General features: G+C 38.3%; 3 protein-coding genes across 3 annotated transcripts; all 3 read left to right on the plus strand.

The window, feature by feature from the left end:
- Positions 1-4,078: 4,078 nt before the first annotated feature.
- NCOA7 (nuclear receptor coactivator 7) lies at positions 4,079-79,998 on the plus strand. Its single transcript, XM_032215186.1, is given in 21 exon segments — positions 4,079-4,750; positions 28,346-28,467; positions 31,976-32,216; positions 40,712-40,791; positions 45,284-45,391; positions 47,959-48,054; positions 49,748-49,870; positions 52,247-52,431; positions 55,138-55,913; positions 55,916-56,086; positions 56,089-56,160; positions 58,261-58,377; positions 58,380-58,425; positions 63,230-63,377; positions 69,490-69,618; positions 71,748-71,841; positions 71,844-71,877; positions 71,879-71,897; positions 72,421-72,516; positions 74,195-74,268; positions 77,677-79,998. Coding segments are annotated over 18 exon segments (2,463 nt in total). The 5' UTR covers positions 4,079-4,750; positions 28,346-28,467; positions 31,976-32,216; positions 40,712-40,752; the 3' UTR covers positions 77,813-79,998.
- A 1,801-nt stretch (positions 79,999-81,799) lies between these two features.
- HINT3 (histidine triad nucleotide binding protein 3) lies at positions 81,800-90,464 on the plus strand. The gene is made up of 5 exons (XM_032216821.1): positions 81,800-82,054; positions 84,224-84,341; positions 85,802-85,871; positions 87,678-87,803; positions 90,151-90,464. The coding sequence occupies exons 1-5, from the start codon at positions 81,893-81,895 to the stop codon at positions 90,161-90,163; spliced, it is 489 nt and encodes a 162-aa protein (XP_032072712.1). The 5' UTR covers positions 81,800-81,892; the 3' UTR covers positions 90,164-90,464.
- A 4,425-nt stretch (positions 90,465-94,889) lies between these two features.
- On the plus strand, positions 94,890-113,407 carry TRMT11 (tRNA methyltransferase 11 homolog). The gene is made up of 9 exons (XM_032216850.1): positions 94,890-94,998; positions 97,315-97,380; positions 101,845-101,918; positions 103,750-103,831; positions 103,924-104,016; positions 106,482-106,616; positions 109,798-109,954; positions 111,865-111,945; positions 113,222-113,407. The coding sequence occupies exons 1-9, from the start codon at positions 94,924-94,926 to the stop codon at positions 113,314-113,316; spliced, it is 858 nt and encodes a 285-aa protein (XP_032072741.1). The 5' UTR covers positions 94,890-94,923; the 3' UTR covers positions 113,317-113,407.
- Positions 113,408-144,179: the final 30,772 nt, after the last annotated feature.

Consider the following 144,179-nt stretch of genomic DNA (forward strand, 5'->3'; position numbering starts at 1 on the left):
AGATTCCTCTTCTGGAATTACAAACAATGTCTAAAAGCACTCTACCAGAGAGGGAGTATGATCATTAAGGTGGAAGAGTAGAAATACAATAGAGAAATTCATCTTCAAGTTTTCTTTTGCTCTGCTAGGGGATTGGGGCCAGTCATTTTCTGTTAGCTCTACCTACTTCATGAAAGTATTTTGGAAAAATGGGAGAAAGGACATGATGCTTTGCGTTCCTAAATGGAAAAAGGGAATATATATCTAAAAAACAAATGTTAACTCAGATTTTTCCCTGCAAAGTATTCATGAAATAGACCAGGTTGAAAAAAAAATTCCAACAAAATTACCCCTAATCAGTTATGGAATAATTAAAGCTTACTCTGAAGTAGTTAAATATATAATAATTATGCTAACTAATAATATAAGACTGTAGGAATTAATATCAGTAGCTTTTCTACTGTCCATAGCTATTTTCTTAAAATTTAGGTGTGAATGCTCTATATTATTATTTAATGTTGAGATACCAAAAAGATGCACACAAAGACAATACAAACACTTGAAACTACAGGTAGTCCTAAACTCAACAACAGTTCACTTAGTGACTATTTAAAGTTACAACAGCACTGAAAAAAGTGACTTATGTCAAGTTTTTACACTTCTAAATGTTGCAGCATCTCCATGGTCATGTGATCAAAATCAATGGATGTACGGACCAGGCAGACTTTCTACATTCTTAGCCTACTTTCTCAAAGTTTCTGATAAATCTTCTGTCTTGAAGCCATTATGATTGTTTCATCTAACCCTTAATGGTGAATTAGGGTATTGTTTTTTTTTAAAGCACTGCTGTATTTTGCTACATAATATAAATGATTACACGTGTGAATTGGATTTTCAAGGCCAAGTATCAGCTTTAGATGCTATGAAAGATAGCTTCCTGAACATGTTGAGATATAATATCCCTAATTTCTCACATCCCACACCAATATTGAGAATCTGATTCTGCACCATTAAGAACTAAACAGGCAGAAATCCAGCAGATACTGTATCTTTTCTGCAGCAAGTGGTGGTGCAGAAAGCTTCACCAATTCAACATTCGCTTTAGGGGCTTCACATCTGTAAGCTTATTAAAGAGAGATCCTACCTGGAACTAAGGAGAAATTTCCTGACAGTAAGAGCAATTAGTCATGAAACAGCTTGCCTGCTGGACTTGTGTGTGCTCTGTTGCTGAAGGCTTTCTATAAAAGATTGGACTTTCATTTGTCTGGGATGATATAAGGACTCCTGCCTGGGTCCCTTCCAACCCTTTGATTCTATTTTTGTATAAATAAATAAATAAAACATAAAGACAAGAATTTGCACTAGGACATCATGTCCCAAGAGATGTGATCAGACTGCGGAGACACCTGATTGTGGCATAGGTAACATCAGGCATAGATGTAGCATGCTGGGATTCCACTAATATGGATGATCCTGCTACAGGCACTAATTCCAACCTGGGTGACAGACCACCGACTTTGGCAGAAAAAACACCATGCCAATCAGAGGCTGTTAACTCTGAGGGCAGAAGTAGTTCTAGACCTAACAGAAGTAACACTTCATTAGCAGCAGTAGCTTGGGAAAAGGTTGTACTCCTCTGTGGCTTAGCTGGACAAGCCCCAGGTGTTGGGAACAACTGTGGTATCCAGTTCCTAACTTAGATCTTGCATATTCCAAAGTTTGTTATAGCGAATACCACTTCCAGTGCTCCATTGACCTTGGATTACATTATGTTACGTTACCACACTCCACAGTTTCCTCTTAATTCTAGAAGAACTTGGTATGCAAACATACATGCAATGCTCTTCCATCTCTCACTTGTAGGCAAATAAATGGGCAAACACAACATTTACCTTAGACCTACTGTTTGCACTGGCGGCTTGGTGCACAAACAACTCCCATGCCTATTCTTACAATTTCATTGCTGGGCATTTCAACATCTTCTATGGTTTTCTGCAGATAAACTATGAATGCTTACTTCTAGCTCCCCAAGTTTGATTCATGTTACTCAGAATGGAGGTGTTGATAAAACCAAGTTCTGAAGGACCAGAAGATATAAGCAGTTATGGTACTCACAGATGTGCAGCCACAAATAAGCAGATTGGTAGTAACAATCCCACGATGACAAAAATACTGAGTTTCTGTTCCCCAAAAGTCTGATGGGCATTCTAACCTATTCCCCATATTTTTCTTTCAGTGTAACTTACTATTATCATATATTATCATACTATAATTGAGGACTTTTCCTCAAGCATAATAATAAGTCTTATGACAAGCCCCATAGTCAAATAGGCACTTCCCTATCTTGGAGCTGAAAGTCTATTACTCAAATATTAACATGGCTTTGTGGAGGAATTTTGATGTGCAGTTGAAAACATTGCTAAAGTACAAATTGCTAATAAGGAAATATTATGTCTGCACCAATAGAAGCACCCAATGATACAATATTTGACGATCCAATGCTCTCTAGACATTTTTATCCACCTACCAAATCCTCCCCAAGGACCTGAGATAGGCAGATGTTGTTGTTGATTGATGATTTGGAAAAATATTGATTAGCTCTTCCATTACACTGATATAGAACTTATTAAGCAGAAAGCATACACACACACACTTTTGGCACATGATTACAAAAAGGTAACCATCACTGCCCTATGCTAATAAAATAACATTCCTGAATCCTTTCCATGACTCTTTTTTATTTCACATACCTCAAAAGGCTGACAATTGGTGACCCAAGATTGTAAATCTGGTGTTGCATTGTCTTTCCAACAATGATTTAATTGTTTTTAGTGTTTTCCTGGCTTGTGAATTGATAAATCTTCATGTAGCAATTCTTTACGCATTCTGCTATATAGTACAGGTAAGTTGTCATTTACCAACTATTTATTCAGCAATTATCTATGGAGATTCTTCAGTCATCCAGGTCATGGTTGTCTCAAAGGTGGTTTTTCAAGAGGCAACTGGTCTTTTTGGTTTTGTTTTGAAGATGTTTCGCTTCTCATCCAAGAAGCTTCTTCAAAAACCAGAAAGCCCAGTTGCCTCTCGAAAAACTACCTTTGGATCATTCAGCAACTGTTTGAAGTTGTGATGGCGCTGAGTAAGTGATACTTACAACCAGTCCTTGAAGCTCTGACCTTTACACCATCTTTATAGTTACAAGATTTAGACACTTGTCAACCAGCTTTTTTTATAATGGTTGCAGCACCTTTCCCACCAGGTCCCTGATCACCATTTGCAACCTTCCCAGCCAGCTTCCCATAAGCAAAGTCAATGGGGAAGCTAGCACGGAAGGTCACAAGTTGCTCCTGTAATTGTACTGTCCTTCCTGTACTAATCTTGCTTCCCCTAGCTTCCCTGCCTTCACCCACCACCTGCACTAACCCCCCATGCCTCCCCCATCACATTCCTTACCTGTGACTCCAGCCACCTCCCTAAACACTGTCAGTGTTTAAATTCAGATTATTGTACATCAGAAAGTCTGAATTTAAGTTTATCATATGAATAAAAATGAAGATCATTCTTGCACTATAATGAAAGGGGTGTATATTTCCTGGGGACAATTTATAAAGTTATTTAAATGAAATAAAGCAAGCAGACTCCTGCCATAGCGTAGCAATATTGCTAGGCATAAGATTAAAGGAAAAAACAAGCTACCCCAGGGGAAAAAATATTCACTCTTGAGCTGCTACAATTCCTACGGTTCAATCATGTGGCAGAGTTAAACATAAACAAGCCAATAATATTCCAATTTAGCGATGATGGTGCAGTATCCACAAAATTGAGGAAACCTTGAGGATAACACAGGTAGCTTATGTGACAGGAACAGCCATCTTAATTGTGAACGTCTTGGGATCAGCACTTTTTGAAAGCGAATTGTCTCTAGAGACAGCAATCCTCCCCGTATTTATCGGGTGAAACCAGCACCGAAAATAATACAATTGAAAACACCGCTTAGGCTGGAAAGCATCTTTAAAACCAGCAAAAAAAAAACAAGGCCGCCGTTTTGGCTAAAACCTGTTGATAAACTACTAAGCCGTTGCAACGAATTATCCATACAATATTGTGGCTCAGACGAAGGGAACGAATCAGTCAGGAGCCTGATTAAACGCGCGGGGACAACGAAAGGAAAGTTGACGAGCGCATTCCTACGGCCGACACCATCACTCCGCGCTTCCTTCCCTAAAAATTTACATTTCTGTCAGAGGAAAGGTCACAGTCTTGTGTGGTAGGCGGAGCTCGGAGCACAGCGGAGAGGAAGGAAAGCGGGCTGGCAGCACTGGCTCCCGCGAAGCGGAGCCTTTAGGGATTTAGGGAAGGGAGCCAGCCGTGGAAGGGAAGGGAGTGTGCGGGGCCGTGTGTGTGTGTGTGTGCGCGCGCAGACCAGCCGCCGGGGAGTTGCGTCTGCCTTTGCCGAGGGAATATGTTGCTGCTGCGGTGGTTGCTGGCCTCCCGTTGCCAAACGGCGCCTGGAAGCCACGAACGGTGGACGCAGCCCTTGGCGGCTTCTAGCCGGGGACCGTAGCGAGCGTCTCTCCCTTCGGCTGCAGCTTCCTTTCCTCTCTCCGCCCGCGGATGCTGTAGCTGCTTTTCGCTTCTCCGCCTCTTCCTGGGGATCGTGGATCGGTCTGGCATCATTGAGGAGAACCTGCCAGGCAGCAGCGGCAAAGGCGGCCAGGAAGCTCCGATCCTGGCCCGAGAAGACCCAGGCTACCCTCCCCATCTTCTAGCGGTGAGTATTTGCTAGTGATGAGCCTCGCGCCGCGCGCCTGTTTCCAGCCTCGGTGCATGGAGCGCTAAGGGGCGGGAGAGGGGGGGGGGGGAAAGAAGAACGAAGCAACAGCTTCTCGGCTCATAGAAATGCTGCATCCATTCTTACTCCTTCCTCCCTTCCGCCCCCATTTAGCACGGGAGGAGTGGGCACCCACCCCGTAGTACGTCGGCGGCGGAGATAGGCAGAGCGCTTTTGAGGAGCAAGCGCATTTGTTTAGCTGGCTTCAGCAAGCTCCCTTTTTAACATGCATGATAAACAGAGACAGGCACAGCGCTGCACTGCACAAATCCTAATAAAAAAGCCTGGTGATCCGAGACGGCGAAGCCAGAGTTCAAGCAGGCATTAAGGGTGCTGATTCAGGGTGTGGGTGTGGCCATTGCCCGTTCCTTTTATCGGGGCCGCTTAGTTCACTTCTCCGCGTAATATGCTGACTCGCTAATTCTGTGTTTAACTGGCGAATCATACCTGCCAGGAGGTGCTTCAAGAGGTCACATTCCTTTCCTTTATGAGGAAATAGGGAAAAATGGAATTGCCTGTATGCTGGCATTTATTGGAGGAAAAGATCGACGCACGACAATGTGCAGTTTGAACTGTCACCCTCCCTTTTCAAGGTTTGTTTACATCTGATTCAACAAGAATACAATTCTAACACGTTTATGATTCTCCTTTTTGGAAGAAGTTTTGGAATGGTTAACTATTAAAAATGGTTTGTGCTAATGTTACTGCACTGCTGTTTATGCTGTTAAGTGGGTAGAAATAGTTCACTGTGTTCACCAGAACTCAAGCCATTTAAAATTTGAAAGGGAAGACTGATAATTTCCATAATAAAACACTCTACCTCTTTCACTCACTCCTATCATTGTGTGTAGGGTTTCCAGATCTTAAGGAACAAATTTATAATTTTTTGACTTTTTTATTAGGATTTGTGCAGTGCTGTGCCTGTCTCTGTTTATCATGCATGTTAAAATGCATTATTGATGAGGTAAGCTGCTTTACACATATAAATAGAAAGTATTTGCATTAGAGTGGATTTTTCTATTTCCAATTTTAGGTTTGCTTTATCTTTGAAATTTTAGTAGGCATGTTTGCAAGGATTTTAATGTAATATGTCTATAATATGTCTAGCAATATTATCTATGTTGAATGCAATGTACAAATTAAAAAGTCGTATTAATTGCTCTTTTCTGCCTAAATGGTATTACACAATCCTTTCAGTTTTGGAACAGTTTTAGAAACTATTCCTAGTTCCTAAAGGTATTGAAGATATTGGATTTAGTGCACCTAGTTCCAAAACAATGGGATAATGATATAATCTGTCCAGATGTTGCTGAACTGAATTCCCACTTGATTTAGCCAGAATGGGCAGTGATGATTTTATAGTCCATGAATATATGGAAGACAAACTTTAACTGAAACTAGCAACCCATGACCTATTGGGTCACGATTTCAGAGATAATTCCTTACTTAAACACAGAAACAGAATAATCCCAGGTGGGCAAAAAAGCAGTGGAAGTGAAGCATCTTTCAACTTCTTGCCAGCTCCCATTGAGTTTCCTTGTGGAAAATTGACAGGGAGCATTGGAAATGATAATCACATGGTGATTATGGTGCAACAGTGTGTCAACACTGGAGCAGCCACACCTTTGCCAAATTTTAATCCCACAGGAGTCCTGGGTCCTGTGGGATTTTGGGTGTATTTTTAAGGCAGCCCATTTGAGGTATATTGATTCAAAAATGATTGCACTATGATGCATTGCTTTGCCCAATTGGAGGTTACAAACAGTCTTAGTATATAAATACTAAAGTTCAGTATTGTATCTATTTCCTTTTACACCAATGCTGATTACAACATTATTTGAGTCCACAGGTATTATTCAGCTAACCCCCCCCCCCCCCGCAATTGATTTAATTACGCCTACAGAGTTAAATCAGTTTATGGTATGATTAGGTTTCTCTGATTTTTCCTATCACATTTTATTTTCATTTTTGGTTCACATTTTTTCAGAGAAACTAAAAAAAAACAGGAAAGGATAATAATAAGGGACGAAGTATTAGAGATATAAATTTCTGATACCCCTTCTCTATTCCAATGATTTTAAAACCTTTAATCCTTTTTTACTTTGATTTGATGCTTATATAATTGGGCTTACCTGAAAGGCAATTTGTATAAGACTTTAAGACCCTTAAGAAATGAACATATTTATTAGAATATTTTGGATAAGCTGGTATTATGCAGATAATTTTCACTGGGAAACTGATTGACATTACTTACGATATATATTGAACCATAGAACAAAAATATTTTAGGTAGTCTGACTGTGCAGAGATCAATTTCAGGTCCCATGGTTTTTATTATTTTTTCGGCAATGTTTTGTTGTGGATACAAAACTGGATATCTTCAGTGTAATTATGGATGGACTGTTTGCGGTTTATTTTTCACTTTTTATTTTCCATTCTATTTTTTATTTGAAAAATAGCGTTTTAGAGTGTACAGTAGTATTATAGCCAGCAATGACAGTGATTTGGTTCTGTCTATCTAATAATTTTAAATAGCACATCTCTGTCAAATTATTGCTCTTTATTTGCTTTAGGTAATTATGTTTATAGAATCCAACAATACATAAAGGCATTTTGAAGTGAATCCTTTAATTCTAAAGCAAGAATAATTATTTCACATCATGCAAAAAGACAACTCTGTATAAAATGAAACTCACAGGGTATCAGATTTTAGATTTTAGATTTTAGATTTTATTAATATTTGTAGGCCGCCCTTTTCCCTGAGGGGACTCAGGGCGGCTCACATAAAATCGGGGAGGGGGAATACAGACGTTAAGATAGAGACATATAATAAAATAGTCAACAACATACATTCATCATTCGGGAGGGGTAACTATCCTTGTCCCCAGGCCTGACGGGCGAGCCAGTTCTTAAGGGCTATGCGGAAGGCCTGGACGGTGGAGAGGGTGCGAATCTCTACGGGGAGCTCGTTCCAAAGGGTCGGGGCTACTACTGAGAAGGCCCTCCTCCTTGTAGTTGCCAGCCGACACTGGCTGGCCGATGGGATGCGGAGGAGGCCTAATCTATGTGATCTTATTGGTCGCAGGGATGTAATTGGCAGAAGGCGGTCTCTCAAGTATCCAGATCCACTGCCATGTAGGGCTTTATGGGTGACTAATAGCACCTTGAAGCGCATCCGGAGATCCACAGGTAGCCAGCGCAGCTCGCGGAGGATAGGTGTTATGCGGGTGAACCGAGGTGCACCCACAATCACTCGCGCGGCCGCGTTCTGTACTAGCTGAAGTCGCCGGATGCTCTTCAAGGGCAGCCCCATGTAGAGCACATTGCAGTATTCCAGCCTAGAGGTCACAAGGGCCCGGGTGACTGTTGTGAGAGCCTCCCGATTCAGGTAGGGTCGCAACTGGCGCACCAGGCGAACCTGGGCGAATGCCCCCCTGGTCACAGCCATTAAATGGTGGTCAAACGATAGCTGTGGATCCAGGAGGACTCCTAAGTTGCGAACCCTCTCTGAGGGGTATAGAATTTGACCCCCCAGCCTGAGTGATGGAGTATTGGTCGAATCTTTGGGAGGGAAACACAACAGCCACTCGGTCTTTTCTGGGTTGAGTACAAGCTTGTTAACCCTCATCCAGTCCATAACAGCTTCAAGGCCCCGGTTCATCACGTCTGCCGCTTCATTGAGTTGGCACGGGGCGGACAGATACAATTGAGTATCGTCCGCATATTGATGGTATCTAATCCCGTGCCTGCGAATGATCTCTCCCAGCGGTTTCATGTAGATGTTAAATAGTAGGGGGGATAAGACCGAGCCCTGAGGCACCCCATAAGTTAGGGGCCTAGGGGACGATCTCTGCCCCCCCACTAACACCGACTGCGACCTGTCCGAGAGGTAGGAGGAGAACCACCGCAACACGGTGCCTCCCACTCCCACCTCCCGCAGTCGTCGCAGAAGGATACCATGGTCGATGGTATCGAAAGCCGCTGAGAGGTCAAGGAGGACCAGGATGGAGGAGTGTCCTCCATCTCTGGCTCTCCAGAGATCATCGATCAATGCGACCAAAGCGGTTTCTGTGCTGTAACCGGGTCTGAAGCCTGACTGGAAGGGGTCTAGATAGTTTCTTTAAGGAAATACACAGAAATGAGACTTAAATCAAGTTAAAGAATTTCTAAAATTTTAAAGTATATCCATGTAAGTTTTAAATGTGAAAGACCATAAAAATATTGCAAAGGATTACATGGTGTAACTATATTGACCTGATGAGACAAGCAATAATCAAAGTTACTTCTGACCAAAATTTATTGCCAATTTTTAATAGTCTGACATTAGGATAGGGTAGGGTAGCATAGGATAGCATAGGTTAGGGTAGGGTAGCGTGGAGTAGCGTAGCGTGGGGTAGCGTAGCGTGGGGTAGCGTAGCGTAGCATAGCATAGCATAGCATAGCATAGCATAGCATAGCAGGAATCAATATGAACACAATACTGGGCACACTTAGAAATTCTGCAACATTGTTACTTTGGCTCAGATACACCCGCATACTGGAAGGGGAGCAAAACATTTGGATGGTGCCACTCATATACAGAATAGTAGAAGAAATAACATATTGAAAATACTGCATCTTAGAATAGGAGAGGACTGGAATTAGAGGAGTAATGAAGAACCGACCCTCTTTATGATTACTGCTTGAGAGAAGAAGTATAAAAAAGAACATCTCCTTTCTGTTCTGCCACAAAACAATACTGCACTTAGTTTCTGGGCAAATAGCCAACAGCAGCACTGAGCTTTTAGCATTGTAACACATAGCAAGGTAGTGACTCAGGATGGCGGAATAAGAGAACAAAATTAATATCCCCTCCTTACCCTGAAATCTTCCTCAGCAACGCTGTAACTTTGTAATTCGAACAGCATTTTTGAAATAATAAAATGTGCATGTGATACACATTGGATGGATGGATGTATAGATGGACAGACATTGATAAACGGATAGATAGATAAATAGCTTGACAGCATGGCAGGAGCCCAGGAAGGAACAATAATTCTTTTGCAAAAAAGAGTAAGTCGAATATGGAGCTCAACTGAAGTTGATATTTTATGGATTATAAATAAAAAATGGGATATGAGAGGAAGAGAGATTTGTTTGTAACCTTTGTTTATACTTGTGATGCAGGTTGCAGGTCACTTTTTTATATATTTCTTTTTTGTCATAAACTGCATTTATGTTGCTTGCCGCATCCTTCAATCACATGATTGTGATTTGTAACCTTACCAGCTGGCTTTCAACAAGCAAAATCAATGGGGAAAGTCAGATTCGCTTATAACACTATGATTCATTTAACTAACTGCAGTAAACAATGACAGGGAAATTAGGTTCGGTCATATGATGACTCACATGATAATTGTATCACTCAGTGACCAAAATTCTGGACCCAATTGTAAACATAAGTCAAGGACTACCTGTGTGGATGATAACTTCTTTTATTAGAGATTTGTGGGGAAATGGAGCAAAGCTGATTGGTGTTGGCAGTATTTTGGGGGGTGGTTGAGTCTGCAGTGGAGAAAAGAAGTAATAGCTTGGCATGCTCTTTTGGATGAGAGTACTAATGCATTAGATTTTCAAAGCTTACAGAAAGGAAAGGTGGAATCAAATGAAGAAATCAGTGTCTTCCTGGTCTTTGCTTTTTCATTTCTAGAGAACTTTGGCATCTAGCAAGTGCTACATTAATCAAGTTCCCTTGACCTTGAGCCAGAAAGCAATTAGGCTGTTATAAGGAAATTGACCTCATTTCCTGAAAGATGCTCTTAGTGAAAATGCTGAAGTGCTTAGACACTGGTTTTATCCTTTGAAGATGGTATTGTTAGGCCATATTTCAATCTTCCCCTACTGAAGGGCATGTATATATTATAGCTTTACTATTAAAGCTAATTGAACTATTTCCTGTTCTAGTGGTAGAAAAAATACTGCATGTGGATCATTAACATTTTGGAATGAATTGAAATAGAATTGTGTCTAATCTATATATACAAGATTGTCTTGCGATACACTGTGTACACATATACTATATTATTTTATAAGGCTGTGCAATGCTTCAGATTCATTTTGGAAAAACATTTTTGGAACATTCAGAACAGAACTGCAGCCATGTAGTCAGGAAAACTGATATGGCTTCCTTAAAGAGTCAAAGATAAATGCTGTGGATATCCCAAAAATCTTTTCAAAACTGAATTCAAAGCAAGCCACAGTCTTATTTTGCTTCTTTAACCATGATGGGTTCCAGAGCTGTTGGACTACAGTTTCAAGAATATCAAGTCAGCACGAAGGGTACGTTTTTTGTTAGAGAGCTATCTTTGAACAATTGATGTCAGAATTATTGTTTAGCATAGATGATGCGTGAGTACTAATGAACACATATTATGCAGGAACTTTGATAAATCAGTAAAGCCCATAATCACAAAAGAAGACATTGGTGTATTCATTAGTAGCTTGATATGAAATTGCTTTATATTAGGGTCATTAGGTTCATCCCAGAGCTGCACATATATTGTGGATCTGTTTTCAAGTTCTGTCACCTTCAGCCAGCAAAATCAGTGGTCAAAGAAATTATGAATTGTAGTTGGAACAACATAGTTCAGTGTCACTAATCTACTCCAATACTATTAATTTTGATAGGCACTTCCTTGTGAGGATTCAGCTTTGGATCTTGATCATTTAAGGAATGTGTTTTGCGCACTGCAAGACAAGATAACTAGCCATACCATAGTGGGAAGGCACTGAAGAAAAAAGGAAGAAACTGATCTGTTTAATTTCATGGTTCAGCTCTTCCATTGTCATAATTTTAACAGTCCAGATAGGTTAGGAAATTCTGAGATTTGTAGCTGCAGTCCATTTGAAAGGCATAGGAGCGGAAGAATGAAATTGATGGCCCCATTTATAACTAACTGTATTATGTAAGGGCACAGCTGGGGAACAAAACCAGATAGTTTCAGACTCCCCCTCATTTCCCTCTTTTGTTCAGTCATGGTTCATCAAACAGCTTTTAATTTATCATTATTATTGTTTCAATTCTATCATATCTATCTTTTGTATATGTGTTATATTTATCTTGAATTTTTTGTGGTTTTTAGTAATTAGTGATTTTTGTTATAAAAACAGTAATTTCTTGGTGAAAAGGATGTGGGAGAAAAAAACTTGCATGTATTGGTTCTTATACATTGGATGAAAGAGAAAAAGCAATGTTTTCAAAGCACATTAACAAAATCTGATTCGTTTTTGATTTAGAATGTCAAATGAGTCCATTCACCATGCTTGTAAAGGACAAGTATTAATTTATGTAAATCTACTGGCACATGGAAAGGAATTAGGAACTTACTTGTATATGTGAAGATTGACTTGCATATTTGTTCACAGTTCTGTTCACAAAGCTGAGTATATGTCACCTGCAAAGCCATAGTACAGTTTGCTTAACTTAATGTGTAAACCAAGGTTATGATTTGTAAATGATACCTTAACATATGCTGAAAACTTCTGTGAAGTGTGGGTATTCTTGCTCTTATCCAGTGCCCTGCTTTCTCTAGTAGAATTCAGAGGCACTCTTTTTAGAAAAACTGATCTTAATTCATCAAGTCAATTTCACATGCCTCTAAGAATCAAAACAGAACTATGGTACCAAGCCTGATCTTTTCTGTTTACATAAACAGCCTGCAGTATACTCTTGCCTCATTTGACTGGCCAGCCTCTGGGGATTAAGTGAGCCATTATTTCCTCCTTCAACAGATAGAAAAAGACAGGACCTACCCTACATCCTCCAATCATGGGTTGAGCACCTGTTCACACAATTGTGGTGACATACCATCATTGCAGCTTTTCATGGAAATTTCTATGCAGCAAGATTCAAGTCTTGACAGTCTGGCTGCTTTCACTTCAATTCCAACTGTTCTGATTCATTTAAAAAAAAAAAAACCTGATAAAAGCACATGGCATATCCAGAAAATTTTTCACCTTTTCTATGAAGAGTGGAACGAAGAGATATTTCTTACTTCTGAAAGTGCTGTAGCTTAAGTTGCTACTAATTTTCATATTTCCACAAGTCAGCTGTAAGGGACACTGATTGCCTTCTCAAGTCAACAAGAGTAAAAACAATCGCACAGCTGTTTTCAAGACTTTTCAGAAAGATTGGATCAGTGGAAACAATGCCATCTGCAAGTGCTGTTAACAAAAATGTTTTGAGAAATAGTTTGTGTTCCCTTTTCTGTTTAATGGTTTATCAGTGGATAGCTAGGTGCAGATAAGCTAACAAAGGTAACCTTTATTTATAAAAAATATTCATTGGCTGTTTTCTGTCCCCGAATTAACAATACAATAATATCCACTTTCATAAGCAATATGAAAAGAATAAGAAGAATTAAAGTAACAAGAAGCAAACTGAAAGCTTGTTGAAATAAGAAAACAGTTTCTAAAGATAATGTCTAAAATCTAGGGGTAGAGTCTGTTCATTGTTCCTAGGAAGGAATTTCTAAAATTGAGTCTCCAGAAAGTAGCCAGTTTGCTGTTGAATCCTGTATTCTCTTATCTCTATTTGTCCATAATGGACTTGAAGGATCATGCACTATTGCACAGCTTCTTATATAGCAGTGCACCAAACTAGAAGAAGTGCGATTAACAAACTGGGTTCAACATGGCCTACATTTTGCACCTACTTTTTTTTATACTTTTCAAAAGCAGTGTCCAGTATTACAGTAATCAGATTTGAGTATGTGTATTAATGGCTGGTTCTGCTTTATCCAGGGAAAGTGCAGGTGCAACAGCTGAATGGAAAGAGAACCTTCTGGTGGATTTTCTTATACTTTACAGATTATGTTACTTTCCATACATATATCAGAGTAAACAACCTTCTCCCAAGAAACAGTACATAGGTTGGCCACACAGTAGGAAGAAGAAGAACAATAAGGTTATTTTTATTCATTAAACAGATGAATCTCAAACTCAAAACCAGAGGTGGTATTCAGCAGATTCTGACCAGTTCTGGAGAACCAGTAGTGGAAATTTTGAGTAGTTTGAAGAAACAGTAAATACCACCTCTGACTGGCCCCACCCCCATTTATTCTCTGCCTCCCAAGTCCCAGCTGATCTGGAGGGAATGGAGATTTTACAGTATCCTTCCCTTGCCATGCCCACTAAGCCATGCCCACCAAGCCATGCCCACAGAACTGGTAGTTAAAATTGAACTAAATTGAATCCCACCGCTGCTCAAAACATACCGTCACATCAAAATAATAAAACACATTCAATTATCAAAATATGTTTTAAAGGTTCTTCACCTCTGCAACCAACCCAAACTGTTCTAAAATACTATTTCTCATTTGAGCAGCCTTAATTATATATTTGGGGTGCTGCTAACTACATTTACATTTACCCTTGAATGAAGCAAGGCAATATAATGTTAGGATCCCAGTGAACTGTTTTAAGTTGTAATGGATATATAGATACCAGGCTGTTGCTGAGACACATAAATATATACAGTATGCAATCTCTTTTATAGCTAGCCCATCACTATGCATTCCTTACCCAATATGATATTTTAGAATTCCTTGTATTTTATTATGGAGTCCAGCAGTTTGAATCTTTTCCTTCATTTTTGCCTCTGTGTTAGGATAATAATCAAGTATTTTTTTGCTTTGAATGTCCTTTTTGTTCTTAGTCAATCATTTTAGAGGTTTAGTACTCTTTTGAACAGTGACATCCAAATTCATTTGACTTGTCCATCTGAAAATATGTAAGAATGTGATAGACCATGTAGCAGCACCATAGCTTTAAAAATCCCATTTATTCCAGTGGAGGCCAGAAGCATGACTACCAGAGTTGGAGTAACTTACAAGGATCCATTTGTAAGGTCTTCTACCAATAATTTGAATAGATTGCATACCTAATTCAGCTCTAATCACAGAGACTGAAATGTCTTATCAGTTCCTAAGGCAGGTCTTAAGAAATACCTCTGCCTTTGTACAGGTAGTCCTTTACTTACATAGTTGACCCCAAAATTTCCATTGCTAAGCAACACCATTATGTGAGTTTTGCCTCATTTTATAGCCATTTTCACCACAGTTAGGCAAATTGCTGCAGCTCTTAAGTTAGTAACATGGTTGTTAAGTGAATCTGGCTTCACTTTTGACTTTGCTTGTCAGAAGGTTGCAAAGGGAGATCACATGATCACCTTGGTCACATGCATTTATGATACTACAATTGTCATAAATACATGCCTAGCTTGCTAATTTTGATCAAGTGACCACAGAGATGCTGCAACAGTTGTAAGTGTACAAAACGGTCATAACTCTCTGTTTCCAATACCATTGCAATTTTGAACAGTCACTAAAGAAATGATTATAAGTCAACAATACCCTATATGATAAGGTGACCAGACGTCCCGATTTCAGTGAGATAATCACGCTTTAAACAATTTGTCCTGTGTCCCGGGCCCTTTTAAAAACATCCTGATTTTCTGACTTCATGTTGAAAGCCCAGTGGATTTGCTTAAGAAATCCTAACCGGGCCAAGACAAAAGACACTCTGTCTAATCCCTCTCTCTGTCTCAGTACTTTCATTGAAGATATTAAAACGTTAAAGCAACAAAACGGACCCCCCCGCGCCCCTTTTACCTCATTTTATAAGAAAAAATGACCAAGTACCATAGAGCTGCAGGAAACACTTGGCTAGAGAGGTCGCGAGTGTTACTTCCTGGATTTTCCGGAGGGGAGGGGCACAGAGGTTGGAGGTTGCTCATGTAGAAAAAATGGTGGCTTTGAAAAATATTTCCCTGACTAATTTCACCATTTCAATTTGCTCAGTTCTTTGTATTAACATCTACATCATTCTGGGTTGACTTGGAGTGCAAGCCTGTTGGTAAGTGAACTGGGTTTTTTAATTTTATTTTTTAATGTATTTAAAAAAATATTTTATTTATTGTGCATAGAATTTTTTAAAATTCTGTGTGGATTCTTTTTTTTAATTGTCTTAGACTATTTAAAAAAAGATTCTATCCAAAATAAATTGAAGTGAAACCATGTTTAAAAATTCTGTGCACAATACTTTGAAATATATTGTGCATAGAAAGAATAGTTTGAAATGTTTTACTTCAATTTATTCTGTGTGGATTCTTTTTTAAATTGTCTTAGGCTATTTAAAAAAGATTCTATCCAAAATACAAAATACCAGCTGCAGTTATTCACTTAAGAACTGTGGCAAGAAAGGTGGTATAATGGGCTTAGTGACCCATTACAATGGCATTGAAAAAAGTGACTGATGACCATTTTTCACACTTAGCGACCATTTTCACACTTAGCAGCCGTTGCAGCATCCTCATGTTCACGTGATCAAAATTTTGATGTTTGGCAACAGATTCGTATTTATGATGGTTTCAATGTCCTGGGGTCATATAACACCTTTTGACAAAGTCAAATGGAGAAACCAGATTCACTTATGTTACTAACTTATCAGCTGCAGTTATTCACTTAAGAACTGTGGCAAGAAAGGTGGTATAGTGACCAAAGTTACAATGGCATTGAAAAAAGTGACTGATGACCATTTTTCACACTTAGCGACCATTTTCACACTTAGCGACCGTTGCAGCATCCTCATGGTCACGTGATCAAAATTTTGATGTTTGGCAACAGTTACAATTTATATTTGTAAATTGTAGTTATGTTGAAATAAAAAAATATTACAATACTATTTTTGCGTTGTATGAAAATTTTTGTTGCTGCCGTATAAATTTTTTAATCAAACCCCCCCCCCCCACGGGTCAAAGGTGTCCCTCTTTACCAATCTGAAAATCTGGTCACCTTACTGTATGAGCAGGAAGGATTTTAGTAGGCCCCACATAATTTAGTACTGGTTGTTTTTGTCCTTATGTACCTTTAGTAATCAGAATGCCAGGGTGTTTGTAGCTGAGCATTTTTGATAGCATATTAGGGCTTACTTTTGCCTTGGCTGTACATTGTTTGAAGTGATCTGTTCATGATCTTTTGTTGGTAAAGATTACATCTTGGTATGAAATGTTCTTTTTCTCTCTTTCTTTATTTCAACATATTGAAAACACAATAAGGTAGATAGTTTTTAGAGAAGACCTCTGAGACCAGTTTGAGAATATATCTCCAAAACAATGTCATCAATGTATTAAAAATATTAATAAGTTTGTTAGAAATTTTGGTCATGTATACTTCAGGGAAAAAAAAAGAAATCCTGGCAGGTCATTGACATAGAAATTAAGGAGCATTTGTGCCAAGATGTACTCTTGTATTATGGTTTTGTAGGTGGGAATGTTCTGTGTTAGGGCACCTTAATTGCTGTACAGACTTTTAGGTAGGTGTTTGCATAAAAGCCTTAACCAGCAGTGATGTGCAGTTAGGGGAGGCAGGGGAGGCACAGCCTCACCACTGTCAATCATGAAAAGGAAAAAAAAATGTAAACGGGAAAAGGCGAGTGCTGAGGTTAGGCTAGCTAGTTGCTGCCACACCGTGAATGACTGCCTGTTTAAAAAACCCTCTAAAAAAGTGCCCTCTACTATGAGGCAGGAGAAATATTACAATACTATTTTTGCGTTGTATGAAAATTTTTGTTGCTCCGGATAAAATTTTTTAATCAACTCCCCCCCCCCTCAGTCCCCCCCCCCCTCAGTCATCTAGTCTGACTTTTTAGGCGCTCCAGCAGAGTTAAGCAAGAGTTAAAAGCCTAAAAAATCCTGAGGTGGTTGAGGCACGCAGTTCTCCTGCCTCATAGTAGGGGATGCATTTTTGGGAGGCTTCAACTCTGTCATTCTGTTTAAAGCTGCAGCGTCGCGCTCACTCTTCCTCCTCTCTTTCTCCATTTCTGATGCCCCCCACCCCCACCCCATGCTCCATCTTTTCCTTCAAATTTCCTTTTTTTCTTTTTTCTTTAATAAATGCAAGGCTCAAGCATTCTCTCCTCTCCCCCGACACCCCACTAACTAAAGCACTTTCTTTCATCCACCTGAGCTCGAGCAGCCTGCCTGAGCTCTGCCGCAAGCACAGGCTGGCGAAAGTCACTTTCTTTCACCCACCTGTGCTCACGGCAGCCCGTTTGAACTCGCAGCAGCCCGCCTGAGCTCTGCCGCGAGCATAGGTGGGCGAAAGAAAGTGCTTTAGTCAGTGGGGTGTCGGGGGAGAGGACTGCCTCACCAGCCATAAATCTCACTGCACATCATTGTTAACCAGATATAACTGACTAAACTCTAGACTTTATGTTTAACCTGGCCAATTTCTTCCAAAGAACTATCTATTGAATCAAATGCTACACTGAAATCAATGAAGGACGCAAAAAGTTGTTTTCCTTCAGATTCATACTTAGTTATAAGATAATGTGAAAAAAATTACCCGTAGTAAAACAGTCAGGTCTGATCCAGTTTGTCCTTCGCTAAGAGCGTTACTATATGAACCAGTACTTTTATCTTGTTTAAGAGGTGTTTGGGTGGGTTTCAGTTTCAGTTTATTGGTATTGTATGCTGCTCACTCCCAGGGACTCTGGCCGGCTTACAGACAAAGGGAATTAAAAATAAAATAGAAATATAATCATTTTAAAAATACACAACATATAGACATTTAAGATGGGGCTGGATGCTGATCAACAGCCCCAGGCCTGCCGGAACAGCCAGGTCTTAGTGGCTTTATGGAAGGCCGGAAGAGTAGTGAGGGTCCGGATCTCTACGGGGAAATCATTCCATAGGGCCAGGGCAGCAACAGAGAAGGCCCTCCCGGGGGTCGCCAGCTGACATTGACCCACTGATGGTACCCGGAGGAGGCCCAGTCTGTGTGATCTAATCGTCTTTGGGAGGTGAATGGCAGGAGGCGATCTTTCAGGTAGCCAGGTTCTAAACCATGTAGGGCTTTAAAAGTGACGACTAGCACCTTGAAGCATGTCCGGAGACCAATGGAAAGCCAGTGCAGCTTGCGGAGGATAGGTGTAACATGGGTGTATCTAGGTACACCCATTATCGCTCGCCGCCGCTGCATTCTGGACCAAACTGCAGTCTTTCGAGTACTCTCAGGGGCAGCCCCATGTAGAGTGCATTACAGTAATCCAGTCTTGAGGTGACGAGGGCATCAGTGACCATCTGAAAGGCCTCCCGGTCCAGATAGGGTCGCAACTGGTACACCAGGAGAACCTGGGCAAAGGCCCCCCTGGTCACAGCCGACAAATGATGTTCTAACGTCAGCTGTGGATCCAGGAGGACTCCCAAATTGCGAGCCCTCTCTGAGGGGCGTATAACTTCATCCCCCAAGCTAAGAGATGGAATAACTGGACCATCCTTGGGAGGAAGCATCCTAGGGTTAGGGTTAATCTATAGGTTAATCTGTATCTATAGGTTAATCTAATCTATAGGTTAATTTATATCTTGGCCACTAAGTCAATGCAGTTTATGGGCCGGTAAAAAATTTTTGGGGTGGGGTGGGGCTCTTGATTGCCTGTTTATATATATTTGCACTATGATGAAGACTTTCTATCTTGCTGGAATAATACCAGTGTGTTCACATGAAAGAGAAAGTCTGCCAGCAGAGGCTACCACCAAGTATCTAAAGAATTATGTTGGGAGAAGATTTTCCATAGGTACCTTGTTCAGTTTCAAAGCCTGGATGATATGTTTAATTTCCACTGCATAAACTGTTGGCTTGCAAAGGATATTGTCAAAAATATAGGTGCTCTAAGTTACCTACAGTAGGGTGATCTCTGGTTGGTATTCAGTAGAAGGAAGATGATTTGGCCACCTAGGATTATATGATGATAATGATGTGATTTGCAGCCGGTAGTTCAAGATGGAGCCATCTTTCTTTGGTGCCAGTGGGTACAGTAAACCAGTGATGGATAAACAACACTCACAGAATCAGAAGAAAGGATGATCGACTGATCACTGCATATGGCACCCTCTTATTCCCTCCTTATATCCCTTCTCTATCTCCTCCCTCTCCTTTTCATTTTGGCAGGATTTGAAATTTGGCTGAAAACATGTGGACATCCTTGGCAAACTTCGTGATGTCATCCAGTCCCAGGATAAATGGTTAAAGTTCAACATTACTAGTCATGCATTGGACTTTGTTCTCAACTAGTTTTGATTAGTATCAGTGGGATTAGATTCCTGCACTTCAAACTGAATATTGGCAACTGATGCTTGATGCTTTTTGAATACAGGCAATTTTTAAAGTGCTGTTTTTAAAGTGAATTTGGGTTCAGTGCCAGGGTTGAATGCCAGTGTATCTGGAGTGCTATTTAAATATTGGTCTGGGTCCTTTTCTTCTTGTACATTTTTTGAACTTTCTGGTTGTGCACATCAGTGGTGGGATTCAATTTTTTTTTACCACCGGTTTTGTGGGCATGGCTTGGTGGGCTTGGCATGGCTTGGTGGGCATGGCATAGCTTGGTGGGCATGGCTTAGTGGGCATAGCAGGTTAAGGGTACTGTAAAATCTACATTCCCTCCCCATTCCAGGGGAAAGTTACTGCAAAATCCCCATTTCCTCCCAATCAGCTGGGACTTGGGAGGCATAGAATAGATGGGGGTGGAGCCAATCAGAGGTGGTATTTACTGATTCTCCAAACTATTCAAAATTTCCGCTACTGGTCCCCAAGAACTGGTCAGAACCTGCTGGATACCACCTCTGGGGCTCATGTTTTGAGCTTTTTGGTTGTTAAAAAGTTGTTAAAATTTGATTTTAAGTTGCTGTAGACTTTGTTCTTCTCTCTCAAACTAAATAGGTTACAAAACACGTACTATTGATTTGTTAAATAAGCCACAATGATTGAGTTAAAACATTATGATAAGCCATAACTTAAAGTATGGCTGAATTTGCATGTCACAGTAAGCTAAAGTTTGGTTTGTATAAGATGGAAGGCCAAATAAATCCCCTCTTGCTTAATGACTATAAAAAAAAATTGGCTGATTATTAAGGCAGAAAAACAGTATGCCAGTGTTTCTCAACCTTGGCAACTTTAAGGTGGGGGGACTTCAACTCCCAGAATTCCCCAGCTACCCACGTTTGTTTTGTTATGATTTAAGAATATGATATAAACTCAGTTTGTGTAGCCTGTAAATCATTATTTATATTTTGGCATTTTATATGACCATAGCTAATTGTGGTTTATTCAACAATGAATGGTTGAACAATCTATTATTTATTATTATTTACAACATCAGAAGAAAACCAATTATTATTTTTCATAATTGGAGCAATTTGATCACCCAGGATGCTCACAGTTTTAATTTCTCAGGATTTTTTTTTAACTTTTAATTTGTTTCTATTTGTTTCTTCATATTTCCAAACAAAGTAGTGCCTTGCAACCAACCAGCCAATGATCTTGTTTTCTAAAAGTGCTTCTTGGTGCACCTGAGATGAAGTGCTATTATTGGTAATGTACCACTTGAAGCTAATGCTTGGCTTTCTCTTGTGGTATTTTTTTTTAATTAATAGAATCAGAAAATAAATAGAATCAAGTGGGGCAAGCAGCATGTTGGGCACCAACATTTACTGGTACTGTGGTGCCCAAATTGGAGATCTAAGTTGTTTGGCCCTTATAGACAGGGGTGGGCAGCTACAGATTCGCCTGGGTTCGGGAGCTAACGTTATGGCCGATTTGGAGAACCTCCAAATCCCACCCCTGGCTGTCCCTGCCCACCCCGCCTCTCCCTTCCCAGGAGTCTCCATGCAGCCTGTTTTGGATGCGAAGTAAGTGCAGGTCCCGCGTGGAGGCTTGGGGAGAGGGAAAAACGGGCCTCCCAGAAGTTTCTGAAGACCTCCAGAACCTGGGGGAAGCAGTTTTCACACTCCCAGAGGTTTGAAGAAACTTCTGGAGCCTGAGGAAGGCGAAAATGTGCCCCTCCCGCCATAATGCAGTGTCACCTTCTTGAAATCTGTAATTGTTTAACTTGTGTTTGCTACTCACTTTGTATTGAGTCACTGATCTCAGTTTTAGATCTGTGCAGATTGTCCTTAACTTACAATCATTTATTAGCAACTGTTTGAAGTTACAATGACACTGAAAATACAGGAAGTGCTCGACAACTGCAGGGAACAACTGTGACAAGAAATGTTGTAAAGTGGGACAAAGTTCACTTAACAAATGCCTTGCTCAGCAACAGAAATTTTGGGCTCAATTGTGGTCATAATCTGAGGACTACCTATAGTGGCTTATGACCAGTCTTCATACTTATGAGCATTGCAGCCTTCCCCATGGTCATGTGATGAAAATTCAGTTGCTTGGCAACCAGCATGTATTTACGATGGTTTCAGCATCCTGGAATCATGTGATTAGCAGTTGTAACCTTCCTATCTGGCTTCTGACAAGCAAAATCAATGGGGAAAGCCAGATTCACTTAATGTCTGTGTGATGTACTTAACAGCTGCAGTTTTTCACTTAACTGTGGCAAAAAAGGTTGTAAAGTTCAACACAATTCACTTATCAACTGCCTTGCTTAGCGGTGGAAATTCTGGTCGCAATTGTGATTGTAATTTGAAGATTACTTGTAAAATATCAAATTGTATCTAATGCCTCTGGAGGCAGGAGAAAATGAGATGTGCCATTATACCAATGACAACAGAGAAATAGGAATAAAAAGAGTAAAACAGCTTGCCATAATTTGACCACTTCTGGACTAAAATTCCCTAGCCAGCACAGAGACCCATTTGCCAGTACAATCTATATTTGATTATAATATCTCTCTTTTACACATAATGAACATGCACATCATACATACATGTACACACTCATCCACCCACTGAGAAATTAAAAACAGTATGACAATGAGTTAGTTATCTTTGGGCTTAAAAGCAGATGTTTTCTTGATTATTTTCCAATCTTATGGCCTCCTAGCCTACTTTCCTACCCACTACCTATTGTACCTACCTACCTACCTACTTACCCACCCACCCACCCACTCATCTACAGCTGTGTGAAAAAGTCCTGCACTCTTTCAGTTTTAAGCTGTATTTACATGTTTAATTAACTTTTCACTCATTGAAACGATGCAAATTAGTACTTTGATGAAAATTTCTGTAGTCGGATTGAGATGCATAATTTTTATTAATATAACCAAAGTCTTTTAAAGGTTTTGAGTGAGTTTATGTGCTAAAACAAATACAACTTGAATTTTCGAGAATGTTAGGATCGAAAGTAGCCAATCAGCAGCAAGCTTTGGCTGACCAATCAAAATGCACAGAGGCTAAATCTATGAGCCAATCAATGTTGTCATACTCTCTGACTATAAATAAGCCTGAAAAGCATCAGGAAATTTAATTTGGCTCTGGCTGTGTGCAAGGATGAAGGCCTTTGCTTTCACCAGTACTGAGTGGTGGCATCGCATCATTGTGCTACATGAAGAGGGTTACTCGTGTACAGAAATAGCCAAGAGAATGAAATGCCATCGCACCACAGTGAGCAGAGTGGTTGAAAAATACCAAATAACTGATTCAGTTAATGACAGATTCCGCTCTGGAAGACCAAGAAAGTTGACAAAATGGCAAGATCGGGCTCAGCAATGGATTTCGATGGCTGACAGGAAGCTCACCTCATCTCACACTACAAGAATTTGGGGTGAAACTTGTGATGTAAAAGTATGCACAAGCACAGTGCGTTGCAGACTCCTTGCCAGAGGGCTCAAAGGCTGCAGGGCTCAAAGTAAACCTTTGCTCACAGACGCTCACCGCTTTTGTAGATGTGCATGGGCCAAGAAGTATGCCGAGTGGACCAACGAACAGTGGGCCAAGGTCATCTTCAATGGCGAGAGCAATTTCTACTTGACTGGGAATCAGTGCAATGTCAGAAGATTTCCAACTGAAGAACTTAGCCCGTACTGCCTGAATCTATCTGCGAAGCATCAATTGCAGGTGATGATCTGGGGCTGTATCGCTGCTTCTGGTATTGGTTGGATACAAATCTTGCAGGGAATCATGAATTCCAAGCAGTATGTTGAAGTCCTGGAAAAGACCATGCTTCCTTCATCTCAGCAACTTGTAGGGAAGGACTTTTACTTCTAGGATGAGAACGGTTCTTGCCATCAAGCCAAGTCTGTCCAGCAGTGGATGAAGAAGCATGGTGTTCAATTCCTGGATTGGCCAGCTCAGAGCCCGGATTTGAACCCAGTTGAGATCTTGGTTACGAAATAAGCAAGAAGCACCCGAAGACCAAGCAGGAGCTGATTGAATCCATTATTGCAGCCTGGCACCACATTGTCACCAAAAATCACGTGCAAAGGCTTATACAGTCTCTGCCAAAGTGATGCCACCTGGTGATAAGCAATAAGGGCTGGCCAATTTCATATTAGTAACCATGTTTGGTTACCTAAACGATCCTCTTCAGGGCCATAAACAATAAAAATGTTAACAAAACACTAGCATCGGCCTTAGTAATTGCAGCACGTAATTTGGGTATGCATCAGTTAATTTGTTTTCATAGTCGTCATAAGCATGCATTGTAAGCATGCAAGAAATTCACACTCCCCATCCAAATAGCACCAAATTGCAAAAAGCTTATGCTTTTCACTTAAAAATCACAAGTACTTATTTAAAGATAACAATATTTGCATAGCAGTTAGCATAAAATATGATAAAATCAATGGCCTATCCAAAAAATATCACAAACTGTAAACCGTAAACCTTAAACCATAAAGTGTGCAGTACTTTTTTATACAGCTGTACCTTCCTTCTTTTCTGCCTAATTTTATATAGCTGCCTATCTTCTTTTTTCCCTCCCTTAGTGTAATTGCTCTCTGTACTACCCTATCTCACCGAGAAAAGTGAAAATAGTTCTTGTTTCCAATGGTGTGATATCTTGAAAGCATAAAAGCAACTGCATATTTCCCCTCGGGAATTATATTTTTAAAGGAGAATATTTGTAGCTCAGGGTTGAAATGTGGAGTTCTTGGTGTTCTCTGAGCTTGGTGTTTTTTTGGAGATGTTTCATTATCTAAACTATGGAAGCACAGTGGCTCACGTGGTTAGCATAGTGGGTTGGAGGTAAGCAAGCCTCCATTCGAGATCTGAGTGCTGCCATAGGGTGGGGTGAGCTCCAGTTGTATGCTCCAGCTCCTGTTGGGGACATGAAAGGAGCCCCCAATTGGGCACCCTCCAGGCAACAGTGATGCCATTGGTTAATCCCTTCAAGCCAGAAGCATCTTCTGGCACGAGTACGATGCAATTACCCAAACTTGATAACATCAATAGTGCAGAATCATCAGTGCTTCTAGTGCAAGCTCATAGAGCACCAAGGACCCCTCAGATATATTTTTAAATGTGAAAATACCTTTCCAGTTAAAAAGAAGCAAATTGTACTATAGATTATGCCTTCCTGATTTGTTATTGCAACAAAGTTGTTGTTACAGTATGTTCCTTTTACGGTTGATTTGGGTAACAACTTTGTTGCAATAACAAATCAGGATTTAGAATGATGTTAACATGGTCCCATGTTATTTTTTTGCAGTAATGTCAATCCTAATTCATGTTGGTGAGAAAAAAGGCAATGCATTAGTTTTTAAACTTAAAAATGAAGAAGAAGAAAAATAAAAGAACATAAATGTGGGATCCTTGGTGCTCTCTGACCTTGATTTTTTTCTTGCATATATTCATTACCAAACTAGGTAACACCATCAGTGCAGAATCCTTAGTGATGAAGCATCAGTGTAGAACATAAATCTAGAGTAGGGTGTTAAACTCACGGCCCGCGGGCCAGGTGTGTCACGCGCTGGCCATAACCACCCCCATTTTAGGAAGGGGAAAAAGTTGTGATACGTCACGTGACAACAACGTTATGATGCAAGTTTGACACCCCTGATCTAGAGTATAACATTGATTTATGTTCACATATGAATAATGCACAGTTCATTAAATTAAGATTTATTCATCAAAACGTCTTGCAAAAAAATGTAAGCAAAAAAATGTGCTGGGTTCAATTCAGTGCTTTTTCCAGGGCTTTGTCTATCTGTTGAAGCTGTTTGTCTCCTTGACTTTTTCTTACCTTCAAGACAAATTACTTGAATTGCAGAATTGAAAAATAGTAGCATTCTTGTCTTTTCTCAAAGTAGTTGCCTAACAAACTCTCCACAAGGTGTCCAGGATACGCTTACTCCTTGACTTCTCATTAGCTTAGCAGTTTTTCATGAGCATCCAGTTTTAATTAGATGGCTGAAGAAATCGGTCAGTCGTGGCATACTCTGATTGTTGCTGGTTACAGAGTATTTCTCTGCTCCCTCCACTTAAGACAACTACTATATTTTCCCTAAACTACAGGCTAATAATAACAGATTTGATTCCTTGAAACGGATGTTTACTGATTGGATAAAATAGCCATAAGAATTTAGGCAGCTCATAGAGTCAGTTACTGAATTTGCAGAATCCTCAAATTCCCCATGTGTAACTGAAAAACAATAGGAAACTTCACAAGGAAGGACATTCAGGCACTGGCAGCCCCATGACTGATGGTTTTGGTAGCAGAATGAAAATATATTGCAACCATTAACATAGAGATGCCACTGCCTGAATATACTTACATGTGAGGCTACTGCTTGTCTTTCAGCTACATAGGTGGGATTTGGGAGAGTAACCAGCTGAACCAGAATTTTCAGAAAATGAAATTGTATTTGAAAAGAAAAGGATGTTTTTTTTTAAAAAAAAAATCAGCTTTGGAAATAATAATTTGACCTTAGTCTTCTATTCTGTTTTAGCTGTCTCTGTTTTTATGCCAGTCTTGCAGCTTCCAGATATCAAATATCCAAATCTGTTTTTTGGGTGCTATCGGGAATCTGCTCTGATGTTGGTCAAGGAAATAGACCTTGCTTTTCATTTTTTTATTTATATAATTTACTGTTTTGTAAAATTGTAGATGGTCTTGTTGGAAGCTCCAAGTGGGGAAAAAGACCCTGGAGACATGGAGCCTGCTTGGAAGGATGGTTTTAATGGTGGACAGGACCACATGGCTTGAGTCTGAACAGAAAAGGAGATCACATGCTTCAATGTTGGTGGAGAAGAGAAGGGAGGAAGGGAATCTGAGTCCCTGATTTTATGCCCTCTCTGGCCTTTGATCTTGATCTTGTATTCTGATTGGTTGTCAGACTCCCATGGGCCCATGCAGGGGCAACTCTCTAGGCTGCGTTTTGAATCCAGGTTTGGTTGAGTTTTCAGATGCCATGTGGCGAGTTGGGTAAAGAGCCAATATTATAATGTCTTAATCCCATCTTTCTGGAGCTGAAGGGGAGAACTCTTTATTATGTAAAGTGGACTAGCTCAGGCTTTAATGGCTCATTGACAAAGGGGGATGGGCAGGAAGCTACAGGCAGCTAGTCTGTCTTTTAAAACATGTTTCTTCCTTTTCACATCCAAAGAAATATTCTGCCTTTTCAATATTTCCTAGGACATTTCATTTTTTTCTGGAAGAGGGCTGGGTGATAACTTCCTACAGTCTAATAAAGATACTCATTAAAATAATTTTTGGATCTTTCCTTTCTTTTCCTTTGAGGCAATGTAACCACTTTTGCTTCTTCAGAATGAAGGTGGCTAAAGTTGATACAGGTAGTCTTCAACTTACGAGCACCTTTGAGCAAAAAGTTCTGTTGTTAAGTGAGACATTTGTTAAGTGAGTTCTGCCTTATTTTACGATCTTCTTTGCCACAGTTGTTAAGTGAATCACTGCAGTTATTAAGTTAGTAACTTGGTTGTTAACTAGTTTTCCCATTGAGTTTGCTTATCAGAAGGTGATAAAAGGGGATTGCATGACCTTGGCACTAAGTCACATTTTTCAGTGCCGTTGTGACTTTCAATGGTCACTAAACAAACAGTTGTAAGTCGAGGACCACCTGTATTGCCACTTTTAATATATCCAGATTCAATTTAATTTTTTTCTTTTTAAGTTAGTGTGCTAATGATTGGAAACACAAAGGATCCAGCTGGAACAGCAGACCTTTTCCGTTATAACTGTTCATTTTGGGGGGAGGGAGACAAGTGTCAAAATACAATAGGCAAGTAGAAACATGAAAACCCCACAACTCCCACAGCGTTTCCTCTTTCCAGTTTTCTTACGCAAGTCATCAGGCAAACAGATAATATTATATGAATTTTATGACTAAACTCTAACATGTTCCTGAGATATATTAGCTGTAAGAACCTAATAAATGGTCAAGATAAAGAAGCTTCAAGAGTAACCATGCTGTGTAATCGCTGAGGAACCTGGAATGAAGTCCTTGTAAAGTACTTTTAATTCATGAGCCTTTCATACATTTGATATCAGATTTCATAGATGCCTTCATAAAAGAAGCTCCTAGGCTTAGACCTGAGCTAGAACTTTTATTTCTATACAATGAGCTCTGGCAGTTGTTTTTCTTCTACTTTTTTCTTTTTGTTTTGTTTTGGGTACAATAAGTTCTTTGACATGTGGCTCTCTTTCCCTGGTTAAAATGTACTTGCTGTGAGACCGTGTGCTGTAACTTTGCAAATAAATCAGATGTTTCCAACAGATTAGTTTATGGACTTTTTCTTTTCCTCCCTTAATGCAGGGACTTTGCCTGGAGATGAGGTGCTAAGTGGAAGCCTTTACACTTTTTCCTTGTACCTTTTTAATTGGTTGTTATGGAGACCAAGGAAAAAAAAAAGAACGAAAGCAAAGCTACTTTGCACGGTAAGGATGTAATATTGTTTCAGTTGACTCTTAAGTACGAATGTTCATTCCCCCCCCCCCCCCAATTCAGGCAACTTGAATGTAGAGTCAAATTGCTGCAAATTTATTTTATTTTAATAGCAGTGTGATGGATTCAGAACTGCATTATTGGTCTATTCCATTATTTATCTGAAATAAGTTCCATTAGGTTTATTGAGGTATATTCTCAGGTAAGAAGATACGTTATTGCTGTCCAGTGATGCAAAGCACAGATCTGTACAAAATTGTGCAACACAAAAAGCAAATGATTACTTAATTTCAAAAGCCTTTATCAGCATTTAATATGATTTGCAAGAGATTTACATCTGTTGTATAAACAGAAATGGTCACACTTGAAGTCAAATGTTCTAATCCTATAAATTCTATTTTTAGAATTAATAAACCAGACGCTACATTATTACAATTGCGTTATTGGTCCAGATAAAACATCCAAACTAAAATATTATGGATAATTTTTTCCACAAGATTTAGAAATATAATAGAATATTATTTTTTCATTATTGTTGAAAGCAAGCTCTATTATTCACATCAGTGGTTGATATCTTTTATTAAAACATTGTTTCCATGTCATCATGCTTATTATGTTTTGGTTAAATATGCTTAGGACTATGCTGCTGTGTGCCCATAAACACTATTTGGTGTTTACCCAAATTTCCAAAATTCCATTTGGAGGAAATATGACTGCTAGAATTTTAATAGGTTTCAACTCTCTTTCCTAATTCATGAACAATGAATTTTGGTGTTCATTTTTTTTCTCCAGAAATGCCCAAAATGATATTCAGCAATTTGGCACATTAAAGTATATTTATATTTAAATACGATTAATGGCAAAATGGTATTGATGGAAGAATATCCTTCACAGATAGCTCTGACAACTATGGTTTGTTCTCCAATCTCAGTGTAGAATAAATTGCCATAGAGTTAAGGAAACTCCCTTCTTATTACAGTTTAGGCAACAACTCAGACATCCATCTTTATGAATTAGTTTAGTTGTTTTACCTGTTTTGTGTTGGGGATTTTAATTGTTCTAAAACATATTGACTTCTGTTTTTAATGATTGTTTTAATTGTATTTCTGATGTTTTATTAGATTTCTGTAAGTTGCCAAATGTGTTAAAGGAATGGATGCAATACAAATACCCTATGTAAATAATAAAGATATGTTTTTCCTTTAAACAGATTGTTTTCTTTCATTTGTTTTTGGTATCAATAGGGAAGAAAGGCAGTGAAGATCTGCACCATCTTTAGATTAAATGTCACTATTTTACAGGCTATTTAATCACAGGATATTAGTAGAAACAGAAGGAAAATCTGTGATTAATATTGCTGAAAGAATATAGTGGCATTGCGTGTAAAAAACACAAACTAATGTTACATGCATTGAACAGGAACAAAAAAGAAAACATTAAAAAATTATTCTAGCAAAATTTAAAATACCAAATCAGATGTAGCAGGATTTTAGATCTTAAAGGTAAAAGTTTCCCTCACACATACGTGCTAGTCATTCCTGACTCTAGGGGCCAGTGCTCATCTCTGTTTCAAAGCCGAAGAGCCAGTGCTCTTTATCTCTGTGATAATGTGGCCGGCATGACTAAATATCGAAGGCACATGGAACGCTGTTACCTTTCCACTAAAGGTGGTTCCTATTTTTTCTACTTGCATTTTTACATGCTTTCAAACTGCTAGGTTGGCAGAAGCTGGGACAAGTAACAGCAGCTCACTCCGTTCACGGTGCTAGGGATTCGAACCGCCGAACTGCCAATGTTTCTGATCGACAAACTCAGCATCTTAGCCACTGAGCCCCCTTACATCTTAAACTGGGGGGTAAATTATGGACTCCATATTTCTTCTACCCTCATTACGGTTGCAAGCAAATCTGAACAAACAATTAACTACATTTCTTTCTTTCATATATTGCCCTGGATGCCATAATTGGAAGTTCTTACAATTTTTATCTGTTATCCAGGAGATTTTACAGTATCCTTCCCTGCAAATTGGCTATATTTAGAATGTCCTTAGATAAATCTGTTTTAATTGTTTTTGTATTTTATGTTTTATTGCATGCCATTAATTACTGTCCCACCACAAATTTAAATCTTTTGGTAGCATATAACAACTGTTTAAAAAAATCTCTAGTATACTATGTAGATGCTGAACACATGTGTTCGCCAGCGGGCCTGGGGAACCCAGAAAGGGATGGAGACCATTAAAAGACTTGTATTAATATTGCTGTCATTGGGATGGGGTGGGTGGATGGGTTATTATTTTATTATTTTATTTTATTGTTCTATTTTTACATGATGTTTTTATATTCTTTTAAGCCGCTTTGAGTTGCCATGGGTGAGGGTTTTTTTTAAAAGAAATAAAAAAATAAGTAAATAAATAATATGCTTAGGAATATTCATGGTGCTAATGATCATAATGACAGGCAAACATGTGAGCCAGTTTAGTGAAGTGTAATAGTGGTAATGTGCTGGCCTAGAAATAAGAAGAGTTCTGATCCTGCATTAGGCGTGAAATTGGTTGGATGACTTTGGGCCAGTCATGCTCTTTCAGTCTGACCTACCTCAAATGGTCATTGAGTGGGAAAAATAGGAGGAAGAATGGATTGTTCATATAATTCAGAATAAAGTCAGTCCTAAAAACAACCAGAGCTAATACACAATATATCATTGTGATAGTCAAACTAAAACAAACTGTCTGAATGAGCTTTATCTTTTACATCTTCCAAAATATGGTTTATGTCGAGACAAGTCTAATCTCTAAGGAAAGGCTGTTCCATAGCATAGAAGTACTACTGAAAAACTCTACTTTCAATCCTTATAGTACTTTGTGCTAGTGGAGGGATCACCTAATTAAATAATCATAATTTAAATGTTGTGTGCACTTCTAATTATGATCTTGAAACAAACAAAATATTGCAGAGCCAGAGCGACTAGGTGCTTCAGAAAAGGTGTTTTGGAACATGTAGGGGCATGAGTGCATTCCTGCTAAAAGTTAATGAAAATAGCTGATCTTTTTCCAGTTTTGTATGGGGAGTTCCTAATACATCAGTCATGGAAACAGATATGGCTGTTGTAATGAGTCACAGACAGGTATCCCCATGTATTCTGAAATACCTATTGCAATGTGCATCCAATCCATTTTCAGCTGCAATAAAATACTACCAGGAATAGAATACTAATCTCTTATCTTTGCTATTTTACATTTCTGGAATGAGTGATTTTGGCATGAGAACCATAAGGTAGTTTAGAATCAAAAATAACCTTTTGATATCAAAAATAAGAAGAACATATAGCAGTATAACTAGAAGAGGTTGTAAGGACCAGTTAGGGATAGATTCATCAGCAAGAAATATGTACATGTGATAGTGGATAATTCACCAATAAATTGCCATTATTCACCGTTACCTTTATTCCACTGTTCTTTCTATATGCTAAGAGTTTGTATTTCTTCCTTTTTTCCTCTAGTTTGAAAAAAAGAAGCTTGCTAAACAAATGCAGATGTGCCACCTGCAAACACCTGTGGAACTCACACCTGTAAAACTCAGACTGGAAAAGTGATGGGAGTAAATCATTTTAGAGCAGACAAACAGTTCTCAAGAAAACTACAAGCATTCTGCAGAAAAAGAGGATTATGAGAAAAAAAAGAAAAAGAGCAGTCAACCAAAGGATATTAGGCGAACTGATCTTAAACGATACTACAGCATTGGTGAGTTTTAATGCAAGAACTTTGGGATCATCCACACCAATGTTTTGCCATGATTTCCCTGTCTCAGAAGTTGGAGAAAATTGTTCTGGCATTAATTGAGCTGCTCCTCAGGGTGACCCTAATGCACCTCCACAATAGGGATATGCCATACTTGGTTTTTCGTAATAACTCTTGTTATTTGTAAATATGATTGGCATTTTAACTGGATAAAATTCAGGTCACCAACTATGGAAAAAGCCATTCCAATTGCCATAAAGAATGGTTATAATATCCAAATATTTTTCTATTTTTTCTCCAATCTCCAGTGTACCCAATGACTACTAGATGGCAGCAAGTCTCAATCTTCCTCCTCCCTCCTCCCCATGGCCACCTGTTTTTGTGCACCCCAGATGCAACTATCTCATAAGTTTGCCTAATTCTGAAAGGGAAATAAAACTTTGTATGGATGACTCCATCTTATAGCCAGGCATAAGAACAAGGACAATTAGAAACAATGACATGTTTGGAAAAGCTTAAAAAAATTAGTTAGGTGATGTATTTGGTATTGGAATTAGATCATTTTGTTAGCCTAATTAATATGCTTAGCATATATGCTGCAGAACTACAACTTGACTCCTTAAAGGGTGTTATGTCTAGGATACAAACACGTTAAATATGATAATGTAGATGATGACATTTCTGCTTAACTGAGTGGCTGACAGAAACATAGTAAATTTGTGAATTCTATTTTTTATATTTCATTTTTTTTAAAAAAAATCTGTTTACTTTTGCAATTAAAGCTGCACAGGTTGGAACAGAAAAACATGTAATATTGTGTGGCATCTTAGATTATGTGTTGCTTGATAAATATCTCATTTTTTCCTATTTGTTTCTTATCAGATGCACTAAACTTCCACAGGACTGGATGAGTATTAATTGTAGAAATCAAATCTAGACAAGTCTAAGGTTTGGTAGTGTCTGAGAGGCATTTCATATCCCAAACAGATGTATTTTCCCCAGGTCTGCACTTAGGAATTCTGTCCCTGAGTGTTTAAGTCCATATGGGGATTGCCATGTTGCTTCATCTGTGAATAATTCTGCATCCTTTCTGATGAACAGCTATTCTGGCTACAGCTACCCATATATTGTAATTTCCCAGCTAGATTATTATAAGAGATATAAGAGAATGGCCTTAAAACCTGTCCAAAAACTGCAGGATGTTTAAAGTGTAGCAACAGCCTTTTACCAAGGTTGCATATCATTTGGTTAAGTTGCACTGGCACCCAGTTGCCTTCTAAGCCAAATTCTATCAAAAACTTATTTGTATCAAAAACAATCATAGTTTTTTTCCAGAATAATATCAAATTGGCTGCATCCTTTCTTTGCTGTATAAACCCTCATAAATAATTGTTATTTTATCCTGTTCCTTATGCCAATTGATAGGCCAGCAATTTATCTTAGGGATTAGTGCTTTTTTCCAAGTATGGTGTATAATTCACTGACTACAGTAGATCTATTTATACCAGTAGGTATTTGATTTCCATATTGCTTTATCTTGTTCTAAATCTGAAAGTGGTTACCTTTATGTCTTGATTTGAATGTTTCAAATTCAGTAATGTCTTATCTGTGTTTTGTATGGCTTATTTCTGTTTGATGCAAAGAGATACAATATTTTTCACACTAGAGCTAGCATCCATATTGTAGGTATGGGATAATAGACATAGAGCAATCAGAATTATATATAAATTTATATATAAATACACAGATACATACTTTTATTGAAAATTGTTTTACAGAGTTAAAAGTTTCAGAAAAATAAAGACTTTAGACTACAAACTACAAAAGGAAAGATAAGATAGGAAAGAAAGAAAAAAGTGAATGATGGTAGAGATTTAGAAAAAATAAAGAAAAGGAATATTTAAATAAGTGGTTTTTGATCTTCTTTGAAGGAGTTACAAACATAATTAATACTTTTTCCATTCTCCCAAACTTGTAGGTAGAGAGATATTAGAGATTAAGCTGATTTGGAAGAAACTCTTTAATTCCTAGTAAGAATACTGTTTAATAGTTATAATAGTATTATAATTGTTCTTTTGTTTTTCTACCTAGTCTTAACAGTTATTGGATTATGATCTGTAAATAGGAGTTGCCACTTCACATCTGCAAAACGGATTACCAATGAGTTATTGTTGAATTTATTTTATTAATTCCAACAGTACTGTAATAGTGCCAGTGAGCTAGAATTTCCTCCTTAGTATGTCTGTACAACCTCTTCTTTTCCACATTTAAAGAAGAATCAAAATATGTTCAGAATACGTTCTATTTTCATTCTTTAGCTTTCCCTCCACAGTAGCCACGCCAATTTTTTTTTAATTGTTTTCCCTATTTAATTTTCATTTGCTCTAATGTTGTGATTGTTTTGATGCACATTCATGGTATTTGTATTATTGGGTGGCTTATTCTTGATATTGATTGTTATTTATGGCTTTGATTGGCCAATTATCTCTCTAATCTAACATTGGAGAATCTTTGAAAATATAATAGCAAGGAATTTTATCTGGCTGGTGCATTATAGGAAGGCACACATTTTAATCACGATTTGTTCACTAATCCAAAATGTCTAGATTGTTACATATAAATAAGCCGCAGAATTTAAGTTCACCTCTTGGACTAAGCTGCAGACAAATTACTCTGTATTACAATAATACAATGTTGAAGTCTTTGCACCAATATTTCCTTAGTCTTCTGCTCATTTGGTGAAGAGCTTTAAATCAACGTAGCAGGCTTCCTGTTTCTTTTCCTTCCTTATTTACCTCCAAGAAATTTGATACCCATCCCAGGAGAAAAGGGCATTTAGCTCTTGGCCTCATACCACCTGCCCTCTATTATCTCTGCTAGGCTTCTGTTTAATTTTTCTGGATTCAGTGGGGAGGGCCTGGCATCCTGGCTGCATACTTCAGTCTGTACATTCTGAAACTTGTTCCTCTTCTCCCGTGTTGTGAATGGCCATATGGATAATGGGATATGTATAGAAGTAAAAATGGACTGATATTGTTCTTGAACTTTTCCCATATTGTCATTTCCATCTCCTCCTCCTCCTCCTCCTCCTCCTCCCTCCTCCTCCTCCTCCTCCTCCTCCTCTTCCTCCTCCTCCTCCTCTTTTTCTCTTCCTCCTCCTCCTAATTAGGGTTACTAATCAGTCACATAATTTGCTAAGGGAACTACAAATCATTTCAGTCACTTTTCTCTTTCTACCATCTCATATTTTAATGTGAGTTGTTAATTTCTAAATGTGCTTGCAACCACCCTGACACTTTACACATCCCACTGGATAGCATTTTCTCCAAGATGTGGAGATTTTATGTTATGATCCCTTTTAGGAGAAAGCTGTACTTGAATATTGTCATGAAGATAACAATGAATTCTGCAGCATCTAAAGCTATCAGCGATACATTGGTGTAACACATTAATGGAGGAGACTTGGATTTAAATGAATACGCTTTAGTACAGTGGGTCTCAACCTTCCTAGTGCCGTGACCCTTTAATACAGTTCCTCATGTTGTGGTGACCCCAAACCATAAAATTATTTCATGTTTTCCGTATTTTTTTGAAAATATGTGTTTTCTGATGGTCTTAGGCGTCTCCTGTAAAAGGGTCGTTCGACCCCCTAAAGGGGTCCCGACCCACAGGTTGAGAACCACTGCTTTAGTGTGATTATGGCATGTGCAACCATGGACTGGAATCAGGGGTGGGTTCCTGCCAGTTCTAACCTCTTCTACAGAAGAAGTTCCACAAATCTACAGTGCCATTTAGAACCAGTTCCAGCTCCCTCCCCCTGCCCGTCCACACATCATCAAGATGAAGAGCGAGAGGAGGAATTCTGGGAGTTGAGTCTACAAGTTTTAAAGCTGTCAAGTTTGAACACCCCTGGGTTTTTTTTAAAGGGTTAGGGGTGCAAGAGTCTTGTAACTTGACAGCTTTAAGACTTGCATGCTTCAAATGCCAGTGTTTCTGAGCCAACATTTTGGTTGCTAAGCAAGAGCGTTGTTAAGTGAGTTTCACCATATTTTACAAGTTGGCCACGCCCACCCAGTCACATGGCTGGCAAGCCACTCCACTTGGTCACATGGCTGGCAAGCCACTCCCACAAAGCAGGTCACACCTACAGAAGTGGTTCTAAAAAAAATTGAAACACACCACTGACTGGAATCCACTTCATCAAAGTCATGCGACATTGGTTGTTAGGGGCATCAATTTTGTGTGTTGGTATATGCATATACACCAAAATATGTAGAAAAAAAATCTCTGTGTGGTAAAAGAAATTTATGGTGACCTTGAATGCAGAGCTCAAATCTATACATACTAACAATAGCAGGAATAAGTGATTCTATAATTTTGCAAATCTTTTTGTGCTACTTTAACAATTGCTGCAGAAAAGCTTTTTGTGAGTCCTGTGAGATTTTGCACTAATTTAGTACAGGGTAATCTAAAATTAAGAATTAGGCTTGGTTGCATTCATTTTCAAAAGATACCAAAAGTGTAGAAGATGGAGGATAAAAACTGATCTTGCTGAAACAGCTGATTGTGATCTATTCCAGCTTGCAAACTGTTAGAATGCAATTCCATCCTAGGATAAACAAACATGCAGCATAAGTAAATTTAGCTTTGATAAGCAGCACTTTTGGTGCTGCTTATTGGACAGCTTGGTAGCATTGGGGCGCCCAGGTCTGTCCACAATGGGTTAAGCTTGAAGAGAGGAACTACTAAAGCATAAACACATGTCTTGTATTTTTTCTCTTGACATGCAAAATATAGTATATAATACAATAGGTCATATAGATATATTTGTTGGTTTTTTTGTCTTTTTTTGGACTCTACAATTTATTTATAATTTATTTCTCTAAAGTAAAGTTTGGTGTAGAGATAGTTTAGAAACCAGGAGACTGTGAGTTCTAGTCTTGAAGGTTGGTTGGTTGCCCAGAAAGCTGGGTGGGTGTCTTTGGATAGTCACTCTCTCTCAGCCTAACCCACTTCACAAGGTTTTTGTTGTGGGGAAAATAGGAGGAGGAAGGTGTGGTGGATAGATTAGCCACCCCGACTTACTCAGAAAATGAAAAAGGTTGGATAAAAGAACCAGTTTGCTCTAGAGATTAAGGCACCAGGCTAGAAAACAGGAGACTGTGAGTTCAGGTGCTGCCATAAAAGCCACTGGGTGAGCTTAGATCTTTCACTGTCTCTCAGCTCAGACCACCTCACAGAGTTGTGGGGAAAATAGGAATATTAAGTATGTTTATGCCTTGAGTTAATTGGAAAATAATAAAGGCAGGATACAAATTAGATGGATGGATGGATGGATGGATATGGATGATAGATAGATATTCAGACAGACAGATAGATATCTAATGAAATAAAATATATTTAAGTGATTAGTGCTGCTTTTGTGATTGGAAGAGAATCAAACTTTCACCTGCTTTTAGCTTACAAAACTATGTGTTCAATATCTAGACCTAACTTTACAGTGCTATAGTTAGAAAGTTGTTGGCTCGCCATGCTGATAACTGAACAGCAAAATATCTTTGTTCTGATGCTGTTATTCTTATTTCCTGATTCAAACCAAATGGGAAACCATAATTAATTGAAGACTTCCTGTCTGTTTGCCAGGAAGGGAGGGGCTGGAGAGTGCTGGCTTCGGTGAAAGCTCTTTCATACCTTTTGAAGCTGAGATGTGATTATCCAAACTTCCTTAATAATTGTTCTGATTGCCTCTCAAACAACTTTTTGGTGTGCCTGTTTGGCTGTGAGTTGAAAGCAAAAGAGAGCTGTTTTAATACTACCCCACTTTACATTAGAGCAGATCGGCATTAATGGTCACTGGGCCACATCTGGCCCTTTAGCTGTCCCTAATTGACCCTCTTGAAGTCAATTCAAATTATAAATCAGATATAAATAAATGAGTCTCAAAGGGTGGGAGAAGAAGCTAAGTTAGGTCCAGCTCTATGCACTCCCCATGCACTCCTTCAATCAACTGGCGGTTGTGGGAGGGTGAGGAGAGAATGTGCTTTTCTACACCTACATAGCCATCACACCTGACGTGGAGCAGCCTGAGGAGATGATGATAGGTCATCACATAAGGAGACTTGGGTTCCGTCACCCACTGCTCCTTCGGTCTAAGAGTAGCCTTGCAGGTGGAGCATAGCTGGAACTATTGGTTCAGCCCAGTGGTGAAATTCAATTTTTTACTACTAGTTCTGTGGTTCTGGCCTGGTGGGTGTGGTAGGGCTTGGATATTGCAAAATCTCCATTCCTACCCCACTCCGGGGCCAGTCAGAGGTGGTATTTACTGGTTCTCCTAACCACTCAAAATTTTCCCCACTTGTTCTCCAGAACCTGCTGAATTTTACCCCTGGTAAAATTTACCCCCTCCACAACAGTCCAAAATTAATTGCCCATCCCTGCATTACACGTATAGGTAATATGAGAATCACTTGTTAATATGCACAGTAATTCCCAAACGAGTACAAACCTCTTTTGTAAGAATTGCCTGAAGCAAAAATTATTGTTTCTTTGCTATAAGGGAATTAGTCATGTTGCAGCTGAGGAAGTAGAGAATAACACTTATTGTTGTGTCTTCATTCATAGCATAGAACTTTCCTCTACAGCTTCCTCAATCAAAGAAAATAGAGAAGGGATAGGTTTACATCCCTTCCCCTCACCTAAATTTCTCAGATTTGGAGAAAATGAGGCAATTGATCTTCTGAACAAAGCAATCTTGTGTTTACATGGATTATTTTAACTTTTTCATGAACATGGCTTGCTTTGATGCAGTCCAGGCTTACCTGGCAAGAGACTTGGCAAGAATCTAATTAAAAGCAAACTTGTGCTGTGGTGTCCTGACCTGCCCTATCCTATTCATTATTATGGTGATGTGTGGGTAATCTACACTTAGATTCACAGTCTAAGACTAATGGAAGCTTAATAATTCAGCCAGTCTAACCAAAGACCAAGGAATGATTAAGGTAGAGTCTAAGAATAAAGGCTGTTTACAGCAGGATGATTTAAAAAAAATAGAATTAGATTGTTCATGTCCAATAAAATTTATATTTCCAGATATTGGGGGAATTCTTTACATATTGCTCCAATTATTGTCTGTTCACAGCAATGTAAAATCATAGCTTTCAGTTCTTCAGCAGATGTTGGCCTTGCAATTTGCAGTTTATGATACGTAGAGATGATGGACTGTGATATGTCTTTTGGTCTTGATTGTGGTAGAAATAGCTAGATAAAGATCACATGGAACCTGACTCAAGTATACAAAGGAAAAAGCTTTGCTGTGCATTAGACCTGTCTCAGCTTGAATGGCTAAGTAAGAACAATCCTTAACTCCATTTAATGAGAAAGGTATAGTTTGCTAGAAGTCAAGTGAATTACAGTACTGCATAGCCAGAACTGAGAAATTGCGCACCAAAAGCCTCAAGTTGAATTTTCCCTTCCTTAGTTGCCTCCCATCACTGGGTACCACAACTCCAATCAAATTCAAATAAGATATTTGTAGAACAATCACTTTGGGGGGTTTTGCGTATAGGGGTGGATCTATAGAATGGGGGTAAATCTATGAGTCACTCAGGTGGCATGGGTTCCGCCAATTGAATTTTGTGACTGCTAGATTCAATACTTTTTCCTCCCTGCCTTTGGAAGTCAAAATAAGGAGAAATATAAATAGCAATAGCACTTAGACTTATATACCACTTTACAGTGCTTTACAGCCCTCTCTAAATGGTTTACAGAGTCAGCATATTGCCCCCCCCTTTGGGTCCTCATGTAACCCACTTCGGAAGGATGGAAGTCTGAGTCAACCTATATAAATGCGCAACCATTAATCAAAACAGCTTAAAAATTCAGTGTTGTCCCTTGGATTGCATGTTTCTTCACTAAATTGTAAGGAGTAGAATTAGAAAACATTTTTTACCAATTATTAATCCAGACAGCATAAACAATAGTTGGGATCTGGATTAGTATACTGTAATCTGTGTCTCTACCTTAACAGGCATCGGCTTACTGCTTTCATTATTATTAGGGCAATTTTATTTATACCTTTTGTATTCCATATGAAGTAAGAGTAACGAATACAGAAGTAACTGAGCATGTATCTTCCCTTAGAAAGCTTTTAGCATAAAGGAATAGGTAGCATGTAATACTTTAAAAAATATATAGCTGAAAATCAGTTTCAACTTGAGTGTTTCTGTTTTTAGAGATCAGAATGTGTGCTGATAAGTGGCTGGTTGAATGTCATAGCCCAGGGCAACAGAAAAATGCTGGAAGACAGGAAAGTTTATATGAGCCGTGCTGACATAACTGGAAAGAAATATGCAGCCAATCCTTGTGTAACTTGCAAATGTTAAAAGGCTACAGTTTCTGGTTAAAATTCATGGTTAGGCTGCTGTTGTCATATAGCGTCAAATTATTACCAAAAACATGTGAAACAACACTAGTAATTGTTGCTCTGGTTTTTCTTTCAGATGATAACCAAACCAAAACGAATGAGAAGAAAGAAAAAAAAATGGTCACTCAGAAACCCCATGGTACAATTGAGTACATGGTAAGACTTGATTAGGAATTTTTGAACATGGGAGTTGTGGAAATGCCCACTTCTTCACTAATTTGTATACTTGAAATGTCACTAAATTGCTTACAAAAATGTTTCATGTTAACTATAAAGTTATATGCTAATAAGGGGAGAAAATCATCTTATGTAACTGTAACTGAAGCATGTAAAATAAAGCAACTTAGCATATGATATGTCATTTCTTGAATGTTCTGTCTGTGTGTGATTTCCCCTGACAGTGTATAAAATCCATTTGTAGCTTCTATAAACACATTAAGCCCCTCCCCCCAATTTGTACCATTTTCCTACTAGAGATATCCACTTTTCCAACTGGGACCTTGACATTCCAATTGTTAAGTGGTATTTTCTGGGCCAAATAACAGCTATAGGAGTCAATTTGTCATGGAGACTTAACATGTTTTTTCATGTAACAATATTTTATGTTGGTTAATTAGAAACCGAGCTGAGTAGCATTGGACTTCCTCCAAGCATGCATGCTGAAAAATAAGGGACATTATTTTGCAAAGTCAGAAATTAAGAACCATTACATTCAAATAGTTGAATAATAGCTGTTTTTTTTAATTTTTTAATTTTAATTGAACAAAAACAAAAAAAGAATCATCCTTCATTAAATCTTGCAGAAAGTGTGTCGATTGGTTACAGATAACTTTTGTGCATTTCTTCCACAGTCATTACTGATAGTTCATATTAGATTATACACTTTAAGTCAAAAATCTTTCTATATCTTACTATCAATGTACCATGATTCTCATTTGACTACAATTATTTGAACATGTTTTTACCTAAAATCATTCATACTTAAAGACACAACCACATAATGGCATTCATTAGCTATTTCAAAAAATCCTCCTTCTGTGATCTCATCTGCCAGTTCCTTCAGAACCCTGGGATGTAATCCATCCAGTCCTGGTAATTTAAACTCGTCTAGGGTAGACAGGCGCTCACTTACCATTTTCTTTCCTATTTCAACTTGTGTTCCTAATCTGACTTTTGTGGTGCTGTCTTTGATAGGTTTGACTATTTTATCCCTTTGTGTAAAGATAGATGCAAAAAATGAGTTAAATAGTTCTGCTTTCTCCCTGTTGCTTCTTGCCACTTTCTCCCAGCAATGGACCAATTGTTTCCTTACCTTTTTTGTTGTTTTTAACATGTTGGAAGAAGCTTTTTTTGTTATTTTTTACTTTTGTGGCAAGCCTTTCTTCATTGTGAGCCTTAGCTTTCCTTACTTCATCTTTACAGGCTCGGGCTATTTGCTGATATGTCCCCCTCTTTCCACTTTTATACTTAACCTTTTGTCTTTCAATTTGTCAGAGTTCTTTATGCAGCCATGCTGGTTTCTTTTGGGAGCTGTTTTTCTTCTTCTTCATTGGTATTGTGCTAGACTGGGCTTTTGTAATCTCATTTTTCAAAATTTCCCAAGCTTCTTGAGTTGTTTTCCCCTTGAGGATTCTCATCCATAGAATCTTCCCAAGTTCTCTCTAAGTTTATTGAAATTAGCTCTCTTAAAGTCCAAGACTCTAGTTTGACTTTGTTCTACTACTTGTGTTTGCATAATGTTGAATTCCAGTATACTCACTTGCCCCCAGGGTTCTTGTGGCTTCAACACCTTCTATCATTTCCTCTCTCTTAGTGAGAATTAAGTCCAATATGGCCGATCCCCTTGTTCCCTTCTCTACTTTTTGGGAAACAAAGTTGTCTGCTAGGTTTGTTAGGAATCTATTGGATCTTCCACTTGGTGCAGAGTTTGTTTCCCAGTTGATGTCAGAGTAGTTAAAATCCCCCATTACTATTGTGGTGTACTTTCTACATACCTTAGTTAGTTGACTAGCAAAAAAATTCATCTACTTCCTAATTCATCTAAATATCTGCAGGACCGCCTCCTGCCACATACCTCCCAATGACCCATAAGATCCCACAGGCTGGGCCTCCTCCGGGTACCGTAGACCGGGCAATGCCGGTTGGCGACTACTCGGGGGAGGTCTTTCTGTAGCTGCCCCGGCCCTGTGGTATGATCTACCCACAGAGATCCGGACCCTTCACACTCTCTCGGCCTTCCAGAAAGCCATTAAAACTTGGCTGTTCCGGCAGGCCTGGGGTTGTTGATCCCAAGATACGGTCCATCCTCATTCAGAATGGAATGCATGATGTGTTGTATTTTATATCTATCTTTCCTCCCTGTATCTTACTTTCTTTTTGATTATTTTTGTACTGTAAGCTGCCCGGAGTCCTACGGGATTGCACGGCATATAAGTGTTATTAAACTTATAAATTTAAACTTAACTCTGCTTGGTTGGCCTGTAGTATAGACCTATGGCAATGTCATTCCCCCCCCCCAACCTTTAATATTGACCCAAATGCATTCAAGATAAGTCTGTGTGTGTGTGTGTGTGTGTGTGTGTGTGTGTAAAAGATGCTATGTAGGACATGATCTTATCTAGATGCTTATGGGGTGGGGAAAATTATTAGAAACCAGAATGAGGGGAGTGTTTCCTGCCAGTGAGAAGTTCTATACCTCAAGAGGAAATGCTGCAAAACAGGAAGTTACTCAGCTTGCATAGAACTTTATTAACCGTGTGTGTGTGTGTGTGTGTGTGTGTTTTGCATCCTAGGGACAGATGAGTCTAGCAGTTGGTGAATATTTGGGTGTGGAAAATCCTGAACGTAAATGAGGCGTAGCTATCACATGTGATGGCTGTTTGGAGGGAGAAGCTATTGTGTCAAACTCACAGATATTTTCCATACATAATTTTGGAATTTGATGTGTCTTAACTGCCATCCAATCTTTAGCATAATATTTATGTACTAGGATTGTTGTTTTGTTATCCACCAAAATTAGATATGTTTATGTGTTGGAATACCTATTATTGGCAGTTTTGAAAGGACAAATAAAACTAGAGAATATTATCTATGGGATTTTAAAACTGCTGGATTAGAATGAGTTTAGATGAAAAAACAACAGTGAACAATCTATTTATCCTATGATGCATGCATACTGTATATAACTCAGTGGAAAAGGGATGGAATCAAATTCATTTTGAATTAGAAACAATTGAGTTCTGCAGATTTACGCACACTCTTTAGAATGTTTTTTCTAAGGGGATTGATCTATGAAACTGTTGTATAAGGTGACTAGATGTCCTGCTTTTGGCGGGACAGTCCCGATTTCTAACAATTTGTCCTGTGTCCGCGGCGTTTTAAAAAAGTCCCGATTTTTGGAAAGAATGCACGACGCAGTCCTCTCCCCCGGTACCCCCTGATTAAAGCGCTTTCTTTCGCCCGCCCGAGCTCTCCTCTCCTCCTGGCATGCACCCCACTGATTAAAGTGCTTTCTTTCGCCCACCCCCAACAACGCTGTCAAGCGCTGTCCAGAGAGAGGCTTTTGGCCGCTCTGGCGGTATGTCCGCCACACACACACACACACACACACACACACACACACAAAGAATCCCAGACAGACAAACAAGCAGCTTCCCCACCATGGGCTTTGTTCTTAACCGACAGCAGGCAAAGGGAATAGAGAGAGGCGGCGTCGAGGCTGCCTTTTGCGGGGAGAGCAGGAGCTTCACCAACCGTGGAAACGTGCCCCGAGGCTGGGATCCAAGGCACACTTAACTAGGCAAGGAACTTGTGCAGACCCGCCGGGGCGTGGCAACTGAGGAAAAGAATGGAGGGGAGGGTGTGTGTGGAGAAGAAGAAACGTGCCGAGCTGTCATCGCGGCTGCTGAAGCTTGCGAGGAGATCTGGAAGCAGAGGATCCCAGGGCTGCGGACGTGGGGCTTTGATCTGGTGATTCTGGGATCAGTGGCCACGAGGAATTGGCGACGATGACCGGCGATTTTTTCCTCAGCCACGAACTGGGTTTGATTCCCAGCACGCCTCTTGATCGGCTGAAGAGAATGTGATCCAAAAAGAAAAGGAAAGTGTCTGAATTAGGACAGGCAAAGATGAGAATTCCCGCTTGAGGGAAACCCGGTGGGTTTAAATTGAAGTTCGCCTGTTCTTCGTGGAAGCTGCCCTCAATTAGGGATCCCATCTGCCGTTAAAATGGCCAATTAATGGATTAAGATCTCTTGAATTAGAAAGCACTGTCAAGAAAGAGGCTTTTGGACCAAATTTTTAATCAAGAATCCGCCCCCCCCCCTCAATGGTGTCCCACTTTACCAATGTTAAAACCTGGTCACCTTACTGTTGCATCAAAACATAATAAGAATAACAATATCTCTGTGATTAAGATTTAGAATATAAATTTATTGTATTTGTACATAAAACATAATTCAGGCTGTACTTGTGCATACACATATTTATTCACTGTGCGTTGAAAATTTCTGATGTCTTCGTAGACTCAACATCTGAAATAACAGTTTTGCAGCAGTCCCTAAAACTAGGCCAGAAACTTGTTTTAAAGAGGCATGATTGATTAAAATATGTTTTGAAATTTAAACTTTCTGTCTTCTCTCTATCTCAGGCTGGAAGCCAAGACACCTTAAACAGCATAGCCCTGAAGTTTAACATAACTCCAAATAAACTTGTGGAACTCAATAAGCTTTTCACACACACAATTGTTCCAGGCCAGGTAATTACGGCAAGAGAAAATTTCACTTGAAAATATTTGATTTGTGGTAACTATTTTAAAATAACTTTTGATAATAGATGTGATAACTTTAGATGTATGGGTGGTAGAGGGCAACAGCTTCCAGTTTACCTCTACAATAATTTGGATTTATTATTTTGGTCTGTGGTTTATATTATATCTCTACTCAGAATTTGTCTGGAACTTTGTGAAATTTCTTAGCCGGAACCTCTCTGTGAATAGGATATATGATTAAACATGCATCCTGTTTGTTTCTGACCATTTTAGTGTTACCATGCTTATTTGGCAGTTCATCATGTCTTCCTTCTCGCCTACTTTCTGTTGTGCATATGAGGGATTTTCAAATGCAGGATGCTTCTCTTTCCCCCAGTTCACACACTTTGGAGGCTCAATTCTAAAGGTGCTGTTTTTGCAGTAGCAAATATCTCCCCATGCATGGAAACAGCCATTTGCCTATTCTTTCTGGAGAAAGAATACTTTCTTAAATCTTGTAATCTTTCAAAAGTAGTAACATTCTTGATATTCTAACTGCTCTAAGGTTTTATATTCCTATTATTGTGAACCAGTAATTCCAGATGAATATCACCTTCCTACCTACACACACACGCACGCATGTGCATACACATAGACATAACATGGGAAGCACAATTTCAGAGTAGCAACAGTGTTTGTAAGCACAATTTTTGACCATTTCCATAAATAAAGGTGTCGGATCCTACCAAGAACATTCAACGTATATGCTGAGGGACCACATTGCAATACTGAACAAATTATTTCAATAGAAAGTAATTTTTACCCTGAGAAAGTGATGGGGTCTGAAACATTTTAGCATGTTTGCTAGGTAATACTCTTCCCTTGAGCCTTCCTATCACTCTGCATTGTTTGAAGGCACCCTATGTGATCTAGCCATATTTTTCTGATAACATGGAATAATAGGAATATCAATAGTATGGAAAGAATGTCCCTGTTGCACTCATTTTCCCTGACAGTTCCTGTAACACTTTTAAAGTAATTTCATAGTTCACTGGAACAGAGTTTAACAACCATTGTTTCGCATCATGAAACTAATTAGATCCAGAAAGCCTCATTACCAGATTTCAGTTATTTGTGATTTAAACTGCAAGGAATTTTCTCATGTTGATGTTACTGAAATATAGGCTTTTAATACTTTGTGTGGATATTTTAAAATTGAGATTAAATTATTTTATATTTTTGGCATATCTCGTGCCACGGGCATCTTCTACCATATGTAAGGGATAAAAATTGTATTTATGCAGAATACAATACAAGTAGTCCTTGATTTGAATCTGGAATTATGTTCGTAAGTCATGGTGGCCATTAAGCAGATCACCTCATGTTCCTGCTGATTTTACAACCTTTTTTGCTTCTGGTAGGTTAGGTGGTTACTTTGGTAATGGAGCACATGTTAAGTATGGCTTGTTTTTCAATAGATTTATGTTTCTGTTTGACCTTTATTTTACCTTTATTTCTCTGCTGATGAGGATATCCAGGAAGGATAGTGTGTTGTTTTTCCATCTTCCCTTGTGAATTTTATTTCTTTGAATATAACAGAATAATAGTTGGAAGGTGCCTTGGAGGTCTTCTAGTCCAACCCCCTGCTCAGGCAGGAAACCCTATACCATTTCAGAAAAATGGTTGTCAAATCTCTTCTTAAAAACTTTCAGTGTTGCAGCATTCACAAGTTCTGGAGACAAGTCATCCCACTGATTAATTGTTCTGATTGTCAGGAAATTTCTCCTTAGTTCTAGGTTGATTCTCTCCTTGATTAGTTTCCATCCATTATTCTTGTCCTGCCTTTAGGTGCTTTGGAGAATAGCTTGATTCCCTCTTCTTTGTGGAAACCCTGAGAAATTGGAACACTGCTATCATGTCACCTCTAGTCCTTCTTTTCATTAAACTAGACCTATCCAATTCCAGCAACCATTCTTTATATTATTTATATGTTGTTGATCATTTCATATGTCTGCTCTAGTTGTTCTCTTTTAAATTATTTATTTAATTATTAAATGTATATGCCACTTTTCTTGCTATCCAGAGTGACTCGGGTGGCTTACGGTGCACTTCATGATATACAATACTCAAGCTTTAGTGAAGAACCCTGAAAAGAAACAGAATTTATTTCTAAATAAATGTAGAAATTATTTTAGTTAATTTTAATCCTTTTCTGTTGTTTTAAATACTTGTACTTGGATTAATTATGGAAATCAAATTAATTGCATATGTCAGTTAAAAAAAATCTTTGTAATGGAATTAGAAATGAAAATTGACTATTGCAACCTTCCCTATCCCTTTGTTCTGTGAATGAATTGGATAACAATTCCCATAATCCCATATTAGTTACATTGAAGTCTAATGCACCTGGAAGACAGTAGATTGATGATGGCTGAAGAAAATAATGAAATCCCGTAACCAGTAATTATTGGTAGATTGTGTTTTAAATAGCTCTCTACTATTCATATTTACTCTTAATAGTGCCCATAATATTTATCATGTTAATGTTCCACTTTTTATTTTTATTTTTTGACTAGGTACTATATGTGCCAGATACCTCAAGAGTAATTTCCTCAAGTTCTGGTATTCCTGTTTCACCTTCATCATCAGATGCCGAATATGATAAGCTTCCGGTAAGATTTGCATAAGGTTTGAATTAAGGTTAACATTTAGAGACAGAATATGTCGGGGCAAAACTTGTATAGCTTATATCATGTGTGCTTGTGTCTCTTTGGATGTGTGTTGTGCATATAGAAATGATACAGTTTTTTCTGAAAGTAAACTCTATGAAAGCTTAGGCTATAATATATTAGTTAGCATGATTAGATGTTTCTCCAGAAAGACTTCATGGGGTTTAAGAGATTTACTAAAATTGATTAAATATTTAGGCTGCCTCTGAAAACTATCCATTTTACGATCCTAAAAATAATGCAATCATTAACAAAATTGCAATAACACTGGAACTGTTTTACATAGGGACATACATTCTTTTCTGGCTAGATAACAGGTCATTGCCTGCATGTATCGTACACATCTTGGCATATATTCATGTGTACAGGTAGTCCTCGATTTATGACCACAATTGAGCCCAAAATTGCTGTGGCTAAGTGAGACATTGGTTAAGGGTGTTTTGCCCCATTTTATGACCTTTCTTGCCACAATTGTTAAATGAATCACTGCAGTTAAATTAGTAACACAGTTATATAGTGAATCTGGCTTCTCCCAATGACTTTGCTTGTCAGAAGGTTGCAAAAGATGATCATATGACCCTGGGACACTGAAATCATCATAAATACAAGTCAGTTGCCAAGCGTCCGAATTTTGATTGTGTGACCATGGGGATGCTGCAATAGTCATATGAAAAACAATCATATGTCACTTATTTCAGTACTGTTGTAATTTCCAATTTTCATTAAATGAACTGTTGTGAGTTGAGGACTTTTTTCAACCTGCTGATTTGATACAGCTGCGATTTCTGGGGAGGGAAAACTAGAGCTGTACCACCAGCATGCCATCCTCTTCTTACTTAATTTCCCTGTATAGTAGCCACTATCATCACCATCAGTTTTCTGAAAGGTCAGTATAAAAATGAAGGATCATCATCAACTTATGCCAGGATTGTGCCAGTTCCCAAGAGTGGCAATCAGAGGTGGGTTGCTGCCGAGATTGGCCGAATTGGTGGCAGCAGTGTCGGGAGGCTCCTCCCACCCACCCGGACACTTCTGCGCAGAAGCTTTGCACACGTTCACGAGCACGCGCTGGAGTGTGCCCAAACCAGTAGTAAAAAAATTGGCAACCTACCTCTGGTGGCAATGCTGACATTTTTAAACAGGTGCAGTTCCTCTGTGGCCTTAACCTTCTCATCAACAATAGAAGAAGAAAAAAAACAGTGGTGTCCTTCTTTAAAGGCCAAGTTGATATAAAACAGGTTTATAGATATCTTGTTTTTGGTCTATTTCTGGCAATGACTGATGCATTTTAAAGTTGTGTAACAAACATGAGTTCTGTGTTATTGGAAGACTGTTTTTATAGAAAGCATACATAATATACTAGTAATAACTATTTGGATACTGGTTTGGAAACCTACATTTCCTTTCCTGGAGACAATAGCTTTGTTCAGGGAATGGGGCTTCCCTACAGTCCCCGTAGTCCTGGAAATGCTCTACTTCTCAAAAATTTCCTCAGGCCTTCAAAATGATAGCAAAAATATGATGAGTACTCCTGATTTTTGCAAAGGGACAGATTAGTAAAATCACATTCATCTGCATGAATGAACTCCTACCTTAATATTTAAGCCATTGATATTTGTCTAATTTTATTTTGAAGGATGCTGATTTAGCCAGAAGGGCTTGTAAACCACTTCAGAGAGTTACATCGTCCACCTCAGAGGAAGATGAACCAGTGTACAAATTTTTAAAAATGAATTGTCGTTACTTCACAGATGGCAAGGTAGAGAATTTGGATAATTTCCAGCCAATTTGCTTCCTATGTGAAAGACTAATTACAAAGTAGAATACCAAATGATATATTAATCTGGAAAAATCCATGTTGCCCCCAAAGTAAGACAGGGTCTTATATTAATTTCTGCTGCAAAAGACATATTAGGGCTTATTTTCCAGTTAGTTTTTCTCCAATGCCATGTTTAAAAACTACTCTTTCTATGCTGTTTCTTGAACGTCCCACTTTCACTTCCATAGTTTGTTCAGGTAAAACTATTACCTGCATGACCATGATCTTTGTATGTATAGGCACAATGTGGTATCTGAATATCTTTTCCAAAGCCTTCACAGTTACATTTCCAAGTACTAGCCTGTAATGTATTTTTTTAATGTTGGTTCCTTTAGTTTTGATAGTTAAAACTATCCAGTGGTGGGTTCCGGATCCTGTTGCAACTGGTATGGTGCAATGGGGCCTGGCGTTCACCACATGAACATGCACAGCACGCGTGCACACGTGCGCCAGGCACGCATGCATCCTTACCTCCTGCGACGCTCCGTGACGCTTCTGCGATGCTCCAGCTGCTTGATGGAGCATCGCGCAGGTGCTGTACGCTCCGTGTGCGTGTGCAGAAGTGCTGAAGTGCTCAAATACAGGTAAGGAGGGTGGGTGGGCCCTCCGGAGCACTGTACCGGAACAGTATCCGGTGTTCCCGGTACGCCTGTACCAGGGCGTATCGCCTGCAACCCACTGCTGAAACTATCCTTCACTTTAATATCTTAATTGTCAATTCTAAGACTGGTTGCTGTACCTTATTGTCATTAGATTGGCCTTACACTAAATCTTAATGTCATTTTTTTTCACTGTGCTCCTTGACTAGAACTTGCCAATCATTTGCATTTTCAGCTATCAGAGTATAATCATTTGCATAACACAGGTTGCTGATGCCCCCCTCCCCTGTTTTAAAACCATGCTCATCTTCTTCCAATCCAGCTTCTCTCTGTATATTCAGCATGTAGTTTGAATAAATAAGGGAGAATAGTCAGGCTTATGCCACTCCTTTGCCAACCTGAAGCCAGCCTGTTTCATCATGTTCTTTCCATACTTTGGTTCCTGGCATGTGTGTAGGTTTTGCCAAGGGCAATGAAATGTTCTGGGAGTCTTATTTTTCTAAGTAGATTCCACACTTAACATGATCAAGGCAGTGGAAGGCCCTCTTATAATAAGTGAAGCACATACTAACTTCTTTTGTGCATTCTTGGTCTTTCTCAATTAATATAATAATACTCTTCGTAATGCACCAAAATATTTCAGCCTTTCTTCTTATGATAGTGCCACCACCTTACCATCTCTTGCAGCACTTTGGAAATCAGGAGCTAATCTGTGGCCTCCAGTGTTGCTCTTTTAATATATTTTTATTAATAGTTTGGAGTCTTTATATCACAGATATAAAACATTTTAATTGAGATCATAGGTTCTATTTTTTATAGAAAACTTGTATTCTCAGTCTCCTGTGACTATTCTGAGCTTCCTTGATAAAATTGTTGATAAAGAAAGGTTAGGCTGAAATTGTTTTTCAGCCTTCAAATACTTTCCTTGGGGTGATTAAGATTTCTAAGACAAAGAAAAACTGGCTGAAACGGTTTTGGAAAAAGAACCTTCAAATACTTTTGTTGGGGTGATTAAGACCTAAAACTATTTGCCTCTCTTGTAATCTCGGTTTTTGTATATACATGAAAGCAAAAGAAAGTAAGTGGTATAAAAGCTGCTGTGAAGAGAAGAGAGTGTCCAGTTCTCTCCTAATCTGTTCCATCTATATTCTCATAATGTTCCCTAACCACATTCTCTATGCCTAATTCCAGGTCTGTATTTTTTGTGACTTTTTTCTCCCTGAGTATATATGTAATACATAGTTAGGATGTACAGCAGATCCATTTAAATGGCTTCTCTATTCTAGAACCACTCAAAGTTTCTACTGGGAATTCTATCTCTTAGAACTAAAATCAATTAAAGCTAGGGGATTGCAGCCAAAATCAGAAATGTTTTGGACTATCTTGTGAACCTTCCCTTTGACTCTCGTTAATTAACAAGCTGTAGCTTCTCTTTCGCTGCAATCAAGGATGAAAGTTAAATACTTTGACCCCTTTTTATAACTGTGGCCTTGTCTGCTGAAGATAGATGTGTTTTGAAAATCTTTTTATGTTGGCTCAGTTTTAGCTGAGATTCCTCCCCTCCTCACTGAGCACTTGGGGAGAAAACAAGATTACATTAGAGAAGAAAGGGAGTATCAAAAACACAGAGGGTACATTGTGTTGTCATGTTGTGACAGTTGTGGATGTGATGAGTATAAGTACCAAGTGTCCACTTATTTTTGTTTTGTTTTTCAAGGGAGTCGTTGGAGGGGTTATGTTAGTCACTCCCAACACCATCATGTTTGATCCTCACAAGTCAGACCCTGTTGTCATTGAGAACGGCTGTGAAGAGTATGGGCTCAAATGTCCCATGGAGGAGGTAGTTTCTATTGCCCTCTACAATGATATCTCTCACATGAAGATAAAGGATGCCCTTCCATCGTAAGAAGTGTTTTCTTTGTTGATTGTGCTTGACCATTATCAGGTGTATGTATAACATTCAGCCAAACTGGCAAAGAAAAGGAGAACCTTGTTAAATTGTGGAGCAAAGCACCACTTGACAAGAAACCAGTGTAGAATGACGATGAAATTTACGCCCAAATACTATTTTTGGCAGAGAACGTTTTTTAAAAATGAGTTTTTTATGTCTTGTAAATGGCATACTTTTTAAATCCCACCTTCATCTTTATAAGTAACTCAAGATAGAAAACATGCATAGTACTCCTTCCTCTCCCTCTTTCCCCATAACATAACAATGTATGGTGGGCTGCGCTGAGAGAGGGTGTCTCGCTCAAAGTTACCAGCTGGCTTTCATGCCTAAAGTTGGAACTAGGATCACAGACTCCTTATTTTTACGCCAGCACCTTTGCCCCTAAACCAAAGTGGCTTTATTTGATATATTGTTCTCTAATACATTGGTTATGTTTTGCTAATGGTGTAACTGTTGACATTAAAAGTTGTTTTATAAGGTACTTGACTTGTGCAAAAGCAGTAGGTAAAATATTCTGTGTTAGAATTTTATAACTTCCAAAAACAGTCATGAAAACTGAACAGTTAAGAATTCTAAACAGAGTAAAAGCTGCCAAATAGCAGGAAACCAAGGAATGACAAAGATGTTCCAGAGAACTGACAGAGAGTATAGATGTACTGAATTAATTTATGCATGTTATTTTATCTTGCCCATGGCATTAATTAAACTGGATGTTCTTGGCTAAGGGCTATAAGGAGGAGATATATGATGTATCCTCCTGTCAAAAAGCAGATTTTGAAATCACTTTCTGGGAATGGGAGTAACTTCCTGCTATTATTTCATTGGAAATACACTGATAAGCAGTAAAAAGGGATCCAGGATAACTTTATGATTTGCAATGCTGAAAAGAATTGTTTTGGATTTCTGAAAAAACAACAACGACCCAACAACACACCCAAAGCCTTCATGTTGTTTGAATGGGTCTTCTTACCTGCTCTCTTTAGGCAGTTCTAACATATGAAAATTATATTTAAAAAGTAGTTTTAGTTATTATTCCCTTACCATTCTCCTTAATGGTTATTTTAATTAATATTTTGGAGTCTGATTTCTTAAATAGAAGCACCAACATGCCTTCATTAATTGCTTCATCCACTAAAGTTTTAGCATAAGATAACAGAAAACAACAGAGAAATCAGTTGTCTTAGATTGTTTCTTTTTAACTTTAGTGTGCAGAAGTTAACTTCTAAGATTGGAGATATTAAAGGGACATCAAGAATGAGCTATAATCAAATAATCATTTCCACTAGAGTCGTGATGGCGAACCTATGGCACGCGTGCCACAGGTGGCATGCGGAGCCATTTGTTAGGGCATGCGAGGCATTGCCCTGTCAGCTCCAGTGCGCATGTGCACACTGGCTAGCTGACTTCGGCCTTCTTTTGAGGTCGTTTTTCACCCTCCGGAGGCTTGAAGCCTCCGGAGTGTGAAAAACTAGCCATATGGGCAAACCGGAAGTTCGAGAATGGACTTTCAGTTTGCTCGTAGGGCCATTTTTCGCCCTCCGGAGCCTTCAGGAGGCTTCCCTGAAAGGCAAAAAACGGCCCTATGAGTAAACCAGAAGTCTGTTCCTGAACTTCCTGTTTGCCCATAGGGCTGGTTTTTCACAGTCCGGAGGCTTCAGGAAAGCTCCTGAAGACTCTGGAGGGCCTTCGGGTGGCAGGGAGAAGCTGTTTTTGCCCTCCTCAGGCTCCTAGAAAGCCTCTGGAGCCTGGGAGGACAAAAAAGCACGCCAAAAGCGGGGAGGGGGGAGTGCTTGTTGCACCTGCATGCACGTGCGGTGGGGGAAGCCTGCACATGCACGCTGGGGTTATTCGCATAGCATTATGGGTGTGGCACCTCGCTCCCCCCGCTTTTGGCACGTGAGCCAAAAAAGGTTAGCCATCACTGCACTAGAGACAAATGCTTGTACTTGTTAGAGCATTTACCAAGAAGCATGAGCATTGAGGAAGCAATTGGTTTTTTCCTCTGACTTGAAGATGTTTTTTAATTATTATTTTTAGATGGCTTTGATTATTTGATTCTGTTAAAATTGAACAGTTAACCTGATTTAAAATTCCAGACATTTTAATAAAACATATTTGTATGTGCTTGCTGTAGTGGTTGCTACAGTTAAGATTTCATGACTTGGTCACATGTCAGTTGGGCTGCTATATAAATCTACAATTAAAATTAATTATTTTTTTGTTATTGCAGGCTTTAAATTTTTTGGGAATTTTTATGCCTGCTGCCAATTTTTTTCTATTGTTGTAAAAAAAAAATCTCATGATGTTTATTTGTTTCCCTTGCCATCTCAAAGTTATTTTTGTCCCTTATTCTTTTAAAGTATCTATAAGCTGCTTCAGATAAACTGATATTCCTACTTCCACAATTATTTCAACTTTATAATTACTTTATTTTAATTAACTTTCATTTATTTTGAAGAAAGTTGTTTGGTTAATTCATGTTATTTCCATGTTGTTTTTGGTACATTTCAGTTGATGTCTCTTTTGTTGTCATATTTGAATTTTATTTAATTATTTTAAGTATTTTAAGTTTATTTAAGTATTTATGTCTCTCATTTATTTTCATTTTGTTCTCCATTTTTAATACTCCATATACACCCTACCACCTGTCCTGGCAGCGATATTCCAAAGGATCTTTGTCCTCTGTACAGGCCCGGTGAATGGGAAGATCTTGCCTCTGAGAAGGACATCAATCCTTTCAGTAAATTTAAAGCCATGAACAAAGAAAAGAAGCAACCGAAACCAGATAGTTTTGTTGCTCCTAATTCCAGACCAATAAAATATTCAGACAAAGAGAAATCTTCAGATTTCAAAATCCTGAAGCCTTCTGCAAGTCCTCCCCTAGTCACACCCGGATCAGTAGAAATGCCAAAGGCCTCTGTTACTCCTGAGTCTTCAGAACAGGTGACTTTGAAAACTTACCCTGCAGAATGTTCTGCATCAAATATAACTCTGGACTTAAGCAAAGACAATTCCCTTCTGGAGCAAGATGGCTTTATTGAGGTAGACAAGACTTCATTGCAGATTGATAGTAAAATAGATTGTAGAGATGCTGGATCAGCTGACCTTCACACGGATCATTGCAAAACAAAAAAGGAGGTTCAGTTGCAAGCAAGTAACAAAGACAATTATGAGCAACCAGTGTTAGATTCATCTGGGGTAAAGCATAAACTTTCTAAGAACGATCTAGATCTAGACACCTGTGAAAAGCTGGATGTGATGCCTGAAATGAACAAGGGCGGAAGTTCACCAACCAATAAGATAGAGATAAACTTGGATGCAAACAAAGAGGTGAATAAAGACAAGCTTATTGAATTTTACCTCAATCATGATAAAGATGAAACATCACCTATTGATTACTTGCCTAAGGATGAAGTCAAGGAAGAAAGAGAAATATGCCTGGGGGCATAGATCTCACGCTCAGCTCTTCAAAATCCCAATCCACTGAAGTTCTTGTTGTCAAAAAGGAAGGACTTGAATCCTGCTCCGTTGTAAGAAATGAGCCTTTGTTGGAAGCTAGCTCAGTAGCAGCAGAGAAAAAAACATGTGAAGGATTAGATACTCCTTTTTGACATCTCATTTAGATAAGAACTCTGAAGTCAGACTGTGGCTGTTGCAGAGAGTCCAAGTGCCCATTGAAGGTAAACCTGTTTGCCATATTTGTTTTTTTTTAAAACCTAAATTCCTTTTTCCACTTTGTCTACTTTCCTTATAAAGTTAATAATTTTTGATTCAGCCTGATATCCATTCTGTACATACAAATCTTATGCTGCATCATTAATTAATTAAAATTGGTCCTGGAGGGGGGGGTGTCACTACAAAACTTGCTTAGCATTCGAACAACTTCTTCCATTATATCACACAATCATGTTTTTCTTATGTTAAGCTCTAATCCTCTCTGTTGTTAAGGCTAACCAAACACCCAGAAGTAAAGATAACCTTTTGATCACTCAGGCTCTAAAATGTTTCTTCAGAGACTGATTCTGCTATTCCACATTGGGTGATATCATACTTTTGCTGTTATATCTATAGATAATGACCAAGACAGTTGCTGAATGTGTTACTGCTTGCTTATTTCTCTGTGTGTATATGTATGAGTTCTTAGTGTTCAAATTTCTAGGATTGTCATGACAATAGCTTTTACCAAGGTCTTGCTGCAAGATATATGATCTTGTTGGGAAAATATCTCTCCCTCCCTCTCCCCTCTCTCAAAATACTTTTACAGATAGAATTTCTGAAGAAAAAAACAAAAACCTCTGACATGCATCAGATACAGGCATAACATCTGTATTAGATGTAATGTTTGTGTACTACCGCATATTTCAGAGTATAAGATGCACTGGAGTATAACACAGCAAGGTTTTGAAGAGGAAAATTAAAGAAAAAAGTTTTTGCACTCTGCGAACCTCCCAAAATTCACGAAAATGGGTCTGTATTTTTTAAAAGGGCCTGAATAGCCTTTAAGAAGCTTATAGAGTGCTGCTGGGGGCTGGGTAGGCAAAAATGGGCCATTTTTCACTCATTTCTTCCCCAGCTCCCAGGACTCTCTGAAAGCCTTGTAAAAGCTATGCACGGCCATTTTGGTGAAGGGACAGGGTTTTGGGAGGCAAAAAATGCTGTATTCAGTGTATAAGACACACCCAGATTTTCAGCGTCTTTTTTGAGAGAAAAAGGTGCGTCTTTTACTCTGAAAAATATGGTATTTGTAAAAGTTTGACTTTCAAGGAATATCATATCTTTTGGAGTATAAGACGTATCGGAGTATAAGACACACTAAGGTTTTGAAGAGGCAAATTAAAAAAAAGTTTTTGCACTCTGAAAACTTCCCAAAAATGGCCTGTTTTCATGAGAACGGGCCCATTTCTTTTTCAAACAAAAGGGCATAAATAGACTTTAGGAGGCTTGTAGAGTGCTCCTGGGAGGGGGGCAAAAACGAGCAAAAAATGGCCCATTTTTCACAAAAACAGGTCCATTTTTTCCAAAAAAGGGGCATGGATAGCCTTTAGGAGGCTTATAGAGTGCTCCTTGGGCCTGGGGGGGAGCAAAATTGAGCAAAAAAGGCTCATTTCTGCCTTCCCCAGCCCCCAGGCACTCTGAAAGCCTCCTAAAAGCTACGCATGGCCATTTTGGTGAAGGGGGCAGGGTTTCGGGAGGAGAAAAATGCTGTAATCAGTGTATAAGATGTATCCAGATTTTCAGCCTCTTTTTTGAGAGAAAAAGGTGCATCTTATACTATGAAAAATACGGTAGGTTTCTGCAGTTATCTAGAAACATACAGAAAGAGTGCTTGAGCACTTCACATTAGTTTTCTCTCTCAGAAAACTCGTGCATTAAAATGTAAAACATGATCAGTAAGAAATAGAATAGCATACAGTAGATTAAAGTTTAACAATCTAACTGGCAAAAGTTTTTTTTAAGTATAAAAACTTTCATAATGAAAGAGTAGAGATGGAATTCAACAAATTTCTCTTTTCAGGGAACTGAGACTTAAAAAGTAGCCATACATACTCTCATCAATATTCCTCCCATAACTGTAGAGCAGAAAGATGACTCCATTTATATTTTCTATGATTTTATTTTATTTTAGAAATTCTGCAATTTTATTGATTAGCAACATAATGATTGTTATGTAGGAGAACTGGGTAATATGATTTATATCAAATGCATTGGTATTTCTATATAAGTATTTGTTACATTATTACTGTTAGTTATTTTGTGACTGGACAATCTCTTGAATTCAGATATGCTTCCTTCAAAAGAGGAAAAAAGCAAGACCCCACCAATGTTTCTGTGCATCAAAGTGGGCATGCCTATGAGGAAGACTTTCATTTCCCAGTCAGCTGTGACGGATCAACAATATAAAGACGAAAGCAACCGGAATACTGGTTTGCTGTCCCTCGAGAAAGGTATGTTCAAGGTCTTTGTGAAATGCTTCTTGGGTCCTTTTCAAAGTGTGTATGAGTGTGTGTGTTTTCAGAAAACCAGTGACCATCTATCAAAATGCATGGTTCTGTTGATGAAGTCATCTAAAATAAACCTGAACAAGTCATTTGTCCTTGAAAAAAAAGTGAAAATTTCCCCCTTCTTGAGAACATTCAATTTAAAGAGTTGTGGTGGCGCAGTGGTTAGAATGCAGTAATGCATTTGATTCTGAGCAGCTCATGGTTGACTGAGCCTTCCATCCTTCCAAGGTCGGTAAAATGAGGATCCAGATTGTTGGAGGCAATATGCTTACTATGTAACTAGCTTACAGCAGGGTGTCAAATTCAATTTCATTGAGTTTCAGAGTTGTGTTTGACTTCAGGGGAATGGCCAGGGTGGTGGTGGCCCAAGCACTCTGCCAGTGAAAATATGCTCCTGAGCTCTGTTTTTGGCTGTGACGGCTTCCTGCAACCCTTTGCCAGCAAAAATGGAGCTGGGTAGGGCCACTGCGGCTCTTGTGAGGTCCGTTTTCGGCTGCGATAACCTCCTGTAACCCTCTGCCAGTGAAAACGGAGCTGGCAGAGGCACCACAGGCAGAACCTACACTGTTTCCAGGGTGGCCCTGTAGACTGGATCTAAGTATCTCACAGGCCAGATCTGCCCCATGGCCCTTGAGTTTGACACTCCTGGCTTACAGAGATCTGTAAAGCACTGTGAAGCAGTGTATAAGTCTAAGTGCTATTGCTGTTGCAATTTCTGTAATGCTCTCCAGCATTTCCATTGATGTGTTTCATATTTCAATTGTCATCTAAGAATTGTTCAAAAGTGTTCTTTAGTAATATGCCATCTCTCTTAGCATGTTACATTTAACATGTCTCATGTGTTACATGTCAGTTCTCTCATCATTACAGTGTGTTAAGAGATTTAAAGAATCTTTACAACAGAATAGCCACTTGATGAAATCTTTCAAGTGGACTCTGCGCAATGAACATTTGGCTGAAGTTTGTTAGTCTTTAAGAGGTTTCCTGAGTGTTGTTATTTTTTTCTTCAATATAGCACATACCCTGGAAGTGATATTAGGTAGCTGACAAGTTTGCTGACATAGCAGTTTAGATGACTTAAGGTACGTTGCAATGACGTGCAGTATGTCCTAACTGCAGTTGTCGCCTGCTGGATGTTGTTGCCCTGGTTGTGACTTTAGACATGTAGCAGAACAGTACTTCATCATCTCAGATAATGAAACTGCATTAAACAGAGGCTTGACTACTCTTGCCCTGTGATTGTGAAATAGGTATCCTTCTTAAGGAAGGCTCCTTATCTTTTTGCGCATACCTTAAGGAGTAGTAATCATTAAAGACTTGTGCTTTATAAGGGCTTTTGTTCAAATATTCCCGTTGACCCAGTTATACAATTGCATCTGACCTAGCTGACTGAAGATCCTTCATTGTGTTTCTTGCAATGGGGAATGTTAAGAGCACTGCAGAGTGAGTATAAATATTTTGCTTTATGCTATATTTGTATGTACTTGCTGTAAAAGACGTTTGGTGGTTTATAGCTGTTTGGTTATCACTCTGTATGAAGCTTCAAAAGTATTGGAACGTAGAAACTGCTACAAATGCTTTTAAAGGGGGAAGTAATATTTATTTTTTTACCTTCAAGTCAGTCTTGACTTCTGGTGGCTGCCTGGACAAGTCCCTGCAGTTTTCTTGACAAGATTTCAGAAGTGGTTTGCCATTGCCTTCCGCTTCCTAGGGCTGAGAGAGGCTGACTGGCCCAAGTTAGCTTTGTGTCTAAGGTGGAACTAGAACTCATACTCTCCCTATTTCTAACCCGATGCCTTAACCACCACATCAAATTGGCCCCTAATGTAATATTTGGAGCTTGGATATGGTATACATTTTATTTCTGAGATGAACTGAAGTATTGATTTTATTTAAAAGTTGCAGTTTTCAGCCTTAGCCAATTTTCTATTGATCCATGCAGTTCATATATTTCAACAAGAAACATTGCCTTTCTTTTATGCTTCTGGTTGAGCATTAGAACGTTCAATCAAAGTGTGGGACAATGTACATTGCTGAAACCCTTAGTAAGAGTAGTATAGAACAGCACAAGCTAAAGTCTCTACAGTTTCATTACCTTGCAGGCTCTTTTAAAGTTGCTTGTAATATCATTTTAAAGTACACATGCATATACACTTCTGCCTTAAACATGCACCTAGGAGAAATGTATCAGAATTATCTTCTGATTTTTTAAATTATAATTTTAATTATATTTATTATGTCAATTTCTATTATGTTCTTTTTGAAGAAAACAATGATAACAATGCTGAACAATTACACCTAACAGAAATTAAAACAACTATAAAATAAAATAAAACTCTGTTATAACTACAGAAACAGAGGCAAATTAAAGGCTGACAGTTCAGAAAAACCCATAATGGATAAGAAAATTAGTTAATAATATAATATTGAGGAATGTCTTAGTAATGTTTGCTGCATTTTTATTACTCATCCTTTTGGGTTAATAACTGCAGAAGTCAAGGCTAACCGCCCCTAAACATTGAAACTAAATCCATTTTTTGGGAGATGCCTCCTTGCTGACAGTTTCATGCAAAGGTGATACCCTACTGGGTTTCTATTGGCTGCCTTGTGTGGCTGGGCAAAACAAGGCCTGGTACTTTGTTATTGCCTGGGATAAGCCTTGGTGAAGCTTATTTGTAAAAATATTAGTGTTAGGAGAGAGGCTGTATAAAGGTTGGCAGTCAAGGTCATTTGGTTGTTTTGACTGGTGTCACTTAGCATTTCTAATCTGAAAGCCTTTGATCATGTTAATAACGTTAAGTTAAGCTCTAGGAACAGAATGAGAGATAAAGTTTCATCTTGGGCAGTGGTGGGTTCCGGATCCCGTTGCAACTGGTATGGTTGCAATGGGGCCCGGCATCCTGCACATGAACGTGCACACATGCACGCAGCATGCGCATGCACATTACTGTCCAGCGATGCCTCCGTGAGCCTCCACTATGCTCCAGCTGCTCGGCGGAGGGTCGCACAGGCGCTGTACGCTCTGTGTATGTGCACGGAAGCACTGAAGAGTTTAAAGACAGGGAAGGAGCACGGGCGGGTGGGCCCTCCAGAATACCGTACCGGAATGGTACCCAGTGCTCCGGGCAGACTCCAGTACACCCATATCGGGACCTACCGCCTGCAACCCACCACTGATCTTGGCCAATTTAAAGCACAACGTCATTCTGTTACAAAACTTTATGAGAAACTGGCTTTTGTATTTCTATTGCCTTTGTGTAACATTTTAGCTCTCCTTATTCATTGCTATCAAATTTAGGTAGAAGTGCAGGTACAGTTGCAAAGAATTACAATATTTATAGTTTGTCAACTTTACAAGTTGTCTTTACCACGGACTCTCTAGGCCAGTGATGGGCAACCTTTTTGGCGTGGTGTGTCAAAAATCGGCAAAAAATCGAGCATAACTCGCGTTGTGTGTCACTTCGACAAAAACATAATTTTGCGCAATTTATAGTTTAAACTACAAAAATGGCGCTCACAGTTCCCGTTGGCACTCCGCTGTTCCCTGCTGTGGTGCGGTCGTAACCGACAGTCCCAGGAGTAGACTCTCTGTGCCGGCCTGACTGGAGAAGGCATGCACTGTTCCCGCGCTCCTCTCCTGTGGGTCCTCCCTCGCTGCGCTGATGACATGTGTGCGCACGGCACGCACGCCTTACCAGCAGCCCCTGCGCTCAGAAAGGGGCGGCGGCGATACAGTAAGTGAGTGTGGGCGGGGGAGATCACACGTCCCGCCCCCCCGTTCCTCCAGCACAGATTCTTTCATCCTCGGCGCCGTGCAGGAGCCGAGGATGAATCGCATGAAATCCTGTGCGTGTCACCCCAAATGGCTACGCGTGTCAGCACTGACACGCGTGTCATAGGTTCGCCATCACTGCTCTAGGCTAATAGTTTTTTTTTTCTGAGAATTTGTCCTTTAAATGGGTTGACCACTGTCTGTCAAACTTGAATTATTCATTCTTTATGCTATAGTGTTCTTTCTGCAAAGTTGGGTCAGAAGAACTGCATGGTGGCTGCAATTGATGAAGAAATGACATTGTCAGAATACATTAGTTTACCAGTGCACTAATATGGCACTTTACTATTGATGTTTATATGTTTATTAGAAGATATTTTCTGCACAAAATGTACAACTCCCAGCCTTGACTAACCACTATTCATAGGAGAGACCAAAATGTACTTGGAGAAGGAAGAGAAAGGTATTTGCTTGTTGGCTTGTTGGAGCCAGGATCATCTATCTCTGGTATGATTCCATCTTGTTTTTCAAGAAATCAGGAACTATCATTTCCCAGCAGCTGTTGGGTCCCCAGCCAATAAAAAAGACTACCTTTAAAGCTCATGGGTAAAATTCTGCAATGATGGCTCTGGTGGCATTATATGCTTGAGCAAAATCTTCTTTAGACAGATACTAAACTTGACTCACTGGAGAAGAGCCTAATGCTGGGAAAGATTGAGGGCAAAAGAAGAAGGGAACGACAGAGAATGAAGTGGCTGGATGGATTCACCGAAGCAGTCGGCGGGAGCTTAAATAGGCTCCAGGAGATGATAGAGGACAGGAAGGCCTGGAGGAATGTTGTCCATGGGGTCGTGATGGATCAGACATGACTTTGCAACTAACAACATAAGAACAAACTTGATTAGCAATTGAGTGAATTTGCACCTTGCAGTTTATTATTTTTAGAGCCTTTAACTTTTTTTTATTGTTCGACAGGGTAGATCATCTGTATACCTTTTTTGTACAATGGTCTCCAGATGTATATGGCAAAGATGCTAAGGAACAGGGTTTTGTGGTGGTGGAAAAGGAGGAGCTTGACATGATAGACAATTTCTTCAGTGAACCTTCAACAAAAAGCTGGGAGGTGAGTGCTTTGTTTCTTGATTTTGGAATTATCTGAGACTGTACAGTGCAATTAACAGTTTTCTGCTGTAATCCCCTTATCCTCTGGATTGTTTCTTTTTGGTCCAGGTTATAGTTCTTGTGTTTGCCAACTGACAATTGAAAAACAAATAACTGTGTCAGGTGTAAGGGGAAGAGACAATATAAAAGGATTTGATTCTCATCTTCTATATGCTGCTTGACTATTGGCTCTTAAAGTACTTTCTTACAGCTGGGCATTTCATAGATGATGCTTAAATATATAATAAATTTCTTAATCTAGTTTTACACCAGGTATCATCTGATTAGCCATAGGTCAAATAAAGCCACTTCTCCATTGCAACATTCAAAATGTTAATTAAACTCCATTTTATAAGATTCAAGATTACTGAAATATCTTTTGCTTAGTGAATGAATATTCCCAGAGCCAAAAGTAAAGTTCCCTGTCACATATGTTCAATTTAGGAACAAATTGGAGTTTATCAAATATATTTAGGAACAAATAGGAGTTTATGAAATATATTTCAACTAGTATTAGTTTCATTTGGGAAAATGTCCCCCCCCCCACCGAATTTCCTCGTCTTTTTTTTACTTTTCTCGCTCTTTGATCAGTTATATTTCAATCTAATTCTTAATCAGTTTTTGTAACTCCAAGACCATAATTCATTTTTCCTTTTATTATATAAATCTGTAAACAAGTATATGAAATAACTTCCTGCATCCTAGTCATACAATGTAAGTATATCTAAGACTGGAAACCTACTTTCCTCTTTGTTTTCTTAATAAAGCTTTATATGAAAAGTTCGATTGACCCAAAGCATGATGGAAAATGCCCATTAGCACATCTGGTGACACCATAGCTGTGCGAAAGCTTGTGACATATGAATATTAGACAGCATTAATTAACAAGTGAAATAAAAGAAAAATAGGTATCTCTTGAACTGATGAACATAAGAGTAAGGGAAAATAGAATGCAATGAAAGTTTCCTGATTTGTGGAGTGGTGATAATCAGCACATGAATGGAAATGAAATTTAATTATGAATTAAGGGCTCAAAGGAAAGTATGGTGTTATTTAGATTGTTGTATATGATTATAAAATAACATAGTTAGTGGTAGTTCTATGTTATGCTCTAATGAATTGAAAAAAAAAACATTGAAAAAACCCCAGAGTTTAGGGAAATATGCAACTTAGTTAATGAATGTGATCTGAGAGAGACCACAATATTTTGTTAGATGACATGAATTGATGGGTGAAAATGAGATGAGAAAGTATGGAAAAAATTATTGGGCTATTCAGAAACTTAAAAATGAATGTAAGTTGCTAACCTATCTCCTTTGTTCATTCTGTTGGGTAGAGTTATCTTTTGGTATCATAACTTTGATCAGTTACTCTGTGTTTGTATAAACCATCATCAAAATCCAGGCAGATTTTTCTTCTTTTTTATGTGTATAATTGTTGTCTGATTTAGTGTTGTTTTAGTTTAAGGCGGGGTGTCAAATTTGATTTCATTGAGGGTGGCATCAGCGTTGTGTTTGACCTTGTGGTGGGGTGGTGGGTGGGGCCAAGGGGCGTGGCCAGCTTGGCATCACTCATGTCGGGGGCACCTGTGGTGGCTCGAGCGCTCTGCCAGTGAAAACAGGCACCCAAGCTCTGTTTTCAGCTGCGACTCCCGAGTTCCATTTTCGGCTGCCTCCTGGAACCTTCTGCCAGCAAAAACGAAGCTTGGGAGGGCTGTGCATGCCCTCCCAAGCTCCATTTTCACTGCCAGAGGCATCACAGGACAGTCCTTCACTGTTTACAGGGCAGCCCCATGGGCCAGATCCAAGCACCCTGAGGCCGCATCTGGCCCACAGGCTTCAGTTTGACATCTCTGGTTTAAGGTATTAGAATTAACTTCTATTTGTTAAGAATACATGGAGTTAGTTTTGCATGGGTATACTCTGGATGTGGTTATAAATACAGAATATGGACAAATGCTCTAATTATGAAAAGAGGAACTTTTCAAGTGTCCTCTAGTTATGTTGGGCTCCAACCAGCATCCCTAATCTGAAAATATTTTAAGATAGTTAATATAATTAGCAATGTTGCACAGCTGAAACGTACAATTTTTTTTGCATCTTCCAGACAGTTAAAACATAGGTTTTATGTCACTATATTGCAAACAAGGTATAATCTTTCTACAGGATGGAACCTAGCAACAATCAAAGTTAGCAAATACAAAGTAGTTAAATTTACACAGAGCAATTAAAGCAATATGTGCCTTTATATTTTTTTGGTCACAATAAAGTCCTACAGTTATAAAATTCTAAACCTGTAAGCTTGATAGCTACTGTCTTAATTTTGCTAATAAGATTTACAATAAAGCAACCATTGTTTTTTTTTAACTTTACTATCTTCCATTCTCAACAACTGGTCACAACCACTTCTATAATCAGTTATTCTTATCAAGAAAACCATATGGATTTACTTATGAAGTTACCTGGAATTAAGTATCTATGGAGATTCTTGGTCATCTAGGTTGTGGTTATCCCAAATAGGATTTTTCAAGAGGCAACTGGACTTTCTTTTTTTTCCTTGAAGACTTTTGCTTCTCATCCAAGAACCTTCTTCACTTCAGAACTGAAGAAGCTTCTTGGATGGTAAGCGAAACGTCTTCAAAGAAAAAGAAAAGAACGTCCAATTGTGTCTTGAAAAATAATCTTTGGGACATGCAGAGTTAAGTTTGATTCCAACGTCAATTGACTCAACAACAAAATTACATTGATTGGCCACATATAAGAGCTGCAATTGAACAGCTGTGTTTTGGGTGTGATGGGAGGAAGACCCAACATCCTTTAAAAAAAAAAATCTGTAAATTCCTGATGAAGGTCTTAGCCCAGCAGATGCTGATTGTTATATTATTGATAGCAACTAAAGTTTGCTGGAACAAAGGCAGTTCTTGGGGAAAAAACCTCTTCATGAGTAAGAAGAATGTTGAAAATTAACTTAGTACGCTATTTTTTATTGTTTCATGTTATTGCTTTATTATTGTTTCATATAGGAGTAGTTTCTTAAAGGTAGTAGAGATATTACATTATTTAATTTAAAGCTGATATTTTATTCAGAATACCGTAAAATTTATAGGAAAAAATGTAGTTTAAACAAACCTCAACATAGCCTGATTTGTGAACCAAAAACAGTGGTTTGTTTCTTTCCAAACAAGGCTCAGCTGAAGAAACAATGGCTTCTAATTTTGACATATTAAATCACAAACTACTGCACCCATAATAATAAGTCATAGGCAAGTCTGTTAACTGTGTGGTTTGTAAAAAAGGGCCCAAATTGAGCAACTTATAGCAGCATGCTGATAAATTATAATTAGGTTTATTTATTTACTTTGATGTCTGAATACAACCTGCAATTTAGCAATCATTTTTATTGTAGGGAGGGCGGTTCATAAATGTGATCAGGAACATTTCTGTAGTTGTCAGAAAAATAATTTCTCCTAAATAACGCTAGGTTTCCTTCAATGTAGCTAAATGTTATTGTACTGCCTGTACAATTAGACTTTTATTGTCTACTGATGAACCCACCACCAATTGTAATAGTTTATCTTATTTTGTTTTTACTTTATTTTAATGCATTTTTGTTTGCAATTTGGCCAGTGACCATAATAAAAAGTATTCATACAGTAAATGATAATTAAGCCTGTTCAATCAGATGGACTTAAAGAGTAATACCAGAAATAGTCAATGAGACAGAATTATATTACATATTCCCATTATAGCTTCCTGGAATGGTAATAATAAGCCTGGTCTTCACAAATCAGAGAATGAAAATTAATTTCAAAATAATTATCAAGATATGTTTTGTAAATTGGCTGCAGCAGCTGCCTGAGGATATTTCTATGGCAGTTCCTCTGATGAATTTAAGGTTGCCAGGTTACTCTTTGTCATATATAGGAGAAAACGAAAGTTAGTTCTTCAAGGAAGTATACACTGCATGCTTTCATTCCGTCTCCAAGCAAGCAGCAACAGTTTCTTTTTGTGAGCAGACCTTGAAACTGGGAAAAGAACGAAGCTAAACAAAATGAGAGTTAAGGGAATGGCTTTGAATTTTCAAATTCTATATTGTGCTAGGCCTGAGAAAGAACAGGAACCTTTTGTGCAGGTATGAAAATCCGCTGAAATCTCTCTGACTTTTCCCCCAGTTCTTTTGTTCCTTAGCAAAAAAACACTGAATTGAATGCACATGGAAGAGTTGTAAGTGCATATGCAGAATGGAAAGAAACTGATGTTTACTGATTTGTTTAGCATGTGCCTGAGAATGTTAAGATAATTTGCATATTTCGCTTTTCAGGAAAGGTAGCTTATTTGAGTTCATGCTACATGCTTCTGAATTTATTTCTTTTGAATGTCTGAGTTCAAATCAGTCCTTTGGGGATTAGTATAATTTATAGTTTAGTCACTGAGTATACAATAGCTTTAAAATGAATTTCTGATCCTGATTATTTTAATTCTTTCATTTTCCTCCCCCCCCATTATGAAGTATTTTTTCATGTATGTTCTTTTGATATTGTTTTATTTTTACTTGAGGACTAGAATTACCTTTAACCTAAAATCTATTCTGTCTTTGAAATGTAATTGCTTAAAATAGTTTCATTTTTTTCAGATTGGAAATATATTAACTTCCTTTTTGTTCTGATATCCTGCTTTTCTAATTATTTTATATTGATATTTTGATCACTATTGTTGATCAAAACATTAGTAACTGATGTTATTATTCATATAACTCATCGTGAGCAAAACACTACAGTTCTCCAATACTGAGAAACTTTAATGATAAACTAAACCAATTAATTAAAAATAATGCCAGTTTATGTTTCAAACTTGAAATGAAGTTTAGGATGTAGGATGACAGTATATAAATTATCATCTGATTTAATTATATGAATGGTTATTTTGTATTAGATACTTCATAAAAAGATAGAAAATAAATTCTGGTCATCATAATAATTTTCTCTAAAACAAGTCTTATTATAGAACATTTTCATGATACCACAACTTTGCCTTTTAAGGCATCTTATTCTGGATTAGTCTCATATAGTAGTTCAAAAAAGCTTTACAGGATTGTCAAGAAACGTTAACATGACAATCAGATGCTCACATGTCAAATGACAATATTTGGTGATGTTAGACAGTGTTCTTATTTAGCTCACAGCCTATGTTTTACAATCTCATCATTGCATTCAATGGCAAGAATTGACCTATAATGTTATAAGGCTAATAGTAAAGCTAATTATTTTAATGTTTTTAATTTAGAAATGTGTCTGAATGTTCTCTTTATAGCCACATCTGAAACTAAGTATTTTAAATGTCATGTACATAATTTTAAAATATTAACTTTAAATATTTCTTTTAAGTGTTGATTTGTATATTGGCTCTCCTATTCATGGTATTACTTATGTCTCTGCTTACATGAAAAATAGCAGTGAAAAAGCTGCTGTTGCTGAAAAAAGAAAAAAGATGAACCATTTAAATTATTTTATAGAAGTTCTTATGTTTAATTCTATCATGTGAACAGAATTAAAGATATGGATGCTATGGCTGAAAACTGAGGTATTTCCTTCCCTTCGCTCAAAGTTTTTGATACTTGCAGGCTTCCTGATCTCCTTTTTTTAATACTTACAGACTTCCTGAACTTCTGTACATGTTTACACAACTACTTTGTAGTGCAGGGGAGTTGGCAAGCCGTTATGCAAACTGTTTGACAGCTTGTTACAACTTCATTAAATTTTATCAGTTTATTGTAAAGGTTTGTATGAGTTCTATCAAGATCTCTACAACAAAAATCCCTTGAGGTTCACCAGTGCCACATTTGAGGTTATTTTTCTCATTCCTTAACCCTATACAGCAGTGTTTTTCAACCTCAGTGCATGAATAGGTATGGATTCAACTCTCAGAATTCCTCTGCCAACCTGCTTCTGGGAGGTGAAGTCCCTACCTGTTCAGGTTACTGCAATTGAGAAACACTGCTGCATAGAATAATTTTTCTCCTTTATTAACTTTTCATGTACCATTACAAAAGACGTAAACACATTTTCATCTGCCTAGATTATAACTGTAGAAGAGGCAAAACGCCGACAAAGTGTCTGCAGCTACTGTGAAGATGATGGTGAAGATGATGCTTTGCCTACTTTAAAAAACCAAAGTGCGCTTTTAGAAAACATGCACGTGGAACAGGTAAAACCCTGATCATGATTTCTTTTTGCTCTGAGTTGTTGCTGTCTTTTTCATGGTACTTTGAAATTCAAGATGCGTAGCTTTGCTAGTTTGATGCTACAAGGGTCTTTTTTTAAAAGCAACTTGTTTATTATGGTACATGGTTTTGAGATAGCCTATAAAATGGTGTGTAGTCCACAAATAAATAATACATTTGTTAGATTTAAAATTCCTCCAGTTTTTTTTTTTTTTACTTTTCCAAATAGAGCTTGAACGCTGTCGTTGTTGCTGGCCCAACACTACTTTGAATCCAGGGTGTACAATCAGGTCACCCCAAGAGGTTAAAAAATTCCTTTTATTCACAGGAAGACACTGAACCCATACAGCAAGCAAGCTATAGAAAGAAAACAACCGTAGTCATCCCCAAAAGGGATGCTATCAATATATAACAAATTACTTTTATTATATATAATAATAATAATAATAATCATCATCATCATCATCATCATCATCATCATCCGCACAAATGCCATTAAGGCCAAAATCGAAAAATCCTTTGATGATGCCAAATGCAGACTTTGCAAAGAAGCTGATGAAACTGTTGATCACATACTCAGCTGCTGTAAAAAAATTGTGCAGACTGATTATAAATTGCGGCACAATTCAGTAGCACAAATGATCCATTGGAATTAGTGAAAAAATTATAGTATTAAAACAGCAACAAACTGGTAGGAACATCAGCCTGAAAAAGTCTCCGAAAATCAGATGGTCAATATCTTGTGGGATTTCCGTATACAAACGGACAAAATACTGGCGCATAATACACCAGACATCACACTGGTTGAGAAAAATAAGGTCATAATCATAGACATCGCAATACCAGGTGATAGCAGGGTCGCCGAGAAGGAACATGAAAAAATTGCAAAATACCAGGACTTAAAAATAGAAATTCAACGACTATGGCACAAACCAGCAGTGGTAATTCCAGTGGTAATTGGCACACTGGGTGCTATTCCAAAAGCACTGGAATTACATTTAAAACAGTTAAAAATTGACAAAATCAGAGAGCCTTCTCTGTTGCAGCTCCAGCCCTTTGGAACGACCTCCCCGTGGAGATCCGGACCCTTACTACCCTCCCGGCCTTCCGCAAAGCCACCAAGTCCTGGCTGCTCCAGCAGGCCAGAGGGCTTGTGAAATATCCAGCCCCACGGAAACTGTGAATGTTGCGTATTTTTAAAGTGTTGTTTTGTCTATTTATCCCCCTCCCCTTGTTTATTGTGAGCCGCCTGGAGTCCTTCGGGAGTGGGCGGCATACAAGACAAATAAACAAAAAACAAAACAAACAAACAAACAAAATCACCATCAGTCAAATGCAAAAAGCCGCACTGCTTAGATCTGCACGCATATTACGAAAATACGTTACGATGTCCTAGGCCCCTGGGTGGGGCTCGACTAGTAATCAATGCCAAATTCGGCGAAACAACTGGCCGCTGTGATACAATTGTATAATAATAATAATAAGCTGACAAATCATCTGTTAACTAATCACCTCTCTTAAAGGTAAAAAAAAGACCATAAGCCACATCTTCCCTTCAGTATCTCACTGTAAAGCAACTAGATGTGCTACCTTATCTTAAAATGGACTTCCTATATGTTTTGTGCCCTATCCAAATTTTTGAGGCCTTCTGTATTAATTTCAGGAGATGTAATTTTAGTCACTGCTGTAGCCTTAATTTCACCCAAGATTCCTCCAGTTTCCTCCCTGGCATATGATCAAGGCTCCTCTCTCTTTTCTAGAGGCCAGAATTCTGTTCCAAAGATAATGGGATAGATAGTTTTTCTAAATCCATGATTGCCTTTTGTTTGAAAATGTATCATATCCAAGGTGCCACATTTTAAATGAAAAGAATTGGACTTTTTGATCCAGTAGGAAAACTATACTAGTAATCCTGACTGCCTAATTCATCATCAGATGATGATGTCGCTCATGTGGGACAATAACCAACATGTGATGCCCTGACTAACCCCCCCCACATTTCCCCCCACTTACTGCATATCAGTGACTATAAATTTACAGCAAATTTACTCATACTACCTGACAAAAGGAACATGTTGCCTTTTTAAGAACAACATTTTCTTTTCTGTTCTAGCTTGCTCAGTCCCTCCCAGCTCGAGTGCAGGGATATCCATGGAAGCTTGTCTACAGTACACAAGAGCATGGGACCAGCTTGAAAACTCTGTATCGTAATCATCTTCTCTTGATAGTCCAGTTTTATTAGTTCAGAGACATGGATAACCAGGTAGCTCCCTTCCCCTCTTCCCAGAATTTTCTTTTATATTTCTGCATCTCTCTCTCTCTCTCCCTCCCTTTCTTTTACTTTATATATCAAATTTTGAATTTTAAAAAAGATTTAGGCTAATAGTAGGCTAAATTAGATACTTTGTTATATGTAAATCCTCTGAGTTTTTTGCTGTAAAAACTACTTACAATGATTTAGGTTTCTTTTACTACTGCCTTCTCCAACCATACTGTGTTCCTATGCTAATTGGGAATTATGTTTTAAAAGTTGCCAAGTATGATTCACAAGGTGACATGAAAAACTCTTTGGTATATTTGGCCTGTTTTATTTAGGAATATGGAAAGATGAAGCTAAGGATTTACAAGCTCTTGGTTTCTGATAGTTTAGTATTCATATATCCCCCTATAAACTGCAGTCATGCAACATACAGATTAATTTTCATTTGTGCACTTAGTAGATTAGCCATAAATATGTTTTTATCTCAACATTAAAATTATATCTATTCTACATATTATTTTGGCAGATATTCGGGGCATACGCAACTCATGCTTTCAAACTTAGTGACCACTATTATGGTACTGGAGAAACTTTTCTGTACACATTCAATCCTGTTTTCAAGGTATGTTTCTGGATACAATTTAAAGCTTTATATGAGAACAATGTGATTTACTCGTGCTAAAACTTTGAAGTGTGTGGTTTGGTTTGGCGTGCTCTTTGAATGTAATGATATTAGTTTATGAGCCAAGAGTGGTGTGATAATTCAGGAGTAATCAAACACTTGTTTGTTTATTTGCTTATTAAACTTGTGTAGCTCCCTATCTCAGAAATTGATTCTAGGTGATAAACATCATAAACCAATTAAAAGCAATTACAATACAGTTCAAAAGTAAAATATATGGCAGCCAAGAATAATTATCATTATGGATGTCAATGTAATCAGGAAATGGGTCCCTTTACACACTTGGTTCCTAGGCTGAGGCATATATCCAGGTCTTCTATGCCTTGTGAAAGGCCAGTAGGGATAGGGTCATGGAGACCTGCTATACCCAGCAGCTGTCTTGCACACAAGCAAGCATGCCTTGTGAGCCATGGGGGGAAAAAAGACACTAAGCTGGGTGTGGCAGAGCCTATGGAATGCAGAGCAGTGAGGGAAACTTTAGCAATAGCACTTAGACTTATATACCACTTCACAGTGCCTTTACTGCCCTCTCTAAGCTGAGTACAGAGTCAGCATATTGTTCCCAACTGGGTGCTCATTTACCCACCTTGGAAGGATGGAAGGCTGAGTGAACTTTCAGCCTGGTGAGATTCAAACTGCCAAATTGCAGGCACTTGGCAGTCAATATCCTGCAGTACTGCATTCTAACCACTGCACAACTACAGCTCTATGTAATCTTTACGTAATGTTGCTGACATGGTTGGCTGTGGTGTGGGTGATGAGGTGGTATTTCTCAGTGGCAATAGCAGCGTTGGGGCTGAAGTTGAGGGCTGTGGACGGGGCAGCCAAAAGGGCATATGTTGTGAGATTGATGGATGGGAAATATTGCAGTACCTCTGTGGTTGTAAGCGCTGGTGAGCTGCCAAGCACCCAGATTTTGATCAAGTGACTATAGGGACATTACAGTGGCTGTAATTTCAGACACAGGTTGTAAGTTCATTTTTTTCAGCATCGTCGTAATTTTGAACTGTTGCTGGACAAAGGGTCATAGGGTTGAGGATTATCTATAGAATTAACTCATATGTTGGGTTTTTTCTTTGATCTCTAAACATGCTAACAAGTGTTCACAGGGGTGCTGCAACTTGCTGGAACTTTGAAGTAATACCACTGTTGAGTGCCATTGTAACTTTGAATGGTTTATTTATTTATTTATTTATTTATTTATTTATTTATTTATTTATTTATTTATTTATTAGACTTATATACCGCTTCATAGGGCTTTCAGCCCTCTCTAAGCGGTTTACAAATTTTTTTAGCAATTGAGTCAGCAACTTGCCCCCACAGTCCGGGTCCTCATTTCACCCACCTCGGAAGGATGGAAGGCTGAGTCGACCTTGAGCCGGTGAGATTTGAACCGCTGAACTGCAGATCACAGTCAGCTAAAGTGGCCTGCAGTACTGCACCCTAACCACTGTGCCACCTCGGCTCTTGGCTCACCTCAGTTGCTGAATGAGTGGTTGTAACCTGAGGATTATGTGTAGTTCTATTTCTTCTTTTGTTCCTCCTGATCTAATAAGACAATGTGCACATTGTTGATAGCACAATCTCCCTATTAATATTAATGCCTTATTTCCACTAGGATTTTAAGTGGAGTGGAGAAAACACCTATTTTATCAATGGAGATGTCACTTCTTTAGAATTTGGTGGTGGAGAGTAAGTGATTTACATTTCTGAAATTACGAATCGTATTGGTGAAACTGTGTACTTCCAGCCAACTATGCAGCAAAAATGATTTTTCTAAGAGATCAATGAATAAAGCTTTGGTTGGGTTCATATGTGCAATCTTCAACAACAGTAATCGGTATTAAAGTTTCCTTTGGTAAGCAACGTGGTCATATAGCACAATGCATTGCTTAGTGATGACAAACCATGTTGCGCTCATTAACCAAATTCCACCTGTCATTAGATCAGTGGGCCTCAACCTTCCTAATGCCGTGACCCTTTAATACAGTTCCTCATGTTGTGGTGACCCCCAACCATAAGATTATTTTATGTTTTCCATATTTTTTTGAAAATATGTGTTTTTCAGTGGTCTTAGGCGACCCCTGTGAAAGGGTCGTTCGACCCCCAAAGGGTCCCGACCCACAGGTTGAGAACCACTGCATTAGATGAAGATTCACCCTGATCCAAGCCATTCTCAGCTTGGCTCCTCCCAGCCCCAAGCCTTGGCAAGGAAAAGGACTGCTTCTTGTTTAAGTCTCCCAGCTGCCCATTTCACCTGCCATCTTCGCCTTTTTACAAATAGAAATAGAATTCTTTATTGGCCAAGTATGATTGGACACACAAGGAATTTGTCTCCAGTGCATAAGCTCTCAGTGTACATAGAAGCAATAATGGATAAATCATGATCATAGTCATAGTAAAAATACATTCATCATAAATCATAAGATATAACACTTAGCGATAGTCTTAAGATACTAAATAAGCAATCAACATAAATCATAGTAGGATACTAAGTAAACAATATCAATTGTAAGATGCAAGCAACAAAGTGATAGCCATAAGATAAGATAGATCAGTGATGGCAAACCTTTTTCTTATGGCGTGCCAAAACTGCACGCACGCATGCCGACTCAATCTTCCCGCCCAGTTGTTGATGTGTGCGCGGATGCGTGCACGTGTGATCCCTCCCCACTCTCCGGAGGCTTTCCTGAAGCCTGGGGAGTGAAAGTGGCCTCCTCAGGCCTTCCGGAAGCTGGAAACGGATTGTTTCCGAACTTCAAGTTGACTCATTGGGGGCATTTTTCACCCTCCCCAGGCTTCAGGAAACCCTCCGGAAGCTGGGGAGGGTGAAAAATGGCCCCAAAAGGCCAACCGGACGTTCAGGAACAAACTTCCAGTTGGCCCATTGGGCTGTTTTTCACCCTCCCCAGCCTCCGGAGGTTTTCCTGAAGCCTGGGGAGGGTGAAAACTGCCTACCCTGGCCCTCCAGAAATGTGAAAAATCAGCTGGTGGCACATGTCCACCGGAGCTGATGGCTGGTGTGTCACCAATATGGCTTGCCGCCAAATAAACACATGCCATAGGTTGGCCATCACGACCGTATAGTGCCATTTTGAGGACAGAAGTTGAAACGGTTTATGTCCAGGATGTGAAGGGTGTGTAGATATTTTCACAGCCCTATTTTAGACTCGTGCGGTATACAGGTCCTTGATGGAAGGCAGGTTGGTAGCAATTCGGGTTCTTTTTTTTTTTTTTTTTTTGCAGTTCTAATTATCTATTGAAGTCAGTGTCTGTCTTCTTTGGTTTCAATGCCAAACCAGACTGTTCTAGAGGTGCAGATGACAGACTCAATAATTCCTCTGTAGACCTTTATCTGAAGTTCCTCTGAGTTTTCTGAATTGGCTCAAGAATAACATTCTTTGTTGTGCTTTTTTGATGATGTTTTAATTTTAGCCACTTTAAAAAAAAAGTTTTTAACCACTTTGCTTAGCACCGCTCCTCAAAGAAACATTCTGGAGGTGAAGTAGAGACCTGGGGCCTTCATAGTCTTCGGGTGATTGTCCCTGGGCTTTACTTCAGTCCCAGTTCCTCTGCCACCAAGTATGACTTCAAACTCTGTGCCGCAGCTAGTCACTCCAGCATCACATAGCAATATCCCACTAGGCCCCATCACCCTGCACTCTGTAGGACCTACCACACCTAGCTGACCTTCACCTTCTTCCTCCTGCTTCTGATGAAGCATGCCTGGCCTGGCTCTATACAAGGCAGTTGCTGAACCACACCATGCCTTCTTCCTCCGGTTTCATGCCCTACACTCACTGTCAGGTGTGCCTCCATCAATAACCAAGAAAGTAAACTCCCAACTCCATTATTCATGGAATTAAAATACTTTTACTGGTTATGAAAACATAGCAACAAAAGTAAAGCAAGATCTGAGCCACAAACAAGTACATATCAATGATAACCCAGCTCCCTCCCTCCAATGACCCCACCCCAGTGTCCAATCTGCAACTCTCTTAGGTGTCATGTGGATTGCATCTCCAAAAGGCATCATCATGTTGGTATGCAGGATAGTTTGCCTTGACCAGGTCCAAACACTGGCCACCAGCATGCGCAGAAGATGATGAGAAGAAAACTCAGTTTTCCATATCACCTCCTGTACTATTTATTCCCATCCCAAATACTATGCCCCGCCTCCCCGTTTCTATGGCAGCTGAGGCTGACACTCACAAAGCTTAGGAAAGCCTCCAGAAAGCTTCCGAGACCTCTGTAGCATCACGAGCAGAAGGAAGAGATGAAAGTCAGCTGGGCATGGCCGGGCCTGTGGCGTGCAGGACGGTGAGAGTGGCTCTGGTGTGGCATGCAGCTGGTTGGCTGCAACATGGGGTTTGAAACTGCGTTCCCCTGCAGCGAAAGGAGTGAAATAGAGGCTTGGTGTGGTGGTGCCTGGCTGAAACTGCTGAAGGCACTCTGATTCAATCCCAGCACTACTGCTGCTTCAAAGGAGAGCTGCTGCAGAGTGGGAAATAAAGCAGAGATGGAGGAGAGATAGGCTGGCAGGGAAGTTGAAATGCCCCTGCAGTTGTAACTATGGGCAGGCTGCCCCCAAGGACCTGAATTTTGATCACAGGACACATGCATGTAATTTAGGGAATGGTGAGTACCATTTATTCAATCCTGCCTTAACTTCAAATAGTTGCTAAATGTATGATTGTTAAACAAGGACTAGCTGTAGTTCCTGCTTTTCATTGACACATAATGCCCAATGAATAAAGATACTGTTCTTTTGATGAAGTAGACCAGACATTTGAATAAAACAATCAAATATGCTTGCCTTATTCTATTGACATTAGAAGCCTATGTGGCTTATTGGTATGGTTCCTTATGTTTAAATACAGAACAATATTTAAAGTTTGCATATTTTTCCTTTTTTTAAAAATTATGGTTGCTATAAAATCATCCAAATGTATTGTTGTGCTAATTCTACTTGAAGAAGTTTAGTGCTTATTGGTCTTACTAACATAACTGGAACATTAAAATGCAAAACAAAAAAAATGCTGCACTTTTGCCTATAATTGAACAAATGAAACTTTCTAGTTAATTTTCTTTTCTTTACAGTGGCAAATTTGGATTATGGTTAGATGCTGATTTATATCATGGTCGGAGCAACTCTTGCAACACATTCAACAATGATATCCTGTCCAAAAAAGAAGACTTTGTTGTACAGGATCTAGAAGTATGGACTTTTGAATGATCTTGTTGCCTTAAAGAAATGGACTTTGCTTTCCTGAGCACCCAAAGGACATCAAAAAGTGGAATGTAATTGCTTTGCCATAGAATAGGCCTGGAAGACTGGCTGATCCGATGGTTATATAAGAAGCAAAAATGGGAGATATTTGTTTATACTAAAAAGGCAACTTAATTAATAACTTATTCTTGTCCTGCTACCATTTCTGCAGTCTGAATGCAAGATGTTTATGGAAGACAATTGTGATGTGTGTGTATATATGAGCTTGTTCAAAGCAGTATAATTTTTTTTGTAATTGTGAAAGAATACTGTGGAAAAACATAGAGCTGTATAGTATATTCTCTGCGTATTTTTATTCAGTTAAAGTGAAAACCAAAAGAGAGAATAGTTGCATTACCAAATTCTACAGTGGTAGTTTACTTGACAAAGTAGTAATTGTGTATACAGCACTTAAAGATATTTTTAAGTATATTTATTGGTTGTAAAGTATATTACTAGACCCATTTTCCTTTTAATATTTCAAATGTCAGAATTTCTAGAAAGATTATCATTTGAAGTAATATCTTAAAACAGTGGTGGGAAAAACGATTTCTTAAACGTTTTTATATTTTGTTTTTTAATTTTGTAAAAACATCTTAGTCATTTGTTACAATTAGTTTTGTTGGGATCTTGTTTTTTGACAGAACACATTATCTGGATTATTTCAAACAGGTGCATCGCTAGTGCCCTTGTTATTATTTCAATTGGAGGATATGTTCAAAGAGAGAGATCGATCCTGTTTTTAATTGGTTGTCAGGATAGAAATGCCTTTGGATAATGGTCATGCAGTTTGAAGCAGAAAGTGAACTTTTAAGTAATTCCTTGCAAATTACTTAAAACCTTTGCTAGAAAAAACCATTAGCACCTTGTAGCCCTTACTTTCATTAACTTCTCAAATAAAAAGTTGGGTTACCTGAATATGTTCAATATTTTGTTTTTTTAAGCAAAATAATTATATTTCTTTCTAGTTAAAAAAAACTATTTGGACCACATTTACATATAAGTAAACATTTAGTGGGAGACATAGCTGAGAATATTCATTCAATTGATAAGAATCAGGCTAAAAATTAATCCAAAATGGTTTTGGGCTTTGTTTGTTTTTTGCTTCTCCCTATTGTAAACTCTATTCCTAAAGTTTATATCAGAAGATTTGGGGCGTTGACATTTCTTTTAAAAAAGTCAAATTAAATTGACATGTGAGTAGGGATTTTTTTTTAAAAAGTGTACTTCTGTGCAAGTGTTTATCCTACTCTTTGTCTGCAATGTTTTAGGTACCTTCACCAAGCATCTGTGCAAAATCCATCTAGTCTGTCAGCTTGTTGTTAAAGCTTGGGGCTTTCCAGCAATGTCACATTCACGACATTATTTTCAGCTAACATGGGAATAATCAGGAGTAGACATAAATATATTAAAATCAGTCTAAGGTTGATGAAATTGTGTTTCATTCTTTCACTTATATGAACTGATTAGATTGAAAAAATTAATTGTACTTTTCTTTTACCTTTTATGTGCAGAAATTAAAGGGAATTTAGCAATTGAATCTTAAGCTTATTGTATAATTTACTATCTGATACAGTGAAGTGTTTACAAAACTGGGTACATAATCACATAGGGCAAAAACACATCGGTTTTGGAGTATGTGGTTGCAAAGGAAAGTATGTTGGTAAAACAGAAGCTTGCTGCAGCATGTACATAAAGCAGAGTAAATTGCATCTATCACATGTACTGTACAAACTTAATTCCAGCACAGAAGTAATAGCCTTGGTTTTTAGCCTTACGATATATGCTATGACCTGGGACAGTAGCTTTTTGCATTTCTTTCCAATAGGTATTCTAACCATCACTTTTACTGATAGATCATGATTATAACAATGAGCTGCTTACTACCTAACACATTGAAACACTTTAGGTTGATTGAAAGATGGCTTTACTAAAAGATGGGGCATTTGCACATTTCAGCAAAAGATTTTTCAAACCTGAACTATCCCAGTCAGGTTACCTGCAATTTATTCATTATAGTTGTCAGAAACATGTGTATATATTCCAAACAGTGTTGTCCTATCAAAATTCTACGATCCTTCAAAAACTGTGGATATTGAATATATGTAATGCAGTGCTACCGCAACATTTTCAAATAAAGGAATTAAGCATTCCTGTGTATTTATTTTGAACTTTTTTTCTCCTCTCCCTATATATTTCAACATCTCCACAAAATCCCACATTCTGCCTTGTTTCTTCCAAGACATGGATTGAGGGTGTGTTTTGTGGATGTAAGTTGCAAGGAATGTGAGAGTTGGGGGTGGGACAGTTTTTTTCCCCATAACATATTGACTGTTCAGCAATGCAGTGATGAATTTTGGGGGATCCAGGGGAACCTTTATGCTCCAGGCTGCAGTGAGGTGGTGTACTGCTTGTGTGGCTCCCTCTGGCAGAATTGCCAGCCTGTGTGCAGGTGAATGTGACTTCAATTTGATATTGGTAATCGATAATAAAAGGGGCGCTAGTCAATATAAGGTCTATATGTGTGTTTGAAGCATATGAATTACATCAAAGTTAGATTTGGTGACCTGTAGGTACGCGTATGTACAATTTAGGATTTTACAAACTACAGGTAGTCCTCGACTTACAGCAGTTCTTTTAGTTACCGTAAAAAGTTACAATGACATGGAAAAAGGTGACTTGCACCTTATTTTTCAGTTACCTTTCCAGCATCCCCATGATCATATGATCAAAATTCAGATGCTTGGCAACTGGTTCATATTTCTGTCCCAAGGTCATGTGATCATTTTTTGCAACCTGAGAAGCAAAGTCAATGGGGAAGCCAGATTCACTTAACAACCGGGTTACTAACTTATCAACTGCAGTGATTCACTTAACAATTGAGGCAAGAAACATCATAAAATGGGGCAAAATTCACTTAACAAATGTCTCACTTAACAACAGAAATGTTGGGCTGAACTGTGAGTTGTTCCCAAAGTTGAGGACTGCCTGGATAGCTATCTATTTCCTTGACTCTTGATATCCTATCTAGTTTATCAAATCTAGTCTGAACGCAATAATGATGGATTAATTTGAGGATGTTGACTGGCTGATAAATATGCTAAGAAAATGCGGTTTGCAAGATAAGCCCACTTCTCTCATGTCAAAGTCACCAGGATGTAGATGCTTACCAATGATGATCAAGGCTAACATGGTCCCTTGACATAGCAAGACATTCTACACTCTTATCTTTCTTCTTGAAGCAAAAGTGAGAAAAAAAACCATATCTTGGACTGGAGAGAATGTAAAGCCAGAGGATTCAACAGAACTCGGACTGCAAGCTTACAGTGTTCAGCTATTTCTGTACATCATAAACGAAGACAGGTGATTCCTGGAATTCCCTCTCCAACTGTTTATCCTTTTCATACTGTTCAATGTCTTTAAATATATCTAACCTCGCAAATTTGAACCCTGGAATATTGACTAATCCAGATACAAGCATTTGTAGATCAGAGTTCCTTTCATTAGCTGTGGACACATTTGCCCAATGAAAGTAAAACACCACAAGCATCTTTTTAGTGGTACTTGAAGTGCTTGATTGCTTTTGCAGCGGCTGGACCAGGTATCAAAATATAAATCCGGGTCAGGAAGTTGAGGGCAGAAGAATTGTTAACTGTTCCAGTGCACGTGGGAAATAAAGATGAAATCCTTCTTTCCTCCTTCCTTCCTTCCCCAAAATCAATGGACTTGGGAAAGAATGACATTTGGGGAGAAGGAAACGAAAGGGAAGATTCTGATTCTGAGCAGTTCCGTTAAAGTAAAACTAGCAGCCGAAGCGTTTTCTCCAATTCAGCAAAACTGGGGATTTTGATCGCCGCCTAGGTTCGCAGGTCCAATCAAGCGCCGCCTCTTTGCCTTCCCTCCATAGGCCGGCGAGACTTACAGCGATGACAAAGGGCGGAGGCAGGGAACTGGGTTTGCCGCTGACCGGCCGCGGGCTCTGCTTACCCCTCCCACTTTTCCCGGGTCGCTGACCGAGCGGGTGGCCTGCTCGAAATAAGGGCCTAGATGGCCGGAGAGCAAGGAGGAAGCTCGGGCTCGTCTCCCGCCGCGACGCCAATAGCCGGTTCCGGGTTGGCGGGAGAAGAGGACGGCGGCTATGACAGCAAGTGCATTTTCTGCCGAATCACTCACGGGGAGGAGACGGGCACCGAGCTGCTGCCTTGCGAGGTGAGGAGAACCGGCAGCCTTCCGAGGAGGTGCCGCAACCCCACCCCCCTTGAACCAGGCGCAGCCTCCTAATCCGTAGCTGACCTGGGGATTCAGAGGACGAATGGTTTGGGCGCCGGCTGTCTTTGGACCGCTTAGGTTACCTCGCGTTGAGGAGGGGCGGTGAGGGAGGCCCTGGTGCCGGCGGCTCTTCTCGGAAGGCAGGAACCCCACCCAGGAGAAGCAACCGACGGGGACATCCTGATCTCCCCTCCTGTTGCCTTGCCACAGAAGTGGAGACCAGGCAAAGGAGAGCGACAGCCCTTCCTCATTAGGAAACCACGGGAAACCCCTCCCTCCCGCTCCCCCCAGCCCAAATAATCCGCCGGTGGGAAACTTGCCGGAGATCAGACGGCGGTGGTGTCTGTCATCGCCCCCTGGACTAGACATTGTGATGGGAAATGGAGCATAGCGGAGCTGAAATTTGCTGATTGCAGTTGTGGGCATCGGCAGAGCGGCTGGATCGTTTTAAGGGAGACTGGAGAGGGGGGAGGGGTCAAAGATCGGTGGCTACTGCATGGATGGCCTGACCATAGGCAGCATGCCTTAAATACTAAGTGGTGGGAAAGGCAGAAGTGGGTTGCTGCCTTCCAGCCCATGCATCTGGAAGCATCCCAAATGCATCCTAATGACTACAAAATATTGAAATAGGCCTGTGGCCTGAACCTGATCCATTTGGAACCTTTCAATGCACTTCTGTTCTGCCCACCGGCCCACCTTCCTGCTCTCTCTTGTTGGATAGTGCAGCAATTACAGGAGTAGTCATAGAAAACATACCAGTTTAACACTTTCTTGGGCAGAGGGTATGGGAAGTGGTTTGCCATTGTTTGCTTCCCAGAGCTGAGGGAGAATGATTGGTTCAAGTGTCCCAGCTGACTTTGTGCATAAAGCAGAAGCTAAAACTGAGCCTAGATTTGAATTTTGGAGATTTATAAAGATATGTTGTTTCAATCTCAACAAAGTTACAAATGAGCGGGATGTTTATAACAGCGTAGTGTGGAAGCACCTATACTAGGTCCTATAGCATCTCTCAACTCTAAACAATAGTCCAGATTCAGTGGTGGATTTATATTTCATGACTACAGTAGACACTAAATTTTATATTTCATGACCACAGTATATACTCACACATGCACGTATCGGTATGTACGTGTGTGTGTGTATACACATATACAGAGAGAGATTAAGAGCATGGAATAATGCTAGGACTTATTTATATTTACAGTTTCACACTATGTGGACTTATTTATATTTACAGTTTCACACTATGTGGCATATCTGGTAGTTTAATATCCTCAAAAAGGTGAAATTTAGGAGTGAAAACATGATTCATTTGTGCTAACAAATTTCTGCCTCTGACTGTCTTGTCATCTCTTCCTGTTTTGACATTAGCTGACCTGCAACTTAGGAATGTGTTGTCCTCATTTCCTTACATTTCTTAATGCAGCCATCTGTCACTGATTTTGACTTGTGCATTTTTTTGCCTGTCTGCTGATCTAGGGTGAATGGATATTAATAATTAAGCCTGATGTGGGGATGCTATTGAACTATGTCATGATGCAGTTCAAAATATAAGCATCTATCAGAATCTTTGGTGCTCTGAGCTTGATGATTTGCAGAAGATTCATTACCTAAGTAGGTAGAATCATTAGTTACTCCTTAGAAGGAGGAAATTACATCTTCACTCAAACTTGCAGGACAATCTACTGCATATAAGCAGGTAGCAAATCCCACAATTACCTGCACTGATACTATTACCTAGTTGGGTAATTCATTTCAACTCTGAGCTACAAATATTATCTTCTTCTATTGCCCTTTAGAAGTTGTCAGTTGTATGCTATTGATATACTTTAATCTATAAAATAGCTGCATCCAAATGGGAGTGCCAGTGCTGTGCTAAAACCCTACCTTCGGTTTGGCTGCGAATCAATTTAAGGGGAAATTCACAAATATAGAATATAGAATATCACAAATGGGAAATATGACGAAGTATATATTTGATCGACATTTGCATTTTCTCGGGAGGAATGATATTTCCAGTAGCTCCAGATAAAGCTGTTTCTTTCACGACTTGCAGTTTGTCAGCAAGGCAATTTCGATAACACAATCTTTTTTCAAATATTCCATTAGTATGAAGATTTGGTATGCTTCCGAGATATCAGACCAGGAGCGCCTCATCATTATTTAGTGGTACCAAAGAACCACATTGGAAATTGCAAGACTCTTAAGAGTGAGCATATACCATTATGTAAGTGGAAAATCTCTTAATATTGGCACGGAGCAAGGAGAAAATCTATACAGTAGCTAAAAGTCAACATTGAATTGACAGTACATAATCAATCTAAAACTCTAATTATTAGGATATAGCTCTCCACTTACAGTATATGAGTGGGCTAAGAGCAAGATTAAATCTCAGTATCAGAGAACTCAAAGCTGAATATGTTACCAAATATTAACAATTATCCATTGTAATTGTTAACCAAGACTACCCGCACCATCCCCATTGTGGTGTGGTTGTGTGGTGAAATGTAGTCTGGATTCCCAAGGAGGCAGGGGCTGCATTCTAGAGGCAGCAAAGCGTGGAAAGTTTGGTCAGGAGAAAAATAATTAAAACAGCTGCTCCCTAGTGATTCCCCCATCCATAGTGATGCAAACAATTGCTTAGTTTGGCAAGATTTCTGTCTGTAGATGAGGAACAATAAAGGAATTAATCAGAAATAACTCCGTGTGTTTCTTAGTTCTGGGAGCCTGACAGCTTTAGAAATTGAGGAGAATATTGCAAACATGTCTTTGGAAGACGGAAACATATTTGAACAGATGGCAGCATATGGTAGCTTCCCTCAGAATTGCTGCCATGAGGTAATGGAAATCACAAATTATTCATTTATTAGGAGAGAAAATGATTTTTCTAGATATTCTAAAATGATTTTTCTAGATATTCTAAAATGATTTCTCTAGACACAATAGGTACTATTTTGAGGCCCAAAAGTATCTGTGTAAATAAATTGGCAAGTACTTTGCAGAACGCCATCTTTTTACTCAATTTTTGAATTAGATTCATCTTTTAAAAATACACACAAGTGAGATGGGGTAAGAACTGTGGTGGAGTCTGATGTGAGTCACCATATGCCCATTTTCTCTGCAAGATCAGGCTGAGCTCACACATGTTAATAAATTATGTTGTGTTGAATAATATATGGGTGCATGTATGTTTTTAAAAGTATGGCATCTTTTCCCCTAGATACTCACATTTAAGCATGCTTCCTACCCTTCCTGCAAGGATAAATTAATGCTGTTCCTGCACTTTTTCTGTGCCTCATTAAAAATACACTTTATTCCACACTCCAATCTGCTTTATTCTGCTTAATTGGGTTTCATTATTCTTTTGTTTCTTTTCATAATAATTGCATATTGATATGAATAGTTTCATTTAAACTTTTATAAATATTGGTGTTTTTTAATTAATAATTTATCCATTTTAATGAAGGTTGATTAATGTATATTATAATTAATGTATAAACAAATTCATTTGTGAAATGTTAAAACATAACTCAGTCATTTTAGGTATCCTCAGAATGCGGAGGGAGGGGAATATTTAAAATAATTTCCAGAGAAGTTAAACAGGAGTTAGCAATACGTATCTGTAGCACTGTGTGGCTGAACTTCAGAAATCTAATTTTCCTCCTTTTCTCTGTCCTATTTTGACAGTGGAAAGAATGATAGCAGTTGGAAAAGCTATCCTTCAGTGGAGTAAATGTGCTGACTTGAACGATATAAGGTATATTTTTAGAAAGAAAAAAATATTATGCTGTGCTATTACATAAATGACAAGATAAACATACAAGTAATCATCATTTTACAACTGTAATGGAGCCTGCCCATTGTAAGTTATGATGGTCACAAACCAGATCAGTTTTTGTAAGCATCCTGATTTTGTGACCTTTTTTATGTGAACAGGGTGGTTGTAAAGTGGCCGCTGTGGTTATTAAGCGAACCCATTATTTGCTATTGTGTGATTTTGCCAAAAATCAGGCACTGGCTTTCAACAAAACCATTATAAAATGCAATTACATGACCAGGCTATAAACATGGTTGTGTTGCTGAGCAGCCAGTTTTGTCACGTGAACTTCGAATCTGGTTGTAGATACATCATAACTTACCGGTCATAGTATGTCCCTGTATGCTGTATGATTGCATTATAGGAATTACTATTGGAGCTAAAAGTCTGACTGATTCTCAGACATTCAGGTCATGGTTGTCCCAAAGATGCTCTTTCAGGAGGCAACTGGACTTCATTGTTTTTTCTTTCGAAGATGTTTTGCTTCTCATCTAAGAAGCTTTTTCAGTTCTGACAGGATAGTGGGGAATGGAAGGATGTATATTCCTTTCAGGCAGCTGGTAATGTGCATCTTTTTAGAGCAGGGGTGTTAAATTCAAGCTCTGCCGGTGGATCTGCCCTGGGGGGTGCTTAGATCTGCCCCACAGGGCCGCCCTGGAAACAGTGAAGAACTAGCCTGCTGTCCCTCTGCCAGTGAAAATGGAGCTTGGGAGGGCCGCACAAGCACTCAGGCCATGACAGGTGCCCCGACCCAAGTGACATTGAGCTGCCCACATCCCCCTGCCCACGCCCCCAGAGGTCAAACACAACCCTGATGCAGCCCTCAATGAAAATGAGTTTGACACCTGTTTTAGAGGGTTTTGAAGCACAGATAAACCTCCAAGTGCTTCAATGACCCTCTAAAAGGATGCAGATTACCAGCTGTCTGCAAGAAATATAAATCCTTCCATTCCCTGCTATCCTGCCAGAGCTGTAGAAACGTCTTGGATGAGAAGTGAAATGTCTTCAAAAGAAAAAATAAAGTCCAATTGTCTCCTGAACAAGCACCAACTACTATTGGAGCTCCAATGGATTTGGTATTGGGGAGAACGGACATGATAATCCAGTTTACAAAAGGCAAATGTATATTTTTAGGCACTTTCAAAAACCTTGCTTGAAAGTTTAATTAAAAACATTTTATGAGACAAGCTAGCAGTAATTAAGTATCTTATCCCAGAAATCAAGTGCACTAAGACAGCAACTCTTTTATGGATTTGTGTTTAAGTATCTGCCATATAGTCATGGGAACTCATGAAGTACAAAAGGAAAAAGACAGTTCTAACTCCTCTTCTGTATCCGCCATGGAAACCAATAGAGGAATCAAATAAAGGATGCTCTTTTCTGCTTGCCGAATGCATCAGGGTGTCCCTAGTGTTCTTGCTAAATTGCAATCTTGTCTTCACTGACTTTTGGTCAGTAAAAACAAACATTAGCGTTCCAGTGTAATTCCAAATGAAAAGAAATTGAGCAATTATTAGTATGAATAATATCCGTAAGTGCTGTTTGACTATAAAACGTTTGGAAAGAACTAGTTTGTTGCTGGAATAAGCTAAACAATTTAGCTTTTGTGGAAAACATGAGGGACTGCATGGAATTTCCTACCGATTCTGTCAAGTTGCTGCAAAGATTCAAATCTTTACGATTTGCCTTGATACTGGACCCTTGTTTTATGCATCTGAATAGTTACTGCCATATCTGTTTTTCTAGGATGGGCTTTCACTGGCCTCCCTTCTGCTCCATAGCTCACTTGCACCTTCATGTCTTGGCTCCAGCTAGTCAGCTGGGATTCTTATCCCGGATGATATACCGAATCAATTCCTATTGGTTATCACAGTAAGTTATTTCACCATTAATTCAGTGTCAGCTCCTCCTTCCCCAGTGCTATTCTTGATTTATACTCCTTAGGAATATTGTAAATTTATCCTATTCTTGTATCTTGTAGGGCTGTGCATTATTTTGAAAGGGAAGAAGTATTTTGAAGTACGGGTGTTAATGTAGCCCCTGTCTTTAAAGCAGCTGTACCTTTTCTTGAGGGTAACAAGATTACTGTCCATAGTTGCAAACTGATCCTGCAGAAAAGAGCTGCTGACAAGTGCAACATGTGCATTAGGAAGCACCTTCTTCAATTCAAACACACTAGACCCCCACTAATTATAATTCCATTTGACTTAGTACTTCCATTGAATTACATCTCAAGTATCCCTATTAGTTTATCAATAGCTATTTTATAATTGCTTCTATTAACCAGCATATTTTTAACCTCAGCAAATCGAACCTGTTCATAGATTAAGTCATTTGGAGAAAACTTTTAATAGCCCACTAATCTGGACAAAAAATGGTCTGTTGCATCTAAGACTGAGAAATTACTGAATTTGGTACTGAAATCCCCATCCTTCTTTTAGAGCCTGTTTTCATTATAAGTGAGAAAGTGTCAGAATACACCTGACTCCATGAGGTTAAGCCAGGGTGTTCAATAACATATCCTTAATTTATATTTAGGGGGTGCGATGGCTCAGTGGTTAAAGACACCGAGCTTGTTAGCTGGAAAGCTGACAGCCCAGGTTTAAGACACAATTGCTGTGAACTCCTTTTACTTTCCCCAGCTTCTGCCCATCTAAGTAGTTCAAAAACATGCAAATGCGAGTAGATAAATAGGTACCACTTTGGTGGGAAGGTAACAGCATTCCATGTGCCTTGACAAATATGTTGGTCACATGACCACAGAAATGTCTTCCCTTAGCTAAGAAAGGGAAATGAGTACAGCTTCCTAGTTGAACATGACTGGACATGTTTACATTTAATTTACATTTAAATATTATATTATAGTCAAATATGTTACAGACCTAGCAGTAAACAAAGATATGAATTATTAACAAATAGCTAAAGTTTTACATTAAAAATAAATGGTTTAATGCAGCATGCTAAAAATGTATCCAGAGTAATGGGGAGCAATCTATTTGACTGATTTAGGGCGTAAGGTCAGTTTTTTTAATTCATATTGCAAAGTGCTAAATTATTTCTCCTAAGCTATTGTGAGATTTTGAGAACTAAAAGCTTTTAGTTCATTTCAATAGGAGTAAATCAAGCATGAGAGTCACTTTGGTATAATGGTTAAGGCACCAGGCTAGAAACTAGGAGACTGGGAGTTCTAGTCCCACCTTAGGCACAAAGCTTCCTGGGTCACCTTGAACCAGTCACTCTCTCAGTCCTAGGAAGTAGGCACTGGAAAACCACTTCTGAAGAACTCTTCAGGAAAACTGTAGGAAGTTGCCCAGGCAGTCTCTGAAAATTGGACATGATTGAACAGAAGGGGAAAAAAGGCACATGATAACTTAGTTCAAAAACCGGGAGGAAGAAGCATGTTCTTTTGGATCCATACAAGTTTCCATAAAAAAAAGAACAAAAACTTTCATTTGCAAAATGCTTTTGATTCAGTAGAACATTTTCATCAGTGAATTAGGGAAAATGTAATCTTCTCTGTATAGACGGATGCCTATCTAGGGGAACATAGAAAATGACTTCAGGCAATGGAGAGAACTGTGTAATCAGCTATATTTTTGGTAGCAAGGGAAGCATAAAAACGCATTGTGTGCTTCCAATAACTGTACTACATTCTAGCTTTAACCCTTTTATTCATACTATTGGAGCTCATACTATTTCTCATCTACCCTAGAAACTGAAACAAATTCCTAATTTAAATTAAGCCAAGTTCTTTCAAAGAAAGATGATGATGCGTGAAGTCTATAACCTGATTACCCTTAACAAGGGTAATAAAGTAATACATGTGGAATACATTATCCAGGCTCTTGAAAATTCCAAAGTTAAATGTTTTTTAAAGACAACATTTGCAAGGTCACCAACCCTTTATATTTTCCAAAAGATTCAGTAATCTCATAAGGATCCCTTGACTAACTAAAAGAGAAGACAAGCTGAAAAGGGTTAGTGATCCATGCCCTAAAGTGCCCAGCAGCTTGTATATGTATGTTCCTTCATCCACTGGGTAGGAATCCGGATTAAGTCCAGTGGGTGCTGCTTAATTATATGAATTAGTTCATTCCTGGTTGTCTCAATAGATTTTCTGCTTTGTAAATGTGTTTGGGAACAATCTTCTGTTCTTCAACACAATACTGTATAATTTCTGGAAAGTGCTAATAAGCCATGTATGTTTCCTCTTGAACAGGCTGAGCAGCTGATGGAACGGCTGAAAGCTGAAAGCACTACAAGTTGAGGGAAACCTGCCTCTGAACTGTACCATCTTTCTGACCTTTGAATACCGATTAAAGGATTGGATGTAGTTGATAACAGGCTAGACTTTTTTAAAACAACTACTGAATTTGCTGCTATATAGTGTTTGAACTAGTTTGTTAGTAAACACTCTACATTAAATTTCTCAGGCAAATATCTGAATGCAAGAACGTATAAGATCACAAATACCTATCTGTTCAAATGCAAAGAATCCTTGAAACATGAGATGCCATTAAAATTTAATAACTGTACCTGACTTTGACTGTTTTTGTCTTAATGCAAGGTTTGTGCCTATAAAATACATTCCTGATCTTTTTAGTATTGTCTTGGTGCTATATTCTATCACTCCAAGTGTACATGATTACAGGCACAGAATGGCTAACAAGCCATTGTCCGGAGTATGACTTGCTTACTCTGTACTTTCAATGTAAGACTTTAGTTGGTACATTGAATTTAGAATATGTGCTTGAATGTGAACAGTTTTAAATAATGTTAGTATTTAAATGCATGTATTAAGGTAGTTAGGGAGTAATAAAACATTATAAAATCATGCAATAGTTTGTTTGGACTTAGGGTCTAGCATAAAATATCAAATTATTTAATGTGGATAATTGGATTAACATTTGTTTGTCAAGGATGCAGAAATCGTAGATTCTCTTGAATCTAGCATGGAATGACTTTCACATGTTTACTTTTTAAACTATATAGGCAGGTATTCACACAGATCTGTTACAGCAAAATGATTTTAAGCAAGCACTGATATTGTGTGTTTTAAAAGCATGCAGTAGACTAGTATTCAGAGAATGCCAAAAGTAAACCATGTTGTTTTTTATGGCTTTAAAACCTGTTTTATTTATTCAAAACTTAGCATGCATTTATTTCAATATGACTCCTAACTGCTTGTAAAAGTTATTAAAATATTTATTCAATTATTGTCAGGGGTGATGGATAAACATGTTAATCATGTTCAAATGTTAATGTGCTAAAATAAAAGAGACTGCTCTGATAATTTATGTGATGGAACTGTGAAACATATAACTTAATATGTTATGAAAAGGAAACCTTTAATAAAATTGTTCCTCATAGATCTGTTGAATATTTTGGATACAGCTGAATTTAAAATATTGACTTATATGTGTTATTAGATTTCTTGAAAAAAAACCTAATCCATTTTGTTTAACACCAGGATCATAATCATACCGGTATTTATTATCTGAATGCTAGTTTACTACTAAAGAAAAGACTTGTATTCAGCATATACATTTCAGGCTACCAGCTCTTAAATGTGGTATTTGTAATGTAGAGGAAAGCTTTATTACTATTTTTAAACAAATCTTAATCACCCTCTTAGCATATCTGTGTGATAGTCACTTCTAATTTTATTACCATTTGCAATTTGTACAACACATCTCATGAAATGTACTGAGTTGTTTTCAACCATATATGTTGACTAAATTCCTTTAATAAGTATATATTTCTTGTTGCGTAATGACCAAGTATTTTAAAACATACTTTCATTTTATGACAATTGCTTCCCTATGTTCTAAGCCAGGCAGTCATTTTCATGTTTCAAGCACTTTATGAGATTTCTGAATTAATCATGAAATAGCTGGATAATCTTTATCTTGTTCAAACAAAGTAATAACTACACTATCATCTTTTCCTTGCCAAAGCATTTCACCTTCAAAGTCAACCAGGCCATGCTTCCTTGCTCTTAAGAGGACACCTACTAGCTTATTGGATATAGTCACATACCTATCAAAGAGCTGTTTAAATGTTATTCTCACTTGCCCATCCTGTTCCCTCTGTCCAGTGTTATGTATAATTAAGCATAGTTCTTCCACTTCTTTACCCATATGTGCATGTGCATCTTTTCCTCTCTGCTCAGTTTTTGAGCCTTCAGGTGGTCTTCCATAAGTGGGATCCCCTTTCTCAGTGCGTAAGGTTACTTGGTTGCCATTGCTAAATGGGTTCGTTGCTGATAAGCCACACGATCCTTGGACCAGCTCTGCCAGTTTCTTGCAAGTTGTCCAACAATGCCATGACAACTTGTTGCTGCTCCGATATTTTGGTGTTTGCTTTCTTCCATGCTGTAAACAGCTTTAATGGCATATAAAGAAGAGGAGGGGTCTGGATTTGAAAAGGTGAAGGAAAGAAAACTAATTACAATAGATACTGCCAAAACTATTTTGCAGGATATCCTGTAAAAATAAAATTACTCTTTCAGAAGCCCTAACACATTTTACTTATGTTAAATCTAAGAAATCACAATTTTTGATCACAAAGAACATAATTTCTGCCAGATTGTATACAATGATTATCAGTCCAATTTCTTTCATATAACGTGAAAAAGACAATTAGCCAACTTCTTTTATGGTAGGCAGATTGAATGATTTATAAATAAAAAAGTTAAATACTGCTTGATTTCCTTTGAGAATCAAAACAAATTCTCAACTCCAAAAGGTTTGTACTATAATCTGGAATGGATAGAATTTGCTCTAAAGGGTGTAAAGGGGAATTGCTTTTCAGGTGTAAAGTCAATAATCTACCCTTTGAACTTGACTCCTAGCAACTTCATAGACAACTCCATGTAGATGAGTAACTATTTATTATATTTTCTTCCCTTTTGTCTAAAGGTTCAAGACAGCATCCTTCTGAGAACGTGGGAGCGGGGAAAGGCATCTAGGCTGAGGTTAAGACTTGAACATGTCACTTTCCACACCTCATCCAACATCTTAATGACTTTATGACCACCTAATGTTTTTTTGTCTACAGCACAGAAATGGGTTGCAACTGTCTCCCAAACTAAGTTTTTTTGGGTATATGTGTGTATATATGTGTATATATGTCCTATCCAAATCCACCACTTTTTAGGTTTCTGATTGACTAAGGCTGGCTACATGCTGTTGGACACATTGTGGTGACTGATGAGCCATAATACTTTTTAAAGATTTAAAACAGCATCTAGCTTCACAAACCTTGTGATTCCATCTGTAGCCTTTCTAATTTATTTATTTATTCAATTTTTATAGCCACCCAACTCAACCAAGTGACTTACAATTCTAAAATTATAAAACAATTAAAAAAACCAAATACAAGAATAAAAACATCCACAAAATAAACAAAATGTTCATAATTTCAGGCAACGCTTTAACCCAAATAAGTATAAATCAGCTAAACCCTAAATTGTAAAATCAGTTATTCCACAGATGCTTTTTCAAGAGGCAAGTGGACTTTCTGTTTTTTCTTTGAAGACGTTTCACTTCTCATCTAGAAGCTTCCATAGCTTTGAAGAAGCTTCTTGGATGAGAAGCAAACGTCTTCAAATAAAAACCAGAAAGTCCACTTGCCTTTTGAAAAAGCACCTGTGGGATAACCATGACCTGGATGACTGAGAATCTCCCTAGACATGTAAAATCAGTTCTATGGAAGTGACATTATGTTCGAGATAAATGATAGCAAGACTGCTTCAATTTTCTGAAAGGTATGTGGGAAGGTAGATGATAGATAGATAGATAGATAGATAGATAGATAGATAGATAGATAGATAGATAGACAGACAGACAGACAGATAGATCTTCTTTATACTTACTTATCCCGCTGCGGAATTTCTCTGCGAGAAAGGAGTGAATTCTTGCCTTTGGAGCACTGCAATATTGGTTTCAAGCTGCAAACATCCTGCTTGAACTGAAAACGACCAATCAGAGAAGAGCCATCCCATTATTCCTTGCTACAGGGCGGCGCTCCCATCGCGCTGCCGAACGCCTCCTTAAGGTGGAGTGAATGTCCAACATTTTCATTGTCTTATTATGCTATATGAGGTTACTACCATCCTCAAGAAAATGTTTTTTTTTTTTAAAATTCGGTCTTTCTGTTCTGATGCTAACCTCCAGCCCATCTACGGGCCCCGAATTAATAAGCGGATCTCGTTTACCAGGGAACCGATACACCCATGCCGAGGTACGAATTTCACCGAGCTGGACAAGAAGCGAGTTCTCAGCAAGCTGCAGCTCTCACGGTTAACAATAAACATTGCAGATCAAACCCGCGAAGAACCTCGCTGGCTAAAATTTCCCTACCGGTACTTATTTCTTTACTCGTCCTACAGAACCTACTGAAAAAAATAACAATTTTTATTAAGTCAAACAAAGTTTGCACGGCAATATAATTACTATTAGTCTTCTTATCGTTCCTATCACCCATCCCCTCCCACTTATGACTGCAACTTTGTTGCTTTTATCCTTACGATTTATATTGATATTGATTGTTTCCTGATTGCTTATTTGTACCCTAAGACGAATTCCTTGTGTGTCCAATCTCACTTGGCCTATAAAGAATTCAATTCAATTCTACTCCACTCTATAAGGTCCCTATGGCAGCAGGGTCCGTAATGATGCAGTAGCAGTTATTCTCACCGTCATTGCCTTGACTGAGATAGTAGCAAATTCGCTGTATGCAACGAGATTTCATTTTAATGTATGCCGATTAGTGTACATTCAAAGTGACAATAAAATTAGTGTAAGTCTAGCTAGCGCCTTCCCCACCATTCGGTAAAACTTTTTACCATTCGGTAAAAATTCTGCGCTTCTCTTCCCAAGTCCGGGGCGCTTCGACAATGTTTCCTCCTTTTCTTTTCCCCAGCCTCGATCCCGCCCCTCCTGCTTCACGCGCGCGCGTACGGCCGCCTCTAAGAGCGCGAGCCGGGACTATGGCGCTGGCGAAAACGGGCTATGGGCAGTACTTGCTGCTCCTAGCGCAGCAGAACGTAGAATTCCGGTTGCCGGTGAGTCCGAGGTGTGGAGCGCGCGCGAGCCCTTTCTGCCGCTTGGAATTTCCCGGGAACTGAGCGTGCGCGCGCGCGGCCTCCACGCGCCTCCGGATTTTATCGCAACCCTGCCTTGGGGGTTCGGCGCCGTATGAATTCTTTTGCTTATTCCGGCGCTGCAGAATGGGAATTAGAAAGTCCCGCAACTTTGGTTTTTTTTTTTTTTTTTTTTGCAGACGAATAAAATGGGGTCATGTAGGCCTTTGCTAGTCTTATGCTGACACTCCAGGCTTCATACTACCGGTAGGAGCCTTGGAACATTTCCCCAAGCTGCAAAAAACAACAACATTCACTTCAAAGAAGAACGACATCCAACGCATGGGTGGAAGAGAGATCGTTATGACAATTTCTGTTTGTTCAAGTTATAGTTTGCATAGTAGCCCATGGATTGAGCATAGCTTCAGAGTATTAAGTGTGGTTTTTATTAATATTATTATTGTGTGCTCTCCAGTGGTCGACAATTAACAATCGTGATGATCTGTCCCTACCCTGGTCTTTCAGAATTTACTAGGCGGGATGCCTGTGGCTATAACATATAATACGGAAGTTGATTGCATACACGTTGGAACGCGAGAGAAAAAAAGGGTTGGAAAGAATTTCAGGAAGCTCAAATCTTGGACATACTCTGTACAGCTTCTTTGTGCAGATTTATATTGAAGATTCAATATGAACATCAACATGAGTAGAAGAATCACCCATCTGATTCACTTTCTAGTCATGTAAACTTGAGAACCAGTTTGATGTCATTGTTAAAAAGATCAGACTGGAGACCATGAGTTCTACTCCTGCTTTAAGCACAGAATCAATGACCCTTGGGCCAGTCATTCTCCCAGCTCTGAGAAAGGGGCAATAATGGTAAACACCCATGAAAACCTTGCCAAGAAAACTGCTGGTACTTGTCTAGGCAATCTCAGAATTGGATAGGACTGCTTAGGTTGGGCCAATTGCCATATTCGGAGGTGAGAATGGATGAGGAAGTGTAAATGCTACCTGTTGAGGAAGCAACTTGCCCAAATTTTCTTGCATTGCATCAACTTTCCCCTCCACACTGCATGGAGAACATTCTACTCCACTTGCTGCACTTCATTCTCACTTACTCAAATGCTTCTTTTCCAATTGAATAGCCTTTCCCCATTTGGCTTAATGTCAGGTTCAATAACCTAAAATACAGCCTTGCCTTCTCTTTTTCCTGCTGAGGCAGAGGTGGGAAAACAGTTGGCTATTTTGCTTTTGTGTGTTTATACTTACCTGGGGTAAAATGTAAATCTTTTAAGTGGCCTTCTTTATTCCCGTCCTTCCAAGCGAAGTAATATTTGGCTGTACCTACTCTGGAAGGGGTGGAAGGAGAAAGCAATTGCAGCAACTAGCATTCTGGGTTTTCCAGTATGACTTATAGAGTGAAAAGTGAAAACCTACTCAGCTTTTGGATTATTCACCACTGATGATGATTATTATTTGGTGTCTTTGAATCAGTTTTTGATTCTTGGTGACAGGCCTGGATAGGTTCCTGCAATTTTCTTGGCAAGATTTCAGAAGTGACTTCCCATTTCCATCTTCCTAGGCTACTGAGAAAGTGATTGGCCCAAAGGCACTCAGTTAGTTTTGTGCCTAAAGTGGGACTAGAACTCACAATCTCCTAATTTCTAGTGTGGCGCTTTCATTGTTACACCAAACTGGCTCTCCTGAAGTTATTCTTAAAGAAGATAGCCATAAGTTGTATTTTTTAAAGGATAAAGAATACTGTAATAATGATGATGCTCACGTATCGTGTTAGAAGAGGACCTTGACATCTTAACAGGTTGTAGGTTGTCCACAATTTGTCTGCTGGTAAGGTCTATATGAGCACAAAATATTCTGCCACATGACCTGTGGGCAGTATTGTTGCAGCATTTGCAGCTCTAGCTTTTCGAAGTGCTCACTTCTCTTGTGCTATGGTTAGTTTTCTATCCGCAGATGCCTGGCAGTCTTGGTGGATCAGTGTGCGCCATGTTGATCAATCTGGTGCCAGGGTTTCCCAGGAGGTGGTATCAATATCCAGGGACTTGAAGGAGGCTTTCAACGTGTCTTTGTAGCATTTCCTTTGTTCCCTGTTCGATTGCTTTCCTTGAGACAGTTCACCATAGAGGAGATGTTTAGGGATGCAATGGTCTAGCATCCTTTCAACATGGCTTGCCCAGCATGTCAGTAATAATGCAATAACAGTGTTAGATGATTTTAGGATGTTTATTAAAATGTTGTTTCCAAAATGATTGCTCATATCTTACTTTCTTCTAGGAAATAAAGTCTTTGCTTTCCCTCTGTGATGGAAGATTCAGCAATTCACAAGAACTGAGATTAAAGGTAAGAATTATATAGAAGATGAAATGTATTTTTATGAGATTGTTTGTAAAATGAATATTTTTGCAGCCAAGCTTTAATCTTAATCATGATAAAAATCTTGTGAAATATTATACCTAGGATAATAAGGAATATTATTCTAATTACATTGATGCAGTGTTTTATTTGCATGAAATAATTTGAAAAGTATAATGTGGGAAACAAAATATTTTCAGTGAAAAAATGTTGACAGTTGTTCAGTGCCATGAAAATGCAGGCTATATTTCCAAAAGGATATGCATGTATATTGGGCCCTTTTTTTGATCTGATATTTTTCTGGCCAGTTGTCTGAACATTGAGAATTGATACCACTCCTTAAGTTGGGTGACAGAATACCTATTATCCTTGGCAGCTGGCGCTGTCCTTGCAATCTGTGGGTAACCATGAGAGGACATCATCTTTTCTTGAGACTTCCTTTGAGGAGCAAAGACAGCTACAGAGAGCAGCATTGTCTTTCCAGTAAACCCTACTTTTAAGCAGAAACTAGAACAATCTGGGAGCACTGCATTCCAGAATTCTATGATTGCTGAGCACAATATATGGATAGGTTCATTCCCTGGAATGAAAACGAGTCATTTGCTTCCTTATCTTGGCATTTATGTGACCATATAGGTACCCTTTTCCCCTGAAAATAAGAGCTCCCGGATAATAAGACCAATCAGGCTTCTGAACGCATGCTCTAAAATAAAGGTGAAACTCAAAAAATTAGAATATCATGCAAAGTTCATTTATTTCAGTAATGCAACTTAAAGGTGAAACTAATATATGAGATAAGACTCATTACATGCAAAGAAAGATAGTTCAAGCCATGATGTGTCATAATTGTGATGATTATGGCTTACAGCTCATAAAAACCCCAAATCCACAATCTCAGAAAATTAGAATATTACATGCAATCAATAAAACAAGGATTGCACATTGAACAATATCGGACCTCTGAAAAGTATAAGCATGCATATGTACTCAGTACTTGGTTTGGGCCCCCTTTGCAGCAATTACTGCCTCAATGCGGTGTGGCATGGAAGCTACCAACCTGTGGCATGCTGAGGTGTTATGGAAGACCAGAATGCTTCAATAGTGGCCATCAGCTCTTCTACATTGTTCGGTCTCATGTCTCTCATCTTTCTCTTGGCAATGCCCCATAGATTCTCTATGGGGTTCAGGTTAGGCGAGTTTGCTGGCCAATCAAGCACAGTAATTCCACGGTCATTGAACCATGTTTTGGTGCTTTTGGCAGTGTGGGCAGGTGCCAAGTCCTGCTGGAAAATGAAGTCAGCATCCCCATAAAGCTTGTCTGTAGAAGGAAGCATGAAGTGCTCCAAAATCTCCTGGTAGACGGCTGCGTTGACCCTGGACTTAATGAAGCACAGTGGACCAACACCAGCAGATGACATGGCTCCCCAAATCAACATAGACTGTGGAAACTTCACACTGGACTTCAAGCATCTTGCAGTGTGTGCCTCTCCATTCTTCCTCCATACTCTGGGTCCTTGGTTTCCAAATGAGATGCAAAAGTTGACTCATCATAAGAGGACTTTGGGCCACTGAGCAACAGACCAAGTCTGTTTTTGTTTAGCCAAGGTAAGACGCTTCTGACATTGTTTGCTGTTCAGGAGCGGCTTGACAAGAGGAATATGACATTTGAAGCCCATGTCCAGGATCCGTCTGTGTGTGGTGGCTCTTGATGCACTGACTCCAGCCTCAGTCCACTCCTTGTGAAAGTCCCCAACACCTTTGAATGGCCTTTTCCTGACAGTCCTCTCCGGGCTGCAGTCATCCCTGCTGCTTGTGCACCTTTTTCTTCCACACTTTCCCCTTCCACATAACTTTCTATTAATGTGCGTTGATACAGCACTTTGGGAACATCCAACTTCTTTTGCAATTACCTTTTGAGGCTTTCCCTCCTTATGGAGGATGTCAGTGATAGTTTTCTGCACAACTGTTAGGTCAGCAGTCTTTCCCATGATTGTGACTCCTACTGACCCAGACTGAGAGACCATTTAAAGGCTCGGGAACACTTTGCAGGTGTTATGTGTTAATTAGCTGATTAGAGTGGGACACTTTGAGCCTACAATATTGCACCTTTTCACAATGTTCTAATTTTCTGAGATTGTGGATTTGGGGTTTTCATGAGCTGTAAGCCATAACCATCACAATTATGACAAATCACAGCTTGAACTATCCTGCTTTGCATATTATAATGTGTCTATCTCATATATTAGTTTCACCTTTTAAGTTGTATTACTGAAATAAATGAACTTTTGCACCATATTCTAATTTTTCGAGTTTCACCTGTATATCATTTGGGACAAAGAGCTGTCCAATCTCTTCTTAAAAGAGATGGAGCACCCACAGCTTCTGGAAACAAGCCATTCTACTGATTGTTTTGTCAGAAAATTTCTCCTTAAGTTCTAGGTTGATTCTTTCCTTGATTAGTTTCAATTCATTTCTTACCCTGCCTACAGGTGCTTTTGAGAATAGATTGATCTTCTCTTCTTTGTGGCAACCCCATAGATAATTCTACTACATTTTTCATAATTCCTTCTAAACAGCTCTATACTGTGCACTCTTATGACAAATCACAGCTTGAACTATCTTGCCTTGCATGTAATGAGTCTATCTCATATATTAGTTTCATCTTGTAAGTTGCATTACTGAAATAAATGAACTTTTGCATGATATTCTAATTTTTTGAGTGTCACCTGTAAGCCCTCCCCCAAAAATAAGCCCTTCTCAAAAATATTGCAACACAGCCGCCTCCTGCACCTAAAAAATAATAAGACCTTCCCGAAAATAAGGCCAAGTGCTTATTTTGGGGGTCAAAAGAAAATAAGACCCTGTCTTATTTTTGGGAAAGTAGTCCTTGACTTACGACCACAGTTGAGCCCAAACTTTCCATTGCTAAGTGAGGCAGTTGTTAAGTAAGTTCTGCTTCATTTTAAGACTTTTTTGCTACAGTTGTTAAAGAATCAGTACTGTTAAGTAAAAGTAAATAAAGTAAAATTATTAAGTAAATCATCTGATTGTTAAGTGATCTGGCTTCCCCATTGACTTTGCTTGTCTCACGACCCTAGGACAGTGCAGCTATTATAAATATATACCAATTGCCAAGTGTCCAAATTTTGATCATGTGACCATGGGAATGCTGCAGTGGTTGTATGTGTGAAAAACGGTCATAAGTCACTTTTTTTCAGTGCTGTAGTTTCGAACTATCACTAAAAAATGTTTGTAAATTGAAAACTACCTGTACTTCAACTCCTGCAAAATATCTTGTCCCTCTGTATGTCTTTTTCTTCCCAGATTTTTTGTTTTGAGGGGTGGTGGTGGAATTTCAGGAGCCAACAGTTTCAAATCTGGTTCAAATTTTGGGTCACATTTCATGAATCAATTTCCAGACCCCTACTGGTTAAAACAAGCAAGCAAAGCAAGGAAGAAAAAGAAGCATTTTGTTTCTGATATATACTGGAAATATATTTTGCTATATTTCATCTGCATTTCATCACATTTTTCAACATGTTTCCAACTCTCCCCCTCCTCCCCGTTTCCTCTAATTTGTATCTTGGCAACTGCTGCTAATATATCTTGCTGGAGATTTAAATAGCATTTTCCAACAAAGCATCGTACATGATGTGCTCTTGTTTGGTAATCAATTGGTTTCTCCCTAAGGAGAGCTGAAGATCCACTCCAGAGCTTTGCTGTTCTTAGTAGCATCAGTTCAGGCCTGATGTGACAGAGTTACTAATTAAAGGAAGAGCACCAAATAGGTATTATGAACAGCAAGATTGAAACTCTCCAGTGGCAGAGGTCATAAACAGTGCAATCCGTCCCCTTCTTCAGAAATGGAAGGTACAGTTGAACGTGTAGCATTATCTGTGATGTGAAAATGGGGGAAATATTTCAGAATAGATTATCTAGCTTTAATGAAATATTTAAATTACCTGTCTCATATAAATTCGGCCTGTCTCATCCAAGGACACAAACAATTCCTGCTGAATCCCATATAGTTTATCCCCATCTATCCCCACCCCACCCACTCCGCCATAGGTTGCTTCCACTCTCGCGACCCTCTAGAAGCTCATTAAAACTTGGTTGTTTCGGAAAGCTTCTGGGGCCTGAATACTCTAGAGGGCCTGCTGTCAGGGTTGCTATATTAATTATAACGCTTGCCTACTATAATTATATGTTGTATTTCCATTATTATTGCCCTGGCTGTGGCTGCTCCTTTGCAATACCACTTATTGTAGTTTTGATGGAAACATTTTATAAATGCTCCATAAATACATATGAAAAAGAAAGGAAGGAAGGAAGGAAGGAAGGAAGGGAGGGAGGGAGGGAAAGAAAAGGAGGTTGTAGCTGTCTAAATAACAATGTTATTGGTTTGCACTGCTGTTCCTTGTAATAACTGCTGCTTTTCCCCCCTGACTTCAGAGCCCGTTTTGGATTCTTGACTTGCCTTCTGAAGAGGTAGCTAGAAGACTAATGAAACGAACAGTATGTGCAAAGTAAGGACTGATGTTGTTAAAAAAATAAGAATAAGAGAGGGAAAATGTCCCTGCTTCCCTTTTGCATTAAGGTTCCCTTTAAGCTTTCTCTTCCTTTTTTCCAGCAGAGGTAGAAATCTCCTTCCGTCTCTCACTGCCAGTGCCAGTAGAACTTTGACTAGCTTATGAATTGCAGTGTTGACGTTGGCCTTTCTAGGATGCGTTTACAACTGTGTCAAAAAAGAGGCAAAATATTTATCTGTTACGGTTTCTATGCATGAGACTAAATGATTTCAGTTTGTTTTCTGATGGTGTGGTGCAAGGAATTTTTGTTTTGCATGCTTTAGTTGTGTGCCTTTGTACAAATATCATTAAATGAGTTGAAGTTGTACAAAAGCAATATTGGAAATTTTATCCATCTCTGCTGCAAAGCCACTGGAAGTAAATATGTAATTCTTATTTTGTAGACTTTAGAGAGATTTAGTCTCCGGATGTATACTAAATTTGACAGAAATTCGCTGCTGCTCATTAGGGAGTTATAACACCAGTTTGAAAATCAGATGTAGCCTGCTTGGGATACTCTTTAACCTGTACAGAGAGCTGTCAAAGGGGATTGCATCTTGGCACACTTATTTTTCAACATCTCTATTAACTCCATAATTTCAATGCCACAATGTCTACCTCATTTAATGGAGCAAGTGACCAGAATCCTTTTGCATGCCAGTGATGTAGTGTTTTTCTCCTATTCAAATTGGACTTGGGACAGCCTTGAGTACTCTTGCAAGGTGGATGCCAGCTGTTGCTCTAAAGCTTTGTGCTCTGTTTTTCCACTATATTCTACAGTCCCTTGGTTACAAGCAAATCAGATTGGTTCCACATCAATGCAGCAAATCCTTATCAACAAGAATTGAGATTACAAACCAAGAAAATTAATCCAAGGAGGGCCTACTAGCTCCTTTCTCTTCCTGACTTCCCTAACATAGGATGACATTTTAAAAATAAGATTCATTGTGATCATATTGGCAGTATAATCAGATTGATTTTTAAATATTCCTGGAAATATGTCTTTGGCCTTTTGAATCAAGAATGATAGAAAATAATGGCCATTTGTTATAGTTTTTTTGTACTATGGATTTTTTGACACATGAAGTGCATTTATATCTTTTGTGTTGCATTTTTCTAATACCTCAGGGCAATTTTATGACCGCTGCTCAAGAAAGACAATGCTGATGTATATAACACAATAACATTTTGAGTCTAGTTTGAGGTAACACCTAGACCATCATTTTGGTCATCTTTTAGATTGTCAGTTGTTCTCAACTTTAATTTTATTTTTCCCATCTTATCATAGTTTTAAGCAGTGAATGCCTGTATGTGAATGTAATGTATATTTCTGTATGGATTTGAATATATATTTTCTTGTAATAATAATTCACTGCTCTTATATTATTACATAGTGTAGGAGGAGTGTCAGACCTGACAGCAGAGTCAAAAGAGAAATCAGCCTAGAGTATCTTAGTAGTCACAAATGGACTAAGTCCAGCCTCTCCTGAATCCCATTGATCCTTAACCAGCACCAAAACAGTGCTAATGTTAGTTGAGTAGATTCCTGTGCCTAGGCATGATGAGTAATAAATAGGTTTAATTGGAACATCACACATGGTCTTGGTCTTTTGTGCCTGACACATAGTTTTATAAACATAGTACATGCCTTTGGCTACGATCAAATATTATCTATATCTTTTAAAGTAAATGTATAAATTTGAAATAACCACTTTTGTAGAGACAGTGGAGGTTTTTAACCAAAGTAGGATAAAAATGTTCTTGAATACCTGTATTTATTTGCTTTTAGATCAATATTTGAGCTGTGGGGTCATGGGAAATCTGTAGAAGAATTGCATTCTTCACTGAAGAATTATCCAGTAGAAAAAATGGTTAGTATAAAAAAACCTAAACTTTTTCATTTTATTTGTTGTATGCATCATATACCCTATACCATAATGAAAACTTTCTTGCTTTGTTTTAGGCTCCATATTTACAGTCCAACTTCACCTACAAAATAATAGTCCATGCTTTCAACAAAACGCTAACACAAGCAGAGAAGATTCAAAGAATAGATGTAAGTAGTAGTTTAGTTCTTCGATTGCTTAAATATTTCTATTTCATAATATTGCAGAAGGAAACGTACACAAGCACATACATTGCAGCATTTATCACATAGCTTTGGAGAGCTAACATTCTTTTGTTGTTTTGAACATAAATCACAATTGGCTCTGTCCTGTCTTCTAATACCTGATGCATAGCCAAGTTGTCTTTCTTCATTCATTTAATAGTGTCACATTGCAAAGCCTTCATATGCTCAAGAATTCATTTCATGCCTCCATGTGTATTTCAAGGGCTATAACCAAGTCTTAGACTAAGCTTCACGAAGCCCTCATGATATGTTCACATTTTTCTCTCATGAATGAACTATGAACGGCATATGTACCTGTACCTAGAATTTAAGAAATTAATAATTAAAGAATTAGGGACTTTTGTCTAATATTTATTTAGCTTTATTGGGTTTTCTTTCTTGGTTTCTTAATTGTATATGTTTATTTTATTTTTTAAATAAAATGTGTTTAGATTTGTTTTGCTGTTGTGTTGCACACACTTGAGCATTTGGGAGACAGGTCATTATACAGTACAAATATGCTAAATAAATACCTACATAAGCTGTAACCTAGACTCCCCTACATCACTGCCATCTGTTAGTTTCCTATTAAAATTTAATTAGCTTTAAAGTCTTCCTAGCCCGGGCCTCAGAATTCTTCAAGTAGGGTTAGTCTTCTGTTCATTGTTTTTCAAGTCAATGAAGAGATCATTGTTTGCTCTGTGCCTTGTCTTTTTAAAGACTATGTTATATTATATCATAAGGCACACCAGCAATGAATGATCCATGGGTCTCAGGTAATTGCCCAGCTCTCCATTTGTGCTATCCAGCACTCCGTCATTGTTTTGCTAAAATTTGGTGATCATATGATCAAATTTGTGTGGTAAGATTTTACATGATTTTCCTTAAGGATGGGCATGACGCTTTTGATGATCTCAAATCACTATTTGTAGGGAGCAGGGATTTGGAGGATTTACTTCTTAGAAGTTTCCTGCTTCCATTAACACTCTAAAACCTAATATATATAAAAAAAACAGCTAAATAATTTAATCCCCTGCATTCCAGGGAGATCACTAGATATCCTCTTACAACTTTTGGGAAGCTTGCAGTTTTCTGCTTCAGCCTCCCACCTTGTAGATCTATGAAATAATCTATTTATAAAGCCTGTCAACATTCTTGATTTCTTCTCACTTCAGATAGCATAAAAATAGCCTTAATATTTGGTTGCACAATTGTCTTCGATATGATTCAAGGTGGGCGAATACAGCCACCCACCATCTGTAAATTTTGCAACTCCCATCCCTCCATCACACTTTGAGATTCAGCTAGACAATTTTTCAGTTTTGTTTAAGGAAATAATCATATAGAAATAGTAAAATGTATAGGAGTAATAGCGTATTGTGGTTAAAATGCGAAAAGAAATTTCCAAGTAGCTAGCCAAAGGTTAGAAGCCAGCAGATGTTACTCTACTTACAAATTTTCGAGTTGTGTATAACAATTCATACACAATTCATGAACAATTTATGCACTGGGAGTGCAAGGAAGGATGGTCTGCATTGATGTTCTCCTCCCCAAGGGTCCTGGCAGTAAAAAGAAAATTAGTTTTATTAACCCTCTACAGCCGTGATGGCAAACCTATGGCACGCGTGACCAAAGTGGCATGCGGAGCCATGCCGTTTGGCACACGCAACGGTGCCCGTTCCTCTTCTAGGTTTCTGGTGCGCATGTGTGCGGCGATCAGCTGGCCTTTGTGCATGCGGCAGCTGGAAACTGGAAGAGTTTGTCTTCCGTTTTCCGGCGTGAGCATGCGCGTCGGCCAGCTGATTGCCACGTGCGCATGCGCGCCAGTAACCGGAAGACTAGCTGGCTGGCACGCGGGAAATCGGAAGTTAATTTTGTGGTGTGCATGTGCCCCTTGGGTAGCTCCCTGGGCAGCTCTTCTTCTAGGTTGTGGCCCTGAAGAGTGTACATGCATAGCACATGCACGCTCCCTTTTTAGCACTTGGTGCCGAAAAGGTTTGCCATCACTGCTCTACACTTTTGATTTTAAAAAACACATGCAGCTCAAGGCTAAAGCAACTATATGCTTGATGACCCTTAAAGGATGAAAAAATACCCAATTTTTAAACAGTGTATCTTCCATCAGGAATATATAATACAACTGACATTTGGTTTTAATAGATCACCAGTGCTATATTTTTTATTTCATGCTACTTTATTAACTTTAAAAATAATATTTCAGCTTATGAATAATACACATTTTATGTTTTGGCAGTAGTTGCTTTCAATTATTTGAGGTATACCTATTATAATAAAAGTAAGGAGGATACTGTGCATAGGGATAAACAATATTACACATATAATATTGTTGATTAATGCATTGTTTCTAATTCCTCTCTCCCCCCTCTCCCCAACCTCCTCACACCATGTAGTCTTTGCAGTTTTTACCATTTAAAGGACGTGTAGATTTAAATAATCCAGATCATACATTTTGGTTTCTAGAAGATCATGGAATTTATCTCGGCAACAGTACAGAACAGCCTATTGGCTTATACTTTGGAAGATGGGTGAGTAATGTACTACATTAATAATGAAATTATGGTTTTTAAAACAACAATACAACCATGGCAGATTGACAGATTTGAATATGGAGGAAGTAAATGTTGAAGAGTATGACTTTATGGATGAAATAAAAGGAAATAGATGCATTATGTGTCTCAGAATGGTTTTTTTATATATATATATTTTATTTTGAATAAACACAAACAGACAAAACACACAAACAAAATCACAAAATCATCTTCCATTACAAATTGTAGACAGTGTGTCGATTGGTTACAAAAATGTCTGTGCATCCCTTCCACAGTCATCATATATGATTTAATATGAATTGTATATATTAATATATATAGCAATAGCAATAGCAATAGCAGTAGACTTATATACCGCTTCATAGGCCTTTCAGGCCTCTCTAAGCGGTTTACAGAGAGTCAGCATATTGCCCCCAACAATCTGGGTCCTCATTTTACCCACCTCGGAAGGATGGAAGGCTGAGTCAACCCTGAGCCGGTGAGATTTGAACCGCTGACCTGCTGATCTAGCAGTAGCCTGCAGTGCTGCATTTAACCACTGCGCCACCTTGGCTCTCATCATCATACCTCAACCTTCATTTGACTATAATTGTTTTTATGTCCTTTTATATAAAATATTCCAGATTTAAAGCAAAACCACATAATGGCATTCCATTAGTTCTTCCCAATATCATCCAGTAACATTACCTCTTTATAACATGTTCTAAATAAAAATGGGTTATATTTAATAACAGAGTTTCTAAACTTCCTTTCGTAGTCACCATTTGCAATTTATATCAAATTTCCTCTTATCAAAGCAATACATATATATGCATTATTATCATTATCAATCATTTATTTAACTATATCCATTATCACTTCATTTTATACATAATGATCTAAATTTAACTAAAATTGACTTATTTTTACCATAAGCTTTCATTACATCAACCTGTGCCTTTCCAGTAATAGTGCAGTCTTATGTCTCTTGCCATTTGTGGCATTAATATTCTGGTTATTTCCTTAGTAAATTTTATATGGACTTCTCTTCGCAACTTATTGCTTATTGCATATCTTGTATAACCTTGAAGCCCTCCATCTGCTTCTTCGATCAGCTTATCTTTGGTTATTACTAGTGCTTCTGACAAGATTTCTTTCCTTAATTCCATCAATTATTCTCTCTTTTCTTCTTCTATACTTTGAAATCTGGGGTAGAGCTCCAGTCCATCTATCTCCCCTTTCCATATTCCACTCTTTCCAACCACGCTCAGTTCACTGTCAGTATCAATAATTTTCTTGTCTTTTGTTTATTTTTTCCTTCAGTTTTTAGAACTCTGACCGCCACTTTCTTCATTTGATGAACACCCTCAATTTTTCCATCAAATTTTACTGTTCTACAATCTGTGTTCTCCAATCTCTTCTCAATTTTTTCTGTTACTTCTAATAATTTTTGAATTTCAAACATAATCTTTTGCAATGTTAAGGTTTCTGTTTCATGTTGTGCCATTCTTCCAACTTGTAAACACTGCCACTCTGGCATTCAAAACTTTTATTAAATTTAAAGCAAGTTCATTTATAATCTTTCAAAACAAGGCTTTGTTTTCATTCCACTCCAGCTGCCAATAAAGCTCCCGAAGAGCACCTGTATAAACAACCCATGCTCTTCTCACTATCATTCTTTGTAAACAAGCTGAAGAACCTTGAAATACAAAGTCAAATGATCAAAGAGAAAAAAGAAAAGACAATATTTCCAAGCCTCCAGCCTCCAAGTGGCAGTGTTACTTCCTTTCCCTCTGTTATTACAGCCCTCTTTGTATTCCTTTTATATCTTCTTTATATTCCGGGCTTAAAGAAAACAAAATTCTTAAATGGAGCAAAAAAAAACCTATCCAATCCAGCATTATAAAAATAAGGAAAAAGATTTTAATCCATAGGTATTAAAAAAGGAATATAAAAAGTAGTAGAAGAAAAACTAATCCATTCAATTTAAAGAATAGGAAACATTTGCAAAAGTTCCATCCGTAAAAGAAAATTAAAAAAAAGGATAACACACTGTCTAATGTAGCTTAATTCCGCCGCTTACTCTCCTCTGTTTTCGTATTTAATTTAGCTTTAATTTTTTTGGGGGTAGTCTCTTTTATAATAATAAGATTTCCTCACCAGATGGACACACTTTCTCTTTCCGTTTTCTTCCCGTTCCGGAGCTGTCCCAACTTTAGCAGCTTCAATGGCTGTGCTTCTGTCGCCAGCAAAAAGAGAATTTTCCTGGATCAGTCAGGGACTTTGCAGTTTCCTGTGATCAGCAGGACGTAATCTTCCCTGTCACCGTCTTTTCGGGACGGTTTAGGTCCAAAAGGACCATCCAGCGGCAAGAGTATCGACTGCGATCTTGGAGCTCCAAGATCGCATGTCGTGTCGTCACGACGTCAGCTCCTAACTCATGTGTCTCAGAATTGTTAAAGCTGTTAGGCCTGCCTTGGTTCAAAACCCAAGAAAGAAATCCCATTGAATTAGAGAAGAGGTACTTTTACTGAGTTTGAAATGACAGCTGCGAAAGAAAAGCAAGATTTGAGCCAAAAGGTGCAAAAGTTACACACTGAAAGTTTCCCCATATCCCTCCTCCCAGGGACCCAGCGTGAATGTCCAATCCATGTCCCACATAGTGTCATGTGGGGCACATCTTCAGGTGCTTTTGTTTATCTGGAGTTCTAGAACGGTTGGCCTTGACTGGGTGTAAACAACTCCATTAAGCAGCACAATAATTCTGGAGAGCAAGCCTCCCTTTTAGTTCACTTGGGCCTTCGTCACACGAGCACACTTCCCAAACCCCAATGCTATGCCCCCTCCTTCCCATTACTATGGCAGCCAATAGCAAGCAAGCATCAAAGGGAAAACCCATGCTGGAGATCCGGCTGACAAAAGCTTAGATATGTGCTTTCTTTTATAATTTTCAAATTAGTAGTTGAACTCGATTGTTTTGCAAAGTAAAATAATATTCTGGATTGGAAAGCATATTAAGAGTGCTGTTTTTAATATGTAGAACATGGTAATGTGATAAAATATATGCACTTGTGTTTTTAAAAAATCGTTTTGTGTTTGTTTTTAGAAGTGCTTGGTAACCAAATAAATCTTTCTTGTTCTTTTTCTCTCACTGCCTTCCCAACCATGTACTCCACAGGTTGCCAATGGACAACGGGACCTTATTGAATCCTACAGTGTTAAAAAAAGACATTTTATTGGGAACACGAGCATGCATTCCGGCTTGGCTTTTATCATGGCAAACCATGGAAAAGTAAAACCAAACAATATTGTGTTCGATCCTTTTGTGGGAACAGGTATCCCCCTCTCTTTCCTCTCCTCCAACTTTATCAAGTAAAAAAAAGTACATGAAGTGTTTTACATTTATTATCTGCTAATATTTTCTTTTTATTTCACTAAACTTATCTGGCCATTTCCCAAGTTTTTCGATAGAAGAATTTGCTTTTGGGAATATGCAGTTTCTACAGACCTATCTACTGTAGATGTTGCTAAACAACAATTCCCCAGCAGCCCAGCCAGTATGGAAGGGCTGAAGCATATTGTGAGTGGGAGTTAAGCATCACAGAGAATGGGTACTTGGGCACATATTTCCCTTCCTGCTGGTAAACGAAATTATACAGACGCAGTATATATTATCCAGATATAATTATGCAACATCCTCAGTAATCTAAATGTGATTTATTCCCTAGGCTCATGCCTTCTTTATAAAAACTTTAATATTAATCTTTAGCTCTGAAACTTCATTATAACCATACCAGATCACTGCTTAGAATTTACAACTACTAAAAAATATTCAGCATAATTGTTTTATTCATGCAGTTCCTGTTGCAGTTGATATCAGAAGTGATTGGCTTCGAAGAAACTGCAGCAAGAGTCATAATATCTGGAAATAGTTCAAGAATACCTGCTTGATGACTAAGCAGTGATTCATCCAGTAGGAAAAAGAAACAAGGATAGTTTTATATCTATAACATTGCCCCATTATGGTTCATTCCAGTGTAACCACTCAGAAATCCCATTCATTTGGACTGAAGAAAACTGGTTTATAGAATATTTTGGGAAGGGATACAGATGTTTAGAGCTCAGGAGCTGGTGGCCTTATGTAAAGGAATTTGGAAATGAGGCAGATAGGAAAAAGATGCTAACAAGTGAATTAAAGAATGAGCCATGGAAAAGGGACTTGGAAAAGGGATTTTGAAAAAGGGTTGCACAGTCCCGAGATTGAAGGTAATCCTGTCTTGATTTTATAAACTTCGTATAAGACAGGATAAAGAAAATACTTGGAGAGGCTTTCAAAATTGATGTCAGCCCTTCAGGTTCAAGAAACAGACATTGCTGGAATTCTAGAAATAATATAGGGCACAAATATTAATTCTTGAAAGCTATTTCCAAGTTTCCTTCAACCCATCCTGTATTAAAGAAAATCAAGACAAGGTCATCTTGAGTTTCTTTCTCATTCTTCCTTCAATTTCTGGAACTTCTCCAAGTTCCTCCTTAATAGGTCATATCTTCCATCCTGCCTTTAATGGCTGTTTCAAACCTTCCGCAAGGTCATTTTTAGATTCCTTTACAGACTATAATTATTTGATAGTGCACCTTCTGTCTGTACTAAAGCGTATGAAGAAATTCCATTCAGGATTTGTATGACCAAGGAAGCTATTTGTGTGCCCTTTCCTCTGAACAAATTTCAGATTTTATACTGAAGTTCACCATAGATCTTTTAAAAAATTGCTGTGTTGTCTAAACAATGCTATTTCTTATGTGGTTCCAGATATTCCTTCAGTTAGTTGTTTTTCTTGAACAAAACAGTAGAGGGCGCTTGTGTCACACGTATGAGATGCACTTTTTGTATGATGTAAATTGGTTCATAATGAGATATACACTAAGTAGCAATAGTGTATCCAATTTTGCTATGAAGACAATTTAAATATTAATATTTAAAACAATTTGCGCTGGTGAAAAAAAGGTGAGACTTCTGGCCAAAGAAGCAAACATTCAAGGCCTGAGGATTGCTGAAAACAATTGTCAAAAATTATTATTTCTGTGTGATGATGACAGTAGCCTAGTCTGTGCCATACAAACAAGGCGAAATATTCAGGTACTCCAAGTATGTTGGGAATATTTTTATGAAGTCATGCTCCACCCTACTGTGGAATATTTTGTGACGTGTAATGAGTATATTTTGCTTCTTTTCTTTGGCTTGCAGGTGGACTTCTTATAGCTTCTGCGCACTTTGGAGCATATGTCTGTGGCACAGATATAGATTATAATATAGTGCATGGGTTGGGTATGTCCTTTTCATTATTCACTAGTACAAATTAATTAATTATATAAGATATAGTAGTCCCAAAACAGCTGCTGAACCCAGGAAATTTTTATCAGACAGTAGTAATTACTTACAGCCTCACATGGTGAGCTATGATAGACAGACAATTTTACTGTCAAAAGAAAATGCAATTGAATTTTACTCCTGATTGTTGAAGGAAAGGCCTGCCTTTCTTCATATTAATTTTTCAGTCACATGCGAATTTAGGTGGCTGCTTGCAAAATGGAATGATGTTTGACTATAAAAAATCTAGGAGATGTAATCAACTTATGGTGTGTGCATAAAATAAGTTGAGCCATAAGTTAAGAGTCATGGATTTATTTCTTACAATATGTTGATTTAGGTAGTCATCATTTGTTTTCTTTTCCAGCAATAATAGTGGGTTTTTCTCATGAGATACAATAAAAAGGGTACACTGTCCAGAGTTGCTATGTTTCTGTCTCGTCAGAGAGAAGAGATGAATTCTGGTTTTGGGACTATCCAGAAATCCTGAAAAGAGGAAATGGGAATTGACTTCGCTTTTTTATTTGTTTAAATGTTTCAAGTCATCCTAAAGTATAGTAAAGTATAATAGCGGCTTTTCTGTTATTTTAAATGAAATATACAGTAGGTAGTCCTTGGCTTACAATGACAATTGGAATCAGAATTGCCATTACCAAGCTATAGAGCCCTAAAGTGTGATGTTATGTGATGATGTTGTTTAACAACATTATTTCTGGCAGTCCCAGTTAAAGGATTATGAAAGTGGTTAAGTGATGACTTCACCTGACCTCAAGTTCTGATTTGGTGCCGGCTTCCCATTGACTTTGCAGAAGGGAAATCAGAAATCGCAATCACATGACTGCAGCTCGCTGCAACTTCATAATTGCAAGTCAGGCACGGAGTGTCCAGATCACAATCATGTGACTGTGGGTTCATTGTGATGATTGGTACCCTCAGGACTAGTCATAAGTCTCCATTGTTCAGCACTGTTGTAAGAATGGATGTAACCTGAGTGCTACCTGTAGGAAATGCTGCCATACAAGTTTTTGTTTTCTTCTGGAACTTATTGAAGAGTTGTGACTATTTGATTATCAATTAGGTGGTATCACTTGCGATCAATTTAAGGTGAAGAGAAATATTCTTACCAAATGTTATTTAGGTGAATGGAATATAAAAGAATTGCAGTGACAAAAGAAACATTGAGGATTATTTTAATCTCACCATGATTCCCCCCCCCCTTCTTCATCACTCTAAGGCAAAGCTAGTAGAAAAAATCAAAAGTGGAGAGGACCTGATGAAAATATCAGAGCCAACCTTCGTCAGTACGGTTTGGAGAAAATACTACCTTGACATATTTGTTTTGATGCATCAAAACCCATATGGAGGAAGGGGAGTGCAGTTTGATGCATTCATTAACAGACCGTATAGTGAAGATCCAAAACCAGAAATAACTATAATTCATGAATGCAGACCATGGGGATGGTTTGACAAATGGCAATATCTATAAGCTTGTTATAGAGATAGAGCATATGATGAAATATGAGAATAGGAACATCTGGACCTTTAAATATGCTAGTATTTTTCAGGACTATTGAACTCAAGTATGCATTGTTTTGTGTAATAGTAAAATCCAGTAGAAACATGCCTCAGTTTTGGAAACATCACAGTACTGGCATGCAAGTTTATTTCTGTGAATGAATAAATAAGCATTGCTCTCATTATACCCCCCCCCCCTTCAAAAAAGTAAAGTTAGTACTGTGAAGCATCTTAATTTCAAATGTAATGCTTGCATATGGAATTTCCATAAGCAAACAGAGAGGAATTCTAGGTGTGCATTGCAAAATATGATGGTTTCTCCTTTAGTTGGTATTAAAATTCTGTGTTATTTTTCTGACCAAGTCAAGACCATTTCCAATGAGTATAAATTTATTATGGCTTAAAAATATTAATGGAATGCTGGCATTGTTATACATATGTTATATGGTGCATTGTCTTGTTCTGGAGTAATACCATCTGCTTAAGTTTTCCTGCCTTTGCTTATTGGGCTTGTTTTTAATTGGGGATTAGTTATAAAACTCCAGTAATAAGCTAAATATTTTAAATACTTCTTTGCTATGTATGGTTATGTAATCTAGGAAATGTGACTTGGTTGGAAAAGTACACAGAATTTAACACCATACCAACCTAATATTTACATGGGATAAATAATGTAAAATTAGGGTTGTCCCTTTTTTGGTTTAAATTGAACATATTTAATTCTATTACTCGTTGAACCATTGTGAATTTCATAAAAGTAACAAAAATCCCATTTTTATGCTTGCTTTGAATTCATACTTTTTAATGAATCAATATTTATGAAGGTATGAATTATAGCACTATTTAGAGAAAAAGAGTTTATTTCTGTCAGAGCAAAAGTGTAAATTTATGCTTTAATATAAAATAAATTCTCTCATGAATTACTTCCCAAAATATTTTCATAGACTATAGGAAACCTAAAGTATCCTTCAGCCAAATATATTAATAATCATCCAGCATTTAGAGGAGAGGGGCGGCATGTAAATCTAATAAACAAATAAAATAATATTTAAACATGGAAATGGACTAAAATATTAAACTTACTGTAAAGTAAAGTAAGAATAGTTTTACAACAGTGTCGAAGTGTGAACGATTAAACTGTACAGTTTAAATGCTGAATTAAATGTTTTTTTTTTTTTTTAACTGTTAAGACCACGAATGCTGTGAAAGCTCTCTGGAGAAGGAGAAAGGGGGGAGGTTGCCCAGAGTTTGAAGTGATGGCCTCCCATAGGCTTGAGTGCCAGGCAGCCAAGGAGACAATCTTTGTTCTCACTAGAATGGACTCTAAAACTGACGTTATATTCAGCTAAAACTCACTTTTGAATAACAGTCAGAAGGGTTCAATTTAACCACTTTAGGCTATCACAGGCATTCAACTGGCAGCTTAATTTGACAGCTGATAAGTTTACTTTTTTGGATTTAGGAAATTTTTAAAAGATTTTTTTAAAAAATATACATTGGTAAATAAAAAATGATTTAAGGAAAGTTTTAGGTGGATTGGAAGACCAGAGAGATTGAAAGTATTGGTTATTTTGTGATAAGATTTGAAAAAAAAACCTATATTAAATATATTAAGTAATATATTGTGGGGCCCAACCCAATTGGGAAAGGATCTGGACGAAATCCTGGTTGATGCCATTTTAGGAATTTACAAAGTAGGCTGTGGTGAAAGCTTTGAAGGCTGCTCTTGAATGCAAGGATTGGTGAAAGATCAAATCTTGTGATTACCATTGGAATGATTTAAAGGCTAATGTTACGAAGAGCAAAAAAGAGAAATACAAACATGGAGTATTTCAGGGATAAAGTATTTGATATTTCTGGTAACTTCTAATGGACGCTGCTGAACCAGACTGAAAAGCTGCGATTCTGGATTGGGTATGGATAAAAGTTAAGGAGAGTTATTATTGTGACTTTTAAAAGAAGGTGAAAAGTTACTATAGCACCTTGGTGTGATGAAGGTTGGAAGCCATTTATTATTGTCTTTGTTTCCTTTCTTCTTTCTGCACTTTCTGAATTTTTATTGTGGTTTTCTTTTTTCTTCTAGTTTAGTTTCGATTCATTTATTACTAGGCTTATTAAACATAATTTATAAAGAAGTACAGTTTAAATGTTGAATCAATGAAAGTTAACAAACAGTGCCTACTAGTCCTTGATTCAACTGAGCTTTTTATAACATTTCAACTGGTTTCAGTTTGTTGAGATTAATGGAACCTTTGTAAGCGCTCCCATATATTATCCAGCTAGAAACAATCACATCACAGTTCTGCTGCATGTATAACAAGACTTTAAACTAGCTGCATGAGCAAGAGAATAGTTCTTTTTAAGGAGCGGGAGGAGCACAGGGACAGACAAGCAATCATTTTTAAAGCTTGGTGGATGTTAATGGTGAGTTAATTAATTAAAGCAATTAGATGAAGAGAGCTGAGGGATATGGATACCAGTAGATGGGGGTGCCTCCTCTACGTTCTGACTCCAAAAAGCTGTTGCGCAAAAGAAGAATTGCTTTGCAATATCACAATTTTATCATTATAAATACTTGCATCCTGTTTCCCATTCATTCCCTTGACATGTCCAAAGCAAGTGACAAAGACAGAGTAAAAGGTCATCAGGCCACAGCTAACTGAATAACCTCTTTTTTTTTAAAAAAAAATGGATTTGTATTATGTTCAGATAAAACCAGCTTAGGCAGTAGGATCAAATTCAGTTAGCTGAACGTTGATTGAAGAAAGAGGTCTCATCTCTCTAGCTAAGAATTCTGTGTTGTGTTAAAAGATTAGCCAACATATTGCAGCATAGCCTTCTGTGGGTTAGTTCATAAGTCACGGATTATCAGTGACCAGATATAGGGTAGTACATCAGACTGGATGGGCTAATCTGTGTGGGAACACCTGGTTATTTAACTATTCAATAGGATTTAAATACAACAGGTCTCCTTTGGGTCCTTGAATGAAGTCAATTTGGTTGGTTTAACAGTGGATTGTAGGCTTTGAATGTATGTATATCTGTTTGTATATTAGACTATGGAGAGAATTCTTGCTGTTTAATGCAGTAGTAGCCGCTAAAATTTCAGAGTTCTGTAAACCAATCTGTGTCTTGTATTTATTTTCTTTGTAGCACCATATGGCATCGGGAAGCCACCAGAAAAATTGGTTTCACAGCGGGAAACACCAAAAATGATTGAAAAAAGGTAGACAGAGCTTGGATTATGAATCACAAATTCTGAACAGAAAGCTAGCTGTGGCTGTGAAAACATTTGCTGATGCTATAATCTTCTTGCCAAGTAGTAACCAATTCAACCATGCTGTTTTAATTAGAGAGTTTTTATATAGCATTTGCTTGGTTTTGTGTATCTCTTTTCGGATAAATTTTGGGGTTAGGAATTTATATAATGTATTGCTCCCGTATGGAAAATAGTGGGGCATTTTGGTGTAAATTTCTAGAAAATAGATAAAAATGGGCAAAAAAGATTATTCACTAATATTAATTAGAGTTCTTCCTCTAAATCTTACCAGATGTCATTGTAACTTGAAGACCGGCAATAACAGTTACTAAAACGCTGCATACAGGAAGCGCAGGTTTTCTGTCATGCATGTTCAAACATGATTGTTTTTGAAGTTTTGGTTTATATACTAAACGGGGCTGTGTTGTTCTTGATATGGAAGAAACATAATAGTTCTGGACAAGGGTGGTTTTGTGAGGTAAGAGCAGACAAGATGTCGTGTATGGGCAGTGGTAACTTAAGAAGATGTAGGGAGAGGGAAGCCATGAAAGGCAGACAGTGGGTTAGTCACGCTGAGACAACAGCAGTAGCTTGTGGAAAGAGGATCAAAACAAGCATAAAGTCCACTTGGCGAAAGGGGAGGGGAGATGCACTCCACTTTTCCCATATTCAGCCTATTAAATCATTCTGGGATACTGTGGTTTATTTGGCAAAGCCTCAAAAACATGGGTTTTCTTTTGCCAAACCATGGCTGATCTGAAGTAGTTTGGCTGAACTTTTGCAATATAAGTGAGTATTTGGGTTCAAAGCAAAATCTGTCTTCTGCTTCATCCAAACTCCTATTATATAATTGAGTTTGTAAAGCCAATTCCATATTGGGCATGTGTTATGCATGTTGATAAGGCTATGCTTTAAAGTATGACCAGAAATCGATAGTTTGAAATCTATACCAAGCTATAATCTTGCATCCGTTACCTTTTCAAGTACCCACTACATCTCCCACAAAGTTTTTATAAATTGAATAACCATGCTGCCTTTCCAGATCCTTATTACTGCATACAATTTTGCTCTTCTTATAAAGTGTGCCTTATATTTTCTTAAATTCAAACTTTATATAAAAATTTATTTACACTTATTCTTAATTAGACTAAATAGACCAAGTAGATCAGTGCATTTTTAAAGGCTAGGAGAAAACTTTTCGATTCCTGTGAGAGATAATAATGTTTAGGTTTTGTTCTGAACTGTAAATGTCCAAGTAATCAATAACTGTTATTATTTACTTTTCAAAATATCTCCTAGCACTGAAATCATAACCTAGTTTCTTCAAATATCAGCTGAGTGATATAATCTTTGACCTGTTAAATTTGCGGCAAAGTATTTGGTTCTTGGAGGGAAGATTGGTCTACTGGTTGCCTGTGTACAAACCAGAGTACGTATTCTATATTACAATAGTTCTTGATTTTAATATATGGAACAAGAGAGGAATAGATTCCTGAAGTCTGTGGGATATTTTCCCTATTTGCTCATATTATTTTTGTTCATAAGCACATGGTAATCAGTGAGTACTAAACACTGGATGATTTGCTATCATTTGGATTTATTGGCTAAAGAATTTTGCAGCTGGAAATACGATGTATTAATTACATATGTAACTTATCCTTGTTCTAATAAACCTAGGATTGCAGAAACATATTTCTCAATTTAGAAAAACGCTCTAGTATGTATGGACAGCTTTTATTTTTAAAATGCTTCTATTAGGCAGATTTTAATAATTTATTTAAATAACTGTTGCAAGAAAAATCCACATGGTCCATTTCTCCTATTTAAACAAACTTTTAGCTGCAACATCTTTCTTTCTTCTTTCTTTCTTCTCTTTCTTTCTTTCTTTCTTTCTTTCTTTCTTTCTTTCTTCTCCTCTCTCTCTCTCTCTCTCCCTCTCTCTCTCTCTCTCTCTCCCTTCCTCTTCCTTCCTTCCTTCCTTTCCTTCCTTCCTTCCTTCCTTCTTCTTTCTTTATTTCTTGGATTCTGAAAGCAATTAGCACACATTGTTTCTGGAAAATTTAATAAGGCTATGAACCATGTGGAAGTGTATAGTCTAATTCAGTTTGAATCAACCCCTCTGGCAGTTCTGTTTCAGATTCAATATTACGTCATACGCTCTTTGACTGTTTATTCCTTCCAGATATACAGAAGAGATATACCTCAGCACCCTTGCCTGAAACTCGTTAGCAACTGTGAGCAGACGCTTTCCAACCACACATCAAGATACCTGCTAACCATGGAAAGGTGAAAGAATTGACGGTCTCTTTCTGAGTAATTGTTTGGAGGGCTTTTCATGCAAGGAAGGAGCTGTCAGCTTTCTCATGGGTTTTTCTACTGCACTGCTTTGTAAGGTGTTTACTATGCCAAGCTATATTTTTAAAGCAAGTTAGAAAGTTTGTGAATGCTTATAAATATCAAAACAGAAAGCCAAATATTTAATGAACTTGAACACAGTCCAGGAAAGAAGTGTTAGTTTCATTTCCACTCTTTCTGAAGAATATTGGAGGTTTTTTAAAAAGTATTCCCCCCCTCCCCTTGTTTTATTTTTCTTCACTTAATTTAATTTTTTCTTCATTTTACTTGCTGTTAGTAAGTGTGGCACATGACTTCACTTAAAGGTTATTATTTTTTCCCTCTTTTTCTGTATTAGGAGGATGGCTGATCCCTTTTTTGGAATATTTGTCAGGGTGTCTCTTTGTTTGGATACATAGACCATCCTCTCTATTGGATGTATTAAATCCATACAGTCTCTGTCTGCACGATTCATGTGGGAACATCATATGGAGACAGTCATTACTAGACGTTGATTGTTACCAGCTTTCAGATTTCTTCTCATATCTAACATTATTAAAAGAGACCCAAATTAATCAGAGTGAGGAGCAATAAAAAACCCAGTTAAGACAAGTGAAAAATCATTTACATTTAATAAATTTTGAACTATGTATCACTGAGTAATCTCATTTTAGTTAAGACAAAGTAAAGCATTTTATTATTTTTATGACAGAGGCAATCCTTTTCGTGCTCTTCTCAAAAATCATTTCCCCTGACTCATGGGCGAACTCTTTGAGCCAGCAGTTGGGTCTTTTTAATCTCAATTTTCTGACATGAACTTAAAAACTTTTCACATAACTTGGTAAAGTTATGCCAATTTTTCTTGCTGTGATCAGTAACAATGAAATACACACGTGTGTGCATACACATATTCTAAGTACTTTATGACACAGTACTCTATTAACAATAGCAATTTGTTACCCCACTTTTTAGGGTATCAAGAATTTAAGAAGCTTCTGTTCTAACATTTGAAAGGGATGGGAGTGCGATTAATTGTCCATTGATTAAAATAAGCATGCATACATTGACAAATAAATATTTTCTAATTATGATGTGGAAAATTACTTGAAAACCCTTACCATAAATAACAAAACGCTTAAAAGAACTAGAATGTTTTAATTCTTATTATCTGCACTGAGTATCGTGTTTGAAATGGTCTATTGATGTGCTATTATATTGCATTAAGTATCTATCAAGACCCAATTTTAAATAAATGGTGTAATTCGGTACCAATAAATTGTTTTGGTCATTGACATTTAATTGTTGTGCACTGCTGGGAGGAAAAACAGTAACTGTCTTAAGAGAACAAGAAAAAACTATTTTAAACATTTAGTCTGCATAAATGGGGTTTCCTGCTCAACGTAAGGCTTTATGGTGGCCAGAGAATAGAAATTAACAACTAGGTGATCTATAAATAGCAAGATGTATGTATTACCTTGCAGTGGTTAAAGGCAATATTGGTTTAAATTAATGGTTTGAACTGGATAGATATTTTCATGCTCTAACAATGATGTAAAAACATTATTGTTGAGTATACCTAATACAATAGGAGCTATTAGTGAACTCACTAGTAGCTTTTTTCATCATAGCATAGCATTTTAATAAAAACCCATTAAAAATCTTAAAAGTCCGTTAACCAGTCACAGTCAGGATTAAGATTTAATCTTAATATTAAGACAAATAAATAAATAAAGATTAAAGATTAAAAAATGAAGTTCTTGACCTTCCGGGTGGTAAAATAGCTTTAAAATGGCAGTAATCATGGCATAATATTTTATTTAGCGTGATGATGGTGTCATCTAAGCATCTTTCGTATGTTGGATGCAGTCACCATCCAGCCTCTAATCTCGTCCTCTAATTGTATTTGACCAGCATATCAGCTTGTAACCTTATGTTAATAATACGGATAAACATTTATGTTTGTTAGAATTAGTGGTGGTAGCATTTTACTGTAATATCATGATTTACACATTCTTGTGATAACGTATATTTTAAGCAAATTGATGTGAACATGTTATCCATACTGTATTGTTCAGATCAATATGCTAAGAGCTATTATTAAGGGGCAGCAAATGTGTTTAAAATCTTTTCTTGAGAATGTTTGTTATATAGGTTGAATCTTTTTATGCCTGGAATTTTCAAAGATTTACTCGCATTATCTTTCTTGAGCTAACTTTAAATTTCTCAACATATGAGTGCTTTCAGAAATTGAATTCTCCTGCATTTGGAAACCAAAATGTACATTTGCAGATTTGGCTTACTCCTATGAGCTTGGTGTTTGCAGAGTAAAATACATGCTAAAAACACCTATTTGTTAATTCATTTTATTTGGTTATTTGCTTATTATCTCAAGCAATCTTCCTCTCTCTCTCTCTCCCCCTCCCTCCCTCCCTCCCTCTCTCTCTCTCTCTCTCTCAAACATACTCACTCACTCACTATCTAACTATCTAACTGTTTTCTGATTTATTTTTTTTCTTTGTATGTTTCAGTTAAGAAAAGGATTGCTAAAGGAGAGAATGCAGAAATTTAATGCTCACCTAGATCTGAACTTTAACAAACAATAATTTACTAATTGAGACCAATGTCTTTAGATATGCAGTGTTCCTAACATAACTTTATAAGCGTGCACTAATATGTTTGGTTAGGGAAATGCCTCGCACTAACAGCATTTATATTTTCATTATGCATTTACTAGTAGAATTAATTCTTCCTTGCATTTTAGCTCACATTAAAGACTCTTCACAGCCACAATAATGCACAAAATAAGGAAACTATCAACAGGATATTAAAACAATTGCAAATACAAGAAGTATCATCGGTCTCCCTCTGAATATTATGAAGAGTAATTTAAAACCCTAGAGTGGGGTAGAATGGGGTGTCAGTTAAAATGACTGTTTTACATCCAATTCATATATTTTGAAATATCATTCAAGTCTCCTCATGATGAGAATGATTGGCAGGTATGTCATTCAGGAGAAGCCTAATCCATTTGTTATTGATCATCTCATCATCTTCATCAGCCGATCTTTGCAGGATCAGCAACCAACTATTTTAGAAAAATGAAAAGCCGGGTAAGAATTGTATTGTTGCCATAGTTTAGCAGTCTGAGCTCTTCTAGCATTTCAAAGGCATAGCAAAGCGTGCTTCATGTCTTTACATTGTCTTTTAATCCCATATAGGAGGACGACTATAATTCTCACATATTGGATAGCCAGTATCTGCAATTCACATGTCACGATTCCTTTCGTGAGAAATATTCAGTGGAGTGACGAAGAGGATTGCCAAGGAAAAAAAAGACAGCCAAAAGTAATCTGTTTGGAAAGGGAAAAAATGAAAGCAAGGAACGCACAAGGCTTGTATTTGGCTATTAGAACATCTGGACCTCTACATTATGTAGAAGCTTCAGAGAACAAATACTGTTTTTAATTTTTTTTTAAACTCAAAGCAAAAACCACAACATAAGTGAAGGACAGTTCTTTTTCATTAACTTTGTTTATGACCAGATTATTGCACAAGAATTTTTTTGACTTTATTTAATTTATTTTAGGACTTCAAGTTCTAATGATAATTGATTACAACCTTTATCACTATTAGCCTTTCAGTCTATTACCTCTAGCAAAAATGAAGACTATTGTTTGGCTTTTTTTAGCTGTGAACATCTGGAAGTCTTAGGAATACTACAATGGTATTTTGGTTTAAAATATTTTTTTTTACTGTTGTGAAGATCTATTTCAGTTTCCTTTATTCTTTGTAACCGCCATACAATAAATTAAGAAAAGTTTGTTCTGAATTTTAAAATTATATGGTCTGTCGCAGCAATTATCATTTCTTACTGCCATTTCTAGAGCCAATACGCCCTCTTCCTCTGCAAGGATCCCGCGTGGTATTCTACATCTGAAGCTCATCTGTACGTTGGATCTACTATCACTTTAAATAAGCCCTGGTATTGCTGCTTTTGGTATTTGTGTTGCTATTTTAAATGATTATTATGGTTGTTGTTATTTTTCCCCTTTTGTTTGTTAATCAGTTTTATGCCACTATAGGAAGGCAGGTTGTGACTATTAGAAATAGTGAAGTCTCCCTCTATTAACTGATCTATGCCAAATTTGTTTCCTCTGTTCTTTCTTAAATATCAGTAATTGACATCTGCCCTATTTGCATAACTTCCAGCTTGGATTTTTAAGATGTTCCACTCATGTTTGGCAATCCTACATTTGTGATGCTCATACGCTTGTTAAAGGCTTTTTGTATTTAGTAATGGATTCTGGGAATAAGTTCATAATATTGTGTTACAGCTTCTCAGCAATGATGTAAATTAAAAAAACAGTGACTTTTTACAAAACACAAATACTGGATGCAGTGGAAACAAGCAAGGATAAGAAATGGGAGGGGAAGTCACATTCTGTTGGTGCCAAATTGCCTGGTGACTAAAATGGTTATTTAGCCCTCCTAAAATGATATAATGAGGAGATTGCCATTTGAGGGTTTTTTTCCCAAAAGAGCAGTGGTGCTCTTTTGGGAAAAAACCACTGCTCCTTTTGTCCCTGCCTTTTTCTCTCTTTCTCTTTTCTCTTCTCCTGCCTCCACCTCTCTCTAAACATACAATTTGTTTCTAAAACCATCAAATACCTGAGACAGGCTGCCCCCTTGCAAGTTCCTTATGACCTCTTGTCTCTCTCAAGATGGATTGGCTTTTTCCTTGCCAGAAATGGGTCATTTGCTTTGGAAGCAAGAGATTGTTTTGGCTCCATAGAGACCAAGCTGACTCCAAGCTGTGTTTAAATTCCAGTCTCTTGCCCCTGGCAGAGGCAATTGATTCAAAAGCCTGTTCTGATGGTCCTTTGGCGTGCTTTGAAATCCCCCCCCCCCCCCCCCCCAGTGTTTAAGACATTAGTTTGGACTATTTTCTTTCATGCCACTTTTTCCATTACCATGATAGGCAAGAAGAAGAACAAGACTGCTATGTGTTTTTGTTTTTAATGAGACAATATTATATATACCACTATACATACTGTATATACAATGTATATATTGTGTTCCAATATTTGAGGGACTGCCACAAACAAGAGGGATCAACCCATTCTCTAAAGCATCTGAGGGGGACAAGAAGCAATGGGTGGAAACTAATCAAGAAGAGAACCAACCAACCTAGAACCAAGGAGAAATTTCTTGACTGTGAGAAAGATTTAATGAGTGGACGGCTTGCTTCCAGAAGTTGGGGGTGCCCTCTATCACTTGAGATTTTTTTCGAAGCAATTGAACAGCACCTTGTCTGGAATTCTTGAGCATTGGTTGAATGAGAAGACCTCCAGGGTCCCTTCCAATTCTGTTGTTCTATTACTTGAATTGATATGAGATGCTTGCTGCTTCACCCTCTTGTAAAGGTGGTTACCATCCACCCTTTGGTGTTAGTCATCCCCTTTGAAGATGGACTGATGGATCTGCATATGTCTTGCTTTGGAACCAAGGCAAAAAAATGGAAATCTCTTAGTGGTGGTAGGTGGTGAAGGGAAAGACAAGAGAATGACTCTGATTGCCTGCTGGTGAGGTAGAGCTGGCAGGGGTGAGCCCTTTTCCTTTCTGGTGGAGGGGGATCCTTGGGGATAAGTTGGGATGGAGAAAAGGGGTGCAGTTTTCCTTACAGTACATGTCTCCTTTGTCACTCTTCCCACAGCAAGTGGCAGGCAATTTTGTAGGTCAACGGAGGAGGAAGAGGCAGCTTCATCAGGGCTCTGCGAAGGTACATGAGTAGAGAGGAAAATGAGAGCCTCTATTATATTTGGAAAAAAGATGATCCAATAGATCATGGGTTTTAAAAAAAATTATATGGAAATCCCAACCCCTCAATCCTGAATTTTTCAGATTTAAAAATAAAATGATTGTATCACACTGAGGTTTAGATTATGTTTTTATTATGATGACAGCTTGCAGTTATGTCTTTGATAAAGCCAAAGTTGGGAATGTATGACCTGCATTTCAGGAATTTATATTTTCAAAGCACCTCTTCTTTTTCCACATTTCACAAGGTTTCCATAGAAAATATTTCATCAGCTGCTCCTAATTTATTGATTTAAGGGACAGTTTGAAACTCATGTCTTGAAACTAAACAGAACAATTTACTTGCCGAGAAGCAGATGTAGAAATGGTAAAGTTCTGGATTTGACTAGCTTGCTATGGACTAAAAAAAAAAATCATCTATCATGCCGCTTCTTCTTTAAAAGGACATACAAAGTATAGAACATAGCTACTAACAAAATTATATTAAAGGAAAATAAGGTGAACAATATTTCTCTCTCTGTCTCTCTCTCTCTCTCTCTCTCTCACACACACACCACACACACACACAAACACACACACTGTATCACTTGTAAGTTAGTAATTTCAGTTGTTAGTGAATCTGGCTTCCCCCCATGAACTTGTTAGAAGATTGCAAATGGTGATCACATGATCTTGGGTTACCAGCAATGGTCATAAGTGTGAAACCAGGTGCCAAGCACCTAATTTTTTAATCACATGATCATGGAATGCTGCAAGGGTTAACTGAAAAAATGGTCATAAGTCATTTTTTTCAGTGCCGCTGTAATTTTGAATGGTCACTATGAACTAAATTGAGGACTACCTGTGTGTAGTAGTATAGCATAATATAGTATAGCATATAGTTTATGATATAGCTTGTTGTTCAAGTAAAATCAGGAGGGAGGGGATTTTAATGTGGACTGGGAATCATCACTGCATAATTCCATATCTAAAATAGTATTGGCGATAATCTCTGGTAAACCATCTAAAATGCGTGAAGTCAATCTACTTCATCAAATATTCTGAAATGAGAAATCATGCTCTAGGCAAAGTGGTTTTTAAGTAGAGATCAGTTGCCTAACATATTCCTACAGTTTTAAATTTGAACATATTTTTTTCAGTATTCCTAGATATGGAATCAGTAAGGGGTTTATTATTCATTCGATTCTGCATTTAGTTTTTAAAAAATATATACTTCAGGAATATTGGTGTTTTGCAGAATTATTAGGACAAATATCAGCTTGAGCTTGTTAACTACACCAATTTGACCAGGGAATGACCTGCCAAAAATTGAAAGGCTGTTGGATTTACAAAATGCGGATTACACAATAAAAAATGAAGGGCAAATATTCATCTTTTAAAGGGAGGAGATTTAATACACTTTTACCAGTGTAATGAACATTATGGAATAGACAAAAATACGGAATGTTTCATAATTAAGTCAGGATTTCAAATCAATTTTTTAAAAAATCGACTGCTAGTGCCAAGAGTCTTCTGCTGTCTCTTATTTTAACACTTGTATTTCTTATATTTGGCAAAAAAAAATCATTCCAGACTGGTGACTTGGCCAAAATGCTTTTCTGAAATTCCTACTAATTTGGATTAAACTCGATGTTTGAAAAGCCTCAACGGCAATGCTGGCAAGCAAACTGCTGAGGCCCCACTATTTCTTCCAAACTCTTATCTGCTGAGGCATTTAATATGACCCAAGAGAATGGGTGAAATCTAACTTGTTTCTTCCACAGACAGACAACTGACATTAGCAGACCAGGATTAGTGGGTGGAGCTCAATTTTTAATCTTCCACTACTACTTATAGCTCCCATGCTTCCTCTTCAAACTGTTCCAGAAGGTTGGAAGAATTCCTCTTGCGTTTGGAATCTATGTAAAGATTAAAAAATAATTGAAGCAATTTGCCAGAAAACATGTATATTCTTCATCTAAGGTTTTAAAAAACACTGATAAAGCTGTCTCATATTCTATTTTTATTGAGTTTCAAGTAATTGATTTTTAATATTTCCAAATTTTGGTCTCGAGAGAATAATGAATGTCACTTTTGCTTTCATACAATAATTTTTGGGGAGTTTGCCAGAGAAGCTTCTTCCCACCACCCCGTCCCAGTTGGCTTCCTTTATTTCTGCTGTAGAAGCAGGAAGAAGAAAGAAGCAGCTGTAAACTTTTCTAATTCAACAGCAAAATAAATCTTCAGGCAAATAAATGACCTTGATGAATAGTATGTTTTCATTTCAGCAAAGAAGTTTGTAACAACCATCTAACATGATTTCCAATCATGTCTCTTGCCCATTTGCACAAGACGTCAATTCCACATCCTGAAATAAAAAATGGCTATTTTGCTTTTGAGTGGGTAACAGGTTGCCTTGCCAAAGATTGTTCATCTCTACACACTGAATGAGTTGCTTGGCTGGATAATCGGTTTTTATGTCTTGTTTATATTAAGTAAAGAGAAAAACTGAAATCTTGAAGGACAAAAGCCAAGTAGTATCTTCATGCTTTAGTTCTTTATGTGTAGATAAATATTGTACCCAAGATAGAGTTCTGTACAAGTTGTGCAGAAATGTAGAAATTAAGAATGCTTTCAGAAATAGAAGTATTAATAGTTTATGTTTTATTATTTAACAAAATGGAAAGTAAATGAACAGAAGATAAATCCAAATCAAATCAATATTTGCTGTAACTACTCAAAACAGCACCAATTCTTCTAGGTACACTTTCACACTGTTTTGAATGAATTTGGCAAGTCTCCTTCAAGCTGATTCGTAACATCTTGGACAAACTACCAAAGACCTTACCTGTATGTAGGCTGCCCTCAAATTCTTCAATGAAATTCCAAACAGACCTTGATAATGTTTGAGCTCAATGGCTCTGTGGGTGGCCAACAAACCATCACTCCAAGACTACTACTACTTTATGCTTGAGATAGTTCTTAATGACATTGACTGTTTGTCCTGGCACCATTGTCCTGCTGCAGAATATATTTGGGGCTATCACATGCTTCCCTGAATGGTATGGCATGATGGATAGTATCTGCCTGTATTTCTCAGCATTGAGAGACACCTTATTGATCCTGCCCAAATCTCCAAACCCTATTTATCTTTTGAATCTTTTTGCACCCCCGTTCCTATGTTTTTGGTGTGTAGTTGAGTTGCGTGTTTTACCACTAGGAGGTATGTCTTTTGAGCCACAATTCTTCCATGAACAACCACTTCTGGCCAGACTTGTACAGACTGTAATGGTTTGAACTTGGGTTCTGCTGGTTTTCACCAGTTCTGTACTGATGGCACTGGTGGACATCTGATGTTGAAGGGAAGTAAGCATGATGTGTCCTTATTTGCGGCATTAGTTTCCTTGGCCAATTACTGTATCTGCGGTGCTGATGTTGCCCTTTTCTTTGTGTTTCAAAAGAGCTTGATTACCACATCTTGAAATTCCAGTCTACTTTGACACCTTGCCTGGGGAGAAACGTTGCTGATGCAGTATCACTACCTTTTGTTCCTTAGCTCAGTTTTGCCATGCTGTATGACCTATAACATGAAACTAATCTTCCGCAACATCACCTTAGTAGCATAATTTGGCTATTCCTCACCCAGTTTTAAGCCTCTTACATAGCTGTTTCTGTTAATGACTGTTTCAACCTACATATGAAAATGATCATTAGCAACTGCTTGGTATAATTGGTTAATGATACATCTGACTGTAATGCTACAAAATCCCTGACTTTGTGCAAGTGTAAGAATTGATGTCTCGAAGGCAAAGGTTGATCACACCAAATATTGATTTGATTTGGATTTCTCTTATGTTCATTTACTTTCCATTTTGTTAATTGATAAACAGACTATTAACATTTCAATTTCTGAAAACCACCTTAATTTTCAGCAGTTTTGCACACCTACCTAACATTTTTGTACAGTTCTGTATATCAGTAGTTTTGGCACCTTTCATGTTTTGAGCTTCCATGTCATATTATAAATGGTTTTTTAAACTCCTTTTAATAAAAGGTTGGCTTGTGACATACACGAGTGCAGTTTTAAATTAAAATAAAACTATAAAAAGTCACCTTAAGCTCTTAGAATCAGCTCTCTTTTGGAATGGTGTAGAAAGAAGCAAAAAAAGAAATGCCAGATTTCCTTGGAGAAATTATGAGTTGCAATTCCTTATTTCAGCAGCTATGCAGTTTCTAATTATGTCTTCATTTTCAGTTCTATATTCCAAAAGGTAAACAAAAATGTTCAGACTGTTTATACTTTTGAATTATGCATTCTAAATATAAAATTCTGGTTTTGCTTACTTTGATCCTTCTTTACTCTTGAATTACCATTGGGCTGAAAGATGTAAACATCAGATTTCTTTGCTTGTGGAAGTATCCACCTATGACTACCTAACCTGTCTTACATCAACTTCCAAGCCTTTTTATCACCAAAACCTCTGCAGACCAGCTACACAGCACAGCTGGTTCTGCATGAGCAAGCGGTCAAAGAGTTTAAGCACAAACATGACAAATGTAGATTGGAGAGCATCCTAAGGCCACAATGTTGTCATGATGATAAGAGATCTAACCTTTAATAGGGGTGTAAGGGGAAACTGGCAAGCTTTGATACAAATTGGCCTTATCTTTGCTTTCCAACAGCTATAAGTATTTCCTCATGGTTTTCTTTAAATTTTTGCTTAGGTTATTTGAGAGATAAACATTGTGGAATACTAGATATTTTTGGATTAAAAAATCTGGTACACAGAAAAAAAATCTGTGGTTGGTGTCCATAGCAACATTATTCTGACATAGGGAAACGTACCATGTCAGAAACGAGGACATTAGGTTGTGAATCAATAAGAATCTGACCATCAGAAAATTCTCCAACTGCTGATGGAATACACTGATCCTGAGATTGCCTGTTTGCCATTGGTTTTAACCTGAGGGAGTGCAGAAAATTAAACTGTTCTCAAGTAGAAGGCAACTGAAATTCAAAAGTGTTGATGCCCAATTTCAGCTATGCACACTATAATTAGTCTAGGGGCCAGAGGCCACTGATTTACAGAAGTAATGCTACACAACCAGGGCTCGTTTATCTTAAGATAGATAGATAGATAGATAGATAGATAGATAGATAGATAGATAGATAGATAGATAATAGAAAGAAAGAAAAAAAAAGAAAAACTTGCACTGATCCTTTTTTAAAGTCAGATCTAACACGTCATTCTACAAATGCAATGATATTCTGAGGGGTTTATTTATTTGGAAATTCTTTACTTATTGAGTGATTTGAGAATGGTATCTTTTGTATTTCTCTTTCAGGTGTATTTAGCCAAACTGAAAACCTAGAGTAGTGTTGACACTTTGCTTTTGTAAAAGAATAGGCCCTTCAGAGCTACTTTTGTCTCTCAGCAGAACTCTTGACAAGGTGTGGATAAAAAGCCCACAACACCTCAGAAGGCCCGAGATAATTTTTTTTCACCAAATTCACTGCCACTGTCTAAGCATGGCAAATGAAGAAATGAAGTCCCTGCGCATATGCAGAGCAGATTAATTTCAAAGTTCTTTTTATTTGTTCTTCAGAAAATAATTCCTCCTCTATGATGACTGATACTGTTTGCTAAAGGTGAGAGGTAAGACTATATTGTATTTCTGACTGATTGAATTGTCTGTCATGAAAGCAAATATTTTGTTTTCAAGTTGATATTGAATTACGGAAAGAGGAGAATATTTGTAGCTCAGGGTTGAAATGAAGAGTCCTTGGTGCTCTCTGAGCTTGAAGAAAACAACCAAGCTCAGAGAGCACTAAGGATTCCCCCCCCAGATTGAATTTCTAGATTGTTATATATAATAAATAGTTGGAATGATATAATATATGCAAAGTGACTTATTTTTAATTATTAATTACTTGTTTAATTATTAATTACAAGTTAAAATTGTTACAATCTACTACTTCTGGAAGCTGAGTATGATAATGATAATACTTTCTTTTTTACATCTCTAACTGGATATTCTTAAAATATTGTGTGATGATGATAGCCTTCCACACTTAAGTCAGAACCTCTCAACATTCAGACGGCTAATTGAATGTATAGCAATTTACAGCTGGTGTAAATTATTTGACTGTAAGATGGAAATTGACTCCATTAGCCATCTGTCATGAACCTCAAAAGGATATAAGTAGGTAAAAGAATGTTACCATTTGTTCTCAAATGCTGAATATGGCAACTGCAAGATAGAAGAAACATATAATAAAATATTTATGTTTTAATATGATTCTCTAAAATGGTAAGTTTCAGAAGTCCTCATGAGAGCAGAACACACAAGTCGTACTCAAATCCATTCTGGTCTAGCAAGAGCATTTGATTTCATTCTTCCAGTCCCTTAAATTGAACTTAAATAGCCAGGAAAAGTTTGCTAGAAGCTGTTCTTTGGTAGTCTTCTCAAGAGAAGGATTGCTTATGTAGAAAGAAGAATAAGTAGAATAGCAAGCAGTGGTGGGTTCCAGATCCCGTTGCAACCGATACGGTGCAACGAAGCCAGGCGTCCACCACATGCACGTGCGCAGCATGCGCATGCATACTTACTGCCCATGACACTCCAGCTGCTCGGTGGAAAGTCACGCAGGTGCTGTACGCTCTGCGCGGAAGCCCTGATCAGCTCAAATATAAGTAAAGAGGGCGGGCGGGCCCTCTGGAGCACCGTATGTACCGGAACGGTACCTGGTGCTCCCAGCAGGCACCGGTACGCCCGTACCGGGGCATACCAGTCGTATCCCACCACTGATAGCAAGTTTTTTTCCCCCTGAAACAGGAAAGAATCAATTCAGTGCCACATTTCTGAATAGATAATAACAAAAAGTGTTAAAAAAATTAAATTTGGATCGGCTCAAATCATTGCCTGATTAATTTTAATACTTTTTTCTTCTAAGGTTCAATTTCCATTTGACTTAGGGTAAACAGAAGATGAAGTTGAGGCTTTGTCTTAGTGCCCAAAGACTGTTGAGGTCTGGATGCAGAGGAACAGGCTTAGAACCAATCCTAGCAAGATAAAATGCATGGACAAGGAAGCTAGTCACCGCCAATGGAGCTCTATATTTTGTAACTCTATATAATTATAATGATAATATACAGATACACACACACACACACACACACACACACACACACACACAATTATATATATAATAATACTGACTTGCTAAATTAATCCACTGGTCATTATGTATCCAGAAAGTCATGGGAATATAAAGTGAAAAAAGTTATCAAAAATGAGAAGGTGAAGATCTTGTGGGACTTTCAAATCCAGACGGATTGTCATTTGGAACACAACACGCCAGATATCACGGTTATCGAAAACTGAAACGTACAATTTATTAACATCGCAATACCAGGAGATGCCAGAGTTGAAGAAAAAGAACTAGAAAAGATCAGGAAATACCGCAACTGGTAATTGAAACTATGTGATTATGGATGAAACATGTAAAGTGATACCCATTGTGATTGGGGCACTTGGTACCATGGCTAGACTATTCTCCAGACTGATCCTGTAGCTAACTCAATGCAACCCAGGCTGGAATTTCTGAAGTTGGCTTAATAAACAGCTGGGAGCTGCAAAGGAGACTAGTAGTTTAGTAGGCTGACAGTGTGGAATTACTCTTTGTTTTCTTCAGTTGAGACGTATTATACTCTGTCTCTTTGGTCGGCATCTGGATATCTTTGACCAGTTAGCTCTCCCTGTTTATAAACTATGCCTGTGGAGAGCCAGCTGGCTCTGATTCTGACCCAGATGCCATTCAACGTTGGCTATTTCCTTCTACCCAAACTTACATTTTGGCAAGAATAAGTGTACAGACTGTGATATGAGTTGTCTAACAGGCATAATCAGAGTAGCAGATGAAAAAGGAAGATGAAAAAGGGGATGAAAAAGAACCAATATCCTGGCATCAGGAGATCATGACAAAACTTAAGTCCACAGATGTCCCCCTCGGGACAGTCCCCCTTGGGACAGTCCACATCAAGAAACAGAGTCCACAAGAAAACTAGAACCACACTTCATTGAGATAACCTATAATAACATAATCTTGCAACCTGATTGTGTTTATCTTCTCTCCCCTTTTTTACCCTACTGAATCAGGGAAGAGCTTGCCTGAGTCTCTTGGATACTCCCTTGTACCTAAGGAATGTCTCAGTCCTCTTTGCTTATATAACAGTTCCTCCTATTTCTTTCATCATCATTTCCTTACTCTACAATAGGTTGTTAGATGATGCGTTGTGCTGAGGTAACTTTATCTGGCAGCTGTAATGATGGAATGGCAATTGGCCACCTAAGTCAGATGCTATTTCTGTATATAACCGCCTTAAGGTGAATCTGGAATAAGTTTCAAATGTGTCTCTTGTAGGAATGTATTGCTGAATGATGCCTTATCTGAGGTGCCACAGGCTGGTACCAAGAACTGTGCCCTGCATTATTTTTATGCGATCTTTTTGTCTTTCCTGTATTTCGGAATGGGAAAGATCCTTCTGCTGGGAATACTGTGCTTAAGGATATTTGCTGTTTGCTTTTCTTGTCTTTTCTTACTGAAGATTTCATTTTCTTTGCAAAAGTGCTGTGTTTGTATTCTCATTGGCCATTTGGGAAAAGCAGGATTCAATAAAAGAAAATATGTGTAGTTCAGGTTTGAACACTTGTGTTTTTGAGGCTGTCTGAGCTTGATTATTGGCTTCAAACATTTAAATTACCAAACTAAGTAATGACCAAACTAAGTAATACCCTGAAAATACAACCTACCTTAAAAATAAGCTCCAGCCTAGTTTTTTTACAAGTGCACCTAATATAGGAGGACTTTTCTGACAGTGAGAAACAATCAACCAATGGAACAGTTGCTATCGGAAGTTGTGGGAGCTTCATCACTGGAGGCTTTCATGAAGACATTTGTCAGAAATGGTGTAGGGTCTCCGCTTGGGTGGTGGGTTGGACTAGTTGAGCTACAAGGTCCTTCCAACTGTTAATCTGTGTGACTGTAAGTTCTATTGTTTTCTGTGCTGACTACATTTCTGCGGTTTTGTTATCGCAGCTAAGTATTCGCTTCTTAAATGGTTCTTGGCTGTCCGCGTGGAGGCTATTAACTGAAGGGAGAGAGAAGGAAAAAAAAATCTCTCTTGCACTTTATTTCCTCCGCCTGAGGTTTTAAAGGGGCTAGAATTTTTCTGCTGAGGAAGTGGCTATATGCTTATTTCCTTCTTTTTCTTTCCCTTCCTTTGGTTAATTACAAGAAGAATGCCTTAGGGTGTGTGTGAGCTACTGGAATTGTTAGGAAGGTAGGCAGGCAGCCTTGAGTATTCAGCCGGTTCGCAGAATTGCAGAAAGAGTTAACAAACGATTCTCTCGAACCGGTACAAAACTGTCTGAATCCCACCACTGGTTCCAACTGGATATGGAGGGATGGAGGGATGATTGGATGGATGGATACATACATACATACATACATACAATGCCGATTTACAGTTCAAATTGTTCCCTGTCCAAATCTTGTATTTTTTTGTGAACTTGCTGATTTCCTTGGAAAAAGTATTTGATCTTACCTTCAGGTATAATTGGCAAAATAAAAGTTTGTTAAGGTTACTCCGAATTTTTTTGGACTTGGGTAGTCTTAATGAACCCAATAAATAACATTAAAATAAATGAAAATGACATACAAACTTATTTATATTACTATTGTGAGGATGACGCTGATGTTGAAAAGCAGCAAGAGAAAAAGAAACAAAGTATTGGTAACTTTCTATTGACTATTGTTAAATTAAAGATGTTTTTGCCAACCAAGTAATATTTCTTTTTAAAAAAATACCATTCTTACTGTTTTATAGCATTTATAGCATTTATGACATTAGGCTTTATGCTGTGCTTAATTTGACTGGTGCCTTTGCAGTTGACAACCATAAAAAAAGGAAGTCGCCCATCGTGATTTAGAACCAGTTCCAATAAAAAGACTGGATAGTCTTTGAGATTCTGCATTTCACATCACATCAAGCTCGTGTTCCTAATAAATGATGTTAGGAATAAAACAAATTGCTAAAGTTTAATCTTGTGGAGCTGATAGTTACTAGTTTGTGCTGAGTGCCTGGAAAACTTTCAAAGAAATCATGATGCACAGCATGGTTCCTAATGCTATGAACATCATACCTGTCAGCAACTATTTTTTTAACAAAGTGCAATTGCAGGATAAAGAGATGTTTGATTTAAGAAGGGGCCGATAGGTGCAGTGTATGTGTGCTGCAGCACTTTTTGCCTTTGAATTCACAGTCCTAATTACAGCATACACTACTCTTACCCTTGATCATACAATCTTGTTTTCTTTTCCCTGCCAGCTTCTCTGACTATACAATTTCCTTTGTATATTTGTGTCTGTTCCCTCATAACTTTGCATGGTTACTAAATGACTGATACAATGTTTGTTATTATTTGATTATATATATATAATCTCCCTTTATTTATTTATCAGCACAAATAAAAAACACATATATATAATTATATTACACATACATTATATACATTATACACACACACACACACACACACACACACACACACACACACACACACACACATATATATATATATATATATATATATATATATATATATATATATTTACAACCCCCGGTATGCCCAAATATGGGAGGAAGTTCACTACTTCCATTCTCTGTCCATCGGCTCATCACAAGAGACCATCCAGACAGAAACCCAATATTTTTACTGTTGCCTTTTGTTACATATGTGTTGTGTTTGTGCTGATATTTATTTATCAGCACAAACACAATATATATATATAATATATATATATATATATATATATATATATATATATATAATATATATATATGTTTCTGAGGTTTTCGTGGGTGTTAGTATGTAGGTCTTTGGTTATTCGGGTTTTCTCCCGCGTAAAATTGGAGGTATCTTGGCGACGTTTTGACGAAGTCTCATTCGTCATCTTCAGGCTTCGTGCTTCCAGGAGCAATGTGAGATTTCGGCTGTTTCTTCCTTTTAACTGCCAGTCGGGGTTTGAGCTGATTGGGTGGGAGCTTGGCTGTGTTCTGATTGGGTGGAGGTGTGTTCTGATTGGTTGGGGGTTTGTGTTTCATGTAAGGATAGGAGGGGTTTTAAAGTGGCTAATGGTGCAGTTGCAGTCTGGCTTCTGGTCCTTCTGAGTGTGGGCCTGGTGTCATTCATCATGTTAGGGACTCGTTTATCAATAAGGGCAGGCTTCCAAATGGCTGGCTGGCAGGCGGGAGGTATCGTCCCGCCTGTTCATGCTGTGTGGGCGTTTTTCTATCTCGATGGCTTCTCTGATTATTCTGTTGTCAAAATGTTCAGCCTTGGCAATAGTTTTGGTCTTTTTAAAGTCAATTTTATGTCCTGTGGCTTTAAGGTGTTGGACCAGGGAAGAAGTTGGTTCCTCTTTTCTGATTGCGTTTTTGTGTTCTTCAATGTGTGCACTTATTCTTCTGTTGGTTTGTCTGATGTATGTGGTGGGGCAGGTTGTGCATGGGATTTCATATACTCCTTGATTTTCTAACTCAATTTTGTCTTTGGGCTTTCTTAGGATGGTGGATATTTTTCAGTTTGTGCAGAATGCTGTCTTGATGTTGTGTTTGTGGAGGATTTTGCTGATTCTGTCTGTGGTGCCTTTTATGTATGGGAGGAGGGCTTTTCTGTTTTCTTGTTCTCTATCTTGGATTTTAGTGGGGGTTTCTTTTTTGATTAGGTTGGTAATCTTATTTCTTTGGAATCCATTGGATGTCAGTACGTTAGTGAGAGTGTGTAGTTCGGTTTTTAGGTGTTGTTCATCAGCTAAGCGTTTTGTTCTGGAGATGAGTGTCTTGGCTACGGAGTTGATCTGGGCTGGGTGGTGGTGTGAGAGTGCGTGCAGATAGCGGTTAGTGTGTTTTTTCTTCTGGTAGATGGTGTGTCCTAGGGAGCCATTAGATTTCCTGTAGACTAAGACATCCAGGAAGGGAAGTTGGTTGTTTACTTCTGTTTCAAGTTTTCCATGTAGATCACAAATCCAAACCCAAGACAGATTTTTAATAATGCCAAACAGTACATATTTAGGTGACAATCATTCAACATATTTGAGAATGCTAATCATGTAACAGTGTTTAAACAGTGTTTTATTTTTAAATATCTGGAGAAATTATAGTAGGTATTCAGGGTATAAGAAGGCAACCTGGTGATCTCCAGATACTTTGGACTACAGTTCTCCGTATTGATCTTATTGGGCATATGGGAGTACCAGGTCATCTAATGAGCATATGTGAATACCAAAACATACACTATATGCCAAAAGTATTTGCTCACCTACCTTTACTCACATATGAACTTACTGTAAGTGACATCCCATTCCTAATTCATAGCGTTCAATATGACGTCGGTCCACCCTTTGCAGCTATAACAGCTTCAAGTCTTCTGGGAAGGCTGTCCACAAGGTTTAGGAGTGTGTTTATGGGAATTTTCAACCATTCTTCCAGAGGTGCATTTGTGAGGTCACACACTGATGTTGGACGAGAAGTCTCCACTCTAATTCATCCCAAAGATGGTCTATTGGGTTGAGGCCAGGACTCTCTGCAGGCCAGTCAAGTTCATCCACACCAGACTCTGTCATCCATGTCTTTATGGACCTTGCTTTGTGCACTGGTACACAGTCATGTTAGAAGAGGAAGGGGCCAGCTCCAAACTGTTCCCACAAAGTTGGGAGCATGGAATTGTCCAAAATGTCTTGATATGCTGAAGCATTCAGAGTTCCTTTCACTGGAACTAAGGGGCCAAGCCCAGCTCCTGAAAAACAACACCACCCCTTAATCCCCCCTCCACCAAACTTTACACTTGGTACAATGCAGTCAGACAAGTACAGTTCTCCTGGCACCCGCCAAACCCAGACTCAACCATCAGATTGCCAGATGGAGAAGCGTGATTCGTCACTCCAGAGAATGCATCTCCACTGCTCCAGAGTCCAGTGGCGACGTGCTTTACACCACTGCATCCAACACTTTGCATTGCACTTGGTGATGTATGGCTTGGATGCAGCTGCTCGGCCATGGAAACCCATTTCATGAAGTTCTCTGCGCACTGTTCTTGAGCTAATATGAAGGCCACATGACGTTTGGAGGTCTGTAGCGATTGACTCTGCAGAAAGTTGGTGACCTCTTCACACTATGCGCCTCAGCATCTGCTGACCCCGCTCCGTCAATTTACGTGACCTACCACTTTGTGGCTGAGTTGCTGTCGTTCCCAAACACTTCCACATTCTTATAATACCTGCTGACAGTTGACTGTGGAATATTTAGGAGTGAGGAAATTTCATGACTGGATTTATTGCACAGGTGGCATCCTATCACAGTTCCACGTTGGAATGCATTGAGGTCCTGAGAGCGACCCATTCTTTCACAAATGTTTGTAAAAAAAGTCTGCATGCCTAGGTACTTGATTTTATACACCTATGGCCATGGAAGTGATTGGAACACCTGATTCTGATTATTTGGATGGGTGAGCGAATACTTTTGGCAATATAGTGTATATAGAGTAGCAGGTTGACTAATGTTTTTCGGTATCTGGGATCATATCTCCAAGGCAATGACAACATCAATGGCGAGGTGCGAGCAAGGGTAAATGCAGCCTGGATGCCTTGGCGAGAACTCACTGGTGTACTGTGTGACAGACGAATGCCAACCTGTCTCAAAACTAAAATTTACAAGACAATCATCTGCCCTGTTGCACTGTATGGCACCGAATGCTGGACAGCAACAACAGGGACTGAAATCTATCTCCATGCCAAGGAAATGTAAATGCTCCATTAGATATTGGGCATCTCCCTTCTTGACTACATCCCAAATGACACCATTCAACAGCATTTTGGTGTGGCACCAATTATAGAGAAGATGAGAGAAGGCCGGCTCTGCTGGTATGGTCTTATCCAGACATCAGCACCTTCCACCGTTGCCAAGATTGCCTACCATCTAGAAGTCAATGGCGGGCATCCAAAACAGAGATGGCAAGACACCATCAACAAATATATGCAAGCCGCAGACCTACGCCCTGGAGACGCAGCTGACCATGCTAAGTAGCATTCATTGAGCCTAAAAGTGGAAACTGCACCTGCGGGAATATGCTAGGAAGAAGAGGAGTTTGACTAATGTTGTGAATTTATATAGATATACTTTATTTGTCATTGTACATTTACACATACAACGAAATTTACATAACAGCCAGAGACCAGTTGCAAACTCATAACAATCCCCAAAACACACTCCTACCCACCAAAAAACAAACAAAAAACAAAAACACTCCACCCTTGAACCACCCAAACATCCACATAACAGACCAAGTAATGCTGTCCAATAGCTCACTGATGGTGACCCTTTAGTTCGTTGTTGAATGCAATTATAGCTCTGGGATAAAAACTATTCAGAAAACGTGTGGTCCTAGTTTGAATTGTTCTGTATCTTCTGCCAGAAGGCAACAGATTGTGAGCAGGATGGGAAGAGTCTCTGAGGCTGTTATGCAACTTCCTCAAACAGCGAGATGTGAAGATGTCGTCCAGGGCTGGTAGCTGGAGCCCGATGATATTCTGGGCAGTTTTAATAATTCTCTGTAGAGCTTTTTTGTCTGCTGCAGAGCTGCTCCCATACCATGTAAGAATGCCGTATGTCAGGACACTCTCAATGGTGCTGCAATAGTAGGACAGAAGTAGATGCTGAGATGGATATATCTTCCTTAGCATTCTCAGGAAGTACAGCCTCTTCTGTGCCTTCCTCACACGCATGTTAGCATTCATGGTCCATGAGAAGTCCTCTGAGATATAAATGCCCAGAAATTAAAAGCTACCAATACTCTCCACGTCCTCGCCATTTACTTACAATGGTAAATGTACATCTCTCTTCTTCCTGAAGTAAATTATAAGTTATTTAGTTTTTTTGGTGTTAAGTGTAAGATTATTTTCTTTACACCACAATGTCAGCCCTTGTACTTCCTTCCTATAAGCAGACTCATTGTTCTTATCAATGAGCCCCACCACTGTTGTGTCATCCGCAAATTTAATAATTGTGTGGGTGTTATACAGTCATGTGTGTACAAAGAATAGAGGAAGGGGCTTAGCACACAACCCTGGGGTGCTCCTATGCTTAATATCAGAGTAGAAGAATGGTGAGATCCCATCCTTACTGACTGTGGCCTATCTGTCAGAAAATCCTTTACCCACAAACAAATCCTCTGATTTATACCCAAATTGGACATTTTAAGAAACAACCTGTTGGGTAGAATGATATTAAAAGCAGAGCTATAATCCACAAATAGCAACCTTACATATGTTCCCTGTCATTCCAAATGGTTTAATACAGTATGGATAACAATAGACATAGCATCATCAGTTGATCTATTTCTCCTATATGCGAATTGGTGTGGATCCAAAGTAGATGGAAGACTAGCCATAATATAGTTCAACACCAGTTTCTCAAAACTCTCAAAATTTATTTCTTGACTAATAGTTTTGGGCTATTGTGGATAAGGTCAACTTCCGTTGTTTGAGATCCAACTTCCATTGTTTGAGATCCAAAGCATTTACCTTAAATTCACCCTCTCTGCATTCCAGTTGTGTTTACTAATCCCAAAAGGCTGATTTGCTTTTTCACTATGAAATTGGATGAGGCATAACTGGGCAGATTCCAAGGAACAACATCTTGAAATGGCTAAAAACAACCAGGAAGCAGAGCACTGCTATCATTGGGTAAGGTGCTCAGATCTGACATCAATATGGTTTTGAAATCAACAGTTTGTAAATGATCTTAAGTCCAAACCCCAAAGCAGCATCGCCACTTGTGAAAAAAAAACCTTTGCTAGAAATCCTGGAGGCTACTACCAGTAGCATGCTTAGTAGATGACGGTGTAGTTGGCTTGGTTTTTCACATGTATTTGTGATTTGTTGGGAACTTCCTGGATCCAAATTCATGTGGCAAATTTGTTACACATTTTGGGCTTTTAAAGTAATTCTTCAAACCCTTTGGATTTCCCTCTGAAGGAAAGTCATCCTGATTGTTCTCTCTTAGCTGGTACAAACATTTTTTTAGGCTGTTTTGCTGCTTTTGTTGCTGAATTTATTTCTAATGTGGTTAATTTAGTTCAGACTGATGTGTTTTATTTGATGAGTTTTAATTATAGTCTTCTTGCTTTATTGTTTCTTGCCTTGAGTGCCAGTTGTGCATATTGTGCATGAACTGAGCAGCATATTTGGCATACAGCTACCATAGTGGTTTGAAACAAAAAAAAAAAGTTTTTCCGAAAACTGAATTCCACACTTTTGTTTATTCAGAGAACACAAATCTGCTAAATGATTATGACTAAATGTCATTCGAAGAAAATAAACAACTAGTAAATGAACCTATAATGAACATAGTCTAAAAGTTATGATATTCAAACCACTTTTTCTAATGTAGTAAATCTGGACTCTTCTTGAAAGGTACTTTTCCAAACATTAGGCAGAAGTTCAGTAGTTGGGTGATGTAGGAAGATTTCATCTTGCAGAAAACACACAAATATGCCTAATTTCTTTGCTGAGTGCCAGCCTCACATATTTCTTGTGTAGTATTCCTGATTTGGAAACTTAATACACTACTTTGAAAAATATGCTATATTGCCAAAAGTATTTGCTCACCCATCCACATAATCAGACTCAGTTGTGAGTAATGTTCCCTCTAAGCTGTGCGGCTGTGCATGTGGGAACAAAACACCACGCAGCAGTTTCCAACTGCCGCGCAGTGGTTTTTGTGAGACACCTTCCACGATAATAGGAGAGGAGAGCCAGCCTGGAGACAGCAATCAGTTCTAGGTCCATAAGTCAGAAAGAAGCTGAAAGAAGGGGTTTGGGGGTTGGGAGAAGGCAAGGGTCGGGCTCCCAGCAGCGGCTGCTCGGATTTGCCATTTGCCAGAGAGAGAGAGAGAGAGCGCGAACATGTGTATCCCTCCTTCCTTCAGCCCAACACTCTTGCTGGCATCCTGGCCAGATGAGAGGGACTGCAGAAGGTCTCCTCGAGTCTAGGGCAGCGAGTCATTCAATGGGAAAGTTGCCTCTTGGAAGGAGTTGCCTCTTGGAGTGTTGGGCTGAAGGAAGGAGGGATTCTCATTCTCTCTCTCTCTCCCTCCCTCCCTCCCTCCCTCCCTCCCTCTCTCTCTCTCTCTCTCTCTCTCTTGTTAGTTGGTGGGCAGACTTATCACTTTGTTAAATTTGTTTCTCTCTGTGTTGTGTTGTGTGGAAACATGTCTCCACTGTGCAAGCATACTGTTAGATTGATAGGCAATTATGGACTTTCTTGATTATATCTTCCTTAGAAAGAATATGCTACTGTATGGTTGAGAAAAAGATCAAACTTCATTCCATGGGAACCCAACAAAGTTCATAGGGAGGGTTTCTTTCTACAATGGGCTTCTTGGGTCAACAGTGAATATCAGTTATCAAAAATGTAGGTAGAAAATTAAGCAGGCAATAGGCAATTACAAAAAGAGAAGCCAGCTTTCTGAGGTCTGTTTCTTTGCACTTAGTGACTTATAAATACTAATGTTCTGAAAACCTGACCTAAATTACTATATATTTTAAATAGTTGTAAAGCTATGCTGAAAAAGTTGTTCTCAAGATATTGTGATAAATTCAATAAAAAGAAGGGAATTCTTGATGAACTTAAGGAGAAAATGAGAGTATTGGATAGTAAATGGACAAATAAAATTACCAATCAAAGAGAATATTTGCACCTCAGGGTTGAAATGAGATGTTCTCTCTTACTCTTTCCTCTTCCTCTCTTCTCTCTCTTTCTCCTTCTTTTCCATTCTTCCGTCACTTTCTCCTTCTCCCTTCTCTCTCCTCTTTGTCTCTTTCTGTCTCTCATCCTCTTTCTCTTTGTCTCTCTTCTCTTTCTCTCTACTTCTTTTCCATTCTTCTGTCACTTTCTCTCTCCTTCTCCCTTCTCTCTCCTCTTTGTCTCTTTCTGACTCTCTCACCCTCTTTCTCTTTGTCTCTCTTTGTCTCTCCTTCTTTCTCACTCTTCTGTCACTTTCTCTCTCCTTCTCTGTCTCTTTCTGTCTCTCTTCTCTTTTTTCTTTCTCTCTTTCTCTCTCCCACTCTTTTATCACTTTCTCTCTACCGCCCAACCTGTCCCCATACTTACCTTCGACTGATCATGTTTGCAATAATTTACCTTCTTTTCTAAATAGGCGCAGTTTCCTTACCGGATCCCTCGCTCGTTCACACACACACACACACACACACGCATGCACAAAACCATTTTTCTCCATTCCAATTCGGATCCTATAAATCAATTGCTCTGTGAAATATCTGTGAAAAAAATTCAGGTGCTCAGGCATAAAAATGTGCCGCTCAAACACTATACTTTTCCGCATACACTGAAAAAAATATTAGAGGGAACATTGGTTGTGAGCGAATACTTTTGGCAATATAATATATATCTTGTTACAAAATATATTTAATTTACTAAGTTGTTAGATAAACTACTAGCTGACAACATCCTGAGAACTAGAGTTTTTAACTCGAAATGAATCACCAGTCTGGTTTTGAGAAGCACTTTATTTGATGTCTTTAATAAATATTCTTAATATTGCCAAAACAACTTTACATTCATTCATACATTCGTTTTTCATTGACTTTTAAGTGCAGAGAAATAAGAATATAAGCCCATCTAGGTTCAGTAGTCTGTTCTCACAATAGGCAAACAACTTAACAAAGAAGTTTCCAGGAGTGACATCCTCCAGAGGCAGAGACTAACATCAAGGCTAATAGCCATTTATCTTCAAAAATTTCATAAATTGGTCTATCTCTTTTCTGAAGCCAGCCAAACTGGTTGTGATGACCCAGGTAGCATAGGCAAATGCATGCAGGAATAAAGTCTTTCATTGCACTGCTATCCTGTGACAGATGGCCCTACAACTGCTAGTAAAATTCCACCCCAAACTTTTCCAAAGGCAGCTACCCCAATGAGTGCAACCTGATCAGAGGTGGTATTCTGCCGGTTCAAACCAGTTCACCTGAACCGGTAGTGGAAATCGTGAGTGGGCCTGCCCAGCCACCGTGGCTCTATGCTGTCCTATTTAGTCACTTTTTAAAGCCAAAGCGCATGTGCAGAAGGCTGAGCGCATGCGCGGATGCTCACATTTGCGAACCGGTAGGGAATGTAATGAATACCACCCCTGAATCCAATGCCACAAA

This window comes from Thamnophis elegans, chromosome 4 (genome assembly GCF_009769535.1).
Source record: "Thamnophis elegans isolate rThaEle1 chromosome 4, rThaEle1.pri, whole genome shotgun sequence".
NCBI classification, from domain to species: domain Eukaryota; kingdom Metazoa; phylum Chordata; class Lepidosauria; order Squamata; family Colubridae; genus Thamnophis; species Thamnophis elegans.

Excerpts from the sequence above, each read along its gene's own strand:
- HINT3 (XM_032216821.1), top strand. The coding sequence starts at position 81,893 with ATGGCCGGAGAGCAAGGAGGAAGCTCGGGCTCGTCTCCCGCCGCGACG. Across the intron at positions 84,342-85,801 it reads GAGTGAGCATATACCATTAT|TGGAAAGAATGATAGCAGTT; the intron begins GTAAGTGGAAAA and ends CTATTTTGACAG. Across the intron at positions 85,872-87,677 it reads GCTGACTTGAACGATATAAG|GATGGGCTTTCACTGGCCTC; the intron begins GTATATTTTTAG and ends CTGTTTTTCTAG.
- TRMT11 (XM_032216850.1), top strand. The coding sequence starts at position 94,924 with ATGGCGCTGGCGAAAACGGGCTATGGGCAGTACTTGCTGCTCCTAGCG. Across the intron at positions 101,919-103,749 it reads AAACGAACAGTATGTGCAAA|ATCAATATTTGAGCTGTGGG; the intron begins GTAAGGACTGAT and ends ATTTGCTTTTAG. Across the intron at positions 103,832-103,923 it reads ATTATCCAGTAGAAAAAATG|GCTCCATATTTACAGTCCAA; the intron begins GTTAGTATAAAA and ends GCTTTGTTTTAG.